The 144,179-nt window shown below is 42.9% G+C and overlaps 1 protein-coding gene across 1 annotated transcript; it reads right to left on the bottom strand.

Moving 5' to 3' along the window:
* Positions 1-86,347: 86,347 nt before the first annotated feature.
* Rnf182 (ring finger protein 182) lies at positions 86,348-138,548 on the bottom strand. Its single transcript, XM_005066344.4, has 2 exons — positions 137,976-138,548; positions 86,348-89,436 (listed from the first exon to the last, which is right to left on the bottom strand). The coding sequence occupies exon 2, from the start codon at positions 89,221-89,223 to the stop codon at positions 88,480-88,482; it is 744 nt and encodes a 247-aa protein (XP_005066401.1). The 5' UTR covers positions 89,224-89,436; positions 137,976-138,548; the 3' UTR covers positions 86,348-88,479.
* Between the last annotated feature and the right edge of the window lie 5,631 nt (positions 138,549-144,179).

Raw genomic sequence — 144,179 nt, 5'->3', positions numbered from 1 at the left:
TTGACAACCTTTCAACTACACCCCCCTACTTCTCTTTCTTTTTAGTTTTTACTTTGCTTGTGGAAGGATTCATTTTGGCTTTGAACAGGAGAAATCCATTGGTTTTCTTCAATACACAGGTCATTGGGCTTATGGTTATAGGTTATATGCAGGAATCAAAGAAAGCAAAGCTGAGCTCCGTGTGGGATGAACCAGCAGCTTCTGGCCAAGGAGCTGGCCCATCCATGTAATGCTTGTCTTCATTCTTTCACCCAAGGTCACAGGGTGAGAAAGGGACACAGAGCTCAGAGCGGGTCCACAGCTAACTCATGCCCCCCACTCCAAACTCAAGAGGAGGCTAGAGAAAAACCAGTCTGAGACTATGGGTAGCTCGCAGGACTCCTGCTTATAAAATCAGGGTTGTTTCCCTGGGACGTTCTAAGGAATTTTTTCAACCCACTTTCCTAAAGGATTTAGTTCAATGACTATAAACTAGTGAATTTTCTGAGAGTCTCCGAGACAGAGATTAATTTTACCAAGGTCCATGGAAAGGGCATCCAGAACCTAGAACATATTGTCATTGGCTGAAATTTGTGTCACCACCCTCCCACCACTCCAGACTTCTCTGGTGAAATGCTAACCCCAGTTCCTTTGAGAGGTGATTGGGCTCAGATAAAATCAAGAGGGTGTACCTCTGTGGTGAGATAAAAGTGTTGGGAATTAAGGAAGAAACTCCCATCTGCCCTCTGTTTGTCAAGTGGGGGTGGGGATGGGGTTGGGTGGGAGGCAGCCCTCGAAGGCAGGAAGGGGCTCTCCACAAGATGGGAATCTGCTGGCATTTGACCTTAGACTGCAGCCTCCAGAACTGTGAGAAACTATTGCTACTACCAACCACCAAGTCTGTGGATTTTGTTTTTCAGCCAGGACTAAATACACACACAATATATGTGGTAGTTTGAATGTAATTGGCCCCAATAAGCTCATAGGGAGTGGCACTATTAGGAGGCGTGGCCTTTTGGAGAAAATGTGTCACTGTGGGGATGGGCTTTAAGGTTTCTTATGCTCAAGATAGGTCTGTGTCTGAGACCATTTCCTTTTGCCATCTGATCGAGATGTAGCCAACATCATGTCTGCCTGCACGCTGCCATGCTCCCTGCCATAATAATAATGGGCAAAACCTCTGAACTGTAAACTGCCACCTCAATGAAATGTTTTTTTTCCTTTATAGGAGTTGCAGTGGTCATGATGTCTTTTCTATATGATATATTTTTAAAGCATTTACTAACTTTATTTGCATGCGATTGCTCTCCTTTAAAATCCTGTATCCTTTTATGCATTTGAAAGTATTGTTCTAGGAACAAATCTATAGATTTTCCCCATAGGGTCTAATCCACAACCTATAGATTTTCCCCATAGGGTCTAAGACGCAATGACGTCCCCAAGGATAGCTCCTTCCCTCTGTCCTGGCCACATTTCTACCTCGTGAGATTAGTTCCCTCCCGTCTCCCAGGGTGAAAAGCGGTTCGCAGTGAGGCTGCAGTTGGTCGGAATATTTGGTTAGTGTCTCTGCTTATCCCTGTCATGGATCCCTCCCTTTGGCTTCAGCCACCACCTGACAAGCATGTGCTGTTTGGAGAAGAGAATGTGCATGAATGAGAGCAGCCCCAGCACTGTTCCTGGGAACTTGGCTCCAAATTCTCCAGCTCTCACCCTGGGGTGAGGGCTTAAAGCTAGAGAGACAAAAAAAAAATGAAGGATCTCTTCAGGTTTGAGACTTGTCTGGTTTACAGAGTGATTTTAGGCCAGTCAGGGATATTTGTGTGTGTGTGTGTGTGTGTGTGTGTGTGTGTGTGTGTGTGTGTGCGTGCGTGCGTGCGTGCGTGCGTGTGTGTGTGTGTGTGTGTGTGTGTGTGTGTGTGTGCAGAGACCCACTTCCCCTTCTGCCTAGGAGTAGGCAGCTGTAAGACAATGTTTAGTAAAAACATGTTTACTAAAAACGATACAATAAGTTCCTGGAAAAGGCCTTCCCACGGAAACCGCCCTGACCTCGACCTTGTCCAAAGACTAACCGCACCTTCAAAACACACACACATCCACCTCTGGGGTCAGAGCAGAACCAGCCAGGGGAGAGGAGAGAGCAGAAGCTTCTCTGGTGGGAGCTTTTCTTAGGGAGTTTTCTTGAACCTTTTTGGAGCCTGCTTAAAGTTTTCTTTATATCGTTGAACGAGTCTCTGTGTTGTCAATCCCTGACACCCTCCGCACGTTCTCGGACACAGGCCGCGCAGCAGACGTGACAGATATGTGTACATATATATATATATATATACATATATACATATATATGTGTGTGTATATATATATATAATGTTAAAAACTGTCCCAGGTCTTATCAGCAGCGACCTTTGCATGGACGATCACAATGTTTTACTCTTTCCACAACCCTCCTACAGTTTGACAGCTGAAGAAAGTGAAGGTTAACGTTGATGGTCAACAAACCCTGGACCTGTTTGTGAGGGAAGTTCTGCGTTGGGTTAGGTGAGGTGGGAAGACTCGCTGTAAGTCTGGGCTGTGCCATTCCAAGAACCAGGGTCTCAGACAGAATAAGGACAAAAGCAGTTGTCACCCTCCGCTTCGTGATTGCAGATGGAGCATGACCAGGTGCCTCACCCTCTGGTTGCCATGCCTTCCCTGCCGTGATGGACTTTGAGCCCAGACAAGGCCCCGGCTCCCTCAAGTTGCCCTTGTCAGGGAGAGAAGAGATGAGCCCTGTGTTCCAACCTCGCCAACAGCGCTCACTATGGATTTGAACTTGAGTATCTGTCACCACCTTGATCTTCAGTTCCCTCCACTGTCACGTGGTTAAGATGATTATAAACGCTCGCTTCCAAAGCATTTTCACTCTGGCTGTCACTCTCCTTCCCCTCCTCACGTTGATAGCTGCCAAATTTGAACTTTCTCATTGTAATAACACTGGATGGCAGCCCACTGTCATAATGGGGACCTGGGCATCTAGAAGAAAGAAATGCAAATTTGAAACACATCATTTTATACAGATCTAAACTGCTCAGACCAACACAGTTTGGCTTAGGACAGGTTGTTAGTTTTTGTTAGCTTTGGTGTCCCCCCCCCTTTGGTGTTTGGCTTGATCTGCCATCTGTGTTTCAATACACCACCTCTAGGTGGCAGGAATGCACCACACAGCTCTGGAGCTACAGTGTAGTCAACTGGTATGTCTTGAAACTGGCAGAACCATAAAAACCTTAAGAACAGTTTCCTTGTAGTTACTGATACTGAGGCTGGGGGTGAGGTTCATCATTTTATCCAGTGATCAACTAACTGGTGAGGACTGCCTAGGTGACACAGAGACATCCTCTGTCAAAAGAATAAAAGAGTGACTTTATCTCTCTAAATCTCAAAATAATGCTGAAGTGTATGTCTTCTCTGATTTCATGAAGAAGGCATAAAAGTGTTTACACAATAAACCTACAACAACTTATCTTGGTACAACAGCTTACAGTGAACAACTTTGGATAGTGTATGTGACCAACACAATGTATCCTGAGAACCGCCCTGTAAGGCAAAGGAAGTATATTTCCACAGTGTGAATAGCTTAACATTTTCTAAATCTTCAAATTCTGGCTTCTTTTTGTAAACAATTCCTTCTTCAACTTAGCTTTATGCCATTGCATACATTATATGTAGTATGCTGAATTCTTTTTTGTTTTACTTTTCTTATTGCTGTAAACACCTGACAAGAAAAAACTGAAGGGAAAAAAGATTCATTTGGGCTCAGTTAAAAGAGTATGTTCATCAACCCAAAGGGGGCATAGTGGAGTCCGTGGCTGCAACTCTTCCACATCTGAGAAGACCAGAGCAAAGCATGCTGACACTTAACCCTTTATATCCAGCGTAGGACCCTAGCCAAGGGGTTAGTGCTACTCATGTTCAGGATGTATCTTTCCTCCTCAGTTAAATCTTTCTGGAAACATCCTCACAGATACCTCTAGAGGTGTGTCTCCCAGGTGATTCCAAACCCACACAACTAGACAGTGTGGATGAACCAGCATAGCTGCCACAGCAAAGTGCTGCACACGGGGGAAGCTAGAACAGCAGAAGCGCATCTCCTTTCAGTTCTGAATGTACAAGGTTAAGGCACTGACAGGGCTGTTTTATTCTAAGGCTTCTCTCTATTTCCTGTACATAGCATCCTTTCCTGCTGCCCTTGCGTGGGCTGTCTTCCATGCACTCACACATCTGTCTCCAGGTTTTCTCTTATCATAAGGACAGTGGTCATATTGAATTTGAGACAACTCAACTGTCTTATTTTACCTTAGTTTGTTAAGCAGCATTAGTATGCATAAAACAAAGTCATGGCTTAGTATACTCAAGACCCCAGTGCCCTCAGTTTCTTCATTTACTCCATTAAGTAGCAAAAATGTACCCAGTTCTTGAGGCTTAGGAGTCCAAGTTAAAGATGTTTGGCACCTATTGAGGGCCTTCTTGCTGCATTCTCACAGGGCAGGAGTAAAAAGGCAGACAAGATGAGGTGGAAGAGGTCCTGGTGACCTTGTCAGAGGAGCGGCAGGTGGCAATTGAAGTTCAAGGTGTCAGCCCACCAGGAAGCAAATCCCTGATGGGTGAATTTCAGACAGGCAAGGCCCAAGACCACAGACCTGGAATGTCGTTTGCCTCTGCTGTGCCTTTACATGTTTGCTGCTGCCATCTTTCTCTGGTGTCTGGCATGGTGTGAATGGGTGTGGGGAGATCCCCACAGTCTGTAATACACTGTGTTTGTCTCATGTGAACACCCTTCTACTGGGCATTCTTACCTGTGAATTACTATGAAGGGGATTTCTTCCTAAGCTGTACTGTCTAATTGATAATAACAATGTTAGTTAAAACAGAGCTTTGATAATTAAAAATAAAAAGGGAAACTTCACAAAGCTAGAACATGTGAGTTTCTATTGAGGAGCCTATAAACTGTGGCTTAGGTTAATGATTAGGAAAAGCAATTGAGTCCCAGTAGCCCAGCTAGCTTACATTCTTTTAACCTTAATGTTGGAGATGTGTTCACAGGTTTCAGAGTGCATCATAGCTGAAACAAAACTTTGAAAATAACTTAAAGTTAGGATAAGATGTTTTTGTCAAATAGCTTTGAGGTTAAAAACCCAAGAAGACTATCTAAAGTTTTAGAAAGGCACATAGTTGAATGAGGAACTTGGTAAGGTCAGGGAACAGGAACAAAGCAGCCTAATTATTATTAGCTGGCATGCCTTTCTTGCTAAGATTGGTTGATGACCAAGGGTGATGATTAATTCCTTGTACCCATTTCTGCCCTCGATCTCCTGATATAAAAAACTATTTATGGATATACACCCTAAAGATTTAAAGTAGAGCTGACTGATGTTTTTCATGTAAAAAAGTTTAGGTTTGTAATTCCTTTAAGATCCCTTTTAAGATTACCTTTCAAGATAATAAAGTGATTGGTTCTTTCTTTGTAACTGCAAGTAAAAGACCTGACTGAGAAGAATACCTTGCTTGCCTTTTACTGTAAACAATAACAAGTTAGATGTGAATGTATGTGGGTTCCCGGAGATGATTTGGTTTTCACCTGTAATATGTAAAATGTTTAATCATGTAAGAGATATGGAAAACATGCTGTTTCTTGTATTCATAGCAATCATTCACTTGAAAAACAGAATGTAAGTAACCACATTGTAATTTCTATATTGCCCGAAAGATTTTGTTGGAGTGTATAAGCTGGAGAGGAAATATTTTAAAAAAAGAATACAGAAGAAGGAGAAGGAAAACATCAAGTATGAGAGAATTAGGAGGAAAACATTAAGAGTTAGAAGGAAAACATCAAGAAAGACAGAAGGGACATTTCTGGATAGATAAGAAAAGAAAATGACTACAAAAGAAGAATAAAGAAAAGGTCTGAAGGAAACCATCAAGAGACTGTGTGGGCGTCTTTCCCGTTCCACCCTCAGATAAAAGTCACAGTACACCAACTCTGAGGAGTCCCTTGGAGCCCTGTGCTGCTAGAAGCTGGTCCCCAGGCTGCCATAAAAAGTAAAGGGGGAAGTAGCTCTAGGCCATTCCTTAAGACACTTTTTAAAGACAGGGTCTTGCTATCCAACTCACCACCCACCTCAGCCGTACCTTTCAGGGACTGCAGGCATAGGCATCTTTCATATGGATGAGATATTTTTGTTGCATTCTAAGTCACACAATCCAAGACAGTACTTTGAGGAATCACTTGTAGAGTCCATTATGTCAAACCCTGCACCATCATTCCCAAAATAGTAAAGGAAAGTCAGTCATGTTTTCACCTTGACCTTTAGATGCCAGAAATACCTCCAAACAAAATCTGAAACTATGCCATCCTGTTCTGAAAATAACAAGCACTGTGAGCTAGACCAAGGGACAGTTCAGAAGTCATCAAGCCAACAGAATTAGCAGTGAGAGCTCTGTTTGGCCATGTGTCATCTGCATACTGACCTGGAAATCACTCAGCTCTAATGAGAGCTTCACTGCCAAGGTCACTGACTTTGTCTTCTACTATAGCAAATAGCCCCAGTCATGATGTCAGTTTCCTGCATTGTAAATGGTGGTTAACCATCTCAGGAGCTTAGGCTCACATTTGAAACATGCTTTAGGCCTAGGTCTATAGCTCAGTGGTAGAGCACTTGCCTAGTACTTGTGAGGTCTTAGGTTCAGTTCCTGGTGCTGCAAGAAAAAAAATGCACTTTAAAATAGATGTGTATTTATCCAAGGTAAAGGAAAGATCATTTTAAGTGTTGCTCTTCAAAAGTAAGTCTGTCTCCCTGGTGTACAAATAGACTTTGAGTGCCCATCCCACAATGAGGGATGCTCTCTCAGCCTAGACTCTTGAAGGAGGCCCTAGACCCTACCCTGGATGACATGACAGACTCTGGAGATCCACCATGGAGGGCCTCACCCTCCCTGGGGATTAGAGTGGAGATTGGGTGAGGGACTGGGGGACCTGGTGGGGAGGGATGGGGAGGAGGGGAGTGAGAGGGACCTGGGATTGACATGTGAAACAAACTTGCTTCTAACTTAAAAAAAAGGAAGAGAAAAAAATGTAAGTCTGTTCTTGGATTCTAAAATTGTGTGTTTTACATATATAATACCTATGTATGTTTATGCTTGAAAAGTATGACACAGAAGAATAAGACAGCACCATTTGCCAAATGCTAATAGGACATTCACTTGTCTTTTAGTTATGCCCTTAAGGTCTGTGGGTGAACCAAAGAGGAGGGGTAACAGGCAGTGAAGACAATGCCCAGCTCCTACATCCACTGGGACATTTTTGTCTTTCAGATTTTCAGCTGGTTGTGTTTTGCTTTGTTTTTCCCCTAGGGATTTTTGTTTTGTGTTGTGTTTTTTTTTTCTTTCAGGATTGCTCTGTGTAGCCCTGGTGAAAGGAGCAAAATGGAAAAATTAATAAAAGTCTAAAACTTGGACTCCAAAGCTCAAATAAAAAAACTCTTAAGCCTCGCTGAGTTCCCAAAAAGGCAGCCCGACAGATAAGGCCAAACAAAGGACTGGGTGCAGAGGCCCGGGAGCAGATAGCACCCCCAGCTGGGTCAACATTTCTCTGTCCTAAAGAAGATCAAGTAGTTCTCAATTCATAGTTGAAAAAGTCCCTGCCTAGGAGATAATTAACAGACTTATTTCCTCTACAGCTTCCTGCTTAACTGCACCCTGCCTGAACATAGTTATTGTTTTATCCTATGTAACCATAAAAATTTTGTACTCTCAAGACATCCAGCCTTTTGAATTTTCTCCTTTTAAAAACCCCCTCAGGCAAAAAGCATCACTCTGCTTGTTCCCGAACTGTCAGGGTCCGAGTTGCAACTTGTAATAAAGAAATTTTGTTTTTGCATTCGGTGTGACTCTTCCTCGGTGGTTAATTTTGGGGGTTCCGAGATCTGGGCATAACACTGGCTATCCTAGAACTCACTTTGTAGAACAGGCTGGTCTCAAACTCACAAAGATAACCTGCTTCTGCCTCTAGAGTGCTGGGATTGAGGGCTTGTGCCACCACCACCTGGCCATCCACTGGGACTTTTTAACTAATGAAGATAATTTAGGGGTGTCACAGACTAGTTGCTCACCTGGTGAGTCTAGAAATACAGGAACTGTATTAGCTCCTCACCCAAGTCCCATTGGGCCCAAACTTCTGATAATACATGGATTTCTTAGTTAAATGGTACCATGGTTTGAATGTGCCTCCCACCCAAATGATATGTTAGAAATAGAATCCACAGTGCAACAATGTTGGGTGAGAGCTAATGGGAGATGTTTCCATCACAAAGCCCCTTCTTCATGACTACCTAGATACCTGTCATAAAAAGGTCTCAAAGTTGGAATGATGATTCAGTTTGTGATGTGCCTACTGTGTACACACAAGGAACTGAGTTCAGATCTCTAGAGTGTTGTAAGGAAGCTGAGCCCACTTGTCATCCCAGAGGCAGACGTAGAGGTAGAAGGTTCCCTAGCGCTTTCTGGCCAGCCAGTCTAACCAACCAGTGACTCTAAGCTGTATGATAGAGCTTCCTTGTCTCCAAAGGAGTATAGTAGAGACGACACGTGTCTTAGTGTTCTATTGCTGGTAAGAAACACCATGACCATGGAAACTCTTGTAAAGAAAAGCATTTAATTGGAGCTGGCTTACAGTTCATTGATGTCATGGCAAGGAGTATGGCAGCATGCAGGCAAACATGATGCTGGAGAAGTAACTGTGAGTTCTACATCCAAATCCACAAGCAGTAGGAAGAGAGAGACAATGGGACTGCCTTGGCTTTTTAAAAAATTTTTCTCTCAATATATGTTTTTATTTAAATTAGAAACATGCATGCTTCACATGTCAACCCCAGCTCCCTCTCACCCCTCCTCCCTTGTCCCTCCACCAGGTCCTGCCACCCAATCCCCACATCATTCCCCAGAGAGGGTGAGGCCCTCCTTGGGGGGATCTCCAGAGTCTGTCATTTCATCCAGGGCAGGACCTAGGTAGGCCCTTCCCTATGTGTCCAGACTGAGAGAGCATCCCTCCATGTGGAATGGGCTCCTAAAGTTCATTTGTATGCCACGGTAAACACTGATCTATTACCGAAGGCCCCAGAGATTTCTGAGGGCTCCTCACTGACACTATATTCATGGAGTCTGGATCAGTCCCCTGTTGGCCTCTCATCCATAAGTCTGGGGTTTGAGAGCTCCCCCTTGTCCAGTCAGCTGTCTTTGTGGGTTTCACCAACACAGTCTTGACCCCTCTGCTAATCACTCCTCCGTCTCTGTCACTGAGTTCCAGGAGATCAGTTCAGTGTTTAGCTGTGGATATCTGTCTCTGCTTCCATCAGTCACAGGATGAAGGTTCTAGGATTGCATATAAGGTAGTCATCAACCTTATCATCAAGGAGGGGCTATTAATGTAGTCTCTCTGCTATTGCTTAGTTTTCCAGTTGGTGTTATCCTTGTAGATCTCTGGAAATCTCACAAGTGTCAGCTCTCTCCTCAAACCTATAATGACTCGATCTATTATGGTATCTCTCATCCTGCTCTCCTCTATTCTTACCTCGACTCAACCTTCCTGCTCCCCCATGCTTTCTTCTCCCCTCCTCTTATCCCCCTCTATTATTCCTGGTTGCCTCTCCCCTCCCCTGATGTTCCCAATCTGCTCAGGAGATCTTGCCTCATTTCACTTCTCTGGGGTATCAAGCATATCTCTTGGGAAACTCCCTGTTTCCCAGACTCACTGGCACTGGAATTGTAGGCTGACACTTCCCAATCCATATATGAGTGAGTATATACCATGTTTCTCTTTTTGTGACTGGATTACCTCACTCAGGATAGTTTCTTCTAGTGCCATCCATTTGCCTGCAAATTTCAAGATTTAATTTTTTTCCGCTGAGTAGTACTCCATTGTGTAAATGTACCACATTTTCTCTATCCACTCTTCAGTTGTGGGGCATCTAGGTTGTTTCCAGGATCTAGCTATTACATATAATGCTGCTATGAACATAGTGGAACAGACGTCCTTGTATGAATGGGCATCTTTTGGGTATATGCCTAAGAGTGGAATTGCTGGGTCATGTGGTAGACTGATTACCATTTTCCTGAGGAATCTTCATACTGATTTCCAAAGTAGCGTACAAGTTGGCACTCCCACCAGCAGTGGACAAGTGTTCCCCTCTCTCCACATCCTCTCCAGAATAAGCTGTCATTGGTGTTTTTCATTTTAGCCATTCTGACAGGAGTAAGATGATATCTCAGAGTTGTTTTGATTTGCATTTCCCTAATGGCTAAGGATATTGAACACTTTCTTAAGTGTCTCTCAGCCATTTTAGACTCCTCTATTGAGAATTCTCTATTTAGTTCATTCCCCCACTTTTTAATTGGATCCTTTGGTATTTTGGAGACTTGCTTCTTGAGTTCTTTGTAAATTTTGGAGATCAGCTCTCTGTCAGATGTGGGGTTAGTGAATATCTTTTCCCAATCTGTGAGGTGCCTTTTGGTCTTGCTGACTGTGTTCTTTGCCTTACAGAAGCTTCCCAGTTTCAGGAGGTCCCTTGATTAATTCTTGATTAATTGTCGATCTCAGTGTTTGTGCTACTGGTGTTATGTTCAAGAAGTGGTCTCCTGTACCAATTCGTTCAAGGGTACCTCCCACTTTCTCTTCTAAGAGGTTCAGTGTGGCTGGATTTATGTTGAGGTCTTTGATCCATTTGGTCTTAAGTTTTGTGCATGGTGATAGACATGGATCTATCTGCAGTCTTCTACATGCCAATATCCAGTTATGCCAGCACCATTTGTTGAAGATGCTTTTTTCCATTGTATAATTTTAGCTTCTTTGTCGAAAATCAGATGTTCATAGGTTTGTGGATTAATCTCAGGGTGTTCAATTCGTTCCATTGGTCTACCTGTCTATTTTTGTGCCAATATCAACCTTTTTTTTAGGACTACAGCTCTACAATAGAGCTTGAAATCAGGGATAGCGATGCCTCCAGATGTTGTTTTGTTGAGCAGGGTTGTTTTGGCTATCCTTGGTTTCTTGTTTTTCCATTTATAGTGGAGGATTGTTCTTTCAAGGTCTGTGAAGAATTGTGCTGGTATTTTGATGGGTATTGCATTGAATCTGTATATTGCTTTTGGCAGGATTGCCATTTTTACTACACTGATCCTGCCTATCTAAGAGCATGGGAGATCTTTCCATTTTCTGGTGTCTTCTTTAATTTGTTTCTTTAAAGACTCAAAGTTCTTGCGATACAGGTCTTTCACTTGCTTGGTTATCGTTACCCCAAGGTATTTTATGTTGTTTGTGGTGATTGTAAAGGGTGATGTTTCTCTGATTTCTTCCTCAGCCCTTTTATCATTTGTATATAGTAGGGCTACTGATTTTCTTGAGTTGATCTTGTATCCTGCCACTCTGCTAAAAGTGTTTAGACGTGTAAGAGTTCCCTGGTAGAGTTTTTTGGGTCACTTATGTAAACTATCATATCATCTGCAAATAGTGAAAGTTTTACCTTTTCCTTTCCAATTTGTATCCCCTTGGTCTCCTTTTGTTGTCTTATTGCTCTAGCTAGAACTTCAAGTACAAAATTGAAGAGGTATGGGAAGAGGGTTCAGCCTTGTCTTGTTCCTGATTTTAGAGGAATTGCCTTGAGTTTGTGTCCATTTAGTTTGACGTTGGCTGTTGTTTTGCTGTATATAGCTTTTATTATGTTTAGGTATGTTCCTGTTATCTCAGATATCTCACAGACCTTTATCATGAATGGGTGTTGAATTTTGTCAAAACTTTTTCAGCATCTAGTGAGATGATCATGTGATTTTTGTTTCTCAGCTTGTTTATATGATGGATTACATTGATGTATTTTTTTATGTTGAACCATCCCTGTGTCCCTGGGATGAAGCCTACTTGATCATGGTGGATGATTTTTCTGATGTGCTCTTGGATTTGATTTGCCAGTTTTTTATTGAGTATTTTTGCATCAATGTTCATGAGGGATACTGGTCTGAAGTTCTCTTTTTTAGTTGTGTCTGTGTGGCTTGGGTATCAAATTTATTGAAGCCTCATAAAAAGAGTTTGGCAAATACTCTTCTGCTTCTATTGCATGGAATTCTTTGAGGAGAATTGGTATAAGATGTTCTTTGAATTTCTGTTAAAATTATGCACTGAAGCCATCTGGCCCTGGGCTTTTCTTGATTGGGAGACTTTTGATGACTGCTTCTATTTCCTTAGTTTTTATAGGTCTATTTAAATTGCTTATCTGTTTTTGCTTTAATTTCGGTATGTGATATCTATCCAGAACACTGTCCATTTCCTTTAAATTTTCAAATTTTGTGGAGTATAGCTTTTCAAAATATGACCTGATGATTCTCTGGATTTCCTCACTGTCAGTTGTTATGTCTCCCTTTTCATTTCTGATTTTGGTAATTTGCATGATCATTCTCTGCCATTTGGTAATTTTGGATAACGGTTTGTCTATCTTGTTGATTTTCTCAAAGAACCAACTCTTCGTTACATTGATTCTTTGTATGGTTTTCCTAGTTTCTACTTTATTGATTTCAGCCCTCAATTTTATTATTTCCTGGCGTCTGCTCCTCTGGGGTGAGTTTGCTTCCTTTTGTTCTAGAGCTTTCAGTTGTGCTGTTAATTCTCTAGTGTGACTGTTTACTAGTTTCTTCATGTGGGCACTTAGTGCTATGAACTTTCCTCTTAGCACTGCTTTCAAAGTGTCCCATAAGTTTGGGTATGTTGTGTGTTCATTCTCATTGAATTCTAGGAAGTCTTTAATTTACTTTTTTTTAAATTTCTTCTTTGACCCAGGAGTGGTGCAATTGTGCATTATTCAATTTCCATGAGTTTGCAGAGTTTCTGAGATTTGTGTTGTTGTTGAATTCTAATTTTAATGCATGGAGGTTATTCCAATTTTTTTTACCTGTTGAGGTTTGCTATGTTGCCAAGTATGTGGTCGATTTTAGAAAATGTTCTGCGTAGCGCTGAGAAGGTATATTCTTTTGTGTTTGGATGGAGTGTTGTGTAGATGTCTGTTAAACCCAATTGGGTCATAACTTCTATTAGATCCTTTATATCCTTGTTAAGTTTCTGTCTTGTGGTCCTATCTAGTGGTGAGAGTGGGGTGTTGAAGTCTGTGTGAGGTTTTATATGTGCTATGAGTTTTAGTAATGTTTCTTTTACTAACATGGATGGCTTTGTATTTGGGGAATAGATGTTCGGAATTGAGACTTCATCTTGGTGGATTTCTCCTGTGATGAGTATGAAGTGACCTTCTTCATCTTTTTTGACTGATTTTAGTTTAAAGTCTAATTTGTTAGATATTAGGATTGCTACTCCCACTTGTTTCTTGGATCCATTTGATTGGAAAATCTGTTCCTAACCCTTAACTCTGAAATAAAGTCTGTCTTTGAAGCTGAGGTGTGTTTCTTGTATGCAGCAGAAGGATGGGTTTTGTCTTCGAATCCATTCTGTTAGCCTGTGTCTTTTTATGGGTGAGTTAAGACCGTTAATATTGAGGGAAATTAATGACCTTTGATAGCTCATTCTTGTTTGTTTTGGAATGGTTGTTGTTGTTGGAATTGTATGTGAATTTCCACCACTTTTTCTTTTGCCCGTTGGTAAAGTGGGATTATCTATTGCCTATGTTTTTCTAGTTGTAGTTACTTTCTTGGGTTGGAGTTTTCCTTCCAGAATCTTCTCTAGGGCTGAATTAGTGGATATGTATTGTTTAAATCTGGTTTTGTCATGAAATATCTTGTTTTCTCCATCTATATTGATTGAAAGCTTTGCTGGATATAGTAGTCTTGGCTGGCATCTGTTGTCTCTTAATTTTGGTAGAATATCTATCCAGGACCTTCTGGCTTTCATAGTTTTCATGGAGAAGTCAGGTGTAATTCTGATAGGTTTTCCTTTATTGTTACTTGGCCTTTTTCCTTAGCTGCTCTTAATATTCTTTCTTTATTCTGTATGTTTGGGGTCTTGATTATTGTATGTCAAGGAGATTTTTTTGGGTCCACTCTGTTTGGTGTTCTGTAAGCTTCTTGTATTTTAATTGGCATGTCTTTCTTTAGGTTGGGAAAGTTTTCTTCTATTATTTTGTTGAATATGTTTTCTGGCCCTCTGAGGTGGGTTTCTTCACTTTCTTCTATACCTATTATTCTTAAGTTTGGTCTTTTCACGGTGTCCCATATTTCCTGTATATTTTGTGTTAGGGATTTGTTGGACTTAAATTTTCTTTGGTCACTGAATCTATTTCTCCTAGTGTATCTTCAACACCAGAGATTCTCTCTTCCATCTCTTGTATTCTGTTGGTTATGCTTACATCTGTAGTACCTGACTGTTTTTCCCAGTTTTTCTATTTCCAGCATTCCTTCAGACTGTGTTTTCTTTATTGTTTCTATTTCAGATTTCAGCCCTTGTACTGTTTGAATTTTGTCTTGTAATTTTTGCTTTGTCTCTTCTTCCATTTCTTGCATTTTTTGGATTTTTTCTTCCATCTCTTTAAGGGATTTTCTCATATCCTCTTTGAGGGCCTCTATCATTTTCATGAAGTTGTTTTTAATGTCATTCTCTTCTGCTTCATTTGTGTTGGGGTGTTCCAGTCTTGCTGGTGTAGGGTCTCTGGACTCTGGGGGTGTCATATTGGTTTTTCTGTTGCTCCTTGTGTTTTTATATTGTCTCCTTCCCATCTGTTCTTGAAGTGGGTTCCAGAAGGTGCCTCTTCTTCTCCTGTTGGGTGTGGGACCAGGGTTCCCTTCTGGTGGGTGTAGGCAAGTCCAATGCTCTGGTAGCTTTCCACTTCCTGGTCTCGTGGGTGGAGAAATGGACTAGGATGCGGGGGTGCTTTGGATCCTGCTGGGATGGATGGGAGCCCCAGTGGTAGACCCCAGGCACAGGAGTGTGGCCTGGAGACTGGCCCTGATAGTCTTAGTCCCATGGGTGGAGCAGGAGACTTGGGTGCTAGGGTGCCTTTGCTCCTGACACTGGGATGGAAGCCGCAGTCTGGCTTGGGTTTTTGAAACTGCAAAGCTCACCCTCAGTGGCACACTTCTCCAATAAGCCAGCATCTCCTAAGCAGCTCTACTCCCTAATGATGAAGCATTCAAATACATGAGTCTTTGGGGCCACTCATTCAAACACCACAGGACCTGATGTTAGCTTCTGGTGTATGTTCATGAGAGACAGACAGACAGAAAGACAGACAGACAGACAGACAGACAGACAGACAGACAGACAGAGACAGAGAGAGAGAGAGAGAGAGAGAGAGAGAGAGAGAGAGAGAGAGAGAGAGAAAAGAGAACACACAATAAAAAGCCTGAGGATCTGAGGATGAGGCTTTAATCTCACTCCATCTTCATATCCTTCTCCCTCCCCATCTCCGTTCTCCCTCTGTCTTTCACCATGGAATGACACAAAGTGAGAGTCTTCAGATGTGAGCTCCAGACCTTAAGACTTCCTAGAATGCCTAACCGAAAGAAATACCTTCGGTCTCTAAGTTTCCTAGTCAATGATACCCTGCTTGACTAAAGCAGATCTTAGCACAGGGGGAACAACAGAAGCTTGAGATCCCTTCTCTGTGGGATCTGAAAGATGCAGTTTGTGCAGAGCAAGTGTTTATAGTTTCCAGGAAGCCCCCGGTGACAGGGCATGCATGGTCTGATAGTTGCCATATTTCTCTCTAAACTTATCTTTGGTTCTATAATAGTTAATTTAAAATGACACTTTAACATTTGTGCCAAATAATGGAAAAATTAGACTTAAAATGCGAGCATATGGCTTTTCAACCTTCCTAGCACATCATGATCAGAAGTGAAGTGCCCTTTGGCAAATCCTTAGTGCTGGACACGCCTTGGCAGGTCTCCAAAGGCAACCAGCATGGAATCCCGGTACAGTCAGATGGCATTCCTGTCGCCTGGGCTGAGCTCTGCCAGCACTCTGTATTTGTGGGCTGACTGACCTTCCAAGAGGTTTCTGCAGCCCAGTTATCCATCAGAGAGAGAAAAACATCCACATGGACCCTCAGCCAGCCTCTTTGCTTCCTCCCTGGAGTGTTCCCCACACAGAAGCTGGCTCTGCCCTCATGAAACTTGGGATAAGTTGTAACCCTCCTCCGTAACATCCCTTACTCCCCATCTCTCCCTCTCTATCACTCTCTCCCCTTCCCCACGACTCTTTCCCTTCCCCTAACTCTTTCCCTCTCCCTATCACTCTTTCTCTTCCTCTCCCCCTCACTTCTCTTTCTTGTTTGAAACAATCTCCAAGTTAATGAAAAGTTGTTTTATAAAAAGCACGATAGCCTTTTTTACTGAACTCTTTGGTAGGAAGCTGCCAATATAACAGCCCCATCACTCCTAAATGTTTAAGACTGAAAGATGTAAAAATAAGAACATCCTCCTATACAACCAGTATGTGTCCATCAGGATGGGAAAAGTTAACAGTCAACACTGACTTATTACTGCCGTTTACTCTTTGGAACCCATTCAAGGTTCACTGTCATATTGATGTCTTTTGTAGCCAAAACTATTTAAGAAAGAAATAATATAGCCATTCAAATACTTTAGAATGCCCAACCTTTGAATTGGTCTAATGTTTCATCATGATCAGATTCAGCATGCAGAACTTAGATGGCTGTCCCAGAAGTCATGTGGCCACAGGCAAGCATGGGTGCACAAGAAAACACACATTTTCATGTCGATACTGTGTTTTTAAAATGACCGGGGACTTCAGGATTGTGGATACAGAGCAAGAAACCAGCTGTGGGGCTTCCAAGCCTTGGACCCTTAGGCTACGTAACTGATGCTGGCCTGCGGAGCTGACCATCTGGGGTCTCTCTGCAGCTCAGCAGAAGGAAAGTGATTTCACTCGGGACATTACTGATGATGGGAGGAGTGATCACCCCACTAATGCAGATGTATTAGTTACATTTCCTGCTACAGTGATCAAACACCTGACAAGAAACAGCATAAAGGGGGAAGGGTTCATTACAGCTTACGGTTCGAGGGCATGCTCTATGCATCATGTCAGGGAAAGTATGGCAGTGGGAACATGAGGCAGCTGGTCACACTGCATCCAGACAGGAAGCAGAAAAGGACAGGAAGTGGGGCTGAACTATAAAACCCCAAAGCCTGTCCCCGGTGACCTACTAATCCCAGCAAGACTGTGCTACCAGAAGATTCTACAACATTCCATATCAGCGCCGTTGGAGACTTCAGACAGCATGAGGTGTTTAACACTTCAGCCACAGCAGTGGTCTTCCAGATTTGTCTGTTCATCTTCCTGTTCATACTTGTATCATCATGAACTTACAGCTCTGGTGTCCATCCAATGGTTTATGCCTTGGGGTGTGTGTGCGCGTGCATGTGTGTGCGTGCGTGCGTGCATGAGTGTGTGTGTGTGTGTGTGTGTGTGTGTGTGTGTGTGTGGTGTGCGTCCCACTTGGCCTTCTGGGTGTGTAGTTCTGTGACCTTAGCATACATATAAACAAGTATACCGGCCCTAATGAGGAAGACATAGGGCACCTTCAGCTCACTTAAAATTCTCTGGTGGTATGCTTTTGTCAGAAAATCCTCCTCCTTCTCAGCACCCAACAGCCAATGAAATGTGTCCCTATGGTTTTTGTCCCCTCCCAGACATCATACTCACATAGCTGTACTGCATGTAGCTGGTTGTTTGAGGCCTGTCTGTATTTTTCAGTGTAATGGCTTTGTGAGCCATTCATGTTGTTGCCTGAATAGCTTTCCATTGCATGACTGGATACAATTTATTTATCCAGTCACCCATTTGTCATATTCAATTTTCTTTATTCAAACTAATGAGCCTTTCCATCTTCAGGCAAGACCCTGACTGCTAGTGAACATGGGGCCTATGAATTACCATTTCTGACAAGCTCCTTGCAAATGCTAATGCAACTCATCTGGGGACCACGCTTGGAGGTACAAGGCTGGAGAAGGACACATAGGAGGATGGAGACTGGAAGGAAGAGGTTGAGGCAGAGTTTTGTTTTCACAGGAGACCACGGTCACAATGCAGGTGAGAAATAAGGAGAGTCTAAGTCAAGCCATGGGCTAGACACAAAAAACAGGGTATAGGAGCAGGAAGGGGAGGGGACCAGTGGCCTTGAGGGGAAAGAACACAGCTTCCAAGAGGTGCATTTCATTGTAGCAGAGCTGGTAGGACCAGAAGAGAATTTTCCAGGAGGAAGTTGGCTCTGTGTGTGTGTGTGGATGTGGAATGAGGTTACTCTGGAACTGGGATGGTTAGGGGTGTGGAGACAACTCCTTCCAGTGTGAATGGCTCTGTCCATCTGTTCTCTTGTGTCAGTGAGGAGCCCTACCCACCAGCACCTCAGACCCCCTTTTATTTCTTATGTTTGAGAGCAGCTGCGCTCAGAGCCACCGCCTAGCTTCTCTTGGAACTGTTCAGGAAAAGAAGGAAGTGACTGCAACATCGGAGTGAGCAGTTGTCCAGGTAGAAGAACCCGAAAATCCAACTACGGCTGTCGCACCTGGCTGGATCCCTGCAAGCTCCTTTTCTAATTGATTAATACTGGAGGGGACTAGGTGCTCACACTCCTTTTCAACATTTCTAGCACAGATGATGCAAATTCTTCATAGTGAAAAGACATAACTATTCAGCATCAAGTATGCTAATGAACTGATTACAGGAATATGTGCTAATTAGCAACATTTTAACTTTTAACATAAAGATTTCAATTCAAAGGATGCCACATATATGCATACATATGCAAATGGGAGGAAACCCCTAAAAATTAGGCAGCAAGACACCAAGGTTCAGTTTCTCATATTCTGAGAACAGCACGGGTCTTTGTGGAATGGCTTGTATCACTGATTGGTCACCATTGGAACAGTAATGCATTTCCAAAGCTGGCAAGAAGACAGAGGGCACAATTCTTGTTCTCTTCAAGGTAACGAAACCCATTAAAAAGGACACTTTTTTCTATCTATAAATTTAAGAAAAAGAAAGAGGATCATTGCATTGAGTCAGCCTTTAATCTATGCACTAAACAGTCTAGAGAGCTTGGTAAATGTCTCAGAGAGTGAATTATGGACATTTTCATTTTTTTCCTCCATATTTCATTGTTTTCCACAAAAATCATGCCCTCTTTTTGTAAGAAAAAGTCAGTGATGTTTCTGATGTGTTTAAAAATTTTCACTGCTCAGGTTCCAAGGAGGGAACTGAGGACTGACTTCTTAGAGTGAGTGAGAAATAGTGAAAATGGATGATTGACAGGAACAGCCTCTGCTCAGCTGGCCCTTGGCTCCCTTCATCTGTGCTTGCAATTCAGTGACTTCAACACAGCTGAAAGCTCATCCCCTGTAGCTGCCCTCCCGAGTCCACAGACAGAGCACCCCATGAAAATAAGGTCCTGGAAAGAAGGGAGCAAGAGGCAGAAGCTGCTTGGCGACTGTGACTCAAAAACAAGAATGTGGCTTTTCTAAAATAAAGGTGAATGTTTCGTGATGTAAACAAACAGCTGGTGAGATAAATCCCCTGAAGTCACTGCCAACTAGTTAGCAGATGGCCACCTCAAAGGACACCACACTCAGGAACCTATCAGAGTTGGATTTGTGTTTTGTTTTGTTTTTTGTTTGCTTGTTTGGTGTTTTGAGATGGGTTTTTCTGTGTAGCCCTGGCTGGCTTCAAACTTACAGAGATCCACCTGCCTTTGCTTCCCGAAGTGCCAAATTAACATGTTACATCCATTAAGTCCACTTTGTGCTGCCTATATATTCTTAGATGAGGACAGAAAGTTGGCTGGGTTAGAAGGAAGGTGGGTAGATCTGGAAGGAGTTGGGGGAGGGGCTTAATATGATCAAAACGTATCCTGTGAAGTTCTCAAACTACTTATAATTTATTATAATTTTAATTTTTACAAGAAATGGATTTTTTTCATGCAATGTAGTCTGATCCTGGTTTCCCTTCCCCCAACCACCCCCTGATCTTTCCTACCTCCTCACCCACTCAATTCAAATTTTTAACTAGCATTGTTGTGGGTTGTTCTTCTAATTTAAAAGAGGTATGATCCAGTTGTGAGGTTGTACCATGATAATTCAAGCTGTGCCATTAGAAGAAGGGAGGAAACCAAACAACAAAAAGATAAAGGAGTAATGACACCATGCATGGCAATGTAAGAAAACAAAAACGCGCACTGGTGAGAGCTACAGATAGGCCTCCACATAACCTCATTCACTAGACATAGGAGTATTGAGTGTTCAGTCTTCACACGTTTTCACTCATTCGACATGCATGTATTGAGCACCTGTTGATGCTTTATAGCACAGACCTGCATACACACGAAAGTGTTATTTTTCCCACCGAGGTGGAGTCATAAATGGGGAGGGTGCGCTGGAGTTGTCTGTAGCAGCTCATGAAGGCTAATTATTACATGTTCAGGATTTGGTGTTAAATATGGCATTATTAAATTTTAAAGTCAGGTTATATTAAAATATTAAAGGTATTACGGACGATCAAATTATTGCTAAGCTATACTGAAAACAAAGACAAGAGGTCACTATGAAGCTCTCTTACTTGCTTTGTGGCATCTCAATGCTGTCTGTGCTTTAGGGCCAGCTGCTCCTGAAGCACTTGCATCACAGAAGCAGCACATAGCTGTGTGCTACCACATCTATTCCTGTCTTGTGTTCCCTGATGCCCGAGGGGTGGCATGAGGCCGGTCCTGGCAGGAGAACTTACACACAGAGGTGGGCAGGATTACAGATGGACCCCACTTTTGCTGTTCTTCTTGTCTAGACTTAACATGATGGAGAAAATGTTAATGGGACACATTAAACTTTACAGTATGTCAGGAAAATTTAAATTCTATCACAAAACTTAAAAGTATATCTGTGACTGCCAAGTTACGAATTGTACCAGATACTGAGAAGTATTCTCTCAAGACCAAAAGCCACTATCTGATTGGGTGACAAAATTTCTCTGTGGGGAAATGAATGAAATCCCCACACCTACCGCCATGTTTCCACTTCAGTTCAACCAAAATGAAAATACCTACAAATGCTGTGTTGGAGCTCCATGCATTTGTCAATGCTCTGGGCAATTTTACTGAGATGGAAAAAATCAAAAGTGTGTATACAGTCTGCTTTTGTCAAGTCACATCAGCAGAAATCAGCAAACCCTTGCCAGAAGCGGCGGTTGGTTGGTTCTATAGCGTTAGCAATAAAAGGCAATGGACAGAACTCTTTGTAATTATTGGCTAAGCTACACATTATTTATGTGGGTAAAACTGGAAACAAATTTACGTGCATGCATATGTGTGTAGATGCTTTTCCTGGTCAGCAGCTGGTAACCATTTCTGTATCACTGTTCCACTTTCCTCCGTGTCACAGTGAAAGCAAAGCTAGACAACCGTGGCAGTTGAGTCTACAGTTCAAACCATCAAAATGAAAATGATGCATCCTGAAAAGATATCTGTAAGTTTCACAGCAATGCACAATGGCTGTAGTTAGAAAAGACTCCCGTGGCTCACAATGGGGTGGCTTAAACCAGTTGTTGTGAAGCCTTCTCCTATACTAGGTGGGTTTTAGAGGAAATGGTCCTCTGTGTCCAGAATGGCCTTTTCAACTCCCATCAGCCCTCGTTCCAGATTCCTATACATCTAGTGACAGCACTTCTGCTTGAGCACAGAATGCCCTCCCAAAGCTTCTGTGTTGGACACCCGGGTTCAGCTGGTGCTGCTGTCGTGGAGTTGGAACCTTTAGAAGACAGAGCCTCACTGGAGGAAATCAGTCACTATAATGAACCTTGAGCTTTTATTATCTGGTCCTGCTTCCTGCCTACTCTCTGCTTCCAGAGAGCAGATACAAGGTGACCAGTGGCCCCATGCTCCTGCTGCCACGCCTTCATCAGCCTGGTGGACAGTATCCCCTCAAATGATGGGCCAAATGAGCCCTGTCTCCCTTAAGTCGCTCTTTGTCAAATATTTGATCACAGCACGGAGAAAGTAACTCACACGTGTGTTGGTGTTAGCATGTTTGCCAACAGAAGTAGCTGAGCTAACTGAGGAACACCAAGAAAGAATCAAAAAGATGTGTTCTCTCTTTGTTGGTGTAGTTGCAGGGTGGGAAGCTGATTTCACACAGGATGCCACTATTTCACACACTAGCTCACTAACTAGTTCCATGGTCATATCAAGTGTGATATTTAGTTTTGAATGCCAGTATGATTAGACAAGGAAACACCTGATGCATTGGTGAAGCACACCTTTGGGGGTGTTGGTAAGGGTATTCCTATAGAGTACTAACTGCCGGGGAAAGCCTGTGGGCAGCACCATCCCTTTGACTGGAGTCCCACACTGAACACGTAGGCCAACTGAGCACCAGCAGCCTCTTCCTCTGCTGCCTGATGCACGGTGTTGTGAAGAAGCATCTCCTGGTACCACGCTTTCTACACCATGATGGGTGTGCTCCTGAACTGTAAGCCAAAAAAAAACCCCCTTTCCCCAGTCAAGTTGCTTCTTGGTCACAGCAATGAGAAAAGTCATGAGCCCACCAAGGAAGGACAGCTGACCCGCTACTACAAGGCAAGGTGCACACAGCAGAACCTGGCTTATGCGATGTTCTCAGACCCAGAGCAGTGCCAGCACAGAATGTGTGTTTAATGTATGCCAAACATAGTGCAAGACAACAAATACAGTTTCTGCCTTTCCTCGATGCTGTGAAGACCAAGTCTTTGAATGTACGTGTTGTTTTTGCGAAATCAATGATTTTTTAAACCATCATTTTATTAATTACATCCACTGAAGAATATATTGTTTGGGAATCGTCCTCTCACTCCTCTTTCCGTTTTCTGTTTCTATCTGGAGCATCTCTGCAGACATGACCCAAGACAGCATGAGCAGGCCCTGGCCATGGAGCCCTGCATTATTTCAAAAGAGATGGCTCACTTGGCTGAGCTGCAGGCTATCTGGTCTAGGTGTCTCAACATTCTCGCCTCAAAACACAGCTGGTGGCTGGGACAGGATGTATGCTCAGAGAAAACAAAGGGGCATGTGATCATTTAATTGATTTTTCAACTATGTGTGCCAGACAAGCAAGACCAGGCCAGCTGAGCCACCATCCTTGAAACTCAGAGGCAAACAAAGAATAGGGCTATGTTTCTGGCTGACCAGTGAACCAACTCTGTGGTACAGCATTGGGCAGGTCAAAAAAGAGAGGGGGGAGGGAGGGAGAGAAAGAAAGAGGGGGGGAGAGAAAGCCTTGTTGGATAATCTAGGAAAATAACTGTTGTTTTCAATGGTTTCTTCAAGCATTTAAAAAACAACTCAGGAGGATGATCCTATCTGTTGTATTTTAAAACAAAATCAGAAATGGACCTCTAATCCTAGCATTTAGGAAGCTGAAGTGGAAACAATACTACACGCCCCAGGTCAGCCTAGGATACATAGCAACATCCTGACTCAAAACAAGGGAGGGAGGGAGGGAGGGAGGGAGAGAGGGAGGGAGGGAGGAAGGGAGGGAGGGAGGGAGGGAGGGAGGGAGGGAGGGAGGGAGGGAGACAGGCTATCCAATTATCCAGGTCCAAATGCATCATCTATACCATCGTAAATATTGGTCAGCCTTTGGAGGTTCAAATCCCACACTACTTGTCTGCTTTAACTTCCCACTGTGTGTAAGTCTGTGTTGAGTTGGTGAAAGAATATCACAGCATTAAAAGAATCAATTTGAGTCCAATGAAATAAGGTCCCTGTCACCAACCTATTAACAAACACACTCCACAGCTCTGTCTGTGTTTCCAGGCAGGAAGGCCACAGTTCCAAGTGGTCCAGCCCAGAGGCCATGTGCTGTTTTCTCCAGGCTCAGTGCCACCCTCTGTTTCTCCCCCAATCCTCTGCTGGCAGCTTCCCACGCTCTCTCCCACTGAAGTGTCCTCTATGTGTTGAAGACATTCTTGGCAGGGACTCCAACCAGAGGAAAGGTGGCCTTTGTGTAATATCTGTATTAACTTTCTAGAGCAGCAGAGATGTCTGCCCAATGGGGAGACTGCAGAGACAGAGCAATAATTAACCTTCACAAGGTTTCAGATTCTTGGCAAACTTCAAGAGCTGGCATTCGGTTTGCATGTTGACATGGCTCTCTGATTCCTCCACACACTGAATAAAAGGTAGATGACCCTAAGGTGAGAGCAATTAGCAATTAGCTTGGATCGATTGGCAGGATCCAGAGCACAGGGCTTCAAAGGTCTCAGGTTCCCCAGAGCAGGTGCTGAACAGCAGGAAGGATGGAGCCTGAGCAGACCTGAGGATGTCTCTTTAATCCGAATGTCAGAGCCACCTGGCAGCTGACTGTGTAGGGAAAGAGCTGCATTCAGTTTTAGCATAATAAAGTTCCTTCACTTCTGACTTGCATTGTTTGTGTAGTCTTGTCGGGGAAGGCAGCCAGTGATCAGAGTTCCCATACACTTCTTTAACTCCGTTCCCACTTGCAAAGTCAGGAAACAGAGCTGACAGGAGACAGGATGTCTAATCTCTACAGATGATCATCAGCTCCTAGGCGAATATGCAAGCTAAGTGCTTCACAGTAGAAAAGTCAGGCTGGGATCCTTCAGACAATGGGGGATGCCTGAAATTCTGATCCAGATCGGTACACAGGTGGGCTGAGTCAAAGGCAGAGCCTGAGTTCCCAAGGCATGCCTTCCCAATACTTCATACTGAGAAGCATATTAGATAAGTGTTTCTTTCACCTTTAGTTCCCAACACCAGCACACAGATTAGTATGGCATGTCACTGTCTGTGTTACACCTCTGCATTTGAAGGCTCCCAGGAGACTCAACTCAAGCCCTGCCTCTGAGTTTTCAACCAGTTTCTCTATCCCACAAGCTTCTTGGTCCATATCTGAGTTCCACTGCTTGCCCTGCACGATGAGGAAACCCAGCATCCTTTGCTTCATTCTCCATACCACCCATCCAGCTATAAAGATTGCAAGTAGGACCAGAGAGAGCAGAGGCCACTCTCTCCCATCAATATGTGCTGGCATTTAATAAGAAACACTCAAATTCATATAAACGCAACCAAGGCAGAGGGCCCTGCCTCCTTCCACCTGTTTCTCTTGGCTATCTGGTGTGTAGAGGAGCACGGAGGAAGAACTCTTCTTTCACACATCACCTGAGACTTGAAATGTCTGTGGATTCAGGCTACCAGGCCAGGGGCAGAGACTGCCATGTATCCTTCCCATGTTTCTTTCTCTTCAGCATCCTGACTCAGGCTTAAGCATTTCCTCCTTTGCCCAGTTTTTAAAAACAACAACAACTCATGAACAAAAACATCTGTGCTTATTACAAACTAGTGACAGGAGTGGGCAGGCATTTGAGCCCCAGTAACCTAGGGGTGAGACATACTTCTTTGTGCATTCCTCTGCCACTGGCAGATATAGTCTTTCTCCCATAGATACCGCCTCCAAAACTGAAGATAAGTATGAACGTCTGGTGTAGGCTCATCCCAATTATGAAGCACAAGTGTCTACAATTCCTTCAACAGTGACAATCATGTAGTCCAATTATTCTAGATCATTAATCTTTCAAAGGCTAGACCATGTTTTCTAATCTTGTGTGACAGCACCCACATTTTAGTTAGGTTTGGTATGCAAACATTATTCAAATGATATTCACCCATCACCTACTACGTGTTTGCCCTTCTTTTGTTCCCCCAACACTGCAGGGAACAAATGTCCAGGACCTAATGAAGCTGACCTGCTGCTGTGTTAGTCAGAATTCCAGCACCGTGACAAGGCACCTGAGACCATCAAATTCAAGGAAGGAAGGTTTCCGTTGACTCATAATTTCAGACATTTCCAAAGTCCATGTGTAGTTGGCTCCATTGCTTCATCATGGTGTGGAGTGTGTGGTGGAGTGTGAGCCGCTCACCTCATAGTGGCTGGGATCAAAGAGCAGAGGAAAGGGCCAGGGTACCAGTGTTATGTTTTCAATGGCACAACTTTGGTAGCCTGACCCCCTCCCTTCCTGACCTCTAGGCCCCGCCTCCTAAGAACCCGACCACCTCCAACAGCACCATAGGCTGCTGAGCAAGCATTGGACACACAAGCCTTTGGGGGACATTCACAATTCAAACTATAAAGCCGTCTAGTCAGGATTACAGACAAAGGCAAGCCCAGTAAGTGTTAAAAAGTGGAATGACACGGGCTATGGAGGTAAGGGATAAAGAGAACTTATCTTGCTTGATGTGTGGGTACGTGTTATCTCAGCACTCAGTAGGCATAGGCAGGAGGATAGTCATTTGATCAAGGTAATCTTGGTCTATAGTATATTCTATGCTATACAGGACTATATGAGATCCTGGTTTGGTTTTGTTTTTTTAAGTCTGTGGACTATTCAGATGGCTTGGCAGATCAAAGTGCTTGCCACAAAGTCTGTTGATCTGAGTTCTATCCCCAGAATTCATAAAGTGGAAGAAGAGAACTGACTAGCAAATGTGTTCTCTGACCTCCATACCTACACTGGCATGAGCGTGCCAAACATACACACATATATGCTAAAAAAATATAATAAGATGGAGGGCTGAAAAACCAAACATTCCTTTAAAACAAACATGTATGTAATAAAATTTTCTAGTGTGAAGTCTACCTATGTTAATAGACCCAGGTGAGCAGCATGCACTCACTGGTTATTTATGAATGTGGGCCATTAATTTCTTCTTCGTTCTTCAGGGAAATGCTGTTGGGGAAAATGGTCTGTGTTCCTACCACTAGAGGGCAGCGGAGAGAAGACCCAGTTCCAAGACAGTGTTTAGGCTGAATCACCTCAGACAAGCAACAAGGGAAAGAAACAGCTATTGTCAGATGAAAGAGCCACTCATGTCTCCAAACAAAACACTTCTGAGTAGCTTTTATTACTAAGTTGCATCGTGCTATAAGAACCCTGGAAGAATACTATGTGAGAATAGAATTCAGTGTTGAGACTTAGCAGTTGGTCAAGCTCAATAGAAGACAGAGATCAGCATTGAAACAGCAACAACAACAAACTCGTCAGGACTTATCTGTGAGACTGAATACAGTCATTCCCTACAGAAATCAGAATTCAGTTCCTTATCACAGACTGCAGAGTTCATTTTGAGTGTTTGCCTGGCTGACCCATCTTGCTGAACCAACTTGACACGCAAAGTCTTCAGTTGTTTTTTATGCGATATGGGTTCCATCATAGAGTAGTTGGAAAAGCCGATTTTTCAAAGGGGGGGGGATTTTGCCACCTCCAATCTCTATCCGGCACTGCCTCTATGTTAGTCATTTTTGTATTACTGTCACACATTCTCCGGGGAAAGCAGCTCACAAAGAGGGAAGGTTTGTCCTGGATCAGGGGTTCCGATTCTAAAGTATGAAGAAGGTCATCTGGCTGTCCTTTGGGCTAGCAGAGATGGGATGCGGATGGAGCACATGTTAGGGTGCAAAAGAGAGGGGATTAGAACCCCAGTATCTGCTCCCAAGGGCAGAACTGAAGGCCCCTGTCTCCTTGGGGTCCCACCAGATCTCCACAGCAAGCGTCTACTATAAGGGCCAAAGTTTTAACAGCTGGGTCTAGACTGTGGCCAACCCTAGGATTAGAATACTGTGAAATTTAGAGCAGACACGTTATTGCCTCTGCTTTGATAGACATTGACAAGGCATTGGTCAAACACGGAGCAAGCGGTACTGCACACGTGTGCCTCCTGAGTGTCAAACTCACACGGCATGATCTTAGAACATGGTTCTTTCTGCCAGGAAGGTGAGGTAGACATTTGGTGGGCATCGTATCTGGCCTGCCCTTTTCCTGAGGCAGATTGGGTGAACTCCACAACAGCTGTCACCATTGACTGTCTCCTGGAGTTTCTACTGAGGCTTCTCCAGACTGCAGCTGTTGAACAAAAACAACAACAAAGGGAATATATATATATATATATATATATGTGTGTGTGTGTGTGTGTGTGTGTGTGTGTGTGTGTGAGTGTGTGTGTGTGTGTCTTATAACCATACCAACAATAATTTCAAGTATTTGAGTGTTATGTTCCAGAACAAAGTTACAATGCTTGATTCTAAGCATCTTAATTGGTTCTGGGTGGTTCAATAGCCTGAGAAGAGGTTGGTTTAATAGGCAGAAACAAAGAACAAGAAAAAAAGCAGATCTTTTCAAAGTCACTCTCTTTTGTAAAGTGGGGACAGAGCAACCACAGCAAAGAGATTGAATAATAGGGTTACTTCAGGCCACTTCTTTGTGTTTGGATTAAAATTAAAACCAAGGAAACTTCATCAGCATTCAGGGTGAAACTGACCTGTTTGGGCATTTGGCTCTTATCTCTCATTTTTCTGGATTCTTGAGAGGTCAGATAAACAGCTTAGTTTCAGCTTGATGATGAGGAACTTGGGCACAAGTGACTCCATTTTAATTTATAATCTGGTGTGTAGTGCCTAGGGAAGGAGTTTAGCTCAAAACAATGGCCTCCTGTAATTTCTATTAAGCACCCTGTGCTATGTTCTAGTATCTGTAAATTACATTATTCAATCACCCCTCTCCATACTCTAATTTACAATGTGGGCACTCATACCCATTTTAATATGATAGTGACTCAGACTTTTTTTTCTTAGAAACCTCTGTTTGTTCACATTGCACACCTGTTACTAAACCAAACATCACAAACGACCCTGGCTCTCTGCATAACAGCAGGGCATTTCTTTATTCTTTTTCTGTCTGTACATAGGCCATGTGTTTATGATCTATGTTTGACTTGCTGTTCCTCCAACTGGTCAGGAAAGTATCAAAGGCCCCTGTGATACACAGGCATGTTGTCAGTTCCGAGCATTGTTTATGAGACAGAAACTGGACTTGCCTCCACAGTGCCCCGATGCATTCTTTGACCTATACACACTTTAGAGGCCTCTTCTGTCCCCCAAGGAATTCTCCAGTTCTAAAAGTAGGATCCCTCAGGAAGATGCCAGGAAGATCTCTGTGAGAATCTCAGTGGCACCCTCGCTGACTGGCTGGCCCTTATTCCTTTAAAAAGATTCATTGATTAAATGCTGCAGAATCTATTCTCCAGGGTGTACACAAAACCTTTTCCACTTTTCCAGCCAACAAGCACTTCAATGAGCTGTTGTTCAAAGCCTTGTTAAGGAAAGGAGTCATTCTATTATGACAGTATCATCAAACCTGCAGGTTTGAGTAGACTCTGCACTTCAACACGTTTACCACCATTACTGTCTTCATTTGTTGCAAATGAATGAACAGTCCAGCAAGAGCAGAAACAATTCTTCTCTCAGAGAGGGATGTGAAGGAGCCATCCTTTCTATCCACAAAGGCACTACTGCACTGTTTGGTCACACCCCCGTCATTAATGCCACCTCTGCTACCAGCCTCTTGGGGTCTTTGTGTTTCCCTAAAGAGAAGGCAAACCTCACAGAAAACCAAGCTGGGGAATTAAGTCACTGATGTGACTCAGATCCTGGAGGATAAGCACCTATCTTGCATCTCCCACAGCTCAAAAGTCAGGAGGAAACTCTTTCCTGGCCTCGGTGCCCCAGCTCAGACGGAAACACCATCATAATTAAAGCACTGAGACTTCTAAGCACAGACACTACTTATGTGTCCTATTGCCTTTATGGAAATCAACAATAATTTTTAATCTATGTGTAGTGACCAACCATAAACATGTGTTTTCATGAGCTTTAATGGACTCATCCAGAAAACTATTGAATTCTTTAAGTCACAAATGTTCTGTTAATAATAATCACCTCATTAGTTAGGGCCTCTTGTCCATTTCAAGGAAAAGAATCAACTCTGGCAAGAATCAACATCGAAAGGAAATGAAGTAGTTAAGAAGTAGATACAACCAGAATGAGATGACCTGCGGATACAGTCAGAATGATGACCTGCAGGCACAGTCAGGACACAGCCAAAATTATCATTCCACGTTCACCACCAGAGAGTACACAGTATTTCCCATCAAATTCAAAAGAAGAAAGGACGGAAAGATGGTGAGAGGGCTCAGTGGGCAAAGGCACGTGCTGCCAAGCCTGATGAGGTGAGTTCAATCCCAGGGAACCACGTGGGGAAGGAGAGAATAGATCCCACCTGTCTTCTTCTGAACTCACACATGCACCTGAGCATGCGCGCACCACCACCCCTCAACACGTACACATACAGAAAAGCTAAAATATAATTTATTAAAAGAAAGGATAGATATTAGAGAATCCGTTGCATGGAGCTGTCATGGGAGTAGGGTTAGAGGCAAGCATGAATTTTAAAGTGCAGTCAGGCGTCAAGATTAGTGACAGACGGACTGCATTAGGTAGGGGCACACAGAAGTTCATAGGGAGGGAGCCTGGAGGGTATCTGGGTAGATAAAATACAGAAGAGGGACATTCTGATAGAAAGTAAGCCTCGGGGAGTGTGTGACCTTTTTCTCTGTAGTTCTGTCACCATTAGCGTTTAATCCTCCTGTCACCATTAGCTTTTACTCCTACAAAGAACTTTAAGATATGATAGACAGCGTTGTAAACATTCACTGGAAGGTGTGTGCTTGCTACTGTTCAATAATTACACCAAGCCAGAACTGTTTTTACCAGACACAATGGAAACGTTACACAAGACAAGAAACAAACAACTCCGCAGACACCGAGATGGAGTTTATCATGCCTAAAGTGTGTTGTTGGATTTTGTAAAGCCCACGCTTTCATTTGTCAAGAGTGGGTATCTCCCCCAAACACCTGCCTTCACCAGTCTATTGCTCTTTATTCTGCGTGTGTGGATATAATTCTTTATCTCTCCATAGAGAAGAGACCTGCCCATTATAAGGGTCAACTCCAGGGAGGTCTACCGCAGCCACGGAGCCTCCCGGATGGGATTCTCAGCCACTGGTGGCAGCTAGCCTGACATCTTCAGCTCCTTATCTTTGTTCTTCAGGAGGTAGCTAACCTCCTCACCAGCCCTGCGGAAGAACTGTTACTCAGACAAGTCCCTATTCGTCTCTTCAGATGAGGAGTCCTAACTGCTTCTGTTGACAGAGCCCTTGCTGCTTTTAACATAGGGGAAGATGACAGAATCAAGGCTCCCACGCTGACCACTCCTGCCTGTGAGCCCAGCCATGCTCCAGTAATTGGTTTCTACATAACCTGTTTAAAGAAGGACATGTGACAAACCTCTCAAATGTCAGTGGAAACAGACATAATCTGCCTTAAACTCTCAGCAAAGAGAGAGAACACACGAGATTAATGATCACACACTGCAGGCAGAGGTCAACAGCTGAAGACAGAGTTGTCGGTGATGATGAACACCGTGGGTTATGACCCATGGGTTCACACACCAAGCACCAGAGCGACATCTTTTGAAGAGAACAAGTCCTCCAGATGACACACTGTAGAATGAACTTTTTTTTAATCTTTTGCCTTCCTATTTCAACCTGACTCTGCATCCTTAATGCATTGAGGTGAAAATCTACAGATACTCTTTTTAAAGAGGTAATGGAGGAAATATATCTGCAAGATGTATCTTCATGAAGAATCAACTCAAGAATTCAACTCTGTATATAATATGTGACATGTTTCATACCTGTATGTATGGACCCTTGCTTACTCAAATTTTTCAGATATGCAAGTATATCAGGTATACATTCTTTCCATGTAATGCACAGAATACAGAGTGCACTGCAGCTGAGACTGTCAGGGACTCCTCTTAGGTCTCTCTGGCTGTGTGGGATGGCACATGATCCCACATCTGTGTTGAAAGCATGACTGCGTAAAGATGCAATCAGATGTACTTGCTTTTTCAAATACTTTTACTAGGGCGGATTTTAGAATTTAAGTCCCCCAAGAACCTAAGAACAGTGGGGTTTAGATCCATCAACCATATGCTGTGATTTGCAAAGGGCTAGAGTGTGTCCCCCAGCACTGGTGTGTTCAAATTTAATCCCCATTTTAAGGAATTAAGAAGGGTTGTGGAGCCCATTCTGTATGGAGAGATACTTTGCTCAGCCTAGACACAGGGGTGTGTGGGGTGGAAAGGTATCTTGCTCATGACTCAACAAGATGATGGGACAGACTTAGTGGACTTCCTAGGGGAGGCTTTACCCTCTCTGAGGAGCAGATGGGAGGTGGGGGAGGGGCTGGGGGAACAGAAGAAGAGGAGGAAGGGGGAACTGGGATTGGAATATAAAAAATAAATTACTTTTAAAAATTAAGAAAAAAATAAGATGAGTTTGGGAGTGATTGGTTTTAAACTCATCATTTGGAAGTCCCATTATTAAATTCTGGTGGCTTTTTAGAGAAAGAGAGACTAGAAGACACAGGTGTGCATGTTCCCTGCTTCTCACTATGTAATATCTGTGCAACCTTAGGACTTTGCCACCAAGAGGGCCATCCATCGCAAGATGTGGGTCCTTGGACATTCACAACTGTAAATAATCTAAATAAGTCACATCTTTTTATATATACAGTTGTCAGCCTTGGGTATTTCATTACACTGAATGCAAACCTAAACTTAGGTGTTCCTGACTTCCTTCCACACACATTTTACCCAAGCTCATCTGAGTCAGCACAGTACTCAGCTATCTTTGTTCCTAGCCCCCATCCTCTGCTGGAGGAGGCCAAACTAAACAGCAGAGGGATCATTGCTGAGAAGAAAAGGTGAAGAGAGCATAAAAAGGTGAAGGTTACCTACAAAGGATACCCAAGAGTCAGTTAGGGACAGAGAATCTACAGACATGAACCGGAAAATCACTTATCCAAAGTAGCAAAGGTCAAGGGCCAAGATTATCCAAGTGATTATGAACTAGAACCCAGTGCTTCCAATTTCTCTGCCAAGATCTCCTGGGAAGATGCTACATTTAAAAAGGAAAAATAAAAAAAGGGAGAGGGGGGAAGAAGGAGAAGGAGGAGGAGGAGGAGGAGGAGGAGGAGGAGGAGGAGGAGGAGGAGGAGAAGAAGAAGAAGAAGAAGAAGAAGAAGAAGAAGAAGAAGAAGAAGAAGAAGAAGAAGAAGAAGAAGAAGAAGAAGAAAAAGGTCCCAACTAAGACTGAGCAACTTGCTCTTTCACTAACTAAATTCTATCTGATGTGGAGAGCATAAACCAGATGTGTGGAGAATTGTCAGGAACAATAAAAATGTATCGTTAAAGCATGAAAAGTTTAAACTCACACAAAGAAAACATGGCCTTACAGTCAGAAGTCAGAAGAAAGGCGAATACCACAGCTCATTACAGACAACAGGATGAGGCAGAAATGAGTAGCTGAGTGTGGCTAGCCTGAAATTTCCATTAGAAAGCAAGAAAGAGAATTTCCTAGAAGCCCTGGTTTCCACTTCTGAGGTAGAAAGTGAAATATTTTAGGAATTTCAAATAAAGTTTTCCTCAGGTTGAAAGAGGAGTCCCAGGGTTAGAGAAATGCCTCAGTGAGCGAGCATGGGGCCCTGAATCTGGATCTCTAGAGCCCATGTAAAAGCTGGGCACAGTAACACACACCTATGATACAACTGGGGATGGGGGGTGGGGGACACACGGACACAGAGATCCTGTGCTCACTGGACAGCTTCAGGTTCAGTAAGAGACCTTGTCCCTGAAAAGAAGATGGAGAAGCATTCAAGAAAGACAATCCAACATGTGTTGTGCCTAAATTCTGAAACCCCCAAATCACTAAGAGACCCATTTCAATGCAAAAATCAGAGTCTTTTATTGTTGTTTAATGAGCTAACTCCATTAGCTCAGGCCCTTCATCCGTTCATTGCTGTGGAGGCTTGGAGAAGGACGCAGGGAACCCACGAGGTGGTGAATATATTGGGTAGTGTAACGGGAGTATCTAGGGGTATGCAACAGTCTCAGGCTTGATTGCTCTTCTGGGCTTGGGCGACCTGACCTGTGTTGGTTGGTCAACTGATTGTTTTGGCCTATAGGCCCTCCCAGGGCGGTTGCTATGCTCTGCACGGCACTGTTGTGCACATGTACCATAAAACACACCCAGAGCCCACCTAGAGCCATAAAGCACAGCCCCGCCGCCAGCTAACTTCTGATTGGTTCCTTGCCACGAGGGCATCTGACCTCTAGTGACCAGGACAGGAGGAGCAAGGTCAGGCAAGCACATGTTGAGTCGTGGCTGCTAAAGCAGGGGCCTGGTCCCTTCATATCCCACAAAACGAAGACAGTCACTCACATATGCAATCAGCAAGACCATTGCTTATTCCAGCATGCTGAGGTCTGCCAGTCAGACAACAAAAAGGCTGCAACCCAACCAGAGATCACAGGCTCCTTTTATAGGCAAATGAGGGTGGAGGGTGAGGAGGGGTGTTAGGAGATCCTGGGCCTAATTAGCTGGGGATTAGGTCATCCTAAACATAATTGGCTGGGGCTCCTCTTCCTGCTTTAACAGAGCACAGAAACTGGAAGAGAAACTAAGCTGAGACCAAGGCCCAGTGGAGTCTGGGGCCAGGAGAAGCCTGGCCCTGAACTACACAGGCTCTCACACACATGTCCCACCTCACACACAGCTAAAAACAAAACACAAATAGCATCAGGCATAGCTTTATGTATTGTAATTGAAGGGACACTTCTGTCAACATGTCCCATTGCCTTGTCCTTCTCCTGTTTCTGTCCCAACCAATCCAGCCACCACCCCAGTTTCATATCACTCTGTGGTGGCTCATCCTAGACATTGGTTCCCCCCTGAGGAGCAGAACGAAAGTCTCCAGAGAGAACACCGTGAGCGTTCTACCCCCCTCAGCTCTTGTTTTCATGCACAGGGTTTGGCTTTCTTCAGAGTTCATTCTTGGCTCAAAGGCATCCTGAGGTTTGAGTACCCACCGCCTACATAGAGGCCCTTGATCTGGAGAGGGAAAGTACCCAGCTGTCCCCTTGGAGATGGCAATGAACGCCTGAGGTATAACAAAAGATGCTCTCCTGAAAGACAAGCATTGAGATGGGAGTGGGGGGAGCTTGAGGACACACTCCATGGGGCATCATTATTATACTTCAATTCAATAAAACAACCCTGTTTGGAAGCATCAAGAATTCTGTCTTCATTTGACCTTTATTTCTCTCTCTTTCTGCTTTTCTTCTTCTTCTTCTTCTTCTTCTTCTTCTTCTTCTTCTTCTTCTTCTTCTTCTTCTTCTTCTTCTTCTTCTTCTTCTTCTTCTTCTTCCTCTCTGTCTCCTCTCTCTCTCTCTCTCTTCCCCTTTTCCTTTCTTCTAGTTTATTTTCTTTTGGGACAGCATCTCACTGTGTAGCCTACATAGCCTATCAGTGTTACCGATGTCAGTCTCACAAGTGCATGAGACACCGCACTCAGAGCTACTTCATTTTTCTTGACTATGGTTTAGAAAATATGAATTTCCCCCAAAGGATGTATTTATAGCAAATGTTTCAAGGCTTATCCATAAAAGTGTCCTCATTACATACATACATACATACATACATACATACATATCTATTCAAATTCTGTAGTCTGTTTTCAAATCTGTGACAAGAAGCAGATATGCTTTGTCATAGACTGTTGGGCTTGGTATGCTGTCTGTCTTCTTATGACAATACCAGACTCCAGCCCGTGGAGCACCAAAGTAGACAGCCAATAGCATAGAGGTTTGACTGATCCCAAAGAAAGGCCTTGCTTTACTGCTGACCAAGTGCCTTAGCTGGGATAACAAACCCTACATAAATAGTCTTCAGCTTCACTGGCCTGGCACACTTTATGCTTACTACTTGCTCAAGTCTCAGCCAAAGCAGATTAGTGGCTCTCTTCCAAGAGGTGACTCAGGAGTCTAAACAGCTTCCATCTTGGATTGCCACCTTCTTTCACACGTGGCCTTCAGTGTCACCACGAGAGAGAGAGAGAGAGAGAGAGAGAGAGAGAGAGAGAGAGAGAGAGAGAGAGAGAGGGAGGGAGGGAGGGAGGGAGGGAGGGAGGGAGGGAGGGAGGGAGGGAGAGAGAGAGAGAGAGAGAGAGAGAGAGAGAGAGGGAGGGAGGGAGGGAGGGAGGGAGGGAGGGAGGGAGGGAGGGAGGGAGAGAGAGAGAGAGAGAGAGAGAGAGAGAGAGAGAGAGAGAGAGAGAGAGAGAGAGAGAGAGAGAGAGAGAGAGCCATTGAGCTCAGGACTTCATGCCAGGCCCAGAGCCACTTGACATCTTTTCTAGACCAGTAACATTGGCCAAACCCAGTCACATGGCCTCAGCCTAATTACAGTGGTATTTGGAAAACACACTTTCCCATCGTGCCAGAAAGGGATAATAAGGTTGCTATTTAGCCGGCTCTGTCATGAATGGTATTTTCTTTGGTCTGTTAAATCATTAAACTTTGAGTGTTCTAAACAGGCAAAGAGAACAAAGATGAAAGAAAAAAGCTAAGCAAGACCCATGTTGGTCCAATACAAACAGACATTTGTTGGGTTCCATATTCTTAAATAGCAGGTCTAACAAGAGAAAAATCAAGGTGAAAACATCTCCATTTTTCTTCCTGTTCCAAAAGGCATGGAAGCCACAGCTTATAGGAGCTGTTTTACACATGGAACGTGACAAGATATAAAGTCACCCTGCAATACTGTGATGTTCAGGCTCTGGGGTAGGTGCAACCACTGGGAACTGTCTCACAAACATTCCTTGAGAAGCCAGGGACAGGGAGGGGTTGTGCTTTTCCAGTGATAGGGGAATCCAGAGCCTTCCACAACAGAGTGGAGAGCTGTGCCCCTATGGTGTTTCCCAAGCCAAGCAACCCATAGTTCAAGACAGATTCCTCTCTCTTCTACCTTCTGTGTCCACAGAGGCCCCTGGCTGACTCATTCTGCCTCCCCTAGGCCTCCTACTCTTGTCATTGCCTGGGTACAAGCTCATTCCTCCCTGGACTTCAGCCATAGCCTCCTACCTGATCTCCCCGCTTTGAGCTTGTCTGGACCCATTACATTTTTGCTCTGGGAGGCATTCAGAGCCCTTGTTCTAAAACATTGAGCTGCTGCTGTTAATTGCTTGCCTTAAATCTTGTTATCATTCCCATTGCCTTAAGAATAAACCTCAGAGTCTCTGGCAGGACTAACAGATCTGGATGCAGTTGGTGATTGACTTGGTCCTTTAATCCTGCCCACCACCACCACCACTCCCCCCCCCAGTCTCCCATCTGCATACTACACTCTGCTCAAATGCAACCAATTGTTCCCAGAGGGACATTCATTCTCTTACCCAGTCAAGACAGACTCGAACTCCTCCCTGTGCTTCAAACTCTTGCCTCTTCTCATTCTCCTTCCCATTCACTTCCCTCTTAAGCAGGATAAAGCAATGATCCTCTGCTGGAACTCAGAAAGGAATGGTGCCATCCATCTTGAAGTGAGAATCTGACCAGTTAAATATCTTGACCCCTTATGATTTGAATCAAAATGTCTTTCAAAGGTTCATGCATTAAAGGATTGATGTCAACTAATGGGTTTCTGAGAGATGATTGGACCAAGCAAGTTCTAACTTCCCTAATGCATTACCTCGTTGATTGATGAATTCACAAAGACATGGACTATTAGGCGACGAGACTTGACTGGAAGGAGTAGTTCTCAACACACATGCATGCCTCTGAAGGTCCTATCTGGACTCCAGCCCTCTCTCCATCCAAAGTCAAATTGGGGTGAGCACCTCAGATTTACTGCCTTTGCCATGATGGTCTGGCCCATCACAAGATCACAGCCTCAAGGCCAAGCAGCTATAGATCAAAAATCTCTGAAACTGTGAGCCAACACAAGCCATTCCTCCTTTAAGGTCAATCTTCCAGATTCTTTTGTCACTGAAAGGGAAGGTGAACCCAGTCCCAGAACATTAAAGATAGAGTGAAAATAGTGTTATAAGGAGGAGTAAGCATTACTTCACATGGACCTGATGACAGTGTGTGTGTGGGGGGTACTGTTGCTGTTAAAATGGAGCTCCCCAGAGTGCTCCCAATATCTTCACTGGAGGAGCACACTAGTGCCCATCACTGGTAGAAAGAAACTTCACTTTATTCCTCTTGCCACAGATCCCATCCATTTAAACCCTCTCTCCCAAGGAGTCCTGTTGGGGTCTGGCCAGTATCAGTCCTAGGCTGCAAGAACCATCTATTCTGGACTAATGTCAGAACCAGCCCAACAGCCCTGGGTCTGACCCTGAGTAGGGGAGTGTGGATCAGGGAAGTCCTGACTATCCAGCAGTGTTAAGGACGAGACAAAGTCATCTTGTCATTTCAGGAGGGCTCTCAGTCAATACAGGAGACCATGGTTTATTCAAGCATCCTCTTAAACAGCTTTCCAAAAGTGGGGGATACTGGCAGAAAACATCTATTTTTCATATATATAGGGTTGACTAGGAAACACTTCCTTTAACCCTAGAGATGATCCTAGAATGCACATATACAAGTCCTCAGACATTCCATAACTCATCTCACCAGTCCTCAGGCATGTCCCACTAGCCCTCATGATGGGTGTTTGGCCTAGGTCTATTGTTACACAAACTACAAGCCATTCTCCACTGTGGCCAAGCTATCTGGAGGTAACCAGCTGACATCTAAAAGACAATTGGAGATTCGAGCTCCTGGAATTGAGCTGAGGCCTATATCCAAAATATCATATTCAGGCACCGACAGAGTTAGCAGCTACCAGAGTGGATGAAGATGCTATTGATACTGACTTGGCAGACTTTACACATTTCAAGAAAGCCCTAGGGCTGGAGCTCAATTATCCCCTCAGGCAAACTTGTTATGCCATGCTGAAGACCACATGGGTACCAGGGAATAAGTGCTTTAGGAAGCTACAGAAGAAGGAATAGGTAAGGGATGGAGAGCTTGAGCATTCCCAAGACATGCTCAGTGGGTTAAGTCCTCTTTATATGGTCTAGGTGGAGTTTTCGTATCCTGGCTGCCACTCCCAAATAACCAACATGGAGATTTATTATGAACTATAAATGCTCAGCCACTAACTCATGCTTGTTACTAGCTAACTCTTGCAACTTAAATTAACCCATTTGTATTAACCTACATTCTGCCATGTGATGTTACCTCTCTTTCATCTTGTATCTCCTATTTTGTCCCCTGTCTGGCTGGCAACTCCTCTGACTCCATCCTTCTTCCCAGTGTCCTCAGTCTGGTTTTCACAGGTAACCACACCCTGTCCAGCTATTGGCTGATCAGCTTCTTTTATTTATTTGTTTGCTTGCTTTTTCATCTATCTCTCCCTCTGTCTGTCTGTCTGTCTATCTATCTATCTATCTGTCTGTCTGTCTATTGGGTTTTTTGAGACAGGGTTTCTCTGTGTAACATGCCTTGCTGTCCTGGAACTCACTTTGTAGACCAGGCTGTCCTTGAACTCAGAGATCAGTGTCCGTCTGCATCCTGAGTGCTGGGATTAAAGATGTGTACCACTGCTGCCTGGGGCAAGTCAGCTTCTTTACTAACCCAATCACAGTGACATATATTCACACAGTGTAAAGGAATATCCCACAAACCAATGCAACAGCACAGTTTATGGAAAAAACCTTCCCATTTGTAGAGGAGCCCAAAGCAAGTGTGTGACTCATGACTGGCACTGCCAGCAGGGGATGCACACAGAGAAAAAATAATTAGAGGTAAAAGTCCAACTGGGAATTCCTTATAGTTTGGAGAGTTGTGTGTTCCCTCTTCCATCAGGTAAAGGAGGACATGCCTAAAACTAGGCAAGAGGACCTTCCAGAAGCTTCTTCAAGAATGAGGTCGCTCCTGCGGTTCTGAAAGATGGACTCAGAGACAGGTGCCTGACCTTGCCTATAGCTTTCTGAGGATGCAAGTCCCAGGGCTTTGATATTAGCTTCGTCTAGACTTCATAAACCTAAATGAGATTGCTTATAAAGACCTAAAATGGACTAGGAAATCCATGGGACTGGACAGACGTCCAAAGGTGGAGGAAGAAATGTGGCGATGGGAAGCAGTTGTTTCTGAGCTTCCCCTCACCACGCCCAGCTCATGCAGCACACAGGTTATGTCAGCTACACTGCAGCAACTTTCTCATATGTACAAAAATGTGAACCTGCCCATGGAGAAGGGGCTCTTTGTGAAGTCATGTGGGTCTCAAGCAAGCCATAAAACATTAAAACTTAAAAAGTGGCCAGCAAGCAAACCCCAAACTGTTCCCCAACCCACATCTTGCTATTCTTAAGGTTTGTAGCAGTGAAGGAAAGGGGACAGGCTGAGCTGGACTCTCCTAAAGTCACTAAGCTGAAGCAATACAGACATGCCAGGTGCCTATGAGCAACTGATTGATTCCAGGACCCCAAGGATATAAAGATTCCAAGTCCCTTATATAAAAAGCCCCAGGATTTGCCAGGGATCCGTATACTTCTCCTGGAGACTTTGTTTTTACTGTTGTTGTTGACCTGTTTGGTTTTGCAGGGGAGTGTTTCATTTATTTGCTTTTGAGACAGAATCTTTCTATACTGTGCAGGCTGATCACAGCAATCCTCCTACTCGGCCACTCAACTGTTGGGATTATAGGCATTCCCTACCACACCCAGCCTCTCATATATTTTATTTATCTCTAGATTACCATAGTGCCTAATACAACATAAATGCCACATGAACAGCTGTTATACTGCTGGCTTAGGACTGACAAAGAAAAGGCCTATATGCATTCAGCTCAGATGAATTGTTTTGAACTATTTTTGATCTGTAGCTGCTTGAGTCTGAGGATGCAGAGGCTGTGGGTATGAAAGGACGGCTGTATTTACCATTCTGCTCTGGGACCACTCTTTTGTCAACATTGGAGCCAGCACCAGCTTCAGGGACAGGAAGGGGAAGCCACGGCCAGGCAGCCAGAGGAATTCTGCTCTGGGGTCTTGGGATTTGTTCACTCTTCCTGGTAAGGGTTGTTGATTCTGGGCACAGACTCAAGGACTGGAAAATGTCAAGCTTTGCTCGGCAAGTCCCTCTGTGATGGGGAGAGGCATGTGGAGGGAATACAAATGGAGGAGTGCACCAAGCAACCAAACAAAGCCACCAGCCACTCGCTAGCCCATTAGAGAGAGAAAGAGCTGTGGGGATGCATTAGTTCCAGTGGTTTCCCTCTCAAGGAGGGGACAAGTGGCTTCTTGGTGCACATGAGCACTGCAGTATTTCCCTTCCCTATAGTTTCTTCCTGTGTTGTCATGTTCATTAACAGACTCCTTTGTGTGTATGTGTGCCTGTGTGTCTACCTGAGTAGTGTGTGTCTGCCTGTGTGTCTACATGTACAGTGTGTGTCTGTCTGTGTGTCTATATGTGAAGTGTGTGTCTGTGTGCCTATGCATATAGTGTCTGTGGGTAGAGTGTGTATTTGTGTGCAGTATGTGTCTGGGTGTCTGTCTGTGCATGTGTCTGTATTTACAAGCTCTATAGATCAGAACTTCCAAATCACAGTTGTCAGCAGGATCATAGTCCCCAAAGGCTCCAGAACAGGTTCTTTTGTGCTCTTCCAGTACTGGTGGCTCTGGGCATCCTTGGACTCCAACTGCATCACTATAATCTCTACCTCTCTGTCCACACTGCCCCCTTCTCTGTGTGTTTACACCCTCTCTTCTGTCTCCTATAAGAACACTTACCACTGAATTTAGGGATAACTAAAATAATCCAGAATTATGTCGTCATGAGATTCTTAACTTAGATCTAAAAGACCTCTTAATCCAAGTAAATTACACTCACAGATTCACTGTGGGTTTATCTTTGCAGGGAGGGTACCATTAAGTTCACCCAGAATGCAAAGCATGAGGAATAGCATGATGAATTGTCCAGACTCAGGAGAACCAAACCGAGCTTCATGGGGAACTTCTCTCTTAGAAGTCTGAAGTCAGGCCCTCCCATTCCATCCAAGATGACCTGGGTACATGGCATACCTACCCTCTCTGTATTTTTGGCCAAGGTCAGCTACAGACTGTAGATGAAGAGGAGAACTGGTGCCTTCCAAAGACTTTGTAGCAACTCTGTGTCCCTGCTTGATAGCGTGCAACAGAAGCATCAATGTTTGCAAAGAAACAGTCAGCCCTTCTCCTTAAACTAGGAAAGTGAATTGTAAGGAATTCAAGACCTGTGTCTTCTGGAGCAGCTCCTTGCCTGAGCACCACTCTCTAGAGAGCAATCAAAAGCACTGTAGACATTTGGAAAGGCTACATAAATGCTAAGCCTTTTTATCGTCATTGGTACCTCTGAGAATCAGTGAACTCTTATGGTGCTTGCTTTGCATGGATAGTGTCTTAGTTAGGTTTCTATTGCTGTGAAGAAACACCATGACCACAGTAACACTTATAAAGGAAAACATTTAATTCGGGTGGCTTAGAGTTTCAGAGGTTTAGTTTATTATCATCATGGAGGGAAGCATGGCAGTGTGCAGGCAGACATGGTGCTGGAGAAGGAGCTGAGAGTTCTACATCTTGCAGACAGACAACAGGAAGTGAACTGTCTCACTGGGCTTGGCTTGAGAATATATGAGACCTCAAAGCCCGCCTCCACAGTGAAACATTTCTTCCAAAAAGACCACACCTACTCCAACAAGGCCACACCTCCTAATAGTGCCACTCCCTTGGGGGGCCATTTCCTTTCAAACACCACAGATGGCCATGGCTGCCACAGTATTAAAAGGTCTCTGCTGTATACCAAAGGTGAACTACTTCCCAAACTTGAAGATGCACCTATGCTAAACATTCCACCTCCACAGCTTCTGTAAGTCTGATCTTCCTTTACCTGTTCATTTTTAAATTATACTTCATTTACTTATTTTGTGTGGGGGCATGCATACACCACAGCATGCGTGTGGAAGTCAGAGGGCAACCTAAGGGAGTTGGTTTGCAGCTTCCTCTGTGTAGGTCCCCAGGATCAAACTCAGTCAGTAGATGTCTTGGCCCTCTGAGAAATCTTGCCAATCCCTCCTTCGTTTTGTTTATGCTGAACACAGTTTATTCTCTTGCAGTTCTGAGAATCAAGCTCAGGGACTTTTGCTCTTTGTGGACCCTTGCTTTTCTTCATTTTAAATGGAAAGTGTTAACACCCCTTCAATGGGAGACGTTTGCTCTTGGGCATGAGCTTCTTGTCCTCGAGAGTCTTCACCTATGTGCATTTACCAGACCTTTTAGAAAACAAGAAACGGATGGATGCTCAGGGGCTTGGACTTGGGGAGGTGTGGCCAATATCAGCGGGTGAATCTGGCACTCTGCTTTCAGGACCCCAAGTTTCAAAGCTAAAGTCATGTGGTGTCTCACATCAGCCTCTGAAAAATGAAAGGCAGGATGTTAGGCATCAGGCTGGTTGTCAATAAATGTTTATGGAAACCCTGCCATGGAAGGGTGTTTAAAGTTGGGGAGTATAAACATAAAAAAGAACTCTAAAACCAAGCATTAGCTGCAGTACAAGACAGTAGTAATAGGGCATCCTGGGAAGTAGAAAATCAGGGGATATACTTGTTCAAATCCTGGTTCAACAACTCCTCCCCACCAGAGATCAGGGTGTGATGCTGACCTGACCTCAAAGAGGCTAGCCATCTTGCTGAATTCAGGCTGGGGTTGAGCTGACATCTTTTTTGTTTGTTTGTTTTGTTGTGAGACAGGGTTTCTCTGTGTAACTTGTTTCTTTTTTCTTTTTAGACTGCCCTGGAACTCACTCTGCAGAACAGGTTGGCCTTGAACTCACAGATCCACATGCCTCTGCCTTCCTAGCACTGGGACTAAAGATATGCACCACCACTGCCCAGCTTGTGGGAAGCTGTCCTTTTGGGGATGTGGTTGCAGTCAACTGGGCAGTCCATGGTTCGTACCTGAGACGGGGAGTATGGACCAAGAAGGGCTAGCTAAGGGAGTTAAGAGACGAGACAGAGGTACAAGAAGTGTCAGGAGGACCATTCAGTCCACACTCAACACTGAACGCCCTGAGCTTATTATTTAACATACTTAAGTGCCCAAATCAAAAGTGGGGACAATGGCAGAAGATTTCTATTATCATGTATAAGGGGCAAAGAAAGTTACTTCCCTTAATCCTCCAAGTATTTGCTAGACACACCTGCCATCCTGACTTCAGGGTCAAGAGTAAGCACACTTGAGCCCAAGTCTGTTGTTTTTTAGATAAAGATATCCACTAACAAGGTGGAAGCATCCTGCAGCAGCCAAGCTATAGATTTATAAGTATAAGGACAGTTTTGAACTCTCTGTCCTTTAGTTAAGATGGAGTGGAGCCATTTTTATGGGCCCCAACAAAAGCTACATCCTATTTTCTTTAGGCAAGAATCTGAGCCAGGGGCTTGGGATGGAGTTGGTAATGCTCTTGCCTTGTAAGCTTGAAGAAGACCTGAGTTCAATCCCAAGAATCCACATTACAGGTGGGCAGGGAGGGGGGCATGATCTTGTAATCTCAGCACTGGGGAGGTGGAAACAGGCAGACCCCTGGGGTTCTTTGGCTGTTCAGCCTAAAAGGTTCAAAGCTAATAAGAGACCCTGTATCCTCCACAAAAAGTAGAATTGCACTCAAGGAACAGTGACCAGAGGGCAGCCTCTAGCCTCCACACACACGTGTGTGTATGCACCTGCACACCAATGTACACACATGAGCGTTACACAGGCACTCATATATTCAAGAGACACTTAGAAAGCTGAGGAAGTGCTATGTTAATTCTCAGGGCACACAGGTATCTCCTCCTTCTCAGCTACCCTCCAGAGGTCATGTGCTCAACAGTACACTGAGGTCAGTGGCTCAATCTTTCCCCATATCCCTGGGACTCCCCACTGCTGCTGTCACTGTGAAACCACCTTATCAGCAGCTATCAGCCTCATTATCACAGTGTGACTTCTGACCCACCCACTAATCCCCAATCCACATACAATGTCTAAGAAAGCTCTGGGGAGGACCTGAAAGAAGCAGGGACCAGGCCACTGGAACCAGCAGATGAGATTTCTGCACATCACTTCTGGCTGCCCTTCTCCTTAGGCCTGCCTTGTGTCACAGATGGGGAGAACACCGCTGCCCAAAGGACCATGTCTCTCCAACTTCCCATCCAGGCAGCTCTGCACTGGGGCTTCCATAAAAAGAAAAACAAACAAACAGAAAAGCTCTCTAAGAGATAATCATCTGAGATTTACAAATCTACCCTCAGTGAGAACACTGAAAACATTTTAATTATGTAACATATTTAGAACCTTGAAGTCATAAACCATTCTATTCCAGAAGGTGGTCTGGGATTTATTAGTCTCATAACCAAAATCCTATTAGAGAGTTATTCTGTAATGAGTGGAGACTCCTTCCCCATCCCCAGAGAAGCAGACACAATATAGAGGCACTTTTTAAGAAAAATGATTCCTTCCTGTGCTCGTGGGCGTTAGGTGAAGAAGGACTAGGAGAAAGAGAAGAGAATGAAGGCTGGAGGAGTTCTAAGGCCTATTAGAGCATCCTGGTATATAACAGATGGGGAAGGCAGAGGAGGAGGGAGTGCGGAGGAAGCAGGGGAAGACAGAGGAAAAGGAAGTAGAGGAGAAGGAAGTGGGGAGGAAGCAAAAGAAGGAAGTGGGGAGGAAGCAGGGGAAGACAGAGGAGAAAGAAGTGGAGGAGGAGGAAGTGGGGAGGAATCAGGAGAAGGAAGTGGGGAGGAAGCAGGAAAAGGAAGTGGGGAGGAAGCAGGAGAAGGAAGTGGGAAGGAAGCAGGGGAAGAGAGAGGAGAAGGAAGTGGGAAGGAAGCAGGAAAAGGAAGTAGGAAGGAAGCAGGGGAAGGAAGTGGGGAGGAAGCAGGGAAGGAAGTGGGGAGGAAGCTTAGCCAGATGATGACTTTGAAAGCACTGGTCACTGGTCTTGCTCAGGCAATCAATTCCTAAGAGACCCAGACCCCTCAGCAGCTTAGAATATGATAGAAACTTTTCACCACAGAGAAGTACATTCTCTGAGGCCTCTGAGGCATTTTCCTCATGTTGAAAACCAGGCGTCACCTAAAGTGTCTTCAGTTCTTCCGAGGGGTGGAGTATTCACTCCATCCACTGGTAGTTTGTGCTTGGTACAATTGGTATAAGCCCCATAACAAAGCCCTGCTAAACACAAGTAATAACAAGGAAATAAGAAATTAAAACATGATACTGTCTTTAAAATGATTCCCTTAAATGGGTGTTACTAATTAGGGAGGCTCCTGGTAACATCAGAAGCTACACCCATAATGTCTCACCAACATGCCGGCCTAAACAAGAGCTGAATTTGGATGATACAATAGACATGCCAGAGTAGACATGGGAAATCCTCAGTCATTCCCAGAGAACTACAGACAACTAAGGAATGCTGAGAGGAAGGTAAATAGATCTCCCCAGGGAAGAACACACCGGTTGGTTATCCAAATGGTCATCACTGAAAATAATACATCGAGAAACATTACACACACTGAGCAGGTTGAATTTAAGAATATATATATATATATGTATATACATATATGCATGTAATAATAATGCAATAAAGGTCATTTGAAAGAGAGTGAGGAGAGGTATATGAAAGGGGTTGGAGGGAGGAAAGGAAGGGGAGAAATTATATGTATGTGTATGTGTGTATTATAACCTCAAAAATAAAAGACATATACATAAAATGAAATATATGAAAGAAAATAATTTCAGTGTACTATAGTGCTGTAAGAAATGCTTGAGCCATAGCAAAAATTATGTGAAATTATAATTAAAATGACCATCATGTTTTGCTGTAACACATAAGAAACAATCAATTCTTACTGGAAAAGAATCACTAAAATGTATGAAAACATCAAAAAGAAACAAAACAAATGAATTAAGAATGCAATTGGTAGCAAGACTTAAAAAAATCAAACTCCTCCAAGGCTGGTGACTCCTTCCATTATATTACCAATGTTTTCAGCTTACTATGGCTCACTCGCTTACAGGCGCTGTCTCTGTAGCATCATTGCTCTGAGATTACACAGAGCAGTGTAGATGTGGAAGGAGATGGGGAAAGGGAAGAGGAGGGGAAGGGAAAAGGGAAGAGGAGGACAGATGGAAAGGGAATGGGAGGGGAGGGGAGGGGAGGTCAGCGCAGGGGAGGGGAGGGAAGAGCCCCTTGGTTTAGCAGGGTGCTTTATTGCTTCCACTTCTAAGTTCTACCAATTAGCTCTAGCACATGGTTTTTCTTGGCAGCTCTCTGTTTCCCATCACAGATGGTATGGAAAAGTCTGGCTGCTGACTCTTTGGCTCCTCTTTCCCATTTCCTCTCCTCACAGCTAATTTAAGAAAGTCTACATGATACCAGGACAACTGTCAGCCCTGCCTCACGTCCCTTGCCTTGGTGTCTCCAGCCACCCACAGCCCCATCTCCTCCGAGTACCCTCCACAATCCAAGCATGGCCTGGTCTAACTTCGGGATCCTTAGCCAAAGTAACCAGTGTGGTGTGGAAGGAAGCCATACCTCCCAGGAGGGGATCCTGGACCTGCATACACTTCTTAGTTCCAGCAAACTTCAATACCTCTGGATATCCCCTTGCTGCCAGCAATAGCTGGGGGTGGTAATTCAGGCGAGAACTGTGTGCCAGCATCATCTTGATCGTCAGCAAGCCTCGCCCTTCCAGGTTAGATCCACTCCATGGACTTGCTTGTTTCCCTAGTGTGCAAGACCTTCACCCAACGGGGCAATTCTAGCACGTGAAGTTCATAGCCATATCCTGGCTCTGCTACCTCACTCCATGGAGAAGCAACTCATTCCTCAGTGCCTATCAGTAAGTAGACAAGATTTAGCAGATCATTCCAGGGCCAAGGTGATGGCTAATCTTGATGGACGCACACTCTGAGTGTGCCAGTGTTCCAGAAATAATTCAGCTGGACCCTGAGGGTTCTGCTCTCATTAGTGGATTGATCACTTGATGAATTCATAATGTAACAACTGGAGTATAATTAGATAGCACCACTGAAAGATGGGGCTAGTTGAAGAGGTAGTCACTGGGGCACGTCCTTAAAGGGCATATCTTCCCTCACCCCTTTCTGTATTCCCTGTCAGTTTTCTGTTTACCACATGAACTCTCACTGCTTGGCCAAACCCTGAGTAAAATAAGTCCCTCCCTCTGTTGTTTGTGGCAGACAGACATTCTGTCAGTGTTGAGAAAGGTGACTAATGTGTTAAGTACAGCCCACCTGTTTGCCTAGAAGCACTCCTGTCCACACACTCAGCTTCTGCATCGCTTCCAGAACTCATGCAAGGGGAATGGATGGGCGCTTCTGCAGGTGGCTGAGTAACAAAAGCCCACCAAAGCCAGGGAAGAGACCAGAACCTGAGGATTCTGGGTATGGATGGCACAGTACTAAGTAGACTCAGGTTTTAGGGGTCCTTGTGGGGGGACCTTTTTCTGTTAAGGACATAAATTTGGGAGGGAAAGATGTGGGGAAAGAAACTGGATGGAAGGAAATGGGGATAGATTTGATCAAAGCGTTTTTTATGAATATATGAAATTCTCTGTATAAAATGGAATATTTGTTATCCTGAAAACATTAATACCTGTTACTGGGCCATGGCTAGAAAGTGTCAGGGCAACGGAGACTTTAATAAGTGCAGAACCCAAGACTATTACGCAGCAATGTTTCGCGATTTCCCGTTGTCTGCTAAGTATCCTGGCACACAAGCCACTTTATCACCAGGATCAATCTGTAATGTTTGACAGCTTGCTTGCTGTCCTGTAATAGCCCTGCACAGTTCTTCCAACCATCCAACCCCTGGACACACTCGGAACTTCAGTTCCTGGTGCATGCCCATCTGCATACACTCCCAGAATCCTGTTCTTGAGTTTCTCACATTCCACTCTAGGTATGTATTTACCAGTTTGCTCAAAATGTATTCTGTCTCTTATTCATTCTTCTATGAGCAGAATCTATCACAGTGCTCGGGACTTTGTAGACTCTCATGGCTGAACAAACGTTGGTCCACAAAGTTGAGACTCACACAAAGATGAGTATATTTACCTTGGTCAGGGATGGATAAGAAGAAAAGGGCTGAGAAACTCATAGCTACCCCAGAATCATGTCTGACTCCAGTTGCCTAAGGTTTCCCTGAGATAAAAGTGTCTGCTTTGCTTCTTAAAGATGGAATTTTAGTAGGTGGAGATGGGACAGTGCAGTGGAGAGAATGCCTCTAGTAAGACCAGAGAGTGGGAGTCAGATAGATTGCTCAGTGGGGAAGGCACTTGTTGCCAAGCCTGAGCTCAATCCCCAAGACCTACATTGTGGAAGGAGAGAACTGATCCCTACAAGTCATCCACTGATATCCACACATGCACAGCAGTTTACACACATACACACACACACACACACGAAATTTTTAAACTAGAGAACAAATAGAAAACTGTAGAGAATGTTCTAGAAAGAGCTTAGATGTCCTAGGCTATAAGCTACTTGAAGGCAGGTTGGGGTAAGGTTAGGGTCTGGAAGAGCAGCAGAGGCTATATTACTGCTGGTGGCAGTGCAGGCTAAGCACCACAGGCAATGCAGTGATAAATACTGGGTGGCTGTCCACACTAGAAAGTTACAAATAACATGGTGATTCAGTCTGGCCTGTCATTTCTGCCTTTGCCATAAAAGTTATTAGAGTAAGGTTGCTAATGCGCCAGTCATGAGGGGTGAGCTCACTGATGTGACAATGACTTAAGAGCCCTGAGTGGGTGAGTGAAGACATTTCTGCATTATTCTTTGGCAAACCATGCTTGGGGCCACTTTCTGCTGTCACTTAGAAATCATGCAAAGGAAGCAAACAGGAAATGTCTAAGGTGCTGAAAGTGCTGAACAATGGCTATGCTCTAGTCCTGGCTTCCAGGGCAGGTGACGAACACCATCCAATTAGTCCCCAGCATGGAGAACCTTGGGGGTTGTGTTCCAGTCCATCCACACTGAGCTGGAGTACCAAAGCTAGGTTATAAAGGATTCTTTTTCTGGAGGCTCAGGATGCCGTGTGATTCTTCCAGCAGCTTTGGCCTCTGTGCCGCCCCAGTGCCACCTTCAGTATCCTCCAGGGCGGGACAAACTGGGGCTCTGCAAAAATCAGCTGCACAAAGAAGCCACACAAAGTGGCCGCAGGCTACCGTGGAGTTCTCAAGCCTCTCCCAATGCCCACAGTCTTCTTTTCCTGAGTGAGTCTCAAATACCAGTGTGGACCAAGAGCTCCAAAGCCAACCATTTACAAGGGACTGACTGCCCTTGGCTTTTAGTGTCCAGGCTAGGCAAGGATCCCCATCAAGGTACTCAATAGGTCCTGCCCACCCCACCCCAAGCCTCACTCTGATACCTTCTGTGTGGCATCCTGTTGGAAGCCTGTCCCTTCTATCCCTTCCACCCTGCAGACTGAGACTTCTTGGAGCTTGGGGCTGGGCTCACTATTTTCTGGATTATCAGTTCCTATTAGTTGGACCCTTCCCATGATCCCAGCCCCTCCAGCCCCTCCAGCCCCTCCAGCCCCTCCAGGTTCTCCAGAAATGACACTCTAGTTTTGTTTGCCAGAGAGAGATAAGAAACACTTGGCTCTTGGCATAAAAACTCTGTCTATAAAACACCGAACACCAGTGTTTGGGGGTATAGAACAAAGCCTACACTGTGCAGCCCCAAGCCATGAAACAGCAGATGGGCATTGGACCCCATCCATCTTGTTCCTTGCTGGTTTGTGAAGGCCCAGCTGCAGCAGGTTTGATATGATTGAAAGAGCTTTGGGAGGAGAGAGAAGGGTGGAGGACCGAGTACCTTGGAAATTTTATTCCATTGAAATCTGTACAGATAGCAAAAGAAAAAAAAAGGAGGCAAAAATGATTTTTCAATTAAAAAAAGACAAAAGAAAAACCTGGCTGATTTTTTTTAAGAGAAAAGAACAAAAGCCTTATTAAGCAGAGACATATTCTGCTGACTCCCTCAAGACTTCATTCCACAGTTAGTACCTTCCCTCCTTCAGAAAAAAAAAATCTGGTCAAATGAAAGGATAAATTGTCTGCCTGTAGCATTATGAAGCTTTGCTGAAGCAAAACCTTCCAGGGAAAGATCACAAAGCACAAAGAATTTCTAGATATTTGGCTGCCTTAGGAGAAACTGCAGGTGGCAGGTAATGCCAGGGACTGGGCTGATCTCCCAACTCTAAACACACACACGCACACACACACACATTCATGCATGCACGCACACACACACACACCCCTAAAAATAATAATTTTTAAGCAAGATGAGTATGGTGGCATACATCTATATATAATCCTAGATTTGAGAGGTAGAGACAGGAGGGTTAGGAGTTCAATACCAGTCTCAGGCATTCTGCTACAGTCACAGAAAATTGACAGGTGGGCAAGGTCAGGATCAAAACCAATGTGGAAGAAAGGCATGTTCTAATACCTAATTGCTTTTTAAAGTCAGTTGCAAAGGCAAGGGCATAGTTCTATAGGCCTGCGCTCCACTATGCCTGGGACCATCTACCCAAAGACTGACAAATCTTGACCTCATCTTTACTGAGTAGCTCCAAATCAGATGCACCTTCAGAGTTAAGGTGCATAAGACCTCACACTCAGCAGTTGTTGTTGTTGTTCTTCAGTTTGGGTGACTAAACCTCAGCAAGACTACTGCTGAGGCTGGCTCCTGTGTCGCTCAGCTGCTGGCCACTTCCCAAGACTTTCAAAGGCTCAGGGGGAATGTTTCACAGAGGCTCAGTCTTCAAGCAAGTGTCTTGGGAGTTGGGATGTGGTGCCTGGAAGGCTTCATTCAGGGGAGACAGGAAAACAAAATGTGGCTTCTCATTATTGGGAGCAGTGGGGTGTCAGGATGGCTCAGCAGCTGGCAGTACTTCAACCAAAGATTGAAAAAGGAAAAAAGAAGATCACCTTTTCTCTGTGTGCTATTAATCCCTAATGAGAAAAACATTTACTTATTCACACAGATGTTGGAGACCTCACTAAAAAATCCTTTCAAATGCATGCAGTCAAAAAACCTACTTTAAAACAACAATTTTATCTATTTACTTAATGTTTTATCTGCATATGTGTCTGTGCACAACACACATTTCTACTGCCCACAGAGGCCAGAATAGGGCACCAGATTCCCAGGCACTATTGTGAGCCACCATGTGGTTGGGTGCCAGGTGAAAGGTTCAGGCATTACTCTGGCCTGCCCTGTTACCTGGCAGGATGCGCTCAGGCAACACTCTGGCCAGCCAAGAGTTCCGTGAGAACCAGGCAGGTGCAAAGGACCCCTTTAAAGGACTGACCCCTGCCCATTTACGCTCTATTGCTCTCTTACTCTCTTGCTCTCTTGCTCCTCTCTCTCTCTTATCTCTCTCTTGCTCTTACTCTCTCTCTCTCTCTCTCTCTCTCTCTCTCTCTTATCTCTCTCTTGCTCTTACTCTCTCTCTCTCTCTCTCTGCTCTGCACGGGTTGGTTACCTCTCACCCCCCTTTTTCCTCCCCATCCACCAATAAACTCCACATGGGATCGTTGAGTCTCGGTTTGTGTCTCCTTACTGGATAAACCTAAACATTTTAACAACATTGGTTCCCTGACCTGGACAGGCTTTCCCTGCGGCTCTGCTGCCTGCTGACCCGGCAGGTGACCACGCAGGTAACCTGTAACATCAGACCAATGGCCCACTTTCCATCAACCGAAACGCTACATTTTACATGCAACACCGGCTACGATTTGGTAAGGACCCCCTTTAAGTCAGGGAAACCTTTCCCTAAACCCTAAGGGCTGACCGCCGAGCGTCTGCCACCCTTATGGTGTTTTTGGAAACGTGGGGAATTCATCCAGCCACGATCTTCAAGATCACGGTTGGCCCCCATCGTCTGACAATCATTCTTGGTTTGTTTTCCACGGGCACGACCTATTGGTAATTTTTCGGCCCCTTTATGAAGCCTACGGTGGCTTCTTCGCCTTTGGGATGTTCCTTTCCGAGCCTACAGTTGCTTCTTCGCCTCTAGGACGCTGGTTCCTTTTCGGGTGGTCTTTTCTGCCCTAACTAGACTCTCGGGCTGACGAGCTCTGAGGAGTTGATCTGGCCGTTTTATTTTCCTTTAGACCGGACTCATGGATAACAAACCGACAAAGTAAATGTGATCTTTCTAACCACTGCCAGTGATCTGGTCGATGGAAGGAGTTGCCCTATGTTCAAGCTTTTCTCTACCTCTCCTAACATTCTCGTCAACATTCTTTTTTCCTCTAAATCTCATTCTTCTAGCTTTAAAAACTCCCGCCAGTCACAGAGGCTTCCCGCCACATCCCATCGTGGCTAAACCTGCCTTAAGGCCGGGAACCACCTTCCACCTGGGAGTGTTCTGTTTGCCTCTCTCCTGTTGATTCCAGTTCAGCGTCTGCTCAGGACATTCTCAGAGTTTTTCATTTTTTCCCCACAAATGAGGTTTGCGTTTTGGATTTTTTACTGCTTGGACCCACGAGGGGTCTCTCGGGTTTTATACCCTGGCACGGGCCGTTCATTTGTTTCTTAGACCTACGGTGGTCACACATCTTTCTGCCTCACTTGTGGAGGAAAAAGGCCACTTCTACTGACAGATGGAAATTTGCCTATAGAGGCGGCCATCTTGGCGATCTAAACCATGCGGCCTACCATGTGGCCTAGCTTGGAAACGTGTTTACTGAGTCTGCCATGTTTACCTCGTGACCTAGCTGTAGACACACCCACTCAGACCAGCCAGCTTCTGCCGGCAAAGCCTGCCGACAGATGCAATTCATTTACTTTTTGTCTCTTTTGCGCTTTTACTTTTGTCTCTAATTTCATCTGTCACTGGCCTTGTTGCGCATGTTTATGGAATACTGTGCCTTTCCAGGGTCCCCTGTTCTATCTACAATAAATCTTCCTTCTCATCACTGTCTCTTTAAATATATCTGTTTACTACAAGTTTGGGTCAACACTTTTACCCAATCCTGTTTAATGTATCTATATATATGTGTAAAAAAAATTAGGTAACTTTAATTCAACTATACTAAATATCAAGTATTTCTAAATTGTTATATCTTTTAAATGATGATAAACATTTAAAGTTATAAGGGTCTATTTCAGATTAAGAAAATATAACACCCAGTCCTTCCTGTAAGCTGGTTACAAAGGTAAAGCTTCTATTACTTCTATTCGCTAGCCATCTATGTGCTTAAGGCAAGTCACTAAAGATAAATTCTGTCTACTAAGATATACTAAACAGACAAATGGTCCTCAAAATGCTCAGAGATCTAGAGAACATGGCATTTAAATGTTTTATTTAAAAGCTTTTTATAACAGAGACAGGCCAGCTGCTGGCACCACCCCATTTCCTCCAAGAAGACTGGTGGACACTAAAGAAACTCTGCCCACAAAAATGGCATTGCTGGTCACTGAGCAACCCTGCCCTTCACCTCAACTGCTTTAAAGGACTCTTCAGGCCGTGAACAAGAGGACATTGGAATCGACTTTCTCCATGTTGCTCCGGTCAACGGTAGGAAAGTCTTCCTAAAAAGTCCCAATCCACAGGTCTCACTATCAGCAAAAGGCAGGCGTTCTTGGAGCTTCTGATTTCAACAACTGTGGAGGCCCTTGGGGGTAGCTGATCATGCAGTCAGCTACTAAGTCTCTCATTCTTCAATCTCAGGTAAAATCTTATTCTTCTCAAGAACTCTGATGCTTTTGACAGCTGGTAGCTTTGCCAACTTAAAATAGCAGACAAGGCAAAGCTCTGTCATAAAACAGATTTCAGGAATGAGTACTCTAATGTTTATCTATGTAAGACTATTAAGTTGAAACATTAAAAAAATATGTTCCAGGTTTCTCTCTTTCATTATACTACTTTTCATAGTCTTAACATTAATCAATAAAGTTCTGATAAGCTACTACTCTAACTCCGACAGTGCTAAACAACTATACCACTATATGATCATAACTATAAGCTCAAAATTATGGTGCTTTTCATTGTGCTTAAATATCTGTCAGTTTTAAAATGTTAATGCTTTCAGCCAAGTCTTTTCTACTACAAATATGCTGCTGATATGTCTAATACTTATGTTTTCACAAACTCAAATGATTCTTGTCAGTTCCAGAAAGCCAAATTGGACCCATCCAAACAGGTCAGATTCACTCCAAACATTATTCAACCTCTCCCTGGTCCTGGAACTCCCTTCCCTCATCTTGGGACCCCTCGGGAACCCCTTCCTCATCTTATGATCTTCCCTGCAAATGCCAGGACCTAAGAAAGAAAATTTTAAACCTAACTTTGTTCTCTACTCTGCTAACATCTTGCCAGATCTACAGAGGCACCAGACAGTCCCTTACAGCCTGGACTACAGAGAGTCCCATATGCCCTAGACTACAATAGAACAACCAATGTGGCAACACCCCAACTTTCTCAGGTTCCCCCAAAGATGATCGACACCCCAAGGTCAGCAGGAAGCAGTCTTAAGAACTCAACGTCCTTGATCCCAAACCTGCCACATCTAACACCCCCATCTCTTTTTAATCATAAATAAAGGTGGGAATGAAAGGTTCAGGCAACACTCTGGCCTTATCTCTCTCTTGCTCTTACTCTCTCTCTCTTATCTCTCTCTCTGCTCTGCACGGGTTGGTTACCTCTCACCCCCCTTTTCCCTCCCCGTCCACCAATAAACTCCAGGTGGGATCGTTGAGTCTCGGTTTGTGTCTCCTTACTGGATAAACCTAAACATTTTAACAACACCAGACACTGAAAACAGGTCCTCTGGAAGAGCAGCCAGGGCTCCTACTGTTAAACCAGCTCTCCTACTTTTAAGAAGGACATACAATCTTGCCACTCAAGAGTCTGAGACAGGAGGATTGCTACAAGTTCAAGGCCAGCTTGTAGTACACAGTGGGCTGGACTACAGAACAAGACTATCTCTGAAAACAAAAGCTAGCTACTTTGGAGCAGTCATTTTTCATCTGTAGTTGGACTATCTCTTATTTCTAGACCTTCGATAAATTTACCCTGTATTCCTTCCCAGAAGAATAACATCAAGACATAGCTCATCGTCTCCCCTACTATACATTCAAAAATTTAAAGGAATATCAAAGGAGGAAGAAGTTTGGAGTGACTCTAAGTGGCAGTCAGACTTGATTTATGGGAGACAAACTCTCAAATATTGGTCTCCTCCCAAGATCTCCAAAACCTAACTATAAATCTATAGTTGGATTGTTTGTGAAAACTTTTGCTCAACTAAGAATACTGAGCAGGGACATCATTCCACAGTAGATAGGATACTTAAGGCACAAATGATGATCCCACAGACAGAAATTAGCCACAGTGTTTCATTTACTAGAAGTCACCCAGTCCCCGCTACTCACCCCACCCCTGCCCAGGTCAGGTTATGTGTTGTATTTCACTTTAATACTCACTTTCGGTGGACATCTATTTTCCTTTTGAGAAATACACCTCCCATCCTCTGACTTCTCCGAGCTGTAGGTCCTATTATCTATGCATTACAAGGAACAAGGTCTAGTCTTTATTGTCTTAGAGAAGCAGCTGCAGAACTGCCCAATGACCCTGACTTCTCATGCAGCTCCTGCCTGAAGTGTACCAGAGTGGGCCCGAGCCACCAGGGAAGTATGGAAGAAAGAATGACATGTCAATTTGAGACCAAAATGGTTAATCAAGACTAAAGTTTCTTTTTGGAGTTCCTCTCATTCCTTCTCTCCTCTTCCCTTCTATCCTTGATTTTGAATGTGTCATTCTGGGGAAACTCAGGAGCCTCTAAAGAGGTCACATGACAAATTGTTCAGCAGCCAGTCAAGAACAGAAATCAGCCACCATGTTAGCACTGAAACAGAACCTCCAATCGGGAAATTGGCTGCACTGGTCTGCAACTTGCCTACCATCTTAGAAGAAATCCTGAGCCAGAACCAAGTGTTGGTACACGTTCCTGACCCACAGCAGGCCTTAGTTCAGCAGTTCTCAATCTGTGGGTCATGCCCCCTTCTGATGTCAAACAATCCTTTCACAAGGTTCACCTAAGGCCATCTGAATATCAGATATTTACATAATGGTTCATTATGTAAAATTATAGTTATAAAGTAACAACAAAAATAATTTTCTGGTTGGGAGCCACCACAATCTAAGGAACTGTATTAAATGGTAGCAGCTTTAGGAAGACAGGACCACTGCTTTAAGTTGACATGTTTGGGGACCATTTGCTATGTATCAGTAGATGGCCTACATTGACCAATAAGGTGATGGAAAGTCTTTAGCCATATAATCACTATGATTGGTTCAGGGTTAGAAGAACAATTCAAGCAGAGTCAATCAGAATCTCTTTCTAGAACCAATAAGGAGACTAAATGACAGACAGAAAACCATGCCATTTTTGCCTGGATCCCAACTGGGAGTACAAAGTCAGCCAAAACTATGGCCTCAACCAGGAGTCATGAGGAAACATGGGGGACATATCTAGTAATCTCAATACACAGCATAGCTTTTGGCACATGGGTATTTGATTCCTGGAAGTCAGGGATACTAAATCCTAGAGTGCATGGGCCAGTGCCACACAAAAGAATTATCCACCCCAAATTGTCAGTAATATCCTCACTGAGAAACCCTGACCTAGAACCTTCTGGTACTCTATCATCCCATATAATGTCCAGAGAATGAAACAGCAGAACCAAGATACATTAAAAGAAATATTGAGTCTTGGTGCTAAAGTTTGATCCCTGAATCAGTCACACCTGAGGGGAATACTGCAACCTAGAACTTCCTGGGAACATGAACCAATATATTTTAACACCAAACAAGTTAAAAAATTTGAAAAGAAAACAAACTGAATGCTATGTCCCACCAAACTTCATATGCTGCAGTGATCTTAAGCCCCAGGACACTGATGTTAGAGAGAGACTTTGCAGAGGCCATGAGGTCATAGGGGTGGAACCTGGTAAAGGGATTTGCACTAGAGGACCCGAGCTTCCCCATGCCTCCTCTATCCTAGAAGAACACATTGAGGACTGTCTGTCGATGACCAGGAAATGGGTCAATGGATTCTTAGGATACGTAGTTTAACATGGAGCATTCCAGAATGACAAGGAACCGAAAGAGCTAAACATCAGTACAGTCAGTACAGTCGGTGGTGCTGAGGGGACACGCCAGGAAGCATCTTGCCCTGATAGAAAGGGAAACAGATAGCTTATAAAGGACTGTTGAGCAGCATCAGCACAGAGGCACGAGGAGCCTTTCTTGATAAACAACAGCAATTCATGGCCTGAGCCAAAGCTTTTACTATGCCCCAGTCCAGCTAATGAGCCTAAGATCGCTGTGACTGAAGAGCCATTTGCAGGCCATTTGGGGAAGCATGGAGTAATAAGACAAAAAGACATTGATCCAATAAACTGTCCTTTTCAAGCTCTCAGGTCATTCTCTTTCTCCCCTTTTTATGATCGCTAGTATTTTATCCTGAGAAATGACTCTATTAGGAAAGCAACTCTACTTTTTAAAAAGGATCATGGAAAGAAGATATTCTTTCCCAACCAGGCCCAGATCAGAAGGGGCAACTCATGTCCATTTATCCCTGCTGTCTTTGTATCTCCTTTACCTAGTAACCAGAGTTACAGGAGAGAGTTCTGTGCTATAAGGTGACAGTGTGGTGATATTAGGACACTAGGGACCAGGGAGTATGCTATGGGAAGGGGCCTCTTGATCTCAGAGAGCGCTCACTCACAGTAGGTCTTGGAGGAACGTGGAGCAACCATTGATTATTTTTTCCAGAGACTTCGTAACATTCCCCCAACTATCTCCCTGAGACTCAATAGCAGCTCATCATCAATTGGGACAGTCTGTGAAGACAAGTTATTATTCAGGGGCTGCTGAAAACATAGAGGAGGAACCCTCATCCTGAAAGAGCTGAATCAGAAAGACAACCATGAAGCCACAAAAGTTTGATGTCATATTGCTGACTGAGCTGGAACATAACATTAATTAGGAAGTGGTTCATGGTTGTGAGCCAGGGCCTTGCACCAGGCCTGTGGAATTGACAACATTTGATCAAGAAGAAAGGAATATCTTCCACTGAGCCACTATGAGCTAAGCCCAGGGGGACAGACCAGAGAATATGTTGGGACACAGTTTAAGAGACACTTAAAGGGGTGGGGTGGGATGGATAGATTGCTCAGTGGTTAGGAGCACTGGCTGTTTTTCCAGAGGACCCAGGTTCAATTCACAGCACCTACACGGCAGCTCACAACTGTCCGTAACTCCTGTTCCAGGGGGGCCCAATAACCTCACACAGACATAGATGCAGGCAAAACACCAATACACATAAAGTACAGATACACAAAAATTAAAAAAAGGAAGCACTCAGAGCCAGATGGAGGAGCAAGAAAGGGCCAGAGTCCTGCTAGCTGTGTACCAACTCTCCAGAGCTTCCTCACCCGCACTGTGACGGGGGAGCCTCAGGGCTTCTCCATATGAAGCCTGTTGTCAGCAGAGCTGTGCCTGTGTGCTGGAGGAAAGGACTGCTCTTCCGGGCTCCACTTGGCAGCTGTCCTGTATCATCTTGAGCTCTGTGACTCCCGGTGGCTTCCCCCATCTGTGCGACTGGAAGGTACAGTCCTTTTGTTCATGCCCAGCCGTGACTCACAGCCACCCTTGCTGCTCGATGTGCACCTCACATTTGTACTGCCTTGCTGGAGAGTAGGCCCCTGGGACCCCCATCTCCTTCTGTGCACTCTCCTCACCAGACTTGCTTTCTATCCTGGACAAGTGTCTCCTCCTTGCCTAGCAACCAAGAGTGTTGTAGTCAACTGAGGCTGCTTTGATAAATACCTGGTGATTAGTGAATACTACGAGCACGTGTCTCTGTTCTGAAGACTGGTGATTAGTGACTACTTCGTAGTATTCACCTGTCTCTGTTCTGGAGACTGGTGGGTAAGAGCTTGAATATCAAATGTTAGATATCACCTTGCTGCTTCTTCCAGAGGGGACAGATCCCTCTGCGTCTTCACATGAGAAAGTTATAGGAGTGAACTTTAACCCTCAAGGTGTTTTATACAGACGCTACTCCTGCCCAGGAGAGTGTCAGCGTCAGGGTAAGTGGCCTGTTAAAGCCCTTGGGGTTGTTTCAACACGAGTATTTAAGAGGATGCAAACGTTCGAACCACAGTAATACCTAATCCAGAGGACTTCTCTACACCCAGTGAACTTGACCCACACCTCCAGCAAGGTCTCAAGGTTGCTGTCCCTGGACTGGACACTGACGGGCACAGCCATGCAGAGGAACCGTGATGTGGTGCAGGGCTGGGGCGGGGGCGGGGGTGGGGGCAAGGATGTGTGTGCTGAAGACTGCAGGGAGGCTATTGAGCTAGAAGAGAGCTTGGATATGAGCTATCCAATAATCTGAAGAGAAATGATGAGTTCTAGAAGGATAAAAGAGGAAGGGAAACGATCAAAGAAAGAAAGAGTAGAAAGGGTGAGGAAGAAGGGGGAAGAAGGAGGAAGAGGGGGAGGAGGGAGAAGAGGAGGAGGAGACAGAGCAAGAACTACAGACATACAATTCAATCTACCTTGCCTTCCTGGCTTCCCACCCCTCCCTCCGAGACTCCTGGCCCTGCAAACCTCCAGCCTGGGAAGACCAACCCACACGGTGCTAGTATGAGCCTGGGAAGCATTTGAGGGAACACACTAAGTGGCGACAGTGGTTTGAACATATTCAAGCCCCCTTCCAAAAAAAACATTAATATTGTAAACAGTGCTTAGTGCAAGTGTTTGTAGATGGAGCCTAATGAGGGATGTTTAGGTCACAGGGAAAACTTCACGGATGGATCCATGCCAAAGAGGAGAGAGTGAGAGCAGCTTGCTCAGGGTCACTGCTCTGTCTTGTGAAGACACATTCCTTTCCTCTTACCTCCCCTTCCACCTGTGAGGACACATCAGGAGGCCTCGGCCAGACTGGATATGACTCTGTCCTCTCAAGCACAGCAGTCCCCAGAACTGGGAGCACACAGATTTCTGCTCTTTACAAATGCCACAGTCAGTGGTGCTTTGTTAAAGCAGCAAAAGTGGACTAAGACCAGGCAAAGGGGGGGAAGGACGCAGAAACTGAGTTGGCTGGGTGTGGGGTCTTATACCCAGTGGTTCTCATTCTGGGGGTCACAACCCCTTGGGGTCAAACACCCTTTTCACAGGGGTCTCCCAAGACCATCAGAAGACACAGATATTTACAGTATGATTCATAAAGGCAGCAAAATTACAGTTATGAAGTAGCAGTGAAAATAATTTTATGGTTGGGGGTCACCACAACACAAGGGACTGTAAGGTTGAGAACCACTGCTGTAGTAAAGGAAACTTGGATTCTGATTATTGTCTGTCTAGACATAAACAACGAAAGATCCCGAACACAAGCACAGGCAGGAATCATTTCCAGGAAGCTTTCCTTTAGAGAAAGTGAGTTCAAGGCCAGTCTGGATCATCCCATACTGGAAGGGGGGTAGAAGAGGAGGGGAATGGGAGGGGAGGGGAGGAGGAGGGGAGGGGGAGGAGGAGAGTGAGAACATACAGGAAGGAAAGCATCAGTCTCCCCGTGTTTGGTGGAGTCCACGATCTGCCAGGTTCCCAGCACCCCTCTCCCTTCTTCCCCTCCCCCGTCTCCCAAGTCCTCTAACTCCTATCTTTGTCCTTTGTCCCCACCCTCTGCCCCTTTGGAACAAATAAATCTCCTTTGTGCTGAGACCTTGGTCTTGGGGGTCCTGAACCAAGTTTGAAGTTCCCTACACCTTGTGTTGTCAAGTCAGGAGCAGTGGCTGAGAGTCCTGGTAGGTAAGCTTGGCCCTGGAGTGGGAAGCTAGGGAGCCAGGGGGCTCTGCAAAAACAAAGCTTCTTGCATGCTGGGAAACAGGGGCCCAGAAGAAGAGCCCAGGTCCCCTGGGCAAAGAGGAGACCAAAAGGGAGGGATGTACAGTCATGCATCTTGATGATGAGCTTTAAATATTTACGATATACTTTTATTAATTCCTTGAGAATTTCATGCAATATTTTTATCCTATTCACCTTAACTCACCCCCCTACTCCCCCTACACCCACCCTCACCCCTCTAACCCTCCAACTTTGTGCACTAAAAAAAAAACATTCATTCGATTTACTATTTTATGCATGTGTTTGCCTACATGTATGTCAGGGTACTACATGAGTACCTGGTGCCCATGGAGGTCAGAAGAAGGTGCTGAGTCCCCTGAGACTGGAGTTACAGATGGTTGGGAGGTGCCATGGGGGTTCTGGGAATTGAACCTGGGTCCTCTCAAGAGCAACAATTGTCCTTAATCACTGAGGTAATTCTGCAGGCCCACGACTTTTTTAAAAAGTAACCCATCAAGTCCACTTTGTAATACCCATACACTCCAAGGTGTAGTGCCATTCACTGCAACATGGTTAACTTACCCTTGTTACTAATTTATTGATGACAGTTGTTTCAATAGGATAGGCGCCTATCAGGCTATTCAACATGCACACACACACACACATATGTATATATATAATCTATTATATCATGTCTGTGGGTCAGAGGTCACCTTTGCTCTGTGATCACATGCAAAAGTCAGGGGAAAAGGCACAGTTACTTTGCCAGGGAACGCCTCACCTCTAACTTCTTTTTCAACCTATGATCTTAGAAAATTCCCTGAAGGCTAATTAAAAGCTTTACTCTCAAGCCTCTGGTGAATTGTGCTAAATATATTTGTTGGTTTGGATGTCAACAGCAATTGGTATTTGTGAACAGCTTATGCAACACCAAAGAGCTGGGTAAAAAGAAAAAACTAGAGAAAAACTCACATTCTGTACACCGTGGACGAGAACTGTGTCACTCTCAGGGCTGATTAAAGGGACCTCATTCTTTAGAGTACTTCATTAAAAGACTAACAGTAAATAAATGTACACAATGATGCAAATTTTAATTTAAAGCATACCAATATTGATGTGCATTTAGTAGGATTTCTTAGACTATAATCACACACAGTTTGGGTCAAGAGAAATTGATAAATGTGATAAAAATAGCTGCATCATAAAGGCTTTGTGGTTTTTCTCTCCTCCCTCCTCCCTCCTCCTTCCCTTGCTTATTCACTCGCTCTCATGCTTTGCCAACAGAGGGGAGCCTGAACAGACTCATTGGCTACAGCCTGTTACACACAGCATAAAGGAAGAATTAGAGCCGGTGTTGTAACTCACTGATAGTGTTTGCCTAGCATGCAAGATGCCTTAGGTTTTATCTCCAGCAACACATACACACACTCACACACACACACAGCCAACCTCTTGAGTCAAATCCGGCCTTCATTCAATTCTAATGAAGATGACAAGGACGAGGAGGATAACGATGGCAATGATGATAGTTATTTATCAAGAGCTTATGCACAAAGCCAGGAATTTTTGTAAAGATGCATTTTAAAATGTTTTCCCTTTGAGAGATATCCAATTCAAATTTATTCTGCAACTAACACCCAATTCTTCAGAAAGAGGTTTATGCTAATTAAAGTTAATTCCCCTGGTTTATCAATAATGAGTTACCATTAAAAACAAATTTCATTAAGTCCTACTTCAAAGTTCAGAGCTCTCCGCTTGTATTAATCACTTAACTATTGTGCTGTGTATTCGGGGCCAGCTTGGAAAGGCCAGAGGAATGTGAGCATCTTTAGGGCTTGATTACTTGGCTTTTGTCATTGTGTAGAGACAAAGGGGAACAAAAGTAGGCTTCAGTAGTTGCTATGGTGTGGGACCTTGAGTACCCCCACAAAGGCCTGTGTGCTTCAGCTTAGGCCTGGGCTCCAACATCTGCTACTGAGAGGTGGTAGAGCCTTCAAGAAGAAGGGTCTAATGGGAGGTTTCCCATCATTAGTGTGCTGACTTGGAGGGGATCGTGGGATTCTGGTCTAGCATAGATTTGATCCACAGAACTCAGGCATCATGGCCTGTGCTTCTGAGCCCAGCCCCAGGGAAACAGAGACAGGCAGAGCCCTAGGACTTTCTGGCTAACACTTGCCTAGTGCCAGGCAAGTGAGGGATCCTGTCTCAAAACAGCAAAGCAACTATACCTGACAAATGACATCCAAAGTTCCAGTTTACTTTCTAATGCTGTGATAGACATCACGACCTAAAGGGTTTATTTTACCTTATAGCTGGTAATCCACCAGGAAGGGAAGTCGGGGCAGGAACTCAAGGCAGGAACCTGGAGGCAGGAACTGATGCAAAGGCCATGGGGGAACACTAGTTACTGGCTTGCTCCCCACGGCTTCCTTAGCCTGCTCTCTTATAGAACCCAGCACCACCTGCTCTGGGGTGGTACTGTGCACAGTGAGCTGAGGCCTCCCACATCAATCATTAATCAAGAAAAGGCACTACAGGCTTGCCTACAGGCATTCTGATGGAGGCACATTCTCAGCTGAGGTTTCTCTTCCCAGATAACTCTGGTGACAACAAACTAACAGCACACCCTCCAACACATGGAGACAGGGTGTATGGACATGCATGAGTATGAATACACACACACACACAACATGAAGGAATAGAAAATGAGCTTCGGATATCCTGATGAAAAGCAAAGGGGAAAGTGAAGGGGCCAGCCCCCAGCCTCACCCCCCCCCAAGCCCCACTCCCGCCCCACCCCCGTCCCACCCCACCCCCACTCGTTTTAGCAGCCATGACAGGCTAACATGTGCTCTTCTGACCTTGCCCCTCCTGTCCTGGTCACTAGGAGGTCAGATGCCCTCCTCGTGGCAAGGAACCAATCAGAAGTTAGCTAGCTGGGTGTGCTTCACAGCGGCTCTGGGTGTGCTTTAAGGACAAGCACACAACAGTGACATGCAGAGCATAGCAACTGCCCTGGGAGGGCCTATGGGCCATAACAACCAGTTAACCAATCAGCACAGGGCAGGTTGTCCAAGCCTGGAAGTGCACAAATCCTAAGACTGTTTCATACCTCTAGACACTCCCCTTACTCTGCCCTATAAGATCCCTGGCTCGTGGTTTCTTGGGGTCTTTCTCCAGCCATCCGCTGTGGTAAATGAATGAAAGACCTGAGCTAATGGGGTTAGCTCGTTAAACAACTACAATGAAAGACTCTTTGTTTTTACACTGAAATGGGCCTTTGGTTATTTGGGGGTTTGGAATTTGGGGAAAACATAAAGAAACCCTAAAAAGATCTACTGTAGATATTGAGAAAGTCACAAATGATCAAAACGGAGTCTTCTCCCTCAGGGTTTACAATCTAAGTACCTTGGTATTGAATAGAACTTTAAAGGTTATCGTATTACACAGGGTAACCTCCAGCTGCTAAAACAAATAACCCCTAAAATTCTGGGTGACCTAAACTAAAATTTTTTGCCTTTAGGAGACTTGGGATAGGTGAATTGTGTTAATGTCTAGGAAGAAAACATTGTAAAGGCTTGCCATTAAGTTAAAACCAAGAGCATAGAGCAAACACCTGTGCAGAAAGAGACTTTTATGATTCATTTGCAGAGTCAGAGGAGGACAGTGGCTTCCCCTGGACTCAGAATTAGTAATGGGCAAAGGCAGAGAAGCACTTAGGCCTCTAATTCCCCTTCTACCCTATCTATCCCTACACAAAGAACCCGTTCAACTCAGCTTTGACGTCCCCATGTGATAGAAAACAGGCAAGACTCGGCTATCTCAGTGAAGTCTGTGACATCAGTGATGGAGCTCTTCCGGGAGATCATCTCACGGGAAGACGTTTTGATTTCTAAAGTGTCAAAACACGTAAATGATCATAGAGTTACAACTGGATCTCAGAGGGACTGGAGGAAATTGTCAAATTTTCAAAAAAGGAAATTTAAAAGCCAAACCATTTAGTCTCTCTCATTTAACAGCAGGAAGCATAGGCAACGATTTGCTATTTTTCATGACAAGATGAAGGCTGCCACTCTGAAAAGAGCTCCTTCTGGCTGTCCAGCCACCAAGGAAGCATGAGCCAATAATAGGACAGATTCAGCAAAAGGTTGGTAGTCATGCCAGGGTGCTGGGGGGAAGGAAACTTTTGTCCAGGAAATTTAAATGGGTGTACAAGCATGACTCTACCCACAGAAACTCATTCCCTCTCAGGTAAGGGAACTAGGAAGTCTCCAGAGCCTTTTCTGCTGGGAAGAAAGGAAGCTGCAGAGAGAAGAGAGAGGAAACAAGAAGGGGGAGGGGAACAAAATGGGCCTAAACTATAAAGCCTCATCACCATCCAGAAGCTCCTACCCAGGGCCCCTGCCACACCTGGCACACCTGTTTTGTCTTCCAGGTAGGATTTAGATAGAGAAACTGGGACAGTGACACATCAGCATGTCTGTTTGCATTAACAGATAACAAACCTGAGGCTGTAGCTTAATGCACAGAATACTTGGCTGGCAAGCAGGAAACTCTTGATTCAATCCACGCCTACAGGCTCAGCACCCTGAAGATAGAGGCACCGGGACCACAAGAGAGTTTGATGCCAGAAGGTCTGTATGCACATAGAGATGCATGCGTACAGACACACATACATAAGTATGAATGTACATACATCCTAGCAAAAATGAATTTTCACAGAACTGTTACTGCGTGAGTCTTACTCTTGGTTTCAGGTCTACATCCTCACTGTGAAAAAAACAGGAGGCAGATGTGGCTGTGGAACTACTGTAGTCAAGCTGGCACTAGACATAGGCAGATGTGGCTGTGGAACTACTGTAGTCAAGCTGGCATTAGACATAGGCAGATGTGGCTGCAGAACTACTGTAGTCAAGCTGGTACTAGACACAGCCAACATGGGCAAACAGTGGTGGGCTCCAGGGGCGGGGCCAGGAGGAGGGTCAGACAGAGGAGGCCTCTCTCCTTTCTTTTCTTTTTTAAATCTATTTTTATTTAAATTAGAAACAAGCTTGTTATACATGCCAATCCCAGTTCCCTCTCCACTTAAACTCAAACAAAAGCAGGGCACACTTTCACTCCAGTCATAAATTTTCAGGTCAGGCTGAAGACAGAAAAATATAGTTTGTTATCTGAGAAAGAAAATGGTATCAAAGCCAGGCATTGGTGGCGCACGCCATTAATCCCAGCACTTGGGAGGCAGAGGCAGGTGGATCTCTGTGAGTTCAAGGCCAGTCTGGTCTACAGAGCCAGTTCCAGGACAGGTTCCAAAGCAATAAAGAAAAACCCTGTCTCGAACCCCCCCCAAAAAAGAAAAAAAAAGTATCAATGAATAAATTCTCAACTAAACACAGAGCTTCAGGCAGATAGAGTCCCAATTCCAAGGTGCAGATTACTGCCACTGATCTGGGCCGTCACTCATTCGAAGTGGAAGGGAGGTAGGATCCACTCCTTATCTGGACAGAGTGCGTCCAGTAACGGTCTGTGTTGGGGGAGCCTTGAACTCCCACAGATGAGTCCGCACTGGAGTGATACAGAAGAACTGGACATCTGCTGAAGTGCTTTCCTCCAGCAGAGGGTGGAAGGCCTTCACCGCTGCAGGCAGGGAGTGTTCAGGCATTCGAGCAGAGCCAGGCAAGTGGCTGTTGTCAATCATCACATAGGGAAACTCGGGAGTCATTCTTTCAATGTGGTCTGGAGAATTCACCACTAAAAGCTCCGAGTTCTTTGCTATATCCATTCTCTTTGCTTTTACATCTATTTTTTTACTTGTTTATTCATTCAGTGTGTGTGTGTGTGTGTGTGTGTGTGTGTGTGTGTGTGTGTGTGTGTGTCTGGGGCTGTGATGCACATGCTACATCACACATATAGAGGTACTTACTGTGTGTGTTTTGGGGGTATGATGCACATGCAACATCACACATGTGGATGTATACACATTGTGTGTGTGGGGGGGGTGACTCACGTGATACATCACATATGTGGAGTCAGAAGACAGCTTGCAGGCATCTATCTGTTCTCCAGGTCATTGGGCTCATGTTAACAGCTTTCTTATGCTCATTCCTGCAAACACTCTGGTCCTCTACTTATGCCATAAAGCAAACCTTTTGACAAAAGGGACTTGCATTTGTGTCCAGATGAGGTGACCACAGGGTAGCCACTGGGGACGAGAGTAGAAGGTTTTGCTGAGAAGACTTATGGCAATGAATAATGGTGTCTCTCTTCATTTTCACAATTATATTTTATATTACATCTACATTGTTTTATAAAATGTGAATAAATTATTAATTAAATTCTTTTCAGGATTTAGTTGTTTGGTTTGGGTTAGGTTGGGGTTTTTTCTTTTTCTTTTTTCTTTCTTTGGGGGGCTTCATGCAAGTGTGTAACACTGAACTATACCCAGGACTCATTTTTACATAACTTAACCCTCATAAAACTTCATGATTGTCTATTATAATTTAAAAACAGTCAACTTGTGAACTATAAGTAATAATAACAGACCTTAATATTATAATGGAAAAACTAAATTTTAAATCCAATAAAACCTTATTACATATCTACATGAAGGGTAAAATATGGTTCCATATGCCTTTAATCCAGGCACTCAGGAGGCAGAGGATGTGGCATTTCTGTGAGTTCCAGGCTACTGTGGTCTACAGAGGGAGTTCCCAGCAAGCCTGAGTTACACAATGAGGCTGTCTCAAAAACAAAACAAATAACAACAACCAAAACAAAAAAAAAGTTCTTAGTCACCATGTTCAACTACTTTAAATGTCATCATTTGTAATGAAGGTTTTTTTAAATTTGTGCTTCTGTGTGTGTGACTTCATAAGCATAGGTACCATGTTTGCAGGCAGGAGTCTGTGCAGGTCAAAAGAGGGCATCCGGTCCCCTGGAGTTGGAGTTACAGAGAATTGTGAGCTTCTGTGTTGATGCCAGAAACCAAATCCGGTCCTCTGAAAGAGCAACGGTCTCCCTCAACAGCAGAGTCATCTCCAGCCCCTCAACGTTTACATTAATGGAGAAGTACCTGTGTGTCTCTAGAGAAGCAAGACAGTGGACACTGGGAGAGGATGTCACATTAGGCCACAGTCTATGGTGGCTGTGCCTTTCTTAAAGCTGTCAGTGGCTAGCCATCATTCCGCGTGTTGCCATGACGATTTGGGAGCAGTTGAAGAGATGCCTCCACTTTTGCTTTCAGGCCGGGATAGGACATTAGAAAAGGTTTTCAGGCCCTGACTTTAGTACCACACAGATCAGTGTAAATGGAGTAGGAGTGCTGTCCCTGGACCAGTCTGGCTCCAGTCTCTCATCGACTCTGCCCGCATTCCAGTACGCGGTGTCCAGAAGCCCATTTCATACACTTCTTCTATCAAGGTAATTTGGAATATAGCGGCCCATATAAGTGGACTACATCACTAGCTTTCTGACCGTCAGTCTCCCACTTTCATCTAAAGTTAGGCTTCTGAGCATAACTTCATTATGACCTACTTAACAGCGTTGTGGTGCGAGCTAGAAGCGCAATTGGAGGAGGCAATGAGGGAAATGGCCCTTCTGTGCCATTTCTCTTACGAAACTCCGCAGCCCAAATCTTCCTTCCACAGTCATTCCGCTGAAGCTGAGTAACGTCGGGAGCTGAGGCTATGGAATATGAGATCCACAGATGCTGAGAGCAGGGATGCACATGCTGTGCCTTCATACAAATGCCTCAGGGACAAAAGAAATGCAGGCGACTTGAAAGACAGGTGGGAAATAGTGGCTGATACAAGAAAAAAAAATGAAATCATCTTCAATTATTCAGTAACAACCAATCACTGTAACCAGGGACTCTAGGTCATCCTGGTCCTTTTTCTGTGAGGATTTTTCCCCCATCATAGAAGAGTGCCAAGCATATAAATTCATTTCCTGATTGTTTTCCTTGTAATATTATTTTTTTAAATCCCCATGCTTACCAGAGAAACCCCACAGAGAAGATCTGTTCCTAATTAGTTGTTTTGTCTTTGTCTCCCTGAGATAGATGCTTTTGTTTCCAAGTTTCATTATACTCTGATGAAGTAGGGATTGTAAAGCAATGTTCTAGCTTGCTGAGCTTTGCCTGGGTCCATTTTAAATCTGAAGGGACCATCCATGGGCACAGTGATGGCTCAGAGGGCAAATCTAGGATAGATGGGAAAGCATTCACCCTTCAGAGTCACGCATGCACACACACACGTCACACACGAAGGCACACAAACATAAATGAAAATAAATCTTAAAAAGCAAAATAAAACTGACTTGAAATTATCAAAAATGGGGTGCAGGAGAAATGACTCAGCAGTTAAGAGTCATTTTCTTACTCTCTTGCAAAGAACCCCCATTTGGTTCTCAGTACACATATAGAGGCTCGCACACATGCACATAAAGAAAAAAAATAAATAAAATTTAAAAAGATGGAGACAAACAGAAGAAAGCAGAAGAACTTCTGAAAGGGACTCAGATAAAATCGTGTTTGCTCATTTTAAACCCAGAGAATGTGAGATACCAGAGCTACATAAGCAATAAGCAAAAATGGCCAAGAAACTTCAGATAGGTGTAAACTTTAATTAAACTTTTTTATTTCCTTGATCAACCGAATGAGTGTTGGAAGGCACTGTGGCTTGATTTGCATCCCCTAAAAAATCCATATGTTGAAGTTCTAGCTCTTATACATCTTACTGTAAAAGAGTGAGAAATGCTGGGATAATGTGAGCACTAATCCAACAGTTCCCTGTTATAAAAAGAAAGATTTGATCACGGAGTCTGAGGCACCAGAATACAGCTGTGTGAAGACTAGAGCAACACTTCCCCAGAAGAATGCTTCCAGAAGCCAGGGGAGGGGCCTGGTAAAGATGCTTCCAGAGACTTCAGAAGGAGTGAGGCCTTCCCACATCTTAGTTCTCAAGTCTCTCTTTACATGGGAGAAAACAGATTGCTGCCTTGGGATAGCAACTACAGGAAACCAACATAGAAGGGACTCTAGAAGCTATTTCATCCAACTTCCTATGTCACATAGATCTTCTCCATAATGAACAAGAGGGTCACTATGACCAGGTTTCTAATTGTTTTCTGCTGTTGTAGCCAAATCCCCAACACTGGGTAGTTTCTAAAGAAAGGAGGTCTTAATGTGCCCTGTGGGTCTGCAGACAGGGAAGTTCACAGTGAGGCAGCCCCCTGAGTGGAAGGTCTCATACCGCCCTGTAGCAGTGGGTGAACATCACACAGTGGGAGCATGTGTGGGAGGGGCCGGCAGGTACATGGAGAAGGTGGGCTACACAGAAGCCCACCTGCCCCACACCAACTTGATCTTAAGAGAGCTAGTTCCTTTCCAACAGAACCAGCCCAGTCTCCTACAAGATGCATTACTCCCTCCCAAAGACCTCATCTCCTCACACGGTACGCTAAGAACTAAATTTTAATGTATGTTTTGGTGGGGATGAGCTACAACAGAGCCATAGCAGCCAGCCTCCACAGGGCACTTCTAGTGATGGGAGCTCGTGGTTCTGATTTCAATTACTTTGTCACGCTTTGGTGATATACACGCTAACAAGACAGGCTAATGTTACAGGCCATCATTTTCCCTGTGACTTTCTATGTTACATTTGATAAGGAAATGATGTATATGAAAGTGAGTGTGCCTCTGTAGTTTAGCCACTAACCAACATCCCATCATTTACCCAGAGGCCATAGCAAGTAGCAGCTCCTCACGTGGAAATAAATGGCCTGTGAATTCTTGCCCTGCCACTGCTCTCAGAAGCAAGCGCATGCTTCACACCCTCCTGGATAGAACAGAGATTTCTGTCCGGCACAGAGCCCACCGTGAACAAAGTGATGCTAACAAGCTGGCCCCTGAGTCACAGCGAGCTCTATGCCTGAGCCAGAAGCCCAGCTGCTTCCTTTCCTGAGACAAAAAGTCAGGAAAGGAGATGGAGCGGTGAGTCACATAGTAACACTGGAAATGGCAAAATCCCATCAGAGTCAGCAGGGCATTCAGAGAGATCTTTGTTATGTGCTGTTAGGTTCCTTTCCCCCTCCAAGCAGCCATATCTCAGAAGAGAATAAGAACTAGGAGGCTGACATCTCCCCCACTGGCTGACTGGATAAGCAATTGTGTAGACACTGACCATTGCCCCAGGGAGGAATGACTGGTGTGATGGAGCCGCTTAATCTGAAGGAGCCAGCTGCCAGGAGGTGCTTGGGTGTTAACTGACTCATGATCAGACATCAGTGTTTTCCAAAGAGATGGAAAACAGGTCTCATTTGCAGAATGCCTGACTCTGGGGGTGAGTGAAGAATTCTGTCCCTACCCTGTAGCATGGCTGACATCCAATCTGCAGGAAGACACCAGGCTTAGAGTCTATCTTTTCCCCACTGACACTGTTAAGGGATGTTTCCAGTCCTTCTTCTTGTTATGCCTTGATGTTTTCTTAATTTAAATTAAATTAAAGAAACTCACATTAACGTTAAGGCTTCTTCATAGAGGGCAGGGACCATTGCAAACAGTCAAAATGACGCTAACAGGTTGGTGAGTCTACTGAGCTTCAGACTTCAAAGTTCTCATTAGCACATTCACTGAGGGTCCCACATGTCATCTACTGTCCATCTACTTGTGCCTCTCTGTTCCTTCTGAACTCAGAAGTGGCTTGCTTTGGACACTAAAGGAATGCAAAGAAGAAACAGGCCTCACATGACTCCTTCCACACAGGCATGTCAACATACCTGACTCTCATGCAAGTGCTCTCCAACTCAATCCTGCCTTGCTTCCAGGATTAGACAAGATGGGCTCATCCAGGATGGTATGGGTGTAACTAATGCCTCTGTCTAGAGGCTTCCATTCACCTGGGGTCCTTGAAATACAGAAATCCCTAAAAACTCATGGTGAATATACAGAGAAAACCAGAAAAGCTTAGGGTTAACACTCTGAGATTTGGGGTAGTGTTTTGTCACTATAAGCCATCATCCCCTACTAAAAGAATAAGTCCCCACATAAACCCCAGGACTAAAGATCTTCCTTCATGTGGGAACTTCAGCACAATTTACAGGAATTGTTTACTCTTTCAGCCATGTAGGTCTCAGGAATCAAACTCAGAACACCGGGCATAGTAGCAAGTACTATTACTCACTGATCCATTTTTCCAGTCCCCGAAGGAACCAGCAAATAGCATCATGGCCTCAGAGTACAGCAGGATTTCTTTGTAAAGTTTTTAAGACTATAAAGCATAAAGGGAAAGATCAATGTATTTGACTGCGCCAGAATCAAAATGTTTCTCAGTAAACAACACAAACCAAAATAACAAGCCACAAACTGGAAATTTCCGTATGTGTCTAACTGACAAAATCCAAGTCCAGAGTTCACATAGCACATTGTAAAGAACAAGCCGAGACGGTGAAAACTGAAGGGTGTTACAGCTCATACATATAGAGGATGCTATAGCACATAAAGTGAAGAACTGGTAAGGTCATTCTCAGTTGTGGACACACAGACTAGAACAAGTGTAAAACATTACAGTCCTCTGTAGAGCAATTTGGCCAAACTGAGTGAAGTTCACAACGCACAAACCTCTCAACTCCAAAATAATTTTTCTTTACAGTGTATTTCCTAAAGGAACCCCTAGAGCACATAAGGTGGCCTGCAATTGGGAGTGTTATTTCTTTAATGGCAAACCATCAGGAGTAGTTTAAATGCCATTAACAGCATGTACTATGGGATACTACACAATCCATGGTGACAACATAGATAAATTTCAAACAACAGGAAACAACAAAAAATTCTCAGCAAGTGTACTACATACCATTTATCCAAAGTTAGAAACATGGGCATTTCAGTAGTACACACACATTAATGATAATAGCATGTAGAAAGAAATAATTAGATGTGTTGTCTCTTGAAAGAGGACATCTCAGGAGTACAAAGTTCTTTCCTTAGGAAACTCACACAGCATGACGACTTGCGGTTGGACCGAGACTGTGTATGACTAGAAGATGGGTCTACTACGCTATTCTCTCTATTTTTGCACTGATACTTTTTTCATTTATGAATTCCCAAGGCCAACAGCAAGATGGCCACAGATTGGTGTGTGACTGGCCACACTGCTCCACCTCCATTAATAATCTTAAAGTGAATGAAGAGATTTCTGTCCGAACGCTTCCATGCCTCATTAGAAGGACACTGGTTCTCAGACTGGGGCTGCTGGGATTGTTGGTCTCAGCTCTGGATTTGACAAGGTTAAAAGATGTCCAAGAGGGTGAAACACACTTCTGAGCATGTCTAGGGGCAATTGTCAGAGAAGACTGGCATGTGATTGACTGGTGAAGAAAGCCAGCCCTGAATGTAGGTAGCAACAGCCAATGAGCTGGGGCCCAGATGGTTGGAAATTAGAGATGGTAGGGTCAGAGGTTCTGGGTATCCAAGTCCTTGTCTTCATCAGTGAGTATATCTGTTGCTGCTGCCATTGTCTGTAGATGTAAAAGCCCCTTCATGGGCTTTGAACAGGGGCTCAATACCAGAAACTCTCCAGGAAAGCTTCAGACCTTTAGCACTGAACAGGGACTGGTCAAGCCTCTACCTCCTGGATGAGTCAATTACCTGGTTCACAGACTCTCCAGCATACAGACAACCTATGCCCTTGTATACAAATACATTTGTATACACACACTGGATTATTCTATGGGGGTTTGTTTCCCTAGAGAACTCTGAATAATAAAGCTGAGTGCTAGGGTCATTGGTTCCCCTGGCTCCCTATCTTGGACATTCTGATTAACTAGGCTATGGCTGTGGCTTGATCAAACCCAGTGTTTAAATCTCCCAAACAATCCAATGTACTATCAGGGTAAAAAAACACTGACTGAGGAGAACTGGGGGAAAGAATTCAGTTTTAGATTCTGCCAGCTGTGGGAAAGAATCTCAAGCCCACACTGTTTGGTTGCTGTGAGCAATTACTCTATTTTCTCTTCAGAGGCACAAGCAACACCTCTTGTGTTGCAGTGCCAATAAAATTACAAAAGTCTGATTGGTAGACATTCCCCACCATGATATCAGATTTGTAGTGGTAAATAATTTTCCCCTAGGGACTAATAAAGAAAACTGTGTTTTCTAGACATGAGAATTACTCACCTTATGACAGTGTAAGACATGAACAAAGTCTGACAGCTAGAGATGGATGACCTGGCAAACCCTGAAGTTTGCCTCTTCTGGAATGAGCTACCCTATTCCATCCCATCACCCTCCATTCATGTTCTCCTTCTCTTTTCTCTTCATGTCTCTGTGATCTGAAACAGCCCAAAGTCCTCCAGCCCTCTTAGCTCATGCAGGTGACATGCCTGCTTGCAATTCTGAGAAGTTCAAATGCCATGATCACACTCAAAATTCACTACTCTACTGCCAATGGCTTGGTCTGTTGGATTGTGATCATTTCTGTTTAACTGGTATTATCTCAGTGTGTCAAATATTGTCACTGAAATAATGAGTGGAAAATATTTTATAGTGTTTACTGTAGAAGGGAAGATGACATATTACAAGGTCATGGTCTCCTAAACTATTTTGTTGATGACTTAAAGTTCTCTTGATCTCCATTTTTCAAGTCTCCTGTTACTTGTTATATGTATCATCCATGCCTCTTAGTTCTTCTAATCTTCTTCACATGGTAGGGGAGAAGAATGGGACGAGATGTCTAGACATCCAAGAGGGAGCATACTAGAATAATGGAGCCCACTGGGTGGCATGTTCACTGACAGCAAATGATTATCATGAGCTCATAACACACTGGATGTTAGAGAAAAGCAGTAGACAAAGCCTCTTTTCACACAACACTTGTATTAGAGACTTGAAGAAACAGCACATGCTTGAAAAATAAATCTGAATACAGGATAGTTGATGACCTAGGGCTAGGGAGTCATATGCAGAGGCAATATGTGAAAGGATTCTGGGTGTAGCAAGACCTTGGCAGTGGGTATGGTAAGGAGGCAGTCAGGGCAGGAACACTACTTTACCTTAGCATCAAAAGACTAATGATCTCATTTCTCCGTCCCTTGACTGCTTCTGTTTGGAAAGTGAAGTACTTGCTTCAGAAAATAAGCCATGTCCACAGCAATCCTGCTGTCTTCCAACTCACGGATTTGGAGACCAAATTCCAGGAAATACTTCCTTGCCTCTGTCTCCACTCCTTTCTTTTGTATAGATTTTTTGTCCTAAGAGGACACGATTCTTATAACCAAATTCACTTCCTAGTGAACATAATGGAAGAACCCAGCAGAGCACAAAGATGAACCACCCCTGGGGACACTGTAGAGCCCTTCTGTCAACCATGTGATTGCCTGCTCCCGAGTGTTCTGTTAGGTGAAACAACCTTAAATTTACTAGTTAGATTACTTAGCATGTCTATTCTGTCAGCGATGCAGTGAGCACTTCATCCCAGGGAAGGATTGCAGGAGATTTTCTCATGCCTTGGGAGTGAGGAACAGAGATATAAGTGGGATGGAGCAGAGGGCTTGCAGGCAGGAGTATGCACTGAGGTTTGATGAATGAAGCAGGGGATCCAACCCTGGCCATCCACTATCTATGTGATTATCAGTTCACCTATTCCACTCCTCTGTGCCATGCCTCACATCTATAAAGCAAAATACTCAAGTCTACCCTGTGGTGTTACTGTCACGCCCCTAAATGGGAGATGCTCAGTAAACAGCATCTTCATTAACTGGTGAGAAAGTGGAGAGATTGGGTAAAGCCTCTGATTATGGGGCTAAAGAGCTCAAATTTCATCTTAGTGCAGATGGGAAGTCCTTGAAGTCTTGTTTTTTGTAGTTCTTAATACCATGTGTTTTAAAAGCTGTTGCTGTGGGAATGGAGAGAAGAAGGCACGGCAGACAACTGTGCTTGCCATCAAGGCCGAGGGCCTGGATTTGATATCCTGAAAGCTCATAGAAGGAGAGAACTGTCCCCGGCAGGTGGTCCTTTGACCACCACACATGCACTGTGCACGCGGCAAATGCAGGCCACCCCTACACACACAAAATAAATGTAAACAATGTTGTAGTTACCAATGCACTAGCCAAGTTATATCCTCACACTAAAGGCTTGTTTATCCAAAAAGTTTTTATGAAGTGCATAATGTCCAGATTTCAACAGCATTGCCAAAATTCACATGCAGAGACTCAGATGACCTGGACAAGCTGGTAGTTTTTAGAAAAATTGAACCAATAATGAATCGCCTTCCAACAAAACAAAGCACCAGGATCTGTTGCTTTTCCTGTTAATTCAATGAAACGTTCCTTTAAAATGATATTTTTGAAAATCTTGCAAATAAATAAAAATATCACATACTGGATTAACTGGACCTGAAGTCCACACAACTCAATGAATTTCTGTAACAGTTACAAACATTCAGAATGGAAACTGACACTTTATGTCAAAATTCACACTTTCAGCACCAAATATATTTTATAAACTCCAGCCCTACTGAACACTTTTTAAAATAGCTACTGGTCATTTGTATTTCTTTTTCAAAAATTGTCTATTCAGTTCATTTGCCCATTTGTTGACTGACAGTTTTGTTCTTTTGGTAATTTAAAGTCTGCAATTCTTTGTAAATTCTGGATATTAGCCCCTTACCTGAAGTATAGTTGGTGAAGATTTTCTCCCATGCTGTGGGCTGTCTGTTAATGCTACTGTTTCCTTTGCTGAGCATAAACTTGATTTTCACGGAGTCCCATCTGTTTATACCTGGGGTTACTTCCTGTACTGTTGGTGCTCTATTTAAAAGCTCTTGCTGACTCCAGTATCTCGAAAGGTAACCCCTGTACTTTATTCTCAAAGATTTCATGTTTCATGTTTTAAATAAGATGTTTGATCCATTTTGAATTGATTTTTGTATAAGGTGAAAGATATAAATCTAATTTCATCTTCTGTAGGTAGAAATGCAGTTTGACCAGCACTATTTGTTTAATAGACAACCTTTTTATTTGAAGCATGTTTTTGCCTCCTTTGTCAAAAATTAAGTGAGTATAGCTTTGCCATTTAATTTTTGGGTCTTCTATTCCACTGGCCTATGTTGGGTGAAGCCTTTTCCTTGCTAGTCGCTTTGGTTTTTCCCCACCAGTTGCCTGGGCTCTGCTGCGTTGTAGTCCCCAAATAACACACAAGACGCTATATTAATTATGAAGCTGTTGACCTTGCTTGTTTTATAGTGGCTAGCTCTGACTTAGGTATTTACCCCTTAATTGTTATTCTAACTATTTCTCTTACTGGAGAAAAGTTCTGAACTTCTTACCCCTATGGCAGCTACATCTTGACTCCCTGTGTTTCTCCTACCCAGAGTCCTGTTCGACTCCTAGTCCCGCCTATCTTGCTTCCCTACTGGCTAATAGTGCTTTATTGACATATACACAGGACTTCCCCATCAGGCCTACCCGTCTATTTTTACACCAATACCAACTGTCTTTATCATATAGTATAATTTGAGTTCAATTTGTAATACCGCCAGCATTTTGGCAGGTATTTCATTGATTCTGTATATTTATTTTGGTAGTATAGACATTTTCTCAATATTAACTCTGCCTATCCAGGAACATGGAGTATTTTGCCATTGTCTGGTATCTTCTGAGATTTCCTTTTTCAGTATCTTGAAATTTTCATTGTAAAGGTGTATGGTGGCTTGAATGAGAACACCCCCCCCATAGGCTCATATATTTGAATGCGTAATATCCAGTTTATGCACATTTGGGAAGGATTAGGAAGTGTGGCCTTGTTGGAATAGGTGTGTCTTAATTGGAAGAAGTATGTCACTGGGGGTGGGCTTTTAGGTTTCAAAAGCCTAAGCCAAGTCCAGCGTCTACCCCACCCCCACTGGCTATGGATCAAGGTAGAACTCTCTGCTACCCCTCCAGCACCATGTCTGCCTATGCACCACCACGCTCCCCCCATGATGACAACAAACCTGTGAAACTACAAATCATCCTCCAGCTAAACGCTTTCTTTTATAGGGTTACCTTGGTGCCATGGTGTCTCTTCACAGCCATAAAACAGTGTCTAAGGTAAAGTTTTTCACTTCTTCGGTTAGATATCTTCCCTAATACTTATGGGGGAGGTATTTTGAGTGGAATATATTTCCTATCAATCAAACATTCAAAGAAATCAATCAAACATTTAAAGAAAAATTTACATCAACATTTTCCATCTTTTCCAAAAAACAGAGGCCATTCCCTAAGTCATCCTCTGATGGGGGATGTCCTTCTGTATATGTTTCTCTTATTGGTTGATGAATAAAACACTGTCTGACCAAGAGGCAGGAAGATAGGTGGAACTAGGATAAGGAGAATTCTGGGAAAGGTAGGCAGAGAGAGGCACTGCCACAAGGTTGCCATGTGAGCCATCAAAGGAGTTAGAGACCTGGACCCTTTTCCAGTAAGATAATACCACGGGGAAATACTTAGATTAATAGAAATGGGTTAATAATTAAAACAGAGCTAATCAATAAGTAGCCCTAGTCATCAGTCAACAGTTTCATAATTAATATAGCACGTGTGTTTATTTGGGGCCAAATGGCTTCAGGAAGCTCCAGAAACAATCCTCAGAGGCCAGCATTGCCCTGCACCCAAACCAGAAACATTGCAAAACAGAAAACTGCATGTGACTACTGTTCATGAATAAGGTTGCAAAGAGCCACAGCAGCGTATCTACAGAGCAACCCAGCAATGCAGAAGACATTATACACCATATCACGTGGGACTCATTCTATGTATAGAAGAGAAGATCGGCATCTGAAAGTCAGCCGGTGCAATTCACCACACTGACAGACCAGACTAAGGAAGAGAATGTGTTTGAACATATACATATACAATAATAACAAACAAAATTTTAATTGATGTTAGACTTTTAGATCTTCTGCTCTGAAAAACACTGCTAAAGGGAAAGGTGTCTTGAAATAAGTGAAAAATATGTATAGCAATTAGGATGTATCAAAAGAAAATGTAACTCAACTAAACAAATTATCAGTGGCCAAAGGTAAAATAATTTTTGAGTTGATATCCAAAGATATAAGACATATATCCATAATTTCAGAGTCTACACTGAAATTAATACTGAACCTATAGATAAGTAAGAGAAAAGAAACAAATCTTCTATATGAAAATATCCTAAACAATTGGTATATATCTTCTAGCCTCAAGGAAGTAAGATGGAAGTCCCCATTAATGAGCAGCAAATTCCTTCCACAGAACAGAGAATGCAAAGGGGGAGAACAACTCACTTTAGAAAGGAAGGGCTTGGCAATCACTACAACAGCCAAGAGACCAAAGCCAACACCAGTTAGGAGATGATGCATGGTGATATGATGTCATAGAAATTGCACTCTGACCACAAGGAAACCTCCAAACAACTCCTAACTGAGAAATATTTCATATCAGACACATAAGAAGTTCAAGAAACTGGCAGTCGACAGGTACTTAATGACACAGGAAAACTAAGGGCCATGTGGTACTCTGGGCTGATCTTGGACAAAAAGGAAGTTATAACTAAACCAAAGAAAGTCAAAATTTGGATTTTAAGAACAAAATGTCAATATTTGTCCAGTAATCATAATAAGTATACTGTATTAGTGATATGTTAGATACTAATAGGATGAGGAAATGGCATGCAAGATATACAACAGCTGTCTAATATCTCCGGGACTTTTCTAAAAATCAAAAGCAAGTATATTTTTAAAATATTTACTTTATGCTTTTTGTAAAATACCTTTAGTAAGCTTATCTCAGCATCTCCATTACATATCCAAACAAACCAGGAATTCAAAATCAGAGTTTAAAAAACACAGAATCAGTGAGCTGTAAAGAAATGAGATTGTGCTGGGCGGTGGTGGTGCACGCCTTTAATCCCAGCACTTGGGAGGCAGAGGCAGGTGGATCTCTGTGAGTTCGAGACCAGCCTGGTCTACAAGAGCTAGTTCCAGGACAGCCTCCAAAGCCACAGAGAAACCCTGTCTCTAAAAACAAAAACAAAAAAGAAAAAGAAATGAGATTGTGTGCTGATGTTTCTGAAGTTTATATTAACACAATCAATATAAAATTCAGAAATAACGGAACCAACAAACACGAGAGTGGGAAGAAATGGGTGCCAAATACCTCCTTGTTCAGGGAAAAGTAAATGACACTGTTTGAAATAGGCAGGTGCACACATGTGCACACACACAAAAGGGCACACTCAAGCACGTGAGCACATAAGCACACACACACAAGTATGCACACACACACACACACAGTTAAAGGGGGTAGACAGAGCTAACATGGGAAAATAAATCATTTCTTTCTCACCTGTTAGCAACTTAAGTTTAACTACCACATAAGGAAACTAGGATCACCATAGCAACTAAGACAATGCATGTAAGGCTGTTAATGCAGAATTTCGAACATAGTATGTTCTCAGTAAATCTTAGCATTTAAGGGCCTCCAGAAATGGATGTGGCAGGAGGGAGACAAGATCTCGGATTCCTGAGAGCCTTACAATGCATAAGCACAGTGTAACTTGGAAATATAGGAAGTGATCACTGCTCAGCAGAGCACATTACTTCAGGCTCACCACTGTTCAATGTATACAGCATGTCATTATTCTGCAACCTGATGCTATGCTAATTATCTGATTTACCAGTGCCAGACACTTGTACAGACAGCAGTCTCATGGATACCTGCATAATTAAAAACAAATGGTGCTTGACAGATGTTTATTTCTAAATCCCCTATTAGAACAATGCTAGCATCTTGCAAAATAGATTTTGATGAATAACTTGGCCACAATAAACCTTTTAAAAGAAAAACACTGGTTTTGATGATCTGAGATTTTCAGATTATGATATCATTAATCACTTTAAGTATTATGTCTCATGTTGGCTAAAGAGTTACCTTATACCCTAGAGGCCACGACACTTTATTATACTTGAAACGAAAAACACCTTCTGTTCATTGCTATTCAAATTTTACTTTAGATAAACTTCTAAGTCAGAAGCCATTTCTCCATTAAATGTAGAAACTCTCAAAAATAATTTAAAACAGAAAAATTAACGGGTTCTCCTGGACATTTTTCATACCCCAGTATAAATGAGATGATATTAATTGTCATTATAAAAGATTCTTTCTCTTTAGCAAACTTGCTACTGAAGATGGCTTTCTTCCAATTCTGAACTCTAGATGAACACATCCGTGCTTCAGGTGAAATAGATAGTGCCCTTGCATACACTAAAATGCCCCACTCTTACTGTGCTGTGCATACACACTAACTACATTCTGTGCAAAGTTCAAAAATGTCTGGAACCCACAGAAACTCATGGGGAAATCGCTCCAGCTGAGAAATACAATAAGCGTATGCTTTAACCAAAGTTGCTCCTGGGTCAGTGATAGGAGTGGCATGAGGGTTTAGCATCTAAGGAGAAACTCACCAATGTAAAAGATGCTTAGAATGAGAAATGAGCCTCTGCCACTAAAACATGAATCCCGCACATGCACCAGCAGGTGCCCAATGGAGACAGATAGTGCTTCCATTGGGTTTGTTTAGCTCCCACTAAACTGAAAAGATTGTTGAAAACTATGGGCTCAGGAGATAGTTCTCTGTGAAAGACAGAGCCCAAAACAGGCCAATGAACTCAGGAGACAGACAAAGCAAGGAGTTAAGGAATGCAGGAAAGATCAGAAATCAGTGTGTTCACCAAGACCCAAATTGATGAGCATTCATGAAAGAAAGAGAGAGTAGAGGAGGAGGAGAGAAGAAAAGGGGAGGGGAGAAGAGAAGGGAAGAGGGGGAAAGGGAAGGAGGAGAGAGGAATTCAGAGGACAACACACTCATGGCCTGGGGATGAAGAAAGGCATTTTCAAATTGCAAGACTTACCATGTGTGCTTTTTGAAAATACCCATCAGACTGTTGGAGAATGTGCTTTGTGGAAGGAAAGGAAGGAAGGAAGGAAGAAGGAAGGAAGGAAGGAAGGAAGGAAGGAAGGAGAGGGAAAGAGAAAGGAAGGATGGAAGGAAGGAAGAAAAAGAAGAAACAGAGGTCTGGAAGGATGTCTCAGCAGTTAAGAGCATTAGTTCCTCCTGTCAAGGACCTAGGTTCAATTCCCATCTAATTCTGGTCTCAAGGATCTTATACCTTCTTCTGTTCTCAGGCAATGTATATGTGTATCATGTGGATATACACACCGACAAACACCCAAACACATAAAAGAAAAGAAATAGCTAAGTTTGAAAAACACTGAACAGATTCATCCAAGGATCTGTCTTTCAGACACTACACAGTCCAGATGCTTACTCAATGAGGTCTGTGAGAAGATGACACTGACCTTTAATCTCCTTCCACTCAGACAGCCAAGACACCTTGCCTTCATGGACCAGCCATGTGAACACATTCCGCAGCACATCTTTGGAGTGATTGCCAAAATAAGATCCTGCTTTTAAAAACCATAATTGTCTCCGTATTTTTCCAATGAGCAATGAAAGGCATGGGTATCATGTCAAAAAGTCAGAGGAAATATGTATATTATGCACAGTAATAGGTAGAATATGAGTCAAAATAATGGATCTTTAAGTTATGTATAAAAAATCTGGTGAGGTTCTCATCTGAACATGAACCTGTGTGTAGGGGACAGGAGAGATAAGTAATGGTATTTTTCTTTTCATTACAAAGTCAGAATTTAGCATTCTTCAATCGCCAGTGACCACTTCTTCACACCACCCTCCTCTGACAGCAGAAAAGCCCACAAAATCAGGTTGTCATTTGTCCCATTTTTAACTGGTGGTCTTTAGCCTGCCAAATCATTGGAAGCTGGAAATAAATGCATAATTTGAAGACCTAGCCAAAAAGAATGTGTGGCCATAAATTTAATCATTAGTTATACAGTTAGCTCTAGCTGGAATATTCAGGAAAAGCACATCAAACAGAAGCTATGTCAACAAATCAGTCCATTGTTTGGCTAGGACGATGTCCATTGCTCAATGATGCTAAACACAGTAAATAGGTAGGGATTGTCTCTGAGACAAGCAGTAGAGTCCATCACTCCAAAAGCAGTGAGAAAGGGAGTAAAAATGATTTTTCAGTATTACTTATCTAGATAATTAAAAGCTTTGGGGAGACTAACATGGTTCTCTTTCACAACTTTCCTAAGTTGCACAAGAATGCATGTGTGTATGTATGCTTGTGTGGATCATGTGTGTAGATACACATGTATGTTATGTGTGCAGGAGGATGATAATGGGTGCATGAGGTTCTTCCATAGATTACATTAAACCAGAAAATGAAGGCAGATTAAAAGAAAGAGTGTGGGAAGTTTGGGTTTAACACATATCAAAAATAGATGCGCGTTTATTGACTAATAGTGTTCCTTGGCACGCAAAACAGCATCTCAGGCTAACGTGCTGCTAAAATAATTAAAATTTATTTAAAACACTGTGAGGAGGAAAGCTTTCTAATCTGGAGATGGACAACAAACATTTTAACATATTCCAAACTATCCAGATGGAATTAACATGAAGCCAGCCATCAGAATTAACTTGCCCTGATCTAGATTATGTCTAATGACAAAAAGATCATTTTTGATTGACTCAACCACCATGAGAGTGTGTTGGGAAGAACTAAGAGAAGTGTTGAGAATTATATACCATACATTTACCTAAGAAGGAAAACACACACAGCTAGTCTAGATGCTGATACTGAGTTCTGAGTGAACCAGCAATAATTCCTCCGTTTGTATGACCTAGGGATTCTCACTCCACCTTCTTCCTCTTGGGTCTAATGACCACATGTTCTCTGGCTTCCATCCTTTCTGCTCAGTGTTCCAGAATCTTCCCCCTGGCACCTTCCCTGAGCATTTAGAGATCCAGGCTTGGTGCTCTTCTTGCTCTGCCTCAGCCTCTCTCCAACGCCTCAGCCACAGCTGCTTTGCAAAGTTGGGTGTCCAGGCCAGATCTCTTCCCTGAGAGGTGTGGGAAAAACAAGGTGACAGGTAACCTGCTTGTCCTGGACACTCTCCTGAAACTCCCACCATCCCAATTTAAATGGTACGGTCAATAAACATCTGATTAATTAAAATGCTTGCCAAGTATTTGTTTTATTCCATTGAATATTTTAATTAAATCAAGGTCCAATCACTTTGAAGAGCAAGTTGCCACATATCCCAACTTACTATTACTATTGAGATTGTAGTTTAATTTCTTACCATAAATAACCACACTGAGCTTGCTTAGGTTTGGATTATACCATGGATTTAAATAATATAAGGAACTGGGAGCACTTGTTACTGTGTCTCAGACTCATTTGGAATTTACTCATATTTCAACATTAGTTATCCACATTTAAAATCAGCACATTTTAGGTGCTGCAGAAATGGCTGTGCTTAAGAACACTTGTTGATCTTGCAACAACCAGGTGTAACTCCAGTCCCAGGGGCTCCTGTATCCTCTTCAGACCTCAAAACCAGTCATTCGTAAAGCACCCAGACATACATGCAGGCAAAACACCCACACACAAAAAAACACTAATACAAATTTTTAAAAAAAGAAAAATGGTTTAGACAAAAGTAAACTTTACAAGGAAAACCCCAATACTAAGCCTACAGGAGTAAATATTCATAATGGGTATTGGAATAAGAAAATATTTAAGAAGAGGGTAAAGTTGTGGAAAACAAATAAAACACAAGCTGCAAGAACAAATGGTTAAACTTGGGCATTTTACCTGAAACCAAGGCTGTCACTGCTGGTTTTGAAGAAAGTTCTGGAATAATCTGTATAGTCTAGCTGCAGTATTTCAAGAAATCAAGGCAAGCTTTAAGACTGCCAACAAGGAGAGTAAAGAAAGAACACACCACTCCCATTGCACTCTCCCGAGCTACCTAGCTGCCCCCTCCTCCAAGCTCCCCTCTTGGCTCTATCTGCTTGTCTAGCAACTTCAATTTCTCTAGCTTTGCATCTATCAGACTGACATGCTGAGAAATTTCATCATGGTTTCTACAGTGCTCAAAACCCTGTACATTGCTTACTGGTCCTGAGCAGCTAAGCCTGAGTTCACAGGGTAATCACAAGGGCCCGGCTGACTGTCTTCCTCCACCTGCTTCTTTGCTCACTTCTGGAAAGATCTCCAAAGTGAATTGAATCATTGTTCTTGATTGACATGTGCTAATTCACTGATTATTATGAACACTGAACTGCTGAATACTTTCAAATGACTCAACAATGGTCATGATTAGTAGACACAGTATTTTTTCTAGTTTGACCACCCTGTGCAAGGTAAGGAATTCTTTAATTTCATTGATTCTATTTTGCTGAGCAGTTAGGAAAAAGGTAACCAAATCAAACAAAATAAGACATTTCACTTATGAAGATAATATTCTTATTTCATCTTCCCCAATGTTTCTTCTCCACTTGAAATAAAATATGAGGGCATTTGTAGAGGTGTGGTAAGTGACATTAGCTTTGTGGGGAGATTCTAAAATCTTCATGTGTGTGGTAAAGGCATTGGCTTAGTGAAAGTTCACATTTGTGGTAATCTGAAGTGATAATGGCATCTCACCAATAAACCAGAGAAACCAAACAGCTTGTTTAGAAATAACAAAATTTAATAGACAAGAAAACATTAGCATAAGGGACTACAACAGTAAAGAGTTGCCCTTTCCATTCAACAGCATGGAGAGTTGGGTTGTTTTGTGTTGTTATTATCATACATTTTAAAACTCTTTAAAACCAAAGCAATACATTGGCATTAAGAAAAATATTGCCACAGCACAGATACAACTTCAGCACTGCAGACATCACACAAAGTAGCATAACACAGAGTTGGTCCAGAGCCTTCTGAAAATCTCTTCCTGCGATAACTCACCAACTCACTCAACGTTACAGTTCACACAAAATGAGCGTCTTTAGAAAAGAAATCTTATAAATATATAAATCCAACCCACAAAACCTCTTAAATATTGTATTTACGCAAGTACAAATGGAATTCTGGAAACCGCATCCACTATACTACCTAAAGCTAGGGTTTCTGGAATCATAAATGTATTTAGCTCTAAGTTGGTGTTTGAATTTCATTGGACCACATCCCACATATACTTTCTCATTATATGTACCTTGGGCATACATGTTCTCAAAGTCAGTAGTTACGCAACTAAAATAAAACTCCTATTCTAGATAAGTATCCATTTTTCTTTAATATGGATTTTGGAACTTGCCCCCTGTAACTATTCCACACAACAAATATTTCACCACAAACAAGTTAATAGAGTCTTGGTAAAGCCCTTCACTAAGCATTATGGGTATTTTATTGTTAAGTATCAGTAACGAGTCTCGGACTACGAAGCTTTCTTCACTCCTTTTGCCTAGTTTCTGTGAACATTCTATTCCCCATCTAAAACCTGCTAGACAACTTACTCCCCCAAATATATACATTCAATGCCCCACCCTGTTTCATGAAGAGGGGTGTATACTCAGGCCACGTAGCTTATGCTTTTACAGAAAACACATTGAAGGACTTGAATCTATCCCCAAACTGACTTAACAGCCACAAGTGAGCCGCACCTAACTCCTCCACATCACTCCCTCCAAGCAGGGCATCAACTTGGCATGGCTTCACCCTTCCCTTTGCCTGGACTTCCATAGGACATAACCCCAAAACACTGCAGTCTGGTACCACTCAACAAAACTTGGGTTCTCAGTGCCGAGGACTACAGCAGCTGACAACCAGTTGCTGGGTTTTAACCATCACAGGCTCCTCAAGAGTGTTACAGGAGTCAGCAAAATCAGTCCTAAGCAAATTTCTAAAACAATGGGAAGAAAACAAAACCTTCATAAACTGATAACAACTAATTTAAATGGAACTTTGTTCAGGATAAGGGATGGGCTGATTGAAGAATGTGGTTAGAAATCGAACAAACCTAAAATGTTAGAAGGAATTACTCCAGTGAATATTTCCACATGCAAAAGCTGCTCAGATCTTCTCTGGAAAGCCTGGAAGAAAAACACACATGAAGGAAAAGGCCTGTGTTAATGATAAACGGCCTTCCCTGCAAACTTCTCAAAGTTGCCCAACTTCTCTAGCAACATGTCCAAATAGGAATTCTGCAGAAACCACCTAAGGAGATGATATTGCAGGACACTGGGTCAGGGAGCACCACATAGAAGAGAAATGGATCTGAGGGCAGGCAGCCGACCTCAGAGAAGCATTGCCTTAAGAGAGAAAGCACCTGAAGATGATTAGGGATTCCAGTGCTAAGAAAATGGGGGAACACCCATGTGTTTTGGAGCAACCTGCCTCTGACATCTACCCACCATCATGAGATACCCTTAACTTGAAGGAGGACCCCATTTATCTCGACCTTTTCACAAAGACCCTGCCACAGTATAACACACCGTGCCTGGTCCTTGTCTGAAAGTACTCACTGTGCCCACACCTGTGCTCACAGGTATCTCACAACTGTCAGAGCCCCCTAAAAGCTATGCACACAACCTTGCTTTCTTGGTTAACCCCTATGTAGAAATGAGCTTTTTAAAAAATTTTCAGAGTCCAGGAAAACCCATCAAGCCAGCATCTGGACAGAAAATGGACCACAGACTTATGGCCAAGGGCTTTGTTGAGGCTGTAGACACTAATCATAGAGAATACAAAAGAAAGCAAATCGTACGTACATCATTTGAACATAGCCATATGTGCCAAATTTCCTATTTTGCATATTGATTAAGACGGAAGTGCCATACAGTCCAGAAATTCATGACAAACACATTGGCAAAAACCATACACCATAAGGATTACAAGGCTAGAGGGGACGAGGCTAACAAAGACTACCCCAAGGGTGACTTTCTTAGACACCAGTAAATAGATCCCTAAGGGCAAGGAGCTGAAGTATAGCAAGCCTAGAAGCCACACTAACACCCGGATGGACGTCTGAAAGAGCAGGGAGGTGCAGTTCCACACCGTCCAGTTGTGGGACACTGTGGTGACAGAGTCGAAACTTGCCGGCCTGTAGAATTCTACCACAGGGGTAGAGCTGAGAGATGGGGAACTCTCCCTCTGCACCTCCATGATGGTGATAACCAAGCAGTTGGAGGATGTGTGGGAAGGACTGACAAGGGAAGCCAGCCGCTTAGGGGTGAGCAGCAGCTCCGTGGGATTCTCAGGCAGGCATTTCTTCCCTTTGCTTCCACAAGTCAAGTTTACAAGGATGTTATTGTCATCAGGCAGGCTACTAACTTCATCATCTGGCAGGCATGTCTCGAACCTGCAGAAAGGACAGACGATGACACCTTGGGGAGAGTCCCCAAAGTCTATGATCTTATAGAGGCATTTGGCACAAACCCTGTGACAACACTCCAGAACCTTGGGCTTCCTCTGTTTCAGGTTGTATCGATTGTAACAGATCTTACACTCCAGCTCATCTGAGACCTGAGTCTCCACAGGCTCTTCCGGTGGCTGGCTGGCCATCTTAAATTAAGGATGCAATCTTTTGTAGATGTGCCTGGCTGAGGAATGACTTGGATTAAGGAATTCCTCTGACCATCACATCATCCAAGTCAGGCAAGGGGGTTGGAAGGACTGGAAAAGTAGGGAGAGAACCCAGAAGTCTTTGGAACATTTTCAGCTCCTACGTAGTGCTCTGTGTCTCTGGTGCATATTTTAAAAGGCCACTTGAAGGATCTGCAAAGAAAAAAAAAACAGAGATTGTAGTAGAGCAAACAGTTCACTGAAGAGGTGTTCTGAGAACTGCTTCATGGCATTTTCTGAGCTCCAAGGATCAGGAAGCAATAGACCTGACAGATTAAGTCCCTTCCTATTTCACCTTTCCAGCCCTGCAACAGAAAGGTGTCATGTGCATGCTTCAGTCCACAAACACCGTAAGAAGGAATGAAGTCCTAATGTGTGTGAAGTACACTGGTGTACACCTCAGTGCCGCGTGCTCTACAACGGTGTGCACTGTGGCTAGGACAGATTATCTCTGAAATAAGCACCAAATTTTGGCCTCTTTGAAACATGGGGCTTATTCACAGTGCCATTACAGAAAATAGCTAAGTATCTTCCACAGTGCTCACAGACAAGCTTAAGAATCTTCTTGCTGTTGCTAACTTATTTTGTTTGTTTGCTTACTTGCTTGCTTGCTTGGGACACTCTTACTATATAGCCTAAGCTGGCCCCAAACTTTCCACATAGCTCAAGCTGACATTGAACTCAGTAACCCCATGACTCAGGCTCACAAATCTTGCCCTATCATGCCCAGCTTCCCAAGCACAGAGTCTTAAGGCAAAGTATTCAGGACATGTTTTCAGGAAGCAGATGGCTTTCACTTCTTTGTTTTGCTAATGCATTTAGTGTTTGACTATTTGATTCCAATTTTTGTTTCAATTCCAATCTTGTGCATACACATCTACACAAAGTAAAATAAAACATAAAACCTCTGACATAAGCCCTATAAACATATCCAATGCCTAAGAAAGCGAAGCAAACATGGGAAACACATATGATTACACACTCCATAAACATAGGAAAAGTCATTCCTGGGTGACTACCAGGAAATACTCACATTGCCATCTCACCTACTGTGTGTCATTTAATTCTGTCAGTGGTAGGCAGAAGGCACAGTGCGACCTGCAAGCCTGATACCAGAGACAGTGACATCACTGGCACTAGCTTTGGACAAAGGGCAGAGGTTTATTCATACGCACAATGTGTCATCTCTAGTGAGCATCAGTGAAAAAGAGCAGCAGTGTGGGAAATCTCCAATCATCCATTAGCTTTAATATGTGTGATATTTGGGTGGTAGATCTGTCTTGAAATATGCTGTGCTTGGAAACTATGGAAATGGATTTGAATTTCTGAGCACATCGCTCCGAGCTATTAACAGCAGGAGGCTGTCACAGCATTTCTGAGGAGACAGCAACTGTGCGACAATTCAAAATTTGCTATGGATCACATAGCCCTTAAGGGGAGGGGCAGTGAGGGGCTAAATTAAGTTTTAAATGAGGAGTACATAATGTCTTCCTTCTTATTTATGAAGTATGAAAATTTCCAAATGACTTCTTATTCTACGTGACTGCATAATGGGCATCAGTGGCGACAAGCGTGCTGTGACAACAGTGGTCAATGGACTCTCTGGTTATGAGTCAAAACTCACAGGTGGGCCTTTTCATCTATATTCAAACTCTTCTCTAGGTTGTTTTTCTGTCCTGCGTGGAATATGGGGATCAAATGTGTGTTGTTCTATAAATGAACCAAGAGCTTTGAGGCTTCTGAACTATGTGAACAATAGTAAAATGTGTTCTTTAAGAGTTACAGCTGGGCGTTGGTGACGCACGCCTTTAATCCCAGCACTCGGGAGGCAGAGGCAAGTGGATCTCTGTGAGTTCGAGACCAAGCCTGGTCTACCGAGCAAGTTCCAGGACAGGCTCCAAAACAATACAGAGAAACCCTGTCTCAAAAAACCAAAAAGAAAAAAAAAGAGTTACATAAAACTCAGCTGCAGGTCCATAGTCTGCCATTGGCTCTTCAATCTTCAATCCAATTCACATTTTCCATTTCTTCTTGGGTCACATGTATATCTGAGAACGAAAGGCCTACTTCATCTGGGTTCTCAAATTCTTTATCAAATTCTTCTCTAGATTATCCCCATACCCCCAAATATGTCCCTTTTCTCGTTTATGCTCGCTTGCTCTTTGTTACATTTCTAATCACACACACAGACTCTTATACCAACTTTATTATGCTTATCAAAGAGCAAGCCACATAATGTATTTACCTTCTTGCCTTTGTTTCCTTCATTTCAGCCTTACTCTTGATTTGACTCTGATTTGCCTTAGTGTGTTTTGTCATTCTTTTTCTTCATTTCATAATAAAAAAACATGCACTGTCTTCATTTAAATGATGACAGTGTGTCAAAGAGGTGACTTCCCGCTGCCTACAGCTTTTACTCTCTAGAAGTTTCTGTGGATCTTCTTATTGCTGTCATTTGTAGTCAGGGTCTCATTATGTAGCCCTTGACTGACCTGGAAGTCAATATGTAGACCAGGCTAACCTCCAGCTCACAGAGTCCAGCCACCACTGTCTCCCCAGTGCAGGAACTAAAGGTATGTACCACCATGCCCAACTCATTTAACTTTTGACTTATCCTTTGATACAAAGATTATTTCCATCTTTTCATTTATAAGTTATTTATTAAAACATTTTATCACCTTTTACTTTATTTCTGTTAATAGATTGTGATCAGAGAAGAGAACTCTAAAGATCTCTTCCTCTTTAAATTTATTATTTTTTTTGTAGCCTTCTGTGTGCTCAACTTCTCTAACACTTCCAAAAACTAATATTCCATATTGGAGAGACATCAGATCCAGCATAGCATTAAGCATAACTTTCTACCTATTGCTTATTATCCTCAAGGTGGATCTGAGATTGTGGAGGAGACAAGTGAACAGGATTTACTAAACTGCCTGGCAGGATTATATTTGTATCTCAACAGTTTTGCTTCACAGATTTCATGGAATGTTAATTTATGTAAAAGTTTTAGCCGGGCGTTGGTGGCGCACGCCTTCAATCCCAGCACTCGGGAGGTAGAGGCAGGTGGATCTCTGTGAGTTTGAGACCAGCCTGGTCTACAGAGCGAGTTCCAGTACAGCCTCCAAAACCACAGAGAAACCCTGTCTTGAAAAACGGGGAAAAAAAGTTTTTTCTCCTCTTTAGCCTTAAGAATGTCATTCCTTAAGCCACTGGAGACTTTACCTCAAGCACCCCCACCCCATCCCCCACCCCATCCCCCACCCTGTGTCTAACCCTGACCTTGCTCATTCCCCTGACTGTGGTTTCCTAGGTCCTAGGATCACGATCTAGTGTGACATTTTCAACTTTGATCACTTTATTTAAGAGCTTCCTAAAAACAGTACACAGTGTGTGTGTGTGTGTGTGTGTGTGTGTGTGTGTGTGTGTGTGTGTTACACATAAGGCCTGTACATGCTGGGCAAATGCTCTACTGGTTATTACTGCTCTGGCCCACTTTTTAAAACATTTTATTTTGACACAGGATTTCACTAAGTTACTCAAGTTGACTTTCAACTCACCCTGTAGCCAGACATGTTAGACTCATAGTCCTTCTGCCTAGCTTCCTAAGTAGCTGTTATTACATGCCAGCACCACCAGGTCCATCTCGGGATTTACTGTTTAACTAAGTTAAACAGTCACAAAATAAAAATAAATAAATAAAATGTATTACTCTTATTCATTTATTTGTGTATACATATATACATATGTGTATATATGCAATAATTATTTTTAAAAGACAAGATTACAAGTTTGTGAGACAAGGGGACGTGGAAGAAGAAGAAAGGAGAGGAAGGGATGGGAGTGATGTAAGTTCATGTGTAAAGTAAAAATAAATTTTGCCGGACGGTGGTGGCGCACGCCTTTAATCCCAGCACTCGGGAGGCAGAGGCAGGCGGATCTCTGTGAGTTCGAGGCCAGGCTGGACCGACAGCCTCCAAAACAATACAGAGAAACCCTGTCTCGTAAAAACCAAAATAAATAAATAAATAAATAAATAAATACATAAATAAATTTTTAAAAATGAGCCTTGATATGGCCTAGTGGTGTAATGGTTAGCGCTCTAGATTCTGAATCCAGTGATCTGAATTCAAGTATCACCATGAGAGCTATGGTTCTGGCGAGCATGATCTCCCCTCACCGTGCAGGCTGTGGTTATGGCGAACAGACCATTTCTTTGACTCTCCTCATGAGCATTTTTGTCATAGAATGATAATGAAATCCTTATACTCTTACATAACAAATTCTAATCGCGGAGGGAAACGTCTGGCTGCCTGTACATTCAGCTGCTGCTATTTTTCTCCAGGTTCTACTGTTACTCCTCCAGCTCATCTCTGACGCCAGTGGTGAGACACCTGCAGCTAGCCAACACTTCCTCACAGAGGGTCATCTGCTCTCTGTCAGGAAGCTGCTAGGAGGCGGCTCTTTGGGCACTCGAGAGCTCCAACATAGGCAGAGGCGCCTTGAGTCACCTCTGAGAATAGTTTCTTGTATTCATCTGATCACTTCCTGTGGCTCTCCCATTACACACATGTTCTAGTTCCTAGACTGACATTCTCCCATGAGTCCCACCCCTTTAAGTTTTGGTCGTGTGCCTCAAATCCCTCCACTTGAGCTATCAATTCTCTCCAGAACAATCATCATGGACCTGCAACTCCCTGACGGAATTGGCTGATGGAAAAGTCATGTGTGATGGGATATCATTCTAAAATCTGTCTCTTATTGGTTGTTGAATAAAGCACTGTTGGCCAATAGGGAAGCAAGTTAGGTAGGACTAGGAGTCCAGGAGGACTCTGGGAAGGAGAAACACAGGGAGTCACCATGTAGCTGCCATAGAAATAAGAGGTCTGGACCCTTTCTCCGGTAAGAGAAATACTTAGATTAACAATTATGGGATAAATACTTAAGTCAGAGCTAGCCAGTAAGAAACAAGCAAGGCCAACAGCTTCATAATTAACATAGCCTCCTGTGTGTTCATTTGGGACTGATGCAGCTCTGGAACCAGGCTGGCAGGATGGCTTCTCTCTACACACGTGTCTCATCACCCGGAGGTCTTTCTGTGCTGTGTTTAAACCTCCGTCTGTGTGCTCACTGCTCTTGGCTGTCTCCAGCTGCCACTCTGTGCTGTGAAGCGTGATCCCAGCTGTCCCTACAGGCCACCTCCCCTTTGGCTCCAGTGACACCATTCTCACTTGTTATATGACTAGGTTGCTGATCTGCTACTGAAGGACCCACACGCCTGCAGTCCTGTGGGTGATGGGAAATGGTTTCCACCCCGGGGACCATGGGGATGCTGGTGCAAGCCTTGGGGTGCAGCCAAGTAATAGGAGAGAGTCTTCCTTCTCCAAAGCCTTAGACAGTGAGGATTCAGCCAAGCTGTTTGTGGCACCTCGAACTTTTGCAGAGTGTACACACACACACACACACACACACACACACACACTGAAGAAGGATGATTTTTCAGTTCTTCTAGAAGTCCTCCATTATCCAGTCTCATCACAGCATCCAGTGTATTCATATTCCCCTGTGGTACCATCAGGCTCCATCTTAATGCCAGCCCAGCCCAGAAAGGAAGCCATTATCTGTGCCTCACTTTTCACCTTCAGCCCTCACAGGGCTTGAGGCTGCACCTGAGTTTAGAGCTCTAACTCCAAGACAGGCTTGGATGAAGAGAGGCAGACATGGCTGAGGGCAGGCTGGACAGCTGCTTTAGATTGCTGGCTCCCAGATTCCTTGCCAACTATAATTTCTGGGAAGCTTTTTCACAAATATTGGTCCACATGGAAAGTTGTGATGAAAGCTGGATTTGTAGAGAACATTGGTGACACCGACCATGCTTTCTGTGACATTAACATGTGTAATACATTGATTTTATCCCTCATTCATAACTTGTCTTTAAAATTCACATTTTCTAGATGTTCTATACTTTCTTTTATCTTTCTTCTTTGACGGCAAACTATTTGATGTACAAGAATAAGAATCTTTTTACTTTTCACTTAGCTATCATTTTAAAAATACTTTTTCAAGTTTTACATTGAAATTCAAATAGTTGTAGTATTATATGGCACTTAGATTTAAAAGCCACTAGGTAAGAGTGATGCATGGTTTTCTTTTTTAAAAAGACCATATACATCATTTTTAGGACTTGGCCTATTTGTGAGCCGGGAGACAGCACACAGCATGAGGACTGAAGTTGGGTCATCAGCACCTGCATAAAGAGTCAAGTGCAGCAAACGTGTCCATGATCTCAATGCCTCTAGCACTTAGTAGAGACAGGAGGACTCTGGGGCTTGCTGGCAAGCTCATCCAAGCTGAACCGGTGAACTCCAAGTTCAGGTTTAGTGAGACCCTGACTCAAATAGCAAGGTGGAAAGACACCTGTATTGAGCTCAGGATTCTATTCTTCCCACACACAGGAACACACACGCATACATAACATACACACATATACACACACACCCTCTCACTCGCTCTCTCTCATACAGAATACTCTCCCTTGCTCTCTGTCACACACACACACACACACACACACACACACACACGAACACATGTAGCTTTAGACTGCTCAGAATCTTTCCTACTTGGAACTTCTTTCCTAGATTTCCATGATGTAACTCTCCTATGCCATATTGTGAATAAATTCATAGTAGATAAGTCATTTGGCCTAACGATTATTTACCCTGTCCCTTAGCCTGAAAAATCTACACAGCAGTTCTCCACAGTACTGCACCAACACACTCTACAGTGTGGTTTTCATTTTAAGCCATCAACAGATGAAGGAACCTGTTTCTTCATCCTTTAATCAAGAGGCACGGGGCTTCCGCTCACCATAGCCTGAAATCAGAAGCACAACTTCAAGGTGCCTCCACATCTGTTCTTGCTGTCTTGGAGCCTGGAAAAGGCCCTGGTTAGATTCCTGAAGATCAGAAGCCATGGAAGTCCAAACAAAATCCAGTAGCAAGATCAGTGAAGAGAACAAGACTGGCATAGACCATCCAGCACTGACTTACCCCTCTGAGCCAACCACCTCATTTGAACGGATGCCACCAGGAAAGACCTGCATAAACCTACCCCCACTGCCCCAGTAAAGCATGCTGACTCACTGACTCATGAGCAAAGGACATTCTGGTTGCTCTAAGCCCATCTACGTTCCAAGTTGTGTTTTCTGACAACAGATAGCCACAATGTGCAAAACTATTTCAAAACTAATCCAAAGTCAGTTTCTATCCAATCAAGGTCTTTCCCTTCCCTTAAGAATGAATAACATTCCTGCCTCTAATCTCTGAAGTACCCTGAATGGCAGTCACTGTGATTCTTGTTAGAAATGATGGGTCAAAATATAGTTTCTGTGAATTCTTCTGGATCTAAGCCTATGTATATAGTTCTTATTATAACAATGCCCATTAATTAAGAGACTCTCTCTAAGAAACTCAAACATTTTAGAGACATCCGGTGAGTTCCCTAATACTAAAGGCAAGTGTAGTTCCCAAGGTACTGATGAGAATACCCATGGAAGGTAAGACTCTTCCCCAGGTAGCAGGTGTTCAAATACAAGAAAGCACACACAAGCTAGAGATCAATATGATCACACTGATTACTATTCCAGGGCTCAATTCTGTGTTATTTGTATTATCCACTGTCCAAGTGAATTAACTGTTAGGTAGTGATGTGAATTCTGTTTCTTCAAAATATCTCAAATACAGGTTTCATGTAGCCTGATTCATCCTTACAAGGACCATCAACCATTTGAGTTAGGCATTAGTGGGATAATTACATGCTTCCCTGTGTGAAACCACTACCAGGTTTCACCCTCATTTCCTGGATACTCCGCCTGTCCCAGAGAGTAAATATCATCATCACTGTGGGTAAATGATGAGACAATATATTTCAAATGGATGCAAGCGCTGTGTTCATTATCTGTGACTGCTGCTGCTGGAGACAGAACTGAAGGCTTGATCCTCTCCAATTTCTTTTTGCACCAAATTTAGCATCACTCTTCACACATTTTCTTTTCTTGATCATCAGTTTTCATGACATCCTAAGTTGTTCAACTAATAACTCTATCCCTTTGTACATAGAGCGGCAGAATATTAGTTTTTAATCTAAGCTATTAATATATCATACAGAGATGACTTTTCCTTGATGTCATCTCTCTCCTTCATAAAAGTCCTATGCTCCTAATCTTACTGTGTATGGCACTTGAAACTCAAATTAAATTTAAACCACAGATTTGTGACCTACCACAAAGAAAGTGCAGTCAGATGTTGACTTCTGGATAGGACTTGAGTCATCTCACTGTAACTTATCAATATCTGCTCATCAGCCTTTGATATCAGTCCTAGTTATCAGAGTTCTCCTTTAAGGAACTTCAGCAGCTTCTAACTCTATACAGGTGATCACCTCAGAGTTAAGATGCTTGCTATGGATGTATTTCCACTTTGAGAACAATCCTTCTCAATAGTAACAGGATTTAACTTGGAAAATCCTAAATGCATAGACTCAACAGATGCTAAAGCACTAATTCCTGAAGGATCAACAGCTGCTGTCTCTAAAAGAATTTAACCTGTAATGCCATAACAAACCTATGGTTGCCTAGCAACATATGGAGTGATCCAGAAAGCCACTTTCAACTTTAACTTCAATACTCACCCAAGACCAAGACAATTTAATATGATAGAGAAACATCATCTACTCATCAGGAAGTGCCAAGTAATCAAAAATCTGTGCTGCTGGATTTGAGAGACTCTATAGGACGAGCTGGCTAGTAAGTCAAATCAGAAAGTTCTGGGTTCCAGTGAGAGACCAGTCTTGAAATATAACGGAGAAAGATTCATAGAAGAGAAAGTAGGAAATACCCTTTAATGCATAGGCACAGGAGACCACTTCCTAAATAAAACACCAATAGTACAGACACTGAGAGCAACAATTAATAAACGGAACCTTCTGAAACCGAGAAGCTTCTGTAAAACAAAGAACACAGTCAACAAGACAAAACGGCGCCCTACAGAATGGGAAAAGATCTTCACATCTAACAGAGGGTTGATCTCTAAAATATACAAAGAATTCAAGAAACTGGACATCAAACTACCAAATAATCCAATTAAAAAATGGGGTATAGATCTAAACAGAGAATGCTCAACAGAACAATCACTAATGGTGGAAAGACACTTAAGAAAATTCACAACATTCTTAGTAATCAGGGAAATGCAAATCAAATTAACTCTGAGATACCATCTTACACCAATCAGAATGACTAAGATAAAAACCACCAATGACAGCTTATGCTGAAAAGGATGTGAAGTAAGGGGAACACTCCTCCATTGCTGGTGGGAATGCAAACTCGTACAGCCTCTATGGAAATAAGTATGATGATTTCTCAGAAAATTAGGAATAAACCTACCTCAAGACCCTGCAATACCACTTTTGGGCATATCCCAAAGGAGGGACACTCACACCACAAGGACACTTGCTCAAGTATGTTCAAAGTACCTTTATTCATAATACCCAGAACTTGAAAACAACCTAGATGCCCCTCAAGCAAAGAATGGAATTTAAAAATGTGGTACATTTACACAATAGAGTACTATTCAGCAGTAAGAAACAATGCCATCCTAAAATTTGCAGGTAAATAGACAGAACTAGACAAAAACCATCCTGAGTGAGGCAACCCAAACCCAGAAAGACAAATATAAAATGTAGGAGCTCATAAGTAGATACAAGAGATAAAGCAAAAGATACCCAGCCTACAATCTACAACCCCAGAGAAACTTGAACCCCCTTCTAGAAACAGATGGAAACAGATGCAGAATTCACAAGTAACCATTGGGGCAAGCTCCTGGAGTACAATCGAAGTAAGGGAGAAGCAATAATATGAACATGATGGGGAAATCCACAGAATCAGTTGACCTGAGCTAGTGAGAAATCACTGACTTCTGTCTGACAAATTGGGAACCTGCATAAGATCAAACTAGACTCCCTTAATATAGGTGACAGTGGTGTGACTGGGACAATATATGAGGCTACTGTCAGTGAGTCCAAGACCTAAATCTAATGCACAAACTGACTTAGTGGAGCCTGTTTTATATGGATAGATACCTTGCTTGGCCTAGACGCAGGGGTGTGGGAGTGGAGGGTTGCCTTGGTCCTGCCTCAGCAAGATGATGGGACAGACTTAGTAGACTTCCTAGGGGGAGGCCTTACCTTCTCCAAAGAGCAGATGGGAGGTGGGGGGGGAGTGGGGGCAGCAGGAGAGGAGGGAGGGGAAACAGGTATTGGAATGTAAAAAATAAATTAATTAATTTTTAAAAAAGAGAGATCAAGGAGGATAGCCAGTGTCAACCCTTGGTGCACTCGTGCACACACACACACACACACACACACACACACACACACACACACACACTGGTGTGAGCACACATGCACCTATACATGCAAAAAATAACTACACAAAAATACTAGAAATTTAGAATATATTCATTGACATTTTAAAAGTACTTTAGCAATGTAAATGATGGTAGAAAGAATATGCACTAAATTCAGTATTAGAGGGGGCAGGGTTTCTGTCTACAAACAGAAGAGCCTTGCACTGAGCCCACAAGTGACTCAGTTTCCATCTGGAGTCTATTCTGACTTATAAGACACTAGAGTTCAAGCTTGCTTGTTTCAGTCTATTTGAGAGCCATGAGAAAGTTCTGATTAAGTCCATGGAAAAGAGCATATTATGTAACTAACAGGCTTCTGATGCCAACCAAAAGGCACATGGAGACAGGGAATGAAGCTGCTTGTTGCTAGTAGGACCCACATGATAGACAGTGAACCTGCTGCTCTTCAATTCAAGGACAGTGCAGGGAGCTGGTTAATTGACTATGCTGCTCTTTGTTCTGCTTTGCTTCTAGTCTGTATATAAGCAGGGTCTAAATTTAATTCGGGGCTGTCCAGTTAGGTGAAAGGCATTGACCAGGCAGTTCTCCTGAATCTATCCCTGTCTGTTTTATCTGCCTTTTCTCAAACCTCACACCCCCACTCAGGTAACACAGCTGACTCTTTGGAGCAGGCTCTGACATTCCACTACTTGTTGAACTGAGCCACAGTGGTGGTTTGAATGAGAATGGCCTCCACAGGCTCACATGTTTGAATCCTTGTTTCTCATTTGGTGGAACTGTTTGGGAAGGATTAGGGGGTATGGCCTTGTTGGAGAAGGTGTGTCACTGGGGCAGGCTTTGAGGTTTCCAAAGCCTGTGTCAAGCCCAGTTAGAGCTCTCTCTTTCTGCCTCCCACTTTGAGCTAAGTGTTTAAGCTCTCAGCTACTTCTCCAGTGCCATACCTGCCTGCCTGCCACCATACTCTCCACCATGATGTCATGGATGTAAGGATTCAGGCATTATGCTGGCCTGCCTCTGTCACCTGGCAGAATATACTCAGGCAGTACCCTGGTCAGCCCAGGTGCAAAGGACCCCTTTAAAAGAAAAACCTCTGCCCACTTATGCTCTCTTCTGCTCTTTTTCCCACTCTCTTTCTGCTTCTCTCTTTCCTGCTGTTCCCCTGGGGCAGACAGGACTTTTCCTGTCTCCCTCTTCTCTTCTGTCATCTCTCTGACTCTGTGTCTCTTTACCTCTTTTCTCTTTCCTTCCTGGCCACCCCCTTCCCTTTCTAGTAAAACTTAAGCTCTGGCTGCCTGGCGTGTTTGTCCCTCCCCCTTGGTCACCCTCACCTGCCATGGAATCTGCCAAGATTCCCCTCGAGCTTTATAATAACAATTTACTCTAATGCTTTGGGATAATGGGCCCCAAATTAAATGGTTTGGTTTTTTATAAGTTGCTTTGGTCTTGGTGTTTCATCCCAGCAACAAAAAACTAAGACAGAGACAAATGTCACAATTTTTTTGCATATAGTATCTATATCAGACACGAATGGATAATAAACAAGTCCTCATTAGAATTTGCCTTGCTTACTTGGTACATTATTCTTTATTTGCAAAGGCAAGTAAATATATAATTTAAGAAGGTTTCCCTGGAGCATAGCCCAAAGCACTTCCCTTATATGCATGAAGTTCAGGATTGAATCTCCAGAACTACACACACACACACACACACACACACACACACACACACACACATAAACAGACACACAGATACACACACACACACACACACACACGGGTTAGTAGGAACACAGCCTGAAAAAATTACACTATTAAAATTGGCTGATTCCTGTCTCCTTATTAATATCTTATTACGTCTTTCCTCTACTATTCTCCAACTTTATCAAGAAAAAGAAAGGAAGGAAGTAAGGGAGGGAGGGAGGAAGGAGTTTCATTACAGTGGTGGAAAGTTGAGGCATAGCAATGTTCTCTGCAGCAGTTCTACAATTTTAAACACAGATGGGTTAACGGTTGTGATGCCTCCTCACTAAATGAAAGCAATGCACTGCACAACTTAGCTCCTACTCCAAGCCAGGAGAATTGCCCTTCTTTTGGAACACAGAGGTCACTCACTGGCTTATTAGTCAAATGAAACACACAACTTAACTTCTGAAGCTATGGCTAAAAAACCACAGATTGTCCCTCAAAGTACTTCAGTGAGTGACAGGAATGGCGCCTCCAGCTGTTATAGACAATATCTAAAGGAACAATGTGGACATGAAGAAGCTCACAAGGCCCTGACTGACCCCTAAAAGAAGGGCTAATATGCAATTAATGGCTGCTAAGAGAGGAGGAATCAGGCTTCTAGGGACAAGCCCCCTGGTAGGCTATCTAATCCCAGTTGTCATACCTAAACAAACATACACTTGCGTGTGTGTGTGTGTGTGCGTGTGTGTGTGTGCGTGCGTGTGTGTGTGTGCCTACATATATATGCATATATGCATAAGCAACACTAAATTGGGTCAGCAGATTGTATTTACATATGTGTGTGGGTATATGCATACATGTATGCAATAATAATTAAAATTGAGAGGGAGTGGAGGAATACAGGAGGAGTTGGAGAATGGAGAGTGTGAGGTGGAAATGATGTAAATACAGAACTCCAAATATTGTTTTTCTCAGTTCCCATAATTCTAGAAGACATTTGCTGTCTTCACAGCACTAATAAAAATGGGTCCACTGTGGCAGATTTATACTATTAAGTCCAACTCTACTCTGACTCGACAAAACATAACAATCTAATTAATGCAGGGCTTCAATTAACAGTGGGCGAAAACATTCTGCAAAGAAAAAAAAATACTTTCCAAATTCCAGCACACCTAATATGTGTCTACCCTAAGATGACAGGAAGAGAATGAAATGCACAACATTAAACTGTATTGAATTCATTTGCCTCAAATGGCTTTTCTCAATTGGCCTTTTAGAGTCAATCCCAATGAATGTGTCACTTTGCAGGAGAGCCACATAATGTGGCAGTATTGACTGACACACATTCATTCAACTGTGAAGATGAGGGTAAAGTAAACACTGTGATTTTTTAATGGAACAAAAATGATACTTGCATTAAAAAGGCTGAAGAAAAGATGCCTTATTAAGGATAAGTAATTTTGCTGTGTGACTGACATATTACACGATCTCTTCCCAAAAGGCAAGACCAGAAAAAAAATTACCTGCTTTTCTCTTATCAGCCCTGGAAATAAACAACGGTCTGAGCTAAGCTTTTAAGTTAAAAGAAGAATTCTTCCTATTTTTATAGTTGAGAGTAAACAACTCTGCTGTTGGCATCCTCTGACAACCAGGATTAGTCGGGAAATGTATTCACTGAAATAAGTGAAAATTACACAACTTTGTGTTGAGCTGAGGCAGCTGAAGCGATGGCTCAGGCTTAAAGCCTCGGCTCACAAGCAAAAGACGAACGGAGGTGCAGCAGGGGAGAGAGATGCCCATGAGGCATGGCCGCTAATCACCCAACAACAGGTGCCTTCTGCAAATTGTATCCTAGAGTTTGCTTTCACTAAGCTAGATGGGCCAGTCAGTCACTCGTGTGGCCTCTTCAAGGCATCAAGGGACACTGTCAACAAGAGATAGTAAAATTTTATACCTGGCAAAACCACACTTTAAAATGATTAATGATTTAGTATAATAAATTTATGAACCAGAAATGAAGTCTTTCGTTATTAACAAGGACGACTTGCTGTTGCTTTACAGGGAAGGACTTGTTTTGTTGCTTTGAGACAGAGTCTTACCACATGGTCCAGGCTGACCTCAAGCTCTTAACCCTCCTGCCACCAGCTCCTGCATATCACCACCCCACACTGTGCTGTACGGTTACATACATGGCAGCATAGTGAGTTTGTGAACAGCAGCATGAGCACAAACATGAGAGATGCATTGTTGGGACATTAGGATGATTTCCTAACTCTTGGTTCCGTTAGCATCTTAAGGAATATGGTCACTGTTGACCAAGACATCATGCTACTTATTTTATGGGGTGGCAGGGGGGTGTGCATACACCATACAGCAAGTGTGGAAGTCAGAGTCAACTTGCAGGAGTCGGTTCTTTTATTCTACCATGTGGGTTCCAGGATCAAACTCAGCCCATCAGGATTGGCAGCAAACACCTTTACCTACTGAGCCATACTGCTGGCCTCAAGATGACATTTTCTACAGTGTATGGCTATAGTCTAATGAAAAAGATGGCCTGCAATTATTAGGACCAATTAGAGACAGCACAGAGATTATTTTTAATGGAGGAGAAACATCATTTTTGAAACCTTTAAACCCATATTCAAAATTTTTGTTATTGATCAACTAGCAATCAAGACTACATAAGTGACATGAAAAGTCTTAAATAGAAGCCTGAAATACATCCTCTTCTCATGACTTTTATTCTCAGATGTGTAAAATCATACACATTTTGTTCTTGGCAATAAACAGAAATGAAACCATCAGAGCTGGAATTAGGAAGCCATCAGCCTTGGGGGGATAACTGAAATTGGGAACGTGGGGCTACTGGGAGTTAGGGAAGTCTGAAGTGAGCTGAGCTGTGCTGAGGATGCAGGGTGCGGAGCTGGCAGGATGGGCTAGGCAAAGAGAAAAGTAAAAGCAAGCTACATGGGGAAAGAGAGTCATGTCTCAATCGCAGGAAAGACAGGGAGCCTGGGAGGCTTGAGAGCGGCAGGCGGGTGGTCACTAACATCAGTGGCCCAGGCAGACACAGGCATCTGAGAAGGCAGTCTGCAGAGGGCTTAGAACTTTGACAGAGTAGAGAGAAAATGTCCATGGTAAAGCTGAATAGACACAATAACCAAGAAGAGAAACGAGGAGAGGCACTGGAGCAATCTGTTGAGTTAAGTGAGCTGTGGATGATAAATCGGGAGAGAGCATTTTCATATGAACGATCATGCTAGACTCGAGCTCTTGGAAATAGCAATCTTCTCCACTTGGCAACAATGTAAAACCAAAGGTCATTAAGCCAAATGGCAGACAGCAAACCAACTAAACAACACAACATCATGAAATTTTAAGTGCCAATGTTGTGTAATAGTGATATGCACATTTTAACAGCATTTTAAAACTGCAAGAAAAATCAATTTCCTTCATTTGCGAAACACATTTTTTGTTACCTAATGAAACCAAAACCGTAGCACCATTGATTTTGGGGTCACAGACAGAGGCTGCTGATTTATTGTATGAAAACAGTGCAACAGTAGTGTGGAAATCATCCTGCCAGGGAGCACACAGTGCCTTGGAAGACTGAAGCACCGGCTGTGTGCTAATGCTATAGTGTCAGGATGAAACTTAAGACCGGTGCATCCTCCTGGAGGGGCACCTCCCAGAATGCAGCTCATTGTGAGAACAGAGAAGCAAGGCCAAAGACTCAAGAATCCATTCTCCTCTCCTCTCCTTTACAGTTTGCTTTCCAGTGCCCTTAAGGTAATCTAATGATTCTTCCTTGCAGAGGACCAACTTCAATCAATAAACAAAGAGGGCAAGGTGATGGCTCTGCTGGCAAAGTGCTTGCCCCCCTGGAGAATGAAGGTCTGAGTTAAATCGCTAGAACCCACAGGAATAAACGGGCATGGCAGCACTTGCCTGTCAGCCCAGCTCTGGGATGATGGAGGCAGGAGTATTCTGAGGGCTCGCTGGCCAGCCAGTCTAGCCAAATCAGTGAGCTCCAGGTTCAGCAAAGAGACCCTGCCTCAAACTATAAGGTAGGGAATGATAGAAGACACCTGATAGTCCCACAACTCTGACTTATACACAGGCATGGACACCCCTCACACCACAATCATGTACATACATCCTGGCCTCCAAACAGTCATGTATGCACATGCGGGCGCGCACACACACATGCACACACACACACACACACAGGCACACACACGCACAAACACATAGAAAATAAGCATACATGGCAGGGTTATAATATCATGCAGACTTTCCTAAAATGTTTGAATAGGCCTGTTGGCACAAAAACCCAAGGCCTGGATCTGAACTCCTGTTTGCAAACCCGTCCAACCCTTTCTTTCACCCAGTGCCTGAGGCTGTTTCACCTTCCAGTGGCAGGTGCTATATGTAAGCTTTGACTATTTGAGCTTTCTAGAAGTTCCCCAGTACTGATCTTGGTAACAATTATCTGGTTGCTAAGACCCTAGGCACAAAGCAGATGGAGAAGTGGCCTATATACAAATCTGGCTGATGACACTTTTGCTAAATGGCGGGTCCCACAGGACAAAGAAAGAAAGAAGGTGTCACCTCCCTCCTGACATAGGCCATGGAAGGGTCTAATGCCAATTCTGAAGTCTCCTAGCCAAGACACTGAAAAACCTGTCAAACTCCCATTGGTGATTACTAGGTGAAGGGCATGATGATGGGTAGGAGATCAAATTAAATTATGCCATGGGAGATGGATTGATGGAAACTTCTAAGAGAGAGCACTAAATATGTAGCCCTTGCTTGGATTCTGACTCTAACCCACCAGGTGGGGAAAAAGTTGACAAGACTATAAATGACATGTGAATAATGGTCACACATTTGGTGAGGTGAGGAATTCTGTTGTCTTCAGGGTGGTGATAGTGTTGTAAGTTTTTTAATCCGTGCCTTCTCTTTCTTTTAAGAATTCACAGATGAAATAATATGACATCTGGTCTTTGTTTCAAAAACTCCAGTGGGGAGGGGGCAGATAAATGGAGCAAGATTGGCCATATGCTGAACATTGTTGAGATTCCGTGATTAGGATAAAGGGATTCATTATACTATTTTCTCTACTTTCGAATATGTTTAAAATTATTCATCATAAAAGATAAAAATAAAAGCAATTAGCAAGGCTTTCTGCCTACTTGTGTTCATGGATGCTGCCTTCATCCCCATTCCTTCCTCTGCCCATTCACCGTGTATATTCATATTGGGTCATGAGTGAAATGTTTATAGAATACTTTCTACAACATGAGCCCTAAGCCAGGTGCTAGCAATGGCCTTAACCTTCAAGAAATGAGAACAGGAGAGGAGGAAGAGTATGGGAGAAGGGGAGGGGGAGGGAGAGAGGTGTGACTCATTATTACAGCTCTTGAAGGCAACGCTGCAGGACCTGGAGCCGGAGGACCTGAAGGGACTGAGGGATGGAAACCTCCTGTGTTCCTTCACCACACCCCTTAACAGCTGCTGACAGTGCGGTTAATCTCTCCTGCTTTCCTACTTTGTCTCCTAAGGAGAAATCTCCCTTTCTCTGAGAGGTCCTGATTGACCCATTTTAAAACTAGAGGCTTCTTGTTGCCTGTGCCCAACAGTGAAATACAGACTCCGCCTCCCTCGGTTCTGCACTGGGCCCACGGCTGCTGTGCAGCCCCAGTCTCACAGAGACACATACGTGGGTGAGTGCACACAGCCGTGTGCCCGTGAGCTTCCTTTGCTGTCCGTATACCTGGGAGTCTGCTCTGTGTGGCTGCATGGAAGAACCACTCGTTACCTCCATGTCTCAGGATCCACCAATGCTACCTGAATGAAAGGAACACCAAGCAGGCAGAGAAAGCCACCAAAGTAGCACCCAGGCATAGATGTAGAGGGGGAAAGGGATAGCAAGGGGAAGAAAGAGGTAGCAGCTGGCTCTTAATGCACCAAAAGCAGCACTAACCAGTAGGTTTTACATCAGTACCTGCAGGGCTAGGCTTCAGTCTCTGGGGTCCCTAGCATACGAGTGGCTGCTTTTAGGCAGAAATCTTGTAAAGGCCCATTTGTTTGGGACTGAGACGATGGCTCAGTCAAGTGCTTGCTGCGCAAAGATGAGGACTTGAGCTCATCCTCAGAACCCTCATGAGAAACTGGGCATAAAACCTGCAACCCCAGGACCGGGGAAGGGGAGACAGAAGGGACTCAGTGGCCACCTGGCCTAGACTAGCGGGTGAGCTCTGGGTTTGCTGAGAGACCCTGTCTCAAAAAACAAGGTGGAGATGATAGAGGAAGACACATGAGACTGACCTTTGACCTCCACACGCATGCACCTGCACACATGCGTGCATATACACATGAACACGCACAGGGTTCAAATGTTTTTTCTATGTTGGCTCCTTTGTGGTGTGGTGGTTGTCATGATTTTGTCTAATGAATGAGGGCCACACAGTGTTCTAGTGGACTCTGACACAGGGCTTGAAGGGAGAAACTCTGCTGAGCATCTGTCCCAGCCACTGGGGGCACTGGTGAGTTAGCTCCAGCTACCAAGGGTGATATAATCATGACAGAATTCTTGGAAAGAACACCCAGTCAATACTGTGGCAGTTTAGCCCAGATAAACAGGCTATGCACTACTCTGAGGGGGATGGCCCAAACTGGGCCACAGTAATTCTGTCTAAACAGAGCTCAGCTCTCTCTAACGAACAGGCTTTGGGTTCTTGAGTAAATCACCTTTCTGGGTCACAGCTTTCATCTGAGGAATTGAGGCGTTGTACTTGATAGCTACAGGCGTCCACACTCCCCATGGTGGGGTTCTGGGAGCCCAGTGGTGGCTCAAGTGTCAGTGAGAGCATGGCCAGCCGAGGGAAGAACAGCACCGGTGCCTCCTTCATCGTCTTACTGCTCAGTGCTTGTTAAGCCCCGGCAATTTCTTTCTTAGACTCTGGCACAGCCAACAACTTATCAGTGTTAACTATCATCAATAGAAATTACGTCTAAGGAAAGCAAATCACTATGTGACAGCATTGAAATTCATGCTGAAGACCAAAAAATGATGACTTGAAATTCAGAAGAACTGAGTTTGGATCCCACTCCCGCCAGGCACTCACTACATGACTCTGAATACGCTATGTGAAACGTTCAAACCTGTGTCCCTTGCTGGGAACATGTAGACAGCACTAACCCCACAGCTTTGTGGGAAGAAAAAACCAAAACAATAGATGCATGGTGGCTGGTTCTAGACATGAAATTCCTGGCAGTATGCCTCCTGACTACTCCATTTCTGTACTTAGCCTGGATTTTCATTCACAAAATAACCCATTTCTGCCCCGTGTTATTAACAAACATTCTGTTCCTTGACTAAATTTTAAGGAGCCCCCCACCCCAGATCCTGTCTTCTCACTGGATCTCAATGAACTGCAACTTTAATATAAGCCATTTCACCACATACACTTAGACTTATGCAAACACTCGCATCATTTTCATCAGTTCAGGGCCATGTCCTCATTCTCTTAAAATGCGTGCCTGAGAGAGTCAGTGCTGTCAAAACAATTCACTGATGTACAGCTCACACCTGTTGGTAGGTCCCTAACCTTGCCTTTGTATAACATTGGGTTTTTTTTAAACATGTAATTATAAAATCTTCCCTTACCCCCTTTTTAGACTGGAGACACAGCTCCATAGTAGAGTGTTTGCCTAGTATTTGTGAAGCACTGAGTTCTGGCGTGCACATGTGCACACACACCAAAAAAACAAACAAAATGGCTGAACTATGGTTTTCTATCACCCAGCAACACCTCTTAACCCACCTCTATGCAGCTCACACACCTACAGCAAAGTCTTTCGAAGTATCCCAGCTCTCTTCCTCAGTGAGCAAGAGCCCAGCTTCAGTGGGCTGCTTACTCTAATTTGCAAAATTACCTTTGCCCAAAGATGGGAGAAGTTTGTTTCTCCTTCAAATGAGCAACAACTATTAGCCCAAATCATCTGGTCAAAAGGGCCTCCCTTGGCATCCTGCAGGGCTTCTCCTTTGCTCACCCCAGCACTACAAAGGCTCCAGCCTGCTGGGTGGTGATGACACACACCTTTAACCCCAACACTTGGGAGGCAGAGGCAGGTGCATCTCAGTGAGTTCGAGGCCAGCCTGGTCTACAGAGTGAGATCCAGGACAGCCAGGACTGTTAAACAGAGAAACCCTGTCTCAAAAAACAAAAACAACAACAGCAGCAACAACAAAAAGACTCAGCCAGTCTGATCCAGGGTGATTCCTTCTGAGAGTCCTAAGAGGCAACACAAAACAGGCTGGAGAAGCAGAAAATGCAGCATGTACGAGGTTAAAACACTAAGTGAGCTCCCAGAAGATCTATAGAGATAGGGAGAGAAATGATGGAGTTCAGCAAAGAGAAAGGCCCTAAAATATTTCAGAGTTTCAGATGGGATCTCAGAAAGGTTATAACCCATGAATAAAATGAAGCCAAAATAAAATATCCCTTAAAAATTGAAATATGGAATTAAGTCTTTCTGACCCATATTTCAAAATGACCACTATCTCATCATTTGGAAGAGGATCCAACATCCTCTGAAGACAGGTGACATCCACAGCCCTGCACTGTTCTCAGGTGCCGTCCCCTGTCCTATTGAAAACCCACAAACAGTCAGGCTGTCTGCATAGTGAGTTCCAGGACAACCAAAGCTACATAACAGAGAAACTCTGTCTCCAAACAAACAAATGCCCCAAATCGTCCAAGCGGTGGTGATGCACAGGTGTAATCCCAGCAGCTGGGAAGCTAAAGCAGGATTGCAGGTCTGACGTCAGCTGGGGTCACATGGGGTCCCAGAGGAAAAAGAAGGGGAGAGGGGCAGGGGGAAGGAGGAGGGAGGGAGAGAACAAAACCAAATGACCAAATGACAACCATGAGAACATGACCCAGAGGCTGGCCTTAGACATGGACCCTGAAAGAGCTTCGGCACATTCAAGAGAAGAGATGGCAAGTAAAGAATTCACAGAGAAATAGCCTGTTTTTAAAAGAAAGAGAGAGAGAATTGACTAAAAATTGTCGCACTCAAAAACATAATAACTAAGACAGATTGGCCTTGGCACAACGGAGGATGGCTGTTGTAAATCCTCTCACCACATAAAGCTATTATAAACCTAGACAGGCCTGTCAAGGACTGCTGGCTGAAGCTGTGGCTCACTGGAGGTAATGTTCGTTCTTACAGCGTGTGGGAGGGCCTGGGTTCACCCCTCAGTAACACAAAAGAAAAGGTCAATCATTTCAGCACTCTGGAGAGTTCACCTAGAACACACTGAGTAAGCAGCACTTAACCAGGTAAACTTACTGAGCTTTAGGCAAAATTAGCACAACTCATCAGCAATTCTGCCTGTGACCCCACCCATGAAGCCATGCCCCACCCCTGCTGCCTTCAATGTGGCATTCAACCACAATGTATCATCATCAGAACTGGCAGGGCCTCGATGCCACCCAAAAGGCATTCTTTTGATATGAAGGGTTAGAGAGATAATGATGCTAGTCACAGCCTTCTGGGAAGAAACGGCCTCTTCTCTACTCTAATATTGCAATCCTGTTCGAGTAAGTTGCAGACTAACTGGACTTTAAACAGGGTATACTAGATGTTGAGACTGTCAGAGGGGGGCTTGCAGCCTCCTTAGGACGCCACGGTTTACCAGACAGTGGACATATGTGATGTAGAGACCAGAGTGGTTCCAAGCCACTCATATAGGACAAGGCAAATGCAGCCTGAGCATATGCATAGAGAATACATATGTGTGCTTAGTGGAAGAAACTCCCCAGTTCACATTCTGAAAGCATTCATAGAGAGACAGAGAATCAATGACTTGAGATATTTAAATATATCCTCCAGGCAGTCAGGGAAGATCCAGAGGCAGCCTGGCTTTAGTATTTTTTTTAAATAAGAAAAATAACTAAGCAGAGACATCAACAGATGATCATTGTAAGAAAATAGATTTCAAAATTTAGGGCATAGCTAGGGGAGATAGCTCGATGAATAAAGGTGCTTGCTGCCAAGTCTGAAGACCTGGGTTCAATTCCCTGGGACCCACACAATAGAAGGAGAGAATCAACTCCTGCAAGTTGCCTTTCAACTTCCTAATGCTTATTATGGCATGTGTGCACCCATTCCCACCCCAACAAATCATCAATACATTTAAATGTAATTTTTAAAATTTCCTCATGGGAACTAAATCACAATATGGAGTTGTCAAAATATAGATGTTCCATTTAGGGCTGAGCACTTCATTGTCTCTTATTCTCTGTACCTTGATCAACTGTGGGTCTCTGTGTCTTCATTATCATTTACTGCAAAAACCAAGCTTCTCTGGTGAAGGCTAAGAAATACACTAATATATGGGTATAATGATAAGTCATGAGGCATTGGTTTAATACCATGCCCATTTATCAGAATAATAGCAGTAGTGTCTCCCAAAGGGCTTATAACTTATCCAGCCACAGGTTCTTAACCCCCATAATTTTGTAGAATGGACCTTAAATCAATCAGAAAGTAGTTGGTTACTCCCATGATATTCAAGACACTATTGCACCAATAGCTGTGCCTTGCCAGGCTAGTAGTTATTGTAGTTTCCAGGACTAATAGCTAGGTAATATTGGGAATTAGTTTTCTTCTGCTGGCATCATGAAAAATGGTCAGTAAGGATGAAGCATCCAGTTCAGTTCTCGTTTGCCTTCTCTATATTCTATGACTTAAAATGTGGTGCCTTCACCAACAGTCTTGTTGTCGTATTATGGGGATAACCAAAACCATTAGAAACAATCTGTGGTGCTTAGGGATTTATTGGACCTCACTGGGCAACAACTCCAAAAGAGGTAACCCATTCTTGGCAATAGGTTTCTTATTTGTTAGCCTGAGGTGTCTAGTAAGGGCACTGTTGCCCTGTGGTAACTCCGTGTGTGTGTGTGTGTGTGTGTGTGTGTGTGTGTAGAAACATACACATATGTGCTTTTACAATAGGTTTCCATATGACATTATACCATGTACATATATATGTGTGTGTGTGTGCATAAATATACAAAGAAGCGTGTGTGTGTGTGTCTGTGTGTCTGTATGTGTGTTTACAGTACATTTCCATATGACTTCATACAATTTTTTATAACTTCCTTTCCTTAAATCACTTTCCTTATGACCCCTTAATAATTTCTTGACTCTTGTGGGTATTTCAAACACATATCTGAAGATTCAAAGCTTACACCTATAAACAAAAGATAATATGCAACATATATCTTTTTGGATCTGGGTGATCTCACTGATAATGATTGTTTCCAACTCCAAACATTTACCTATGAATCTCACCATTCTGTTTTTCTGACCAGCTGAACAATGTATCACTAAGTTACCAGACTTCATACTCACCAGTAATAAGAAAAGATAAAAGATGAAAAGAAACAGAGAAGTAGACCCATACTCAGTGAAAATAGTAGTCAATAACAACTGTGAGTTTCAGCTGGGTGTGGTGGCACACAACTGTTGTGGAATACTATTTTAACTATGCAGATTGTTGTATTTATTTATGCTGTGCCACATTACTTTAACTGTGTAACGGTGTGCTACAGTTGTTTATGCTGCATTTGTTTAATTATGTAAGGATCTGTGTTTAAGTATGTAAACATGCATTGCATTTGTTCCACCTTGCCTGCCTAAGGCACCTGATTGGTCTAATAAAGAGCTGAATGGTCAATAGCTAAGCAGAGAAAAAATAGGCGGAACCAGTGGGCAGAGAGAATAAATAGGAGAAGCCTAGGCTCAAGTAGAATGAGAGGAAGAGAGAATGAGGGAGACACCCTGGGCTAAAAGTCAGGCAGCTACCAGCCAATCAGACATAGAGACAAAGTAAGATACTTGGAAAGAAGAAAGATAAGAAGCCCTGAGGCAAAACAGAGATGAAGAGAAACAGGTTAATCATAAGAGCTAGCAAGAAATGAGCCTAAGATAGGGTGAACATTCAAGACTAATAAGTCTCTGGTTGGTGACCCAAAAGCAAAGATCAGGTACATGCCTTTAATCCCAGCACTTGGGAGGCAGAGACAGGCAGAACTCTGAGTTTGAGGCCACCCTGCTCTACAGAGGGAGTTCCAAAATGGCCAGGGTTACACAGAGAAATGTTGTTTTGAAAAAAAAGCAACAAAACAATGATTTTCTCCAAATGTTGAATTTAGTGAAATGTCATACAGGTATTAACATAGATTTATAGAACTTTTTAAAACGTTTTTTTTAAGTTTAAACAAATGCATGACAACAATGGATCAACTAATAGAATAATCTTGATAAAGACCAGCAATTTTAAAAGAACTAAAACAAAATCCAAGATTTAAAAAAAATTAACAATAACTAAAACAAAAATTCAACAGAGGTACTGAATAGGACATTTGGGGCAGCAAAATAATTAATGTTATCAATATAAAGAAATACCATCCAATGGTGAGCATAGAGGTACACACCTTTAATCCCAGTACTTGGGAGAAATACAGAAAGATCTTTGTGAATTTGAGGCCAGCCTGGACTACATAAAGAGTTCTAGGACATCCAGGAATACATAGAGAGCACCTATCTCAAAAACAAAAACAAAAACAAAAACAAAACCTATCCAAACTGAAGAATAGAAAAAAATTAAAAGAAAGAAAAAAATCTAACTAGCTTGAGAGCTGAAGAGAAAGAAAAGATTAGAAAAAGAATTTCTAAAACATATAATAAATCTCAAAAACAGATTAAAATTAATTTATGTATCATAAAGTTAATAGGACTCAAATTAAGATAAACACAGAGACTCACATGAAGACATCTAAGAGCTAAACTACCAAAAAACAAAGAAAAATCTTGAGCAAAAGAAAGTTATTATAGAGGAACAATGACTAGGAATTAAAACACATATTGTAACCCCTACAACAACCACTAAGAAAATAACAGAAACAAAATAAACTAATAAAATGGTCTCTAAAATTTGTACAAAACAGAAAAGTAGGAAGGAAAAAAAGTACAAAATAGACAAGAAATATATAGAACAGAAATGGCAGGCATTAAATTTTATCAATGATTATATTAAATGTGAATGAACTAGGCATCCTACTCAAAAGATAGGAATTATCCAACTGGAAAAAGGAGAACTGAACTTAACCCAATCTACCAGAGGCCCATCTTAATTCTAACAGGAAAATGACGTACCAGGCAAAGTGAACATAAGGAACTGAAATGTCTACACTTCTGTCAGAATAAAACATGCTATAGAGAAATATTACTAAATACAAAAAGAACTTCTTATAATAATAAATCCATAAATAATTAAGGAGGACTCAATGATCACAAATGCATATGCAACTAACAACAGAACCCCAAAACTCAGAAAGCAATATCTGACAAATGTGATAAAAAGAGATTCATGACAACAATGGCAGAGACTTCAATACCCACTCTCAATTACTGACAGGATGCTTGATCCAAAAAAAAATCAATATATACTTAAGCTGTCAGCCAAGTTGACCTCACATTAGAAAAGCCATTCTCAAAGATTGAAGGTATATGAAACATTGTTAGAGATAAAGCACATACTGGACCACAAAATCTCAAGAAACTTAAGTTTAAACTAACACAAAATAGCTAGGCCTGGTGGTGCATGCCTTTAATCACAGCACTTGGAAGGCAAAGGCAGGTAGATTTCTGTGAGGAGTTCTAGGCCAGCCTGGTCTACACAGAGAGTTCCTGGGCTACATGAGAGACCTTGTCTCAAAAAATAGGAACAAAAATATTACAAAATGTATTCTCTTATCTTAATAGAAATGACATTAGAGACCCATATCAATAGAAATCCAGACAGATACCAAATGTTTGGAAATTAAGCAATGCACTTTTTTTAAACCCCAAGAGTCAAATGATTAATAAAAATTGAATTTTAAATACATTTTGGCTGAATGAAAATATCATAAATTTAATAAGTAAGGAAATGATGCCAGGATACAATTTTATTACTACATGCCTAGTTAGAAAAGGGCAGCAGGAGTCAGCAACCCAAGCATCAGTTTTGAGGGGACAAGGAACAGACATAACCCACAGAAAGCCACAGGAAGGGACTAGTAAGTACCAGGGCAAGTGTCTACAGACAGAAAACAGAAAGTGGAGAAAAACCACAAAACTGCGAGTTATAAAGAAAACCAACAAACTCTCATTTAAACTGATGAAGAGAATTAAAGGACAGAGGATAAAAAGATTATCAAATACACATAAAGTTGGAACATCACTATTTATAGAAATTAGATGGATAAAATGGACAGTTTCCTAAAAACTCACAAACTGAAAAGAAAAAAAAAGTCCTTTTTTTCTGAATAGAACTCTGGAAATAAAAAAAATGAACCAACAAATAAAAATATTTTTCAAAACAATCCCCATGCTCACAAGGCTTCTCTGGGAAAAAAATCTACCATATATTCAGGGAGCGAATGAGACCAGTTCTGCAAAGTGCTTTCACAGAACAAAGGAAAGAGCCCTTCCAAAGCCACATGGGGATATCAAAGGAGAAGTACAGAACACTTTTCCTAAACACAGACACAAAAGTCCTTTTGGATAGATTAAAAGCAAAATTTAGCACCCCAGGAAAAGTAGAGCATCCTTTTCAGATGGGATAGGTGAGATTTAGCTCTGGAAAGCAATGTTGGTTAAAACTGAAAACTCAGTTGATATGATAAACTGTTAGCAGTAACAGGACATGTATCAGTCAATACATGCACAGGCAACAAAATCACACCTACCATAACTTCAAAACTCTCAAACTAGATATATGGTCACACCCATCCTGACAGTGAGCATCAGGAAAACGTGAACCCAATACAATTTGTATATGATAACCCCAGACTCAATGCTTTCTCTTCAAGGTAAGAGCAAAGCAAGAATGTCTGCTTTTGCCAGTGAACAAGGGTATGAATGACCTCATGTCACTTCTAAGTGGGGGAAGCGTGGCAAGTGCAAAAAAAGAAGAGAGAGAGAGAGCGAGCGAGAGAGAGAGAGAGAGAGAGAGAGAGAGAGAGAGAGAGAGAGAGAGAGAGTGAGTGAGAGAGAAGGAGGCGGGAAAGGAAAGGAAAGAACAGCAAAGATGAGCAAGTGACAGGGAAGGAAAGAAAAAAGTATCCAGATTTGAAAAGAAAAAGTGGAACTTCCTTGATCCTCAGACTTAGAGGATTTCTGTAGACTGTGACAAGGAGTTCACAACTCCCAGAAACAGTAAGTGAATTCAGCAGGGTTGCGAGGCATAGAAACAAATATACGAGTCAAGTCCATATCTGAATATTACCAACAAACTCTTAAATCATTCAATATGCCATATGCCAGACACAAATAGCCTATAAAAATTAACAATGTCATTCATAACACCATGAAAACAATGAAACACCAGTGAAGAGACCCAGAGAAAGAAATGCCAGGCTTACATATTGGAAGTGACAAATTAATATTTATGGAAATGCTGAGATCTAAATCATAGAAAGACATTCTGTATTCAAGACTGGAAAAGTCGATGAACACTATGAAGAAGTTCATTCTCCATAACCTATCTATGGGATGAACACAATCACTATCAAAATCTTAGTAGGGAATTTCTGGCATAAATTAATAAATTCATTATATATATATATATATATCCATTTAGGATGACCAAAGAAATTTTGGGGAAAAGCCTATATGGGAAATTTATACAGATTTTATATAAAGTAATGGTATGATGCAGGGTAAAGAAGGTTATAAGAATGGATGGGCAGATAACAGGTTACATAGAAAAATATTAATAGATAATGATGATGATGAAGATAGATAATAGACAGATCCAAATTAAGAGCCCAGAAATGATTATAGATACGTACCACCATATTTAACTGCCAATTCACTTTTGATAAAAGCACTAAGACAACTCAATGTCAAAATTATACTCCTTTTGAGAAATACTAGAGGAATATTATTTCATGCATATATTCAAATAAATTTCAATAACACTATATTAACCTACCTGTTATAACAAACACTAAATAGACCATAGATACAGATGTTACAATAACCGTTGTAAAACTTGTGGAAGAGAATACAGAAAATGTTACCTCAGATGCATCAATTTCTTAGGTATAACACCAAACACTTTCATAATTGAAACAATTTAAAAGCAAAGACTTGCCAGAGATTCAGGAAAAATAACTGCAAGTCATACATCTAGCAAAGACCTCATATCCAGAGGATAAATAGGAATTTCCACAAACAAAACTTGTAAGTGGCTAAACCATGCATTAGAAATATGAGCGACAGAAGCTGTTCAGTTTCATGATGTCCCATTTATTAATTGTCGATCTCAGTGTCAGTGCTACTGGTGTTATATTCAGGAAGTTGTCACATGTGCCAATGCATCAGGGCTACTTTTCATTTTCTCTTCTATCAGGTTCAGTGTAACTGGATTTATTTTGAGGTCTCTGAGGTACTAGGACTTAAGTTTTGTGCATGGGAATAGTTATAGATATATTTGCATTCTTCTGCATGTCGACATCCAGTTATGCCAGCACCATTTGTTGAAGATGTTCTCTTTTTTCCATTGTATAATTTTGACTTCTTTGTAAAAAACCAGGTGTTCATAGGTGTGTAGATTTATGTCGGAGTCCACAACTCAATTCCATTGATTGTTTTTTGCCAATACCATGCTGTTTTTATTATTATAACTGTGTAGTAAAGCTTGAAATCAGGGATAGTGATACATCTGGAAGTTCTTTATTGTACAAGATTGTTTTAGCTATCCTGGTTTGTTTTTTGTTTTTCCATATGAAATTGAGTATTGTTTTTTTGAGGTCTGTAAAGAATGGTATCTGAATTTTGAATTCTGTAGATTGAATCTGTAGATTGCCTTTGGTAAGATGGCCATTTTTACTGTTAATCCTACTGATCCATGAGCATGGAAGATCTTTCCATCTTCTGATAGCTTCTCCAATTTCTTTCTTCAAAGACTTAAAGTTCTTGTCATACATGTCTTTCACTTGCTGGGTTAGAGTTACCCCCAAGATATTTTATATTATTTGTGGCTATTGTGAAGGATGTTGTTTCCCTCTTATTTTTCTCAGCCCATTATGGAGATAGGAGTATGAGGGATTGGGCTGGGGGTGGGAGAGAGGGGGAGAATAATGAAAGAGATATGTTAATGGGGGGTAGCATCTCAGGGTCAGGTAGAAACTTGGTGCAAGGGAAACTCCCACAAATCTACAAGGATGACCCCAGCTAAGACGCCTAGCAAAAGTAGATAAGTTAGCATGTAATCAGATTGGTAAACATCCTAATTGTCATCAAAGAGCCTTCATCCAGTAACTGATGGAAGCAGATGCAGATATCCACAGCCAAGCACTGGGCAGAGCTCTGGGAATCCTTTGAAGAGTGGGAGGAATGATTGTATGAGCCAGGGAGGTCAAGATCTTCACAAGGGAGCCCATAAAGATACTAGCCTGGGCTCATAGAGTTCACAGATAGTGGAACAACAGCTAAGGAGCCCATATAGGACTGACCTGGGCCCTCAACATTATGTGTGACAATGGTGTATCTTGGTCTCCTTGTGGGGCTGCTAGCAGTGGGAGTTTGTGATACTTTGGCAGGCTTTTGGGAACCAGTTCCTCATTACTAAGCCTTATTATGATTGGAGGAGCTTAGTCCTACCTCAACTTGATATGCCATGTTTTGTTGGCACCCATAGAAGCCCTGCCCCTTTCTGAACAGAAGCAGGGAAGTGGATTTGGGGGGGTATGGACAGAGCAGAGGTTGGGGGGGGTGAATAGGAGGAGAGGAGGGAGGGGAAACTGCAGCCAGGATGTAAAAAAGTGAATAAATTTAATTAATAATAAAAATCATGAGCAACATCACTAGCTCTTACACAAATGAAAATTAAATATCAAGGGTTCAAAGATGGCTTAGTAAGAGCTCTTGCTGTGAACGCATGAATGTCTTGAGTTCAAATCCCCAGGACTCACATAAAGATATGTGGTCTCACATACCTGTAACCCCAGGACTGTGAGACTATTGGGGAGATGAGAGTCCCCACGGCTTGCTGGCCACCAGTCTGGCTCCAGGTTAGAGAGAGGCCCTGTATCAAGTATTCAAGTCAGAGAATGGATAGGGTAGGACATGCTGTTTTGGCCTCTGCATGACCACACAGGCACCCTGACCTGCAAACACACATAAACATATACCATACACACATATAAAAATGAGTAAATACATCTACAAAGAAACCTACACACCCACTAGAATGACTGTCAGTAGTTATTGAAAAGGATGTAAAGAAACTAGAACCTTCAGACTCTGCCAACGGGAATATAAACCTGGGGCATAATTTAAAGATTTCTTTAAAAGTATACTTCCAGAATATGATCCAGCAGTTTTATTTGTAGGGATTACCCCCCAAAATTTAAAATGCATATCTACACAATGACTTACATGAATGCTAATGGAAGTATTCTTCAAAGTGTCCAATAACTAGAAACAATTTTCACCAACTGATGAATGGATGAACAGTCTATGGTATATCCATACAATCAGATACAGAAAAAGAAGAATAAAATAATCTAATTACTATGTGTATAAGTCTCAAAATCACTAACCTAAGTGAAAGAAGCTCCAGGTAAAAGATCACACATTACATGATTCACTACATGTCATATCAATAGAAAAGTCTGCTGTAAGTTAGTCGAAGCACAGTTAACTAGCATTCATGAAGATCTAGGTTCAACCCTTAGTATGACAGTCTAACGTGAGGGGTGGGAACAGAGATTATGGAATCATGCAAAGCATTCCAGGAATCTACAGAAATGTTCTCACACTAGATGGTGATAAGGGTGCAGAACTCTATAAATTGAACTAATGTTACTGAATTTGTTGCATACTTACAAAGGATATGCTCTATGTTATAGAAGCCACATCCCCATAAACTATAATGAATAAGAATGAAGAGAAGATAAAAGCGTTCTGAGAGAGATCATTGGAAAGTCTCCACACCAAAGGCAAAAGGGAAGATGACAATGGAAAACAAAGAAGAGAGTTTGTGCCAAGTAAGGCAAAGTAGAAAGGTCGGGCAGATGGGCATTCACACGTCCAGAAGGAGAGGAGGGAGACAGAACTCAACAAAGTACTGCTCAATGAGATGCTTGCCAAGAATAGTCCACAACTGACTCAAGAAGCCTCCCATGATTTCCCAAGCAGGAGATAGGAAGGGAATGTGCCTCAGAGCATTCCAATAGAACACTGCAAGTCAAAAAAAAACAAGAGAAAAGTGTGCACAGAGGGAAAAGGCAAACACCTTCAGAGGACCAGCAAACAAACACACAAACTATGTGCTTCTTATAAAAGAAGCAAGAGCCAAAGCTGTCAAAGTACAGAAAAGGTCACACCCTACAAACACTGGACAAAAGAAGGCAGGAGTGCACTGATCAGACACTGAGGCTTTTGAGTCAAGAACCATTAGAAGAACTAAAGTCAGGCATTTCCTAACAGGAGTCCAGCACATGAAAAACTACTGAACATATGCATACTAATAGAGTCGACTACGTATGAAAAATGATGGAATGAAAAACGGGAAATAGACACATCCATTATCACAGATTGCAAGAGACATTGAAAATTAAGCAGTAAATGAACAAATAGCCTCTAGGCCAAAATGAAAAGTGAAATGGACATTTTAAAACATATGAGTAGAAAAAAATAAAGACACAACATGAACAGGCAAAGGATGCTTCCAGATCCAGGCCCCAAAGAAAAGTGCCGAGCTCTGAATATATAGATGGGAAAAGAAAAGAGAGAAAGGGCCAGGTGTACAACATGCTTGCAAAGCTGGAGAAAATAACAAGCCAGACACAGCAATTAACAAATCAGGGGGGAAAGGTACACAGTCAAAATGGCTCACTGAGAAAATAATACATTTGATTGACTCCATGCTAGACTGAACAAGGGCAAAGAAGGCAACGCCAGGGCTGAAAGGGACGCCACACATATTCTCTACTAAACTTGAAATGGTTTATTATCGACTTGTTTGAAGAAATTTGGAGATTTAGATCAGGCAATGCCAGGGCTGAAAGGGACGCCACACATATTCTCTACTAAACTTGAGATGGCTTTATTATCCACTTGTATGCAGAAATTTGGAGATTTAGATCAAGTGGCAAAATCCCTTAAAAAGACAAATCGATAACACAATTAAGAATACAGAATATCCGTCTAGATCATTTCCTACCAATAAAACTCTAAAACAAGTGGTTTCAATACAGATTTATTTGACAAAATTCAGGGAGAACTAAGACAAATCTCTCCCAGATGACTGGACCAAAAGAAAGCGTGCATCCCAGGTAGTTGTATAAAAGTCACACATCCTTAATACCTAAACAAGTCATGGGACGAGGCATAGAAGGCCAGTCCCACCTCCAACACAGATACAAACATCCCAGACAAAACGCTGGCAAACTGGGTCAAACAAAACACATAGATGATAGCGCACTAGTTGGACTGGTGACAAAGTGGAAAACCATTCCTTCCAGCTTTTGCTTCCACTGTGGATGCCACACGGACAAACTCAAGGAGAAACAGTTGTGTGATCACTGCAATACACAATGGAAAAGCATTTGCTAAAACTCACACCTGATCACCATTAGAATATTGATCAAACTTGAAACAAAAATATTTGAATCAAATAAAAATAATACTTGCACACAAATGCCACACTTAAATACTAAATTGTCCCCCTGAAACATACACTGTGATCATTTCCACTTAAAATTGTAACTGAGGCTCTAACTAGTATAAGGAGGCAACAAAAAATAAAAGGTGTGTGTGAGGATTGGATAAGAGAAAAGTCAAACTCTAGATTCACTGGGCAAGACAACACACACACCAAAAATGTAAACGATTCTAGAACTAGCAAGACTGAGCAGCATGATAACAGAATCCCCAGAGTCAAGACAAATCAATGAAGTCTATTATGTTTACACATGCAAGCAGAACAATTAGAAAGCAAAACTTTTACAGGTGTGATTCAGAAAAAGGAATCAATGTAATGAGAAATATGCAGGAATGCTGCAAGAGAAATCTAATTAGAGGAAGAGCTATACTGGCTTCATTGGGAGAGGACTCAATAATGCAAAGTCATCAGCTCTCCCAGAATACATGCTTAGATCAATTCCAATCAAAACTTCAGTTGGAGTGTGTGTGTGTGTGTGTGTGTGTGTGTGTGTGTATGTGTGTGTGTGTGTGTGTGATATTCATGATATCACTATAATGAAAAACTAGAACTACCAAATGGGCATCATAGGCTCTGAAAATGGTAATATGCAAATATGAAACTCTATACTGAGATGATTCTATTTGTATAAAGCTCAAAAATGAGAAAGGCTATTCTATCATTCTGGAAACAGTGCTATTGACAATCTTTTTTAAGATTTTTATTTTTATGTATATGTGCTTTGTGTCTGCACGTATATATGCACACCACATGTGTGCCCAACATCCAAGGAGTCCAGAAGAAGATATCCAATGCCCTGGAACTGGAGTTACAGATGGTTGTGAGCCACCCTGTGAGTGCAGGGAACCAAACCCAGGTCCTCTACAAAAGCAGCAAGTGCTCTAAACTGATGATCCATAGCTCCAGCCCTGGCTGTTGGTAATGTTTTAGGGGTAGATAATCACTGGAAAAGGCAAAGGAAGTATAGGGGGTATAGATATTTTGGTATTTTGGGTGTGGAGAATGGTGATGTAGGAGTGCATTGTATGGAAATATACTTCTCTGAATGTATATTCATCTTTGATGGTAAAATTTGGCTTAAAAACAAAAGTCATGCTACCCAGTCTCAGCACAATAGACGTGACACAAAAAGGGTTAGAATGTCCCGACTTTCATGAAGAGATTCTTTTAAAACTCAACTCTGAGCTTTTATCTCCTGTTTCAGACATCTCAAGGCCTTTGCCTCTCTCCAGCTGCATCAGTTACCACTGCCTTATGCCCCACCTAACTCTACTCCTGCAGCCACATTCTCTGGACTGACTCACGGCAGTCCCCTCCCTACCTCTTCTGCCTGCTTTCCCATCCCACCCACCCCACACCTGCTCTTGCCTGGGCTATCCTTCACTCCACATAGATGTCAATCATTCTCAAGTCTTTACAATTGCCTCCCCCTTCCCGCCCCCCCGCCACTCCCACAACCAGCATATACCCCATAAAGCCACACCCTGGGGCAAGGTGGGGACACTTGGCCACGGCTTCTGTCAGCCCTCAGCTCAGGATGGGGGGGGTTGTATCTGATTTGTTCATTTGTAGGCTATCGGTGCCCATCACAACTGCACACCTGGATAAGCTGAATAAAGTTAGAAGAATCCCTAACCACGCCTGCTTAAGAGTTCTCCTTGGCTCTACAGTGTGAGATTTTCACATGAGCTGAGTACATTTTCTCTTTTCTGAAGTCACTTTATCCGGCAGAAAGATTGGCCATGACCCAGAGTTAATAATCAAACCAGAGAAATTTACTGCAGGCCAACGAATAATGGAATCTCAATCCAATTCTGAGCTCTAAAGCATTTTAAGCATCTCCTAATTATGGCCCACTGTGGGGAATTAAAAAGAACAAGTGGTTGGAGGTTTCATGCTCTTCCATCATCAACCTGTAAAGACAAAGAAAATATTGAATTTGTCATGTTCCGGTTCTTACCCAAATGGTATCAATTGATAGTGTGGTCCATTCCTAATCTCCCATTAAGAGTAAGATTTCTCTCAAATGATTCAAAGAAGCTTATCTTCTTTTTTTTTTATTAAACGTGTTAAATCATCTTTTATTTGTATTCAGTAGGATATGGTGAGTAACTTTCCCACCCATGCATTATCATGAGTGAGAGATCATAACAATGTCAGGTTTCAGAGACTTCACGTAGCTCTAATTACTACGTATCCTTCCTGATGATCCAATGCTCTGGTAGATTCCCCTGAACGTGTCTTCCTCCTACTGACAATGTGCCTTGCACCGGCTCTGCTGTCAGTATCTGTTGGGGAAGTCTTATGCTAATAAAGCACTGTCTGGCCAATAGGAATCTAGATAGGTGGGGCTAGGAATCCAGGAGAATTCTGGGTAGGAGAAACACAGGAGAGTCAACATGTAACGCCGGGTAGGAGCCCGGAAACTTCTCCGGTAAGAGACATACTTAGATTAACAATTATGGGGTAATTACTTAAAGCAGAGCTAGCCAGTAAGAGACAAGCAAGGCCAACAGCTTCATAATTAATATAGCCTCCTGTGTGTTTATTTGGGACTATTGCGGATCTAGAACCATGCTGGCGCGGGAGAGCCCAGGCGGCTGGCGGGAGATAAACCAAAGCGGCTAGCAAGGAAAAAGCTTCCCTTAACAAGTATTGCGTAGGAAACATTCATCTGAATATCTGAAGAAAGACCTTGGTTATTTGACTTTGAGAAATGCTTTACCTGACGGAGAGACGACTCCTCCAGTAAAGCGTTTGCCACACGGGGGGGCTGGAGAGAGTGGCTCAGAGGTTAAAAGCACTGACTGCTCTCCCAGAGGTCCTGAGTTCAATTCCCAGCAACCACATGGTGGCTCACAACCATCTACAATTCAATCTGGTAACGTCTTCTGGTATGTAGACAGAGCACTGTATATGTAAGAGTTTGTCACACAAGCATGAGGACCTGAGTTTGAATCCCCAGCACTCATGTAACAAGCCAGGTCCCATGGGTGTGTCTGTAACCCCAGTGCTGGGGAAGTGAAAAGAGGCATCTGCAGCTCTCACAAGCCAACTTTTCCAAGCTGGTGTGTTCCGGGTTCAGGAGAAATCCTGTCCCGAAAATACAGTGGGAAGGAACTGAGGAAGCCCCTTGATGTCAGTCTCTGGTAACCAAAAGTGTACACATACATGCACATGTAAACACACATATACCACAGGAAAAAATAGTTAACTAAAAAAAAAGAGAAAGGTTTTTTGGCTGGAACACACCTTAGAAGTAAAGTGCTCACCTACTATGTGTAAGGCCCCCATACATTCCCCATTTCCACAAAGACAAACAAGTGCTTCCTCTTAGCCATAATCATTTCCTTGGCCACACTACATACATCTATCTTCTATTTGTGACACTAGGCAAACTCTGAATGAATACAAAAGAGCACAGACACAGGCCTCAACTTGTTCACTATTGTTTCTCATGACACTTAGTGCCAGGTAGAGAAGTGCCTTTCGGTGCCAGACTGTGTTACACACCAAGGATCATAAGCAAAAAGAGACACTGCCTCTGCCTTCTTGGAGCTCATGGTCCAGCGAAGATGTTATCAATTTTTTAAAAATCACATAAATACAAAGTTATAATGGTAACAAATGCAGCATCTCTCACTTGGGCCGCTGTAGCTGGCTGAGCAAGGCTCCCGCTACCACCCCAGCCCTTTCACATCCATTCGCTGCACAGAACTACACTTGCGTGCCCCCATCTCCATCCGTGCCTTCTTTTGGTCTTAAGTCTTTTGAGAAAGGAAGTGAGGGTACCAAATTTCAAATTCAAAGAAATTGTAATGAAAACAGACTGCAGATATGACAGGTAGAACTGGGGGGCCAGTTAGAAGATTCCTGAAATAAAATAAAATGGAACTGACAGTAGACAGCAGCAGAGTGGCAGTGGTGGGGGAGGTGAAAATGATCACACTTGATGGCAGAGTCAGCAAACCCAGGTTTCTTTTTTTTTTTTTAATTTTTATTCATGGTGGATAAGCTGAGTAAACTTTTACCCATACATTATTGTAAGTAAGAGCCCATAACAATGTGAACCGACTCAGTGACTTGCAATGGTTCTAGTTAACATGTTATCATTTGATCATAAATGTCCCTGAAAATACCTATTTATTAATATATGGCTTGTAGTGTCTCCACTGTCCAAGAAGGTCCGGGTCAGCTGCAAAGTTACAGTCTAAGCAGCTGAACAAAGGAAGTGACCATTTATCAAACCAAAGAAGAAGGGGTTAACTGGGCATCGTTTCAGAGAATCAGCACTCGGTTTCCTCTGTGGTGCACTGGAAATTCCCAGAGGAGACACAAGGATGCGGAATGAAGGGTGGAGTTTTCAGTTTGAGACACAAACTGGAGATTTGTCAGCATATTAAAGTCATGAGGCAAAGAGGGATTCTCTGAAACCTGAGGTAAGACCAGAAAGGAAACGATCCAAAGACTAGAGTTGAGATAACTTCAGTGTTTTCAAGATCTGAAGAAATCCACAAAGGATGCTGCAAAGGGTAGCAACAATGTGGACAGAGAATCAAGACAGACAGGAGCACCAGAGGTCACGTGTGGCCCAGGATTGTTGTTCAGTCAATATTCACTCTCTTTCCTTGCCCTGTGGTAGATGGAAGATGCCTCCATCTTGGGCCTGGTTGTGTGAATCTCTGTAGCTAATAGGAATGAAGTGGGCAGGATGCAAGAAGGAGCCTCAATGTGCATACACGGTTTGGATTTTACTCTTTTACTCCTATAAGTGGCCACAACAAGGACGATCCCAGGGTCCCTACAGTGCCTTCAGCTTGAATCCTAGAACCAGCACATGAGGAGCAGATCTAACACAATCCATACCTCAGAGTCAATACCAGATGAGTCACAGCCTGGAGCAAAGCCACCAACAAAGCTCACCTTCCTTGGCTATACCAATGAGCCAAAGATTCAATACAAATTACTGAGCTTAAAGATGTTGGTACCACAGCACCACTAAGCAATAGCTAGTGTGTTCACTAACTGAAGAAAATCTTCCATGAAGAAATCGACCAATTGTCAGGTGTTACTGGCAGGTGGACTGAAGTGAAGACTAGGAACTGGTCCTGGAAGTGTCGAGGAAGAGAGCACTCTGTAGCACTTCCTTCAGGATAGGGGCTATAAACGCCTAACTGGAATAAAGGGAGAAAAGGAGGGGGAGCAGTGTCTAATAACTCTTCATCAAGCTTTGTTGTACATGAGAGCAGAGAAATGATACAGATGCTGAAGAAAAAATGTAAGGATCAGGAAAGACTTAAGATAGCAGTGTCATGGGTCATAATGTTGGAATTTGAAACTGACGGTCACGATTCAGAGTCAGAGATGACTGATCAGAAGCTGAGAAGGGGAATATGGGTAAGACCATCTACAGAGGATGAGGAAGAAGCAGATGACTCGGGAAAGAGAAGAATAAGAGAAGACACAAGATGTTTATCTAGGACAACCAGTTAAGAGCAGACTGGGAAAATGGGGCAGGATGGCCCACTGTATTTGACCTCGTACAGAGACTGTATGTAGTTCTTTACAGTTCCACCAAGCTACATATGATGAGACATAGACAACATAAGCTTACTGTACTGGGCCTCCTCTGGAACTGACACAGCTGTTAGAAACAAGCCAAAATGGTTGGAGGGACCTCTTAGGAAAATGTGCAAAATCAGGAAATATTTGGATCTAATGAGATGACTTTAAAATACCCATGCAGCTGATCAAATGTCACGAAAACTACTATACAAATGTTAACTAGAGAAGTACAGACTCAACTGAGTGGAAGTTATCTGAAATAGCAGTGCCATATCCTGGACCTGGAGTAGAATTATGAAGAGTAAATATGAACACCACATCTGGGGCTACATCATTCAACACGGCCAACACTAACTGGGCTACTGAGCTCCTGGCAGATGGTATGTACAATTAAGGAACCAAAATTTTTGTTTTGTTCTGTTTCAATCAATTTGCATTTAGGAACTGGAGCCATGCAAAGTGTCTGTTCTTCAAATATAACTTTACTGTTTGAGAAGGAATACATTTAATTTTAAGTCCTGAAATACAAATCCAGATGTTCTAGAAATGTAAACTATGCACCAGATTTTAAAACTGAAAAAGAGCAGGATTCATTATCTCATTAACCAGTTTTATATTTACTACATGTTGAAATTATGATGAATCTTTGGGTACACTGGCCTTAAAACCTATTATGAAAATTACTTTTTAAAATATGGCTGTCTGAAACTTGAAATTATGTATCGGACAGTGCTGTTCTAAGTGTTTTTAAAAATCAATATGATCTAAAAGAATGACTTTAGGTTACCTGTTGCTATGGTGACTTTAAAAGGCAGACCATCCATCAATGCCACAGGAAGAATTATCCATGATGGATGCAATCCAGGTGCAACATTCAACCTTTATATCTGTGATCAACGAGCAGATATACTTTAGGGGAGAAAGGTCATGAAGCAGCTTCAGCATGGAGTGGTGCGATAACTACAACTTACCTAGAATGGCACCTTCTATTCACTTTCTTCTAAGTGAGCAGCAGGCACCAGGACTGAAGAGATGGCTCAGTAGTTAAGAGAACTTGTTGTTCTTGCAGAGGACCTGGGTTCAATTCCTAGTACCCACATGACAGCTCACAGTCATCTACAACTTCAGTTCCAGGACATCCAATTCCTCTTCTGATATACTCAGACACCAGCCATACATGTGGTGCATAGACATACATGAGGGCAAAGCACTCATACATATGAAATTTAAAAAATAAAACTTATATTTAAAAAAGAAATGGGTATCTATTCATCTTTTGGTACAGTCTATGAATGATTGTCATATTTTTAATGTTTAAAAGTACCTGACAAACTGACAGCTTAGCCTTGTCATTCTAATTTAAAATGTGTGATAGATTTTAGACATGAGACTTATTTAGATTGAAATGCTTAAGAGTTTTTATTAAGTCTAGACAATATTAATTTTGTAAGTGATAGAATATGCAAAGAAATATGAGCTAGTGTTTGGAAAGACTTTACTTACTAGAGTCAGAAATTTTCCCCAACAATTATCTGATTTCTTAAAATAAAAATTCGGGTATATTAAATTTATATATAAATGCAAACTAGTTAAGGTTTGAAATGAAGCTGATAATTTGAAGAATTCAGTCTACTCAATTGGAATCAAAGAGAAGTCAAAGAAAGTGAATGTGATTTGTTTACATTTATCAGATACATAAGCAGAATAAGATACATAAGCCGACCTTACAGGTCTAAAGAAAACTGCTTCTACTGTTGACCTGTGAGGGGTCGTATAGTATGTTTCCTTTCTGTGCATAAAAGTCACCTTTAATAAGTAATAACTAGGTACTTTCCAAATATGAATTCAATTATTCCTTACAACTAAATACCATGTAGTTGTGCCCCCCCCCCATTTTTCAAGTTAGCTATCTGAGTACATTTAGATTGCTATAACGAATTTCTATAAAAACTGCCTGGCTTATATATAAGCAAGAGAAATTTTCTTGACACGGTCCTGGAAGTTGGAAGCCCAAGATCATGGCATTGGAACTTAAATGTCTGTTGAGAACCCTCTTGCTGATTCATAGATGTTACCTTTCCATTGGATCCTCAGATGCAGAAAAGAGTAACAAGCTCTGAGAATGAGAACCAATTCTACTCATGAGATTTATGCTAATCACTTCCCCAAGGATCCACCCTCCAATGCCATCATCACCTCGGGATTCAGGATGTCAATATAAGAAGTTGTAGGGAGGACAAGAACATTGGGCCATTGCAATAAAGAATGACAGCACATGAAGGAGCTACTCCAAAGTCATGAAGCCACAAGATGGCACAGCCAGGGTTCCAATCCAAACCATCTTCTCCTATTGCTCTTGAGCAAGGAAAAAACCAGAGGTTTTAATAAGCAGTGTACCCAAGTTTCTGGTTCCTCTTTTTCTCCATAATTATAAAGTTTCTGTGAGGAATTCCAGGAAAACCCTATTATGTACGGGAATGACACAGACAGAATTTGTTTTTAAGACTTCTAACTTCACCGGGCATTGGTGGTGCACGCCTTTATTCCCAGCACTTGAGAGGCAGAGGCAGGCAGATCTCTGTGAGTTTGAGGCCAGCCTGGTCTACAAAGCGAGTTCCAGGACAGCCTCCAAAACAATACAGAGAAACCCTGACTCAAAAAAACAAAAAAAGAGAAGACTTCTAACTTCAATCATTACCTTCAGCATCCTTATACAAGGAACACTCTGAGTGCAGTACTGAGCACAACACTCTAAGCACAGCCAGTACAGAAGACGCCAGCCTGGAATACACAACAGTATGGGGGTAGTTTTCATTTATTTTCTACTTTATATTGTTTTAGATTTATTTATTTTATTTTATGGTATGTGTGCGTGCCCCACATGCATGCCTGGTGTTTTTGGAAATCAGAAGAGGGCATCAGGTCCCCTAGAACTAGATACAGTCATGGGCTATCATGTAGATGCTGGAAACTAAATCCCAGTTCTCTGCAAGAGCAACCAGTGCTCTCGACCACTGAACCATCTCTCCAGGCCCAGTTTTCTCTTCTTTCTCTTTTTTTCTCATCCTGTGCTATTCCATATAGGCCTTTTCAAATTAATTCCAAATCTAGGACCCAATATAAAGTAAAACAAACTCCATGTACTGTTGGATAAACTGTGAGCAGTTTATAGTTAAGGAGACAAGTTTACTGTGGCGATCAGGAAAGAGGGCTTACATAGTATACTTAGTAGGGTTTCCAGCACCAAGTAAGTGCTCAATAAATAAAAGTAAGGGCAGTACTTACCATTAAAAGAACCGGGCGGTGGTGGCGCACGCCTTTAATCCCAGCACTCGGGAGGCAGAGGCAGACGGATCTCTGTGAGTTCAAGGCTGGGCTGGACCGACAGCCTCAAAAACAATACAGAGAAACCCTGTCTCGTAAAAACCAAAAAAAAAAAAAAAAAAAAAAAGAACCGATAAAACTGTGGATAGTTATACCTGTCTCTTATTTAACCCCACATTTCATACAGCTTAAGGAAGAAAGGCCCTGGAATTAGAATCTCCCAATCATGCATCTACTGAGAACAGAGAACATGTGCTATGGGGTAGGAGAGCAGATGGGACACGGTGGGTAAAACATGAAGAACATTCAAAAGAGAAGTGTAAATTGTGGAGGATCCATTTTCTGTTCTTTTTGACTACAATAATCAAAGGCTTAAACATAACTAATGCCATAAAACTTAAGTTAGCTACTGCTTTATGCCTTTTACATACAATCTTGTAAGACATTGGCCTCAGAACCCAAATAAGTTGAAAACAGAATTGTAATATTTGATTTCTAATGATATAATTCAACTAAGAGTTCAAATATTATAATGCCCTCATAATACTTTTCAAATTTCAGAAAACTGAAATAATACTATAAAGATCCCGAGCCAGCTCTTTCAAGCCTTAAAAACAGTACTGACTTTGTAACTAGATCCAACATCACAGTTATATATGACAAGAAAAGTCTTTGAAGTATCTAATTAAGAAGAGCAGGTTTCTGCCCACCCTATTCTCGGTACTAGAAATAAGTAAGGCCCAGTTCTATCGACAGATACTCTGGGGGAGAGAGGGCTCACAGGAGGGTTTCTGTATCAGGCTTTCTTTTGGGCCACCAACCAACTCCCAAATCATGACGCAGAGACTTATTATTAGTCATTAGTTATGAATACTTGACCTTATCTTAGGCTTGATTCTCGCTAGCTCAGAACTTATCATAACCCGTGTCTCTTCATCTGTGTTTTACCTCAGGGAGTCTTACTTTTCTTTCATTCTGTATGTCCTATTCTGTGTCTGTCTCTCTGGCCCTCTCTGTCTCCCTCTCTTTCTCCCTTGCTCTCTCCTCTCATCTCCCAAACCCAGATTCCCCCTACTATTTATTCTCTGTTTGCCAGTCCCACCTATTCCTCTACTGCCTAACTATTGGCTGCTGAGCTTTTTATTAGACCAATCAACTGCCTTAGACAGACAAAGCAACACATCTTTACATAATTAAACAAATATAGAATAAGCATATGTAACACATCCTTGCCTAATTAAAGTAACATTCCACAACATAAACAAACATAACACATCTTTACATAGTTGAAGTAATATTCCATAACAGATTTCTCTGTGTAGCCCTGGCTACCCTGGAACTCACTTTGTAGACCAGGCTGGCCTCAAACTACAGAGATCTACCTGCCTCTGCCTCCAAAGTGCTGGAATTAAAGGTGTGTGCCACCTGCTTGGCTTGACAGTGTATTTTTTAGCACAACCTGTAAAGTTCTTAAAGGAGGTGGGTAGTCAGAGAATTGTGTCAAAAGAAAGAGAATGAGAAAGAAATACTACTCATCCTTAGGACGAGTCAGACATAGCCCAGGAAAGAATGTGTGACTCAGAGTAAGGCCCCTCATAAAACAGTAAGAATGACAAACATTTCTGTGGTATATTTACATGAATCCAGAAAGGCCAACACCAGGGGGAATAAATGCTCTTGTAGCATATGAATTCACATAATAAATGAAACATCAAACCCCTTCAGAAGTTCCTCTTTTAATTAATCAATGTATTCTAGAGTCTATAAAGAGAATACTAATAGTTCCAAGCATGGTGGCACTGCCTGTAATCCCAGCACTAAGGAGGCCAAGGCAAGAGGAACATGAATTTGAAGTCAACTTTAGCTTCATGGTGAGTTTGTGACTAGCCTGGCCTAGGCTACAGAATGAGGCCTCGTTTCAAAACCAAACAAAAATAGCTAAGCCTTTAATCCTAGCACTTGAAGGCAGAAGCAGGCAGATCTCTGAGAGTATGAAGTCAACTTGGTCTACAGTCACTTCCAAGATGGCCAGGGCTACATCATAGAGACTCTGTTCCTAAAAACAAAACACAAAACAAACAAACAAAAAAAACCAAGTAAAATAAATTTTAAATAATGGACTATAAGAAAATGTTAGCTCACACCTATAATCTCAACACTCAAGAGGCTCAGTCAGTTCAGCCTGGCCACTTGTTCTAGGCCACAGTGACCTACATATTTAGCTGCAGGTCAGCTTGGGTCATAGAGTGAGATCCTGTCTCAATTCCATCATCCCCAAAAGAAAATAATGCTGGCACAAGTCATGGTACACAATAAAGAAATGTGTCTTGTCCTGCAACTTCAGGTTTTGTTTCTCCTTATGAAAGAGATGGGAAAAAATAAGAAAAAATGTCCAAGTGTAATAATTAATGCTGTTATTTGTATACTTAGTATATATTGCTAAATAGAAAATAAAGCATGCTACATTGTTAAACATAGCAAAAATCTGGTCGTTTTTTGTGCACTTTTAAGTTAACATAACAGAGAAACCCATCAGGGTCATCACTCATAAAATAAGAACAATGACCAGTAACTGCTTCCTAAGGTTCATGTGTAGAAAATAATGAGTTCACATTTGTAATGTGCTCAGCATAATGCCAAGCACACTGGTTGATCTTGATTGAATGACTGGCTGATAGATTGATTAACTGACTGACTGATTAAAAAAAAACATGAAAATCCAAATGACTACATTCAAATAGGGGCTTAAAAATCAATATGTAACCAGAGAAAATGCCAGATAAGATCACAGAGAAACCCCTTTCCATCGATTTATAATTCAAAAGCTTGAGTAAATATCTATTCTTCAATAGAACTATACTTGACACACTACTTCGTGATCAAATTGTGTAAAAGGGCCATGTTTGGCTTGAATGACTACAGTTAGCAAGCAGAGAAGATAGCTGACGAGTGATCAATCCTCAGAACAAATACACCCAACCCTTTAGGCATGCACGTAGTTGAGAGATCACTGTGTCTTGAGTATCTAAACTCCAATACCTGACCAAATGGATTCCATGGCCTCTATGGAGAAAAATGTCTTCTCAGCCCTTCTTGTGTGCTTTGTAATGCTCAAAAAAACATACATAAACCAAATTCCAGAGACACCCATTTGAGTCAGAGGAGGAAAGTGGGTTTCAGTCACTAGGACAAGCACCCCTGGTGTGAGAGTACCTAGTTTCAGAAACCCTAGGTAAATAACCCTAGTCAATTGCCAGAGAGTACCAAGTATTAACAAGACATTTACAGCCACCAGAGTCTTTCCTCCCTATTCTAGAACACTGTGCCCCAAGGGCTCTTGGTGTTAAGGACCTCTCTGTCACTCATTGGACCCTCAGCTCCCAGTTTTTTGGTGTTTCACTTTTGACTGATTTTAAGGGAAGAAGCAGGAAACTAGCATAAGACACCTTGATGCACGTGATCAAAGTACTCCCAGATGTTCTTACCCACCACAGCACCACTACAAACAGCCAATCTGAAGAATAAGGCGTGCAATATAGGGTTTTTGTTAATGCATATCACCACACACTGAGTTTCTAATGTTTTACTAGGTGAACTGCAAACTAACAAGAACACATTTTAAGAAGTAGTTCTGAAGTTATAAACATTTGTTTTTAACCAGTATGGGATTAAGCAGTAACTTTTCCCCTGAAAGAAATGAAGACAATGTCCTAAACAAAAGAAGTGAAGACAGCAAAGCAGTAGATTGGGATGGCATATATAGTGAGTTAAAGACATAAAAATCAAAGAAATGATCAGAGCATGTATAACATAAATCCGCCTTCAACCAAAGAGCCCCCATAGCTTCGTTTGTAGAAGGAAGTCCTTGGTCCACATTTGTTAACTGTGTCTGGGTCTATACTGTGTAACTGCTACGTGTAACTAGAAGGTACCAGAACTCAGTCATTTTCTTTGAACTATACTTCCATCTCATAAATATAAACATATGCGTCTTCCACCCAGCACTTAGAGCTTTAAAAACAGCTTTAAATTATCGAATCCTTACTTAACTCAGAGCACAAAACTGGAATACACCCACAATAGCTCTTCCAACTCCATCAATCATTACTAATAATCTACACCACTAAACAACCTCCCCCCCCCAACCCGCAACCATGGCCAGCATCTCCCCACCTGTCCTCAGCAGGGTGGTTATGATCAATACCCATGGAGAAAGAGTGAGTGGGTCAGAAAATGATGTCTTACATTTAGAGCATTTGGCCTCAAGGTCTCAGGGTCGCCCGTCTCCCCCTCCCCCCGCCACATATCTAAGCCTAAGTGTTTGGGTAACAAAGTCATTAAAAACCTATCAGCCTTCAGCAATGTGGTTTTATAAATGCTACAACACATTGAACTAGATGCTGAATTGCCAAGCAGTAATCATGCTATCACAGTGCAACCAGAAATTACAAGAGAATGATGACCCAGAAACAGAGGCTCGGTGGCTTTAGGCTGCCAGGAAGGCTTTATGGTTACAGACAACTGACTTTCAACTGCACAAAGATAACTTCACTTTGAAGTTAAAGAAAATTCCTTGGCTTGCTTTGGTATCTATCTTTGGATACATTTGATACAGTTAAAGGACAAGATTCATCAGGTGAAGCCACCATATCATCAATTACCAGACTGCATCTCACAACTTGGACCAAATATTAAGGCCAGCTTTACTTTGTAAAAATTCAGACGGGTAAGCCGGGATGTGCAGGGGAAAGACTAGCCACACCAGCCTTTCCCACCTGCAGGGTGCTTGATTCCCCCAGGTGGCTGATCTGAGTCAAGGCCCTAAGGTACAGTTTGCATTTCCTACTGCAGTAGGATGGCTGCCCCGGTGTAGCTCTCTCTTAGCACCTGGGGATATGCACACTTCAGAATGCCAGTGGTATATGTAAACCTGAGAGCAGAGCTTTTGTAAGTGAACAAATACAGTTAAAAGGTGCATTCCATCCACCGCTATGTATTTCTATTTACTGGCTTTATTTGAGATGCCAAGCTATTGAATCTTAAGCCTGTGCAAGTTGGTATGGAAGGATAAGCAGGAGTCCTATCTTACTGTACTAACACCAAGCAGTTCTATGCTCCAACACTAATTGTGAGCCACAACTGCCCAGGCTAGAATTCCCAGGGTGGGTTTCATATAGCTACATGTACAGAGTCCTTGTACTCGAATGTTAGAGTTGCTGACAGAGCTAAATAAAGCCACACTCCTGGTACCTTAGAAAGAACTCAAATTGTATTTTTAGTACAAACTGTGCGAATACACTGTGTGACTATATAATGTGTCTTCTTCTTTGATAGCCTGATTGCCTTTCAGGGTGAAAGGAGAAAATGCTGATTTTTCTCCCCTGCTTATCTTCTCAAGCCTGATCTACTTCATTTTAATCAGGCTAGTATTTCATTACCTCATCAAAGAGTATTTAGTAGAGCATCTGTGAGCCACTCTGCAGGTAAAACTCAGTTTAAAAAAAAAAAAAGCCCAGTTGTGGAATAATCTGAAAATTACTGTCCTTTAGTTTCAATACAGTCTTAGAATGAAGTGGCATTACTCAAAATTGCTGGCACACAAGAAGAGGCTCAGGAACCCAGTAATCAGCAAGCTAACAGGTGTTGGAATCCCAAGGAGGGAGAAGGAATATTAGATGATCTCTGTGGGCTGACACCTCCTGTGGCTACCACATCCAGAATTCTAATCAACCACAACTCAAAAATGATCAGTTCCTTTCATCCCATAAACCTTTCCCTAGCTAACATACTTACCCACGATTTTTCTAAGTTGGGCTATACAGCTTAATCAGGTGGATAATTTTTCATCTATCAACATAGCATCTGTCCCCAATTAATACAAACGGCATCAGCACACGTATGTTTTCCCTAACAGGTCAACTGTAATCGTGCAAAACAGATGTTTTCTTTCTCTCACAATAGTACCTATCATGTCTAGTACTCCTCTAAGTCTTCGGTATCACATTTTAAATTTTATTCTTTGTGTCTGCAACAAACTGTCGTGAAATGGTCTGCTGGCTTGGGGTCATTGAAAAGGAGTGGTACCCATAACTCGAGCAGCTCCCTATCCCGTACTCCAATGCCCTTGGCAACGGCATCTCAGTCCTTGCCACCACACTAGTAAACACTGATGCAAACACCTCCTGGATACCTGCCTCCGAGGGTGCTTTGGATGCCTCCTTTGAAAAAAAAAAAAAACCACGGCATTTTCCACTTGCCTAAAGCGTGAACACAATGTCTTCCAAAAACAATAGCATCGATGTCAGTGCCAAGTATCTCCTCGACGAGGTATTGGTCCAGCTAATAGCCTGGGTACTTCTTCCCCACCATACAGTTCCAGGTTCAGATCCAAAACCCAAAGGAACTTCAGAAACCTCTTCTAAATGCGTGGACCACAAGTGTAAGAATGAACTGACTTTTCAGAGATGTGTTTTAAATTAACAATTTTTAAAAAATCTCATATGTTTCTCTTACATCTATCCTACTCGGTAAGGAATTAACCATAAAACACGAAAGTCCTGAGGCAATTTTGATTCTTTCTTTTCCTTCTAAAACCATCAAAGGCGATGGAGAGAGGTGGGAGAAAAGAGAAGAGAGATATCCTGGCAGGTGGTTATGGCTCTGCCCGCCCCTCAACTTGGTTGGGACAGAATAGGCGGTGTCGAGGGCTCTGCCCGGCGGCCGGGCGCGCGGCCCGAAGTTTGCTGCGGGTGCTGGGCGCGCGGGGTTCCCGGAGGCCGAGGAGGTTGGTGGCATTAGGGTGGCCCAGCAGGGCGTCCGGTGCATCCCCGGGGCGGGTGGACCCCGCACTTGGGAGCTCCGGAGACCCTTCCCGCACTGCTGACTGGTTCGCGCCTTACTCACCTGGCCGGCGGCGGCGGGGGGCAGCTGGAGGACGGACCGGAGGATCGATGGGAGGACCGTAAGCCGCTCCGGCGGCGGCGCCGGTGATTGAGGGAGGCGCAGCGGAGGAGGAGCTCGGGAGCTGCGGGCGGGCGGGCCGCTTTGTCTCCACGGCGCACAGCCGACCCTACGTCACCATGGCAACCGCCAGGGCCCCGGCCGGCCGGGAGCCTGAACCCCTGAGGCACCAGGGTCCCGGACCCCGCCAGGCCAGGAGACCCACGCCCTTCTCAGCAGTTGGGCAGTGCGGACGAAACAAGGACCCCCCACGCCGATCCACTGCCACCACAGACACTCCCGAGTGTCAGAGTCCCTTGCCAAAGACAGGGAGGATCCAGAGAGCCCTAAGCCCAGAGTCAGATCTTATTGCCTTGCCGGCACTGCTTTGCTTTCTCCCACTGGACATTCCAAAGCCCGAAGGTCCCCAACGCCACCACATCTTCCTTCTACCAGGCTGTGCCCTCGAAACCGAAATTCACTTAAGGGAGAAGAAAGGACGATACAAAGTGATAAACTATTGAGCAACTGGTACCCGGTGCTCCTGTTGGGGCTGCTGCATCAGATACTAAGCTGCCAACAGAGGACAACGCCCCTCCTCCTCTCTGCCATCAGCACCAGCAGCAAGCTTTGATTCTGTTGCACTTCTGATCTCCCGCCAACCAAGCCAGGCACCTGCCATGCCAGGGGCTCCCCTAGGAAGGGAAAGGGGGCCTTTACTTCTGATTATAAACTCGGGATGCTAAACCACAACTTTCACACACAGGCTGCAGTGTGAACTCGAGATGCCACCACACTGTTCAAAGACTGATTACGACTGCTGAGCATCTACCATGAACACCAAGTGACTGTGCCGCAAACTGCAGACCGTGACACTTAGGGAAGGAACTAGGATCCCTTGGCACAGTCTAGGTATCCTCGACAGGAAAATTTTGGAGAAGGAGGGAAAAGTACTAGCAGGCCGCCGTAGGGTCATGCTTCCTTTAAAGGACAGAGCTGGAGGGCAGCTCCCCTGGGTGAGTCATCCCTCCTTACTATGTTTTCTTGAAAGTTCAGTGATTAAATCCAAATTCTACAGTGTCTTCCTTTGGCCTTCAGTGATCAGGGCATTCACTTCCCGGTATTGTAAATTGCCAAAGAACTGTCAATACCATGCTAACCCCCTGGAGAACTGTTGTTCTCTGGGCTTGCTAGTTATCTGACAAGGACACACCAAAACAACCGCATTACCATCGAGGCCACATGTATTAACTGATGACAATGGAAGATCCTTTTTATGTAATAAAATGAAAACATTTCATTCCTCAGGAAGGTTGCCTGCTCTTTTTTGATGAGAATATTGGTGCTTCCAGATGAAGTCAAGAGAAAAAAATCTTTCTGACAAGCCATTAAATCATTTGGAGACATGTATCCAAACTCAAAATGCATGTACATTTCTCCCAGTTATCTGAATCTGTGAAATGTCACACAGAAACCCATGAATACGTAATGAGAGCTATGCAAGGTTGTACATCCAGCACTTTTCTACAAAACAAAATTAAATAAATTCTATGTCAACCAACAGTGATCTGGTTAAATAAATTTGGTACAGTTGCACTGTATAATACTATATATCCATTAGAAATAATAAAATGTAGCAATAAATATATGCTCAGTTTCCTATTGGAAGAAAGATGCTATTGACACCTGCACCCCAACACTACAGTTTAGGTGAGATTATATTGCAGTTGCTACGTTTTTTCCATCGTTAAAGAAAAATGTTTGTGTAGGGTAAGCCCAGTCTGTACAAAAAGTTTGATAACTACCTAGAATAGACAGTGCTCTGGTTTGAATAAGGTTCCCCAACACACACCTCCACAGAGACCATGTAGAAGAAACTTGGTCTACAAAGTAACAGCACTGAGATTTCAGAACCTCTGGGGGACGAGGGGGACAGCCACTGCCCTTCACAGAGGGACCAATGCTCCCCAAATAAGGTAGACCCTGCAGGGAGGCTGGCCCCTCCCTTCACTTGCTTCCTCTCTCACCATAGCATGAGATCTCTTTTTCCAGAGTTGGTTCTAGTACCATGCTTTACAGAATTCTGGGCCCAAATAAACCTCTGTCCTTCATAAAGTACCCAGCCTTGGATGTGATGACACAAAAGGATCTAAGAAAGACAAGCGAAAGAGATGGAAAAAGAAAGGGAAGGAAACAGGGAGGAAAGAAGGGGAAGGGAACAGGAGTAGGTACCTAGCAACTAGAGTAGGAATTGAAAGGGCTGTGCCACCATACACAATTCAGCACTGTTTAGATTCTTGGCTGTTGTTTTCCTAAGTGAGCATTTGTCAGTTTGTCAAAAATTAAAAACGGAGATTCTTTATACAGTCATAAATATCAAAAATATTCATGGACCAATATAGCATTGCCTTGATTGGAAACTGAATATTCATGAACCTATATATCATTATATTGAATGGAGACTAAATACAGAAGAAAAAACGGCCATTAAGTGGCCAATCCCACTTTCAAATATTGGGCATCTAGGAAAATCTGCATTGCACCCCTACTTAGAGAATTTCTGAGGAACCTGCTTCTACCTTAATGTGTGGGAGTCTTCTAGCCTGGGCCTCCTTTTCCACTGGAGACTCTTTGATGTCAAGACAACATGAGTCAGATAAGACAGATATGTAAATCAAACACTCACAACTATAAATGGCAACCAATTTTCAAAAACAATTCTTTAATATATGTAATTTCACCTTTTATAGGCGAGGAAAGCAAATCTGTATACTGATGAGATGGGTGTGCTTATTTTTTTTTATAAAGAATTAAATCGTGGCTGAATACTTCAGGACATGGAACATCTTTAGTGTTACTTGGAGTTGGTTGATACTTTGTTTTTATAATTATCAGTACTCAGACTACCACTTCATATAAATGCATAATACTAAATAGCAGAAGTATGTTTAAAGCCATTTCAGAAACTGTTGGAAATTCATTCTGCCTACTCCCAAGTCAAAATTCACTGGATGATTTTTTAAAAATCAATTCAAATCTCAAATACCAATTTTAAAATCAAACAGTCTAACAGTATATAACCTAAAGACATGCTAAGGAATGACATCAGCAAAATATCTGAAGTCTTTGTCTTCAGTAATGTATCATTGTGTTTGTAGCTGAGCAGAGAACACTGTTCATAGCCTGCAATAGTTTTGAATCCAAGTTGGGCAGTGGCCTAACGGTGGTGGCACACACCTTTAATCACAGCACTCCGGAGGCAGAGGCAGATGGACCTCTTTGAGTTTGAGGCCAGAGTGGTCTACAAAGTGAGTTCCAGAACAGGCTCCAAAGCTACACAGAGAAACCCTGTCCCCGCCCCCAGAAAAAAAAAAACAAAACGGGAAGTGTTTGTTGGTGCTGTGTGCATGGGGCCATGTTCAGAACAAAGTGCACGTGTTGTATGTTCAGAACCAAGGCTTCAGTGACATCTTGAGATGGCACATATGGCCAGCAGCACCTTGGATTCATTTGTCACTTCATTTTGAATTAATATTTGGTCGTTAACATTCCAAAGCCTTTTACTGTGACCCTCACCTTCAGTTACAGGATCACATCACACAGTTTAAGAACCTTTGTGTTATGCCAAGTTCATGAAACCCCAGAAAGACCACCAAGGAGCTGACTCACCGATGCAAACACACAAGGTTTATTGTTATGTTACAAGCCTCAGTAGGGACCCTGTCCTGCAAACTGGCACAGCAGCTGCAGGAAAGAGGTGCCTGGCCTCAATTGCAAGGGGTTTTTAAAAGAAAAAAAAACACAAGAAGGGTGGTACATGCCTTAGTTGTTCCGGATTGGGTAAGAGTAGGTGACCTTTGGATTCATTGACATGGGGGCTGGAGGAATTTTAAAATTGTTACTAACAGTTGCCCACAAGGACAATTGTGGCAAGAAGATGTTATTTACCAAAATTAGTCATTGCCTGATACCCGATGGGGTCACTTTGGTGGGGTGGGCATAGTTTGGGTGCTCCTTGGAACCGTTTATGGTTCCTTGGCTGGAGCTGAATCAGCCTTGTGCCATGCAGGGAATTTCTCAGGGTTAACTCTATCCTCTCCAGTTTTCTTTGCCCCTACACTTTGGTCTAGACATTCACATTTATCTGGGAGACTTCGCTTTGTCCTAAGCTCTGCTTCCATGCCATCTTTTTGGCAGAATTAAAAAGTTGTGAGGAAATTATCATTCCTGCTGTGCCTGGATCACACATATTAAAGGGGTAGCTTTAATCTAGCTATCTAACCTGAAAATGAAGGGACTGTAATAGGATGCTAAAAGCATTATGTAGGGCTGGAGAGACAGAAAAGCCATTGAGAGCATTTGCTACTCTTCCTAAGGACCTGAGTTCAGCTCCCGCCACCCACAGCTGGTGGCTCACAACCATCTAACACTCTTCTGGCCTCCACAGGCGCACGCACAGCACACACACACACACACACACACACACACAGCATTCCTAACACATATGCATACACATGCATAAAACACATCTTTAAAATTGCATGATGTGTTTCTATGACCATTGTGATGGCTAATGTTGGTTGTCAAGTTGACTGTATCTGGAATCAACCAAAACAGAAGCAGCAGGAAAATTCCTGTAAAGGATTCTCTTGATTTGATTGTCTAAAGCAGGAAGACCCACCCTCAGTGAGGGAAGTGCCTTCCGGGGATGCGGAGACAAACGGGCATGGAAGAAGGGAACTTTGCCTTCTGCCTGCTTGCCCTCATTCTCATTGTCAAGTTCATCTATCCTCTTTGCTGGTGTTAGAATAGATTCTAATACAGGCTATAAAGAGCAGCAGCTCTCCAGGAATCCTCCAGGCCTTCAGCTCCACGCTAGGACTGCTGAGACCCCAGCCTCGTGGACTGAACACCTACATGACTCTCATCTTTTCCCGTATGAGACAGCCATTGTTGGACTACACAGACCACATCCTGTAAGCCACTCTAATAAATCTCCTTCTAATATAGAGATTATATCTTAATATGTGCATACTAGTTCTATCAGTTCTGTTCCTTTAGACTACTACAACAAATGCAACTGGTCTTTCATATTCTTGTGATTCTTTTAATTGAGATTAATTAACAAGTTTGCTTTCCTAAAATGATCCTCTGAAGTTAAACAGTCCAATACGGCAGCCACTAACCACATGAGAGTTAGCCACTAGCTAAACAAAACTGATATGATAAGAAAGTGAAAAGGACCAAATCTTCAAGACTTGGTAAGATTTTTAAGCACCATGTCATTAATAATGTTAATATTGGTTACACATTGAAATAATATTTTAGATATATTAGATTAAATAAAATATATTATTAAAATTATAACACCTGCTTCTTTTTTCAAACACGATTACTAGACACGATTATAGTTCATTTACGTGCCATATTGCACACCACTTAAAAATTGATGTTTATGGTAAAATATAATTGAGAGATCCAACGTCAGCTACTCTTCTTAATCTTTACATACAGAAAGAAGGACACCTTGGGAGGCTGAGCAGGAAGATTGCCACAAATTTGAGGCAGCCTGGGGTACAAAGTGAGTTCCAAGCCAGCCTGGCCGACACACAGAGTGAGATGTGCTACCAGAAAATTAAAAAATTCAAATAAATAAGATTACCTCATTAATATCCTCAATGTACAAAAGGTAATTTTTAGAAAATAATTTCTCTTTACTAGAAAGCTAGCATAGGATTTTGCTCATGAATATAGATTTTAGAACTATTTCATCCAAGACACTAATGTCAGGTTGTTCACCCTGAGTTTGTCACCTGTGGAGCAGGGCTCACAGTGAGGTGACGAGTGCCCGTGGGTTGCTAAATCAGGGCCCTGAGTATAATCCCCAAAGCTTAATAACTCCTGCTTCTGTGTTTTTATTATTATTCTTTGCTACAGCTCTTGGTAAGTTCATCAACCTTCAGTTCAGGCTAGCATCCGTGTGACAACCCTTTTCTCTAGCTCAGTCATTCTCCGCCTTCCTAGCCTGCCACCCTTTAATACATTTCCCCGTGTGTGGTGACCCCCAACAATGAGGTTATTTTGTTGCTGCTTCATAACTGAATTTTGTTACTGTTATGTATCATCATGTAAATATTTTTGGAGCTAGAATGTTGACAAAGGGGTCAG

This window comes from Mesocricetus auratus, unplaced genomic scaffold (assembly GCF_017639785.1).
Source record: "Mesocricetus auratus isolate SY011 unplaced genomic scaffold, BCM_Maur_2.0 Super-Scaffold_100013, whole genome shotgun sequence".
Classification (NCBI taxonomy): domain Eukaryota; kingdom Metazoa; phylum Chordata; class Mammalia; order Rodentia; family Cricetidae; genus Mesocricetus; species Mesocricetus auratus.
This window is presented reverse-complemented; position numbering and strand designations above follow the sequence as displayed.

Coding starts and splice junctions, on each gene's coding strand:
- Rnf182 (XM_005066344.4), bottom strand. CDS start 89,223: ATGGCCAGCCAGCCACCGGAAGAGCCTGTGGAGACTCAGGTCTCAGAT.